At 36.6% G+C, this 144,179-nt stretch overlaps 1 protein-coding gene and 1 non-coding gene across 2 annotated transcripts; both read right to left on the reverse strand.

Annotated features, from left to right (window-relative positions):
• Window positions 1-4,715: 4,715 nt before the first annotated feature.
• Window positions 4,716-101,317, reverse strand: NEBL (nebulette). Its single transcript, XM_063101140.1, is given in 29 exon segments — window positions 4,716-5,345; window positions 6,882-6,988; window positions 25,212-25,361; window positions 26,695-26,787; window positions 29,828-29,999; window positions 31,034-31,138; window positions 32,475-32,567; window positions 33,848-33,940; window positions 35,264-35,356; window positions 37,276-37,368; window positions 40,630-40,722; window positions 42,928-43,032; window positions 44,292-44,379; window positions 45,188-45,261; window positions 45,426-45,536; window positions 49,943-50,053; window positions 52,123-52,233; window positions 55,669-55,779; window positions 59,849-59,956; window positions 61,679-61,783; window positions 65,704-65,808; window positions 67,375-67,488; window positions 74,154-74,255; window positions 75,212-75,313; window positions 86,121-86,231; window positions 91,748-91,858; window positions 93,487-93,591; window positions 101,079-101,150; window positions 101,240-101,317. Coding segments are annotated over 29 exon segments (3,093 nt in total). The 3' UTR covers window positions 4,716-5,168.
• LOC134381436 (U1 spliceosomal RNA) lies at window positions 19,138-19,301 on the reverse strand. The gene has a single exon (XR_010024018.1). It is a non-coding gene; the product is annotated as a U1 spliceosomal RNA (small nuclear RNA).
• Window positions 101,318-144,179: the final 42,862 nt, after the last annotated feature.

The raw sequence follows: 144,179 nt of genomic DNA on the forward strand, positions 1-144,179 counted from the left end.
GCAAACCAAATGTGTAGAGATAGGAAATTAATGCATTATCATGTTTTACAAATACAGAAAAAAAAGACACAGAATATTAAGACCCTGAAGAGAGTGCATCTGAGAACACGGTTCTATCATAAGAGACCACTGCAAGGACCACATTAAAGCCATGTCTGACACACCACTCATTCTTGTTCTGACATCGTTCCAGTAGTTTCAATAGATAAATCAGCAATTTGCTTTTAAACGAATACTAATACGAATGATTATGGTAGCTTTGAAGGGTTTGTGAGTGACTATACATACGTGATACTAGGCTTAATGTGTTATTTCAATGCTGTTGTACATTATGCAGGGGAAATAATGTCATTATACATTTACTGTGACATCCACTAAAATGTGAACTAGTTTGCATAGGTTAGTCCTTTGGACAGCAAGATGTTGCTCTAGTCTACCAAGGCTTAAAGATTCACAGTGTAGAGGAAAAAAAAAAAAAACATGAATTAAAGCATTTCTACTAAAATATATTTTAATAGCTGGTGTTAACAATTTGCATAACAAAAGCCAAATTATATTAATAACATCGTATCAATCTGTAAGCCCCTTTATTTGAAAAACATTGTTTCCTTTGAAACTGTTACACTCTCAAAGTTAGTACAGACTTGCAAATTAATCATCTACCACAATTCTACATTTTTTGAAGCAAACAGAAGCCAAACTGCACAATGGTTCGATTTTGCATTTTTATCACAGGTCAAAGACCAATAGTTCCACATCATGCCTGTAACACACTTGGCGCTGCTTCCTAAATGCTCAGCAATTCATTGTATGGACACTGAAGAATGGGACTATGATGTGGTTTTCTCTTTTCCTTTGAAGTAAATCATTCTTAGCAACTAGATTACGAAGAAGTATATACTATGCAAACTGGATAGCATATAGCAAAAACAAAAAGTATATGGAATTGACATGAATATATTGAAGTAAGATGGAAGACTGGGGAGGAAAATTGCCTGGGATCCTTCCAGGCTTGAGGATTCTAGTAGTCTAAGCATCATGGAATGATGACCACAGAAGCATCATACAATGTCTGACTTTTTCAACAATCAGCAGCTGACAGTTGCCTGGAAAGGGTCCTAAAGGCATGGACCACTTCAGGAAGAGACTTTCATTTTAGCTTCCTTATTAAGTTAGTTTATGTAGCTTCTTACTTAACTAAAGCTTTCTCTCCTCCCTGTCACATTACCCAAAGCAACCACAATCTAGCCATTTTTAGATTATCAGAAGCAAATGGCTAAGGTATAATTAACTTGGGAAGTGAAGTTCATCTTGAGCAGTGAGTTCAGCCTCATAACGTAATTATTCTATCTTACAATAGGTATTTTAGATCCCACACCTAAAGTTAATGTTTATACATCTCAACTATATATAAATCCACAAGGAACCTTTCAGAAATAGATGGAAGTCAATATTTTCTAAAGTTCTAGACCTTTAGAGGTAAAATATAATCAGCTACCACCTTTAGTATCTGTCAGGAGCATCCCATTTCCTCACCACAAAAATACCAATTATGTATAATAAAATATTACTACAGAATAGGCAGAAACTTGCTTGCTTGGTTTTCTTTCCAAAAACATAATGGATAAATAAGGGTAATCAAAAAGGCACCTATTTTTGTATATATCTGTATTATAATTTTGGTATAAACTATATCCACTTTACACAGGAATGTGTTATTAAAGATCACACACATTTTCTTTAGCTTTTCATTAAAAACATTCTACTAGAGATGGATGAACCTGAAAACGAGGTGCACCGCTTGACCTTCCACTATCTCTTTCAGAAAAGTCTCCTTCCTAATTCCCAAAGTGCTGTAAAGCTCATCACAAAGAGGATAAAGAAAGCAAGACTGTGGTGAAACTGGCAAAACCTCATCTTGATCAATTTCAAGCAATGTACCTAGTGGCCACAGAAGGGCTTGTCCAATCTCACCCATATTCATCCAAGGTGCTTGTGGAAATTGTGCTTACAAATTCCAGTGTGGTCTATGTGGTTTGGGGAGGCCTGGCAGATACACGGCCTCCATGGAGATCTGATCACCAGATAAATATTTCTAACGGGGCTACCCTGTGGATGTGTAAACAATGACAAGAGACATGAAGGATTCATTTTGCCATGTATTCATTTTGACATAGAAAGCTTTCTAGAGAACAAGAATTAGTAAAAACGTTTACCACAAAACTTAACAACAAAAGCAGTAATATTCTGTTGCTACGCTTTTCTCAAGAGAGATGACCCACACACAATTTTGTTTTCAGAACCTTTTAAAAGTGTATCAAACTGTGCCTTGTGCTTTTTTCAGGCTTGAGAACACAGATTTAGAAAAGCAGGTGCATGCTCTCTGGGCTTCGGCATTTACAGTCTACTTGAACTTGATTCTCAAGACTTGTTTTTAAACTTTCTTTAGCTGTCAGCATTACATAGGAGATAACTGTTGCCAAACTGAAGGCGGGGAGGAGGCCTGTGAAAAACGGAAAAGTGGCTCAAGAATGTGGTTTTTAAAATGGAGGCTGTAAAAACAGCACTTTGGTATTATACACATATGTTTTCTGTATTTCTGCTGAGATGCTTATTATCCTGACGAACTTTAGTAATAATGCCAGCACTATCAAATTATAACCTTGAGAGCATGCGATGTCTTGTTCTGCCTTAGTCTTTATTGTACAAATAATAGCCCTCTAGTTAAATTCTGGTCAGATCTTAATTCCTAAAGGCTTGAAGCAGAAACATCTTGCAATGCAAACGTTATGTGCAGCTTAACACTTTAGGAGACTCATTCCCCAAGTACGTATTGACTTTTACATTCATGAATCTGATTTTGAAATCAGTGGATGAGAAAAACATGAAACATCCAGCTGCTACTTTATGGTAACTTTCCTGATTGCAAACATTATTTCAAGTCAGTTTCCACGGCACTTCCTATAAATGTGCTATTTATCAAAAACAGTACCTGTCCTACATTTAGTCTGAAAATTTAATCAACTATTTTTTTATAATCACAACAAATGGCCTACTTCGGTGAAATGTAAATACATACTTGATATATTAAAATTGAGCAGGCTTATTGCCCTTGGTTTGAATGCACAGGATTTTGCAAAAATATTCCAAGTTCAGTCTGTCTTTGTAGGTTTGTGTACAAGACATCAAAACAGACATGGGGCTTAATCAACTCAATCACAACTGGCCATTTCCTTGGGAGAAAATCAGTCAAGCTAGTTATTTGGTAATCTGTAAAACCCCCTCCAAAAAAAACTCTAGTCATTTGCCTGAATTTTTATCTTTTCAATTTTACATTAGTGTCATATAGATACAGTTTTAGTGTAATAAAGTATATTTGCTTTTTTAGTCTAATAAAGTGAAACTACAGATTTTCAAAAGTATGTGCTAGCTTTTCAAAGGTGTAAATAAATCAGCTTTGGCCTTGGGACTAGTAAACATTTCAATAAAAGATGCTTTACAGGATGTTCTGTTAATTGCCTTGAATATATCATACAAGGTACATATCTCCAAGACCCATTCATTTTATTACATTTTTGTAACTTTGCTTTTTCAGTATCATCACAACTATAGAGTCAGACCCTACATGAATGCTACCCTGTTGCAGGTCCCAATAAAGGGCACAATCAGAAAAACACAGAGTTGCCAATGGATGTCAATCTTGGTGACCTTGACTGCAGACTGCAGGTGAAATTTCAAGACCCACCAGCAAGGGCTGCACTCACAGCTGTGAATTAAGCTAAAGCCTGTAAAGTGACTCATGTGAAAATCAAAATGTGACAACAGTTTCTTTCTTAGTGAAAAGGCTGTTGGGCCTACACTGAAAATCTCTGACAATGTTCTTATCTCATCCCTGAAGGTGATTTAGAAAATAAAAACCAGAAAGTGGAAAGGAAGTCTTTTGGTTAACTAGTTTCATGGTTAGATCTCCATTCTGGAATCTGAATACCATTTTCCAAAATAAAAAACCAGATCATCTCTATGTGGAATTGATATCTTTGCTTGCCGGGTTCCCCGCCCCCCCACCCCCCAACACACTCCATAGTCCACTTTTTCACTGGCTTCTGTTAAATTTTCTTCACTTTTAAATCAATAGTGTCATTAGGCTAATGAAAGCTGTTCAATAAACACCTAAATCACTTACTGACTATAGTATACATTGTATTTCCTAAGGTGTAAATCCTTCAAAACTATAGTGCAATGCGGCAGGGAAATCTCAAGCAACTTTTCAAAATATGTTTTTCTGATGAGCTGGCAGCTAGAGAAAAAGGGGGCTTTTAGATATCAGCCACACTTTTTGCTTTAATAACAGGAATGGGCAGTGCAGCTGCCTATGTTACAGAAGCTTGAACCTACATGACATGCAACAGGGTAAAAACTACTAGGGAAATAATATAGATGATGTTAACATTTGTCCTTTGCAGAGTAACTGTGAAGTTACTTATTTGGTCCTGACATTCTGTGGACCTGAGCAGATACTTAGGTCCACAGAATGTAAACAGAGAGTAGGATATGACTTGGTACAAAAGAGAAATAAATAGACCCCAGTTGGCCCAGGGAACAAGGAAATTTCTCTGTTCAGTAGACGTTTCTAAGTCCCTAAAGCCACCAGTCAATATAATTCTAACCAGACTGTCATTCTGCCATTGTTTACATTATATTAGGCAATTTTCACATGAATTGGAAGTTGCCTAATGACTCAAAAGCTAAACAATTTTTAAATTATTGGCTATGTTACTGAGTTAAGAGAATTGGCTTTTGGTGATTCCAAAGTGACAGCTAAGAAGTTTCACATACTCGTTATGTTTAAGGGACAATCAACATCTCTATTAAAGTCTACAAAAATACATTTCCCAGAAGGGTTCAATAGCCAATCAAAGGAAACCACAAACACAATTAGCAGCACCAGGTCTCCAGAAGTAATGATTTTGTTCATAGGAATTACTGAAAATGCTGCTGTTTTCAGCTTAGAAGCTATCCCTTCTTTCTGGTACCTGTGTGTCTAATTGTCAAAGGAAGGATACATTATTGTAAAATAACTGCCAAGTGGTCTTAAAAGTATCTTCTACCTTTTAAAAAGATTAGGTTTAGAATACATAGAATAAAGCTCAAAGGGCAAGGAGAAATCATTAATTAACAAACTCAATGTAATTTGCTGGGAGCATCCCCGTCCTCCCGGTTCTCTGCACAGTGCCATACATCCAGCCGTCATCGATGGGCTGCACGTTGACAATGTAGTCGCCGTCCCTGAAGGAGACCTCATCTTCATCCTGGGCGCTGTAATCGTACATGGCTCTGTAGGTCCTCTGAGAAAGGAAGATGGGATTATACAATGAATTCCAAAATAGTACGTCCATGAACTCCAGTCACAACAAACCAACCCACACATAAAATATCTAATAGAAATGTTTCCAAGCACATGTATTTCTGGAAATGGATGAACCAGAGCCTAGGGTCTAGCTGTGTTGATCTCAAGTGTACTAGTCTAGCAAAAAGTATAGTATTTGGTGGGGGAGAGTGGGGATAAAGAAAACCATTAAATAGACTAGCTGGCCACTCAAAAAGTAGGCTTTGAAACAGTAAAGCCAACTGCCCCCAGCTTCAGATAATTTCAGAAACTTTAGATTCTCCATATTCCACATTCTTCAGAGAACAAAACACACCACAGAGGCAGAGAGGTCCAAGCCCCACCTGGAAGAAGCAATAAACTTTTTAAATAGGTGCTAAGAATTTTTGTTTCCCCTTAAAAATATGTGAAGCAAGTAAAAAAAAAATCATACTCATTTTATAGATTTTTATATCACAGTGATAGAAATTCAGCATACAAATATTCTGAATATTGATGTATATGTAATTACATCCTTGCTCTAATGAGGAAATTTTAAATTGAATTTTCCTATATTTGTTTTCTTTTAAGGCTAAGAGTTTAGCTAATGTTAACATCAGACAACTCAACATCAAGTGCATTCACAGACTGAGGAAACTGACTGGGACATAAAGGACTTTAGAGCAATTAAAGTTACCCTACAGCTTAGAAGAGTCACCTGTTTCTAAGTGTTCAGGCAAAGGCCAAGGAACTGTGTCAAGGGCTTGGAGAAGCAATTCCCACATAAGATACCAAGTGTGCCTAGGCAATCCCCAACACTGCTTCCAAACTTTACATTTAATGAATGAATCAGTACTTCAAGATTTCCAATAGGGGATGTTGTAGACATATTTTGGTCATGTCATTTAGACTTTTGTGGTCATTTTGACTAACATCAAAATTGTTTAATACAGGTTTAGTGTCCCTAGTCTGAAAATGTGAAATCCTCGATGCTCCAAAATCCAAAACTTTTTAAGCATCAACATGACGCTCAAAGGAAATGTTCATTGGAGCATTTTGGATTTTGGATTTTCAGATTAGGGATGCTCAACTGGTAAGTATAATGCAAATATTACAAAATCTGAAAAAGTTTGAAATCCAAAACCCTTCTCATCCCAAGCATTTTGGATAAAGGATATACAACTTGTATGGTCATCAAATACCTGTGCTTTTTAGGCCTAAATGAAGACCATCATTGGCTAATACCAATCATGAAGTAACAGTTAGGATATCGTACTGGGAGATTCATTGTATGTTTTATCGATCTATACAATGCTTAAGAATGCCTTCCTTTCTCAACAGTTTACCTCTGTAAGTTCTTTGCTTCCTTCAAAAGAGTTGCAAAAAATAGCAATGCATCATCATTTATCTTTATATGAAAATGCTCAATATTCAATTCCACTCTGCTCGTGCATTTACGTTTTGGAGGTGAAATGAGAAGACCAAATAAGAAGCTTCATTTCAACCTGACACTTACTAGATTTGGTGAGTGCTGCATGGACCTCATGGATGACACGCTGGTCTGGTGCATGTACCCATAGCCTTGGGAATGGCTTTGCTGGTAGGCTCCAGGAAGAACAGGTGCTGCACAATAAGCACACACACACACACACAGATTCCTTAAAGTTAGCCTCAAAATATCCCTCCCAAGTCCAAAGTGACTTTATTCTCCGCTAGAAGCTTCTGAAACAAAATGCCATTTTCAGAGTCACGTGAAATGTGGGTAGCAGTGTCATGAATGATCTCAAGATTAGTATCAATCTCAGTAATATAGAGAAAATCACTTTAGCATGCAGTTAAAATAGACTTTAAATGTTTTTATTAGTCTATTGCGGATGCTATATGTTAAAACAACATAAACACACAACAAAAGTTTCCCATAATCTTTTAATCAAAATCATGTTTTTATTTGGTGATGTGATCCTTTTAGGCATTTTCCAAAATAAAAATAAGAATTTGAAAGGAATTTAATTGGATTGCCAAACCAATGAGAGTATAAAGGTTTTTACAGGGTAGGTACTTCTTTTCTTTTATTTTTTTTTTTTGGCTGATTTTTTTTTTTAAGAAAATGTAATCTTTTTTTTTTTTTTTTTTACATGGTACTTCTCATGTAACGGATACTCTCAATATTTTGAGGCATACAATTGAATGTTACCTTTACAAAGATGCTAAATACAATATATGTTTAGCAACATGTTTGTTCGGCAGTTAATAAAATGTCTATACTCTTTAAAGAAATCTTTATGTAGCATATATGAATTCTCCATTTTATTTTGGCTGTAAGTCAAAACTAAATAAGTCAGCTGAACATATTACAAAAGCCTTGTAAACCAAGTCATTTAAAGAATTTCATAAACATTATCCTTCTACATTAAAAAAAATCGTATCAAAATAGTGTTCACTCAGTCTGTGCTATCCTCACCACTAATTATAACATTCAAAAGGCATAGTTCCTATTTTGAAGAACTCTGAATTCTAGAGAAACCAACACAGAAGCTAGATTAAAACCCCACAAAATAGCAGACATATGCTTGTGTGTATTTCTCATGACCATGTTTATGTATTTGTAACCAGAAACATGGGCTATAAATGAGAATATTTTAGTAGTGTGCCCTTTGTTACATTTTGAATAATCACAATACATTAGTAAAACTTGCATGATATATGTTCTATAAAATAAAATAATTTGCGAATTTTGCTTAATCAGGTTGAGTATATAAAGAAATTACAATGGGTTGACTTCAGCAGTACAGTTTTTATAACAAAAAAAATAAGCAGATGTAATTATTGGTTGTTATGAATATTAATATTTAATAAATGGCAAATTCACTCTAATGATATGTGAGATCATCAACACTTGAAAGAAGTTTCATCATCAGAAAATTACAAATCATTAATGTGTTCTCCAGATGATAATGATATTAGATTGAATGGGGATTTTTTAAAAATAGTTCTTGAGTGAATTTATCTTACAATGTTGTTACAAATTGTGTTTCATGTCCAGATGTGGCATCAAAGAGAAATTGCCAAGATCTTCAGCTCGAATTATAGTAAATATACTACAATTAAATTAAGTAAAGTTATTAAAACATCATTAGACATCAAATATTTCAGAAAACAGCACTTTTTAACATTAACAACTCAATTGAAATATTTAACGTCAAGGGTATTGTCAAAATTTACTCATGGAGAAAAAATAATGAAATTCCCATAAATATGCAGGCCCACTTAATTAGCTGAGTAAAAGAGTGTTGGAAGCACTGACCATGTGCTTACTCACTCCCCAAGATCTCAGCAAATATTTATTAGTTCGTGGGTGCATAGGGCTTACTGCATTTTCTGTCACATAGAAAGCCTCCATAAATGTTGACAATAATGATCACTGTCCACTTTGTTCAAGGCACGCCAGGCAGAAGAAGAATGACAAAATCAACTGCCTTCCTAGAGCTGTGGTGGGCTGGGCACCTGGCCCTGTACTCAATTAAGGAAATGGCTCTGAATACTTAGGGCATTTCCAATGAAATGTATAAGTCAGTGACTCAGACTGCGTACCCAGGACTGGTAGTCCTAAACTGGTTTTTAACCACTTAAACAAGTCATTTTTTCATTACTTATTACTTGGATTTATTTGTAAGTTTTGAAGATTAAATATAAACATCTGTATAAATCTACTTAAAAGTTAAATTCTAATCCATTGCTATACTATTTTAACTATGAACGTGAAATTTTGATGTACAGAGTTAAGTATGACCATCTTAAAATATTTTGGGAAAAAAACCTTCAGGGAAGGACAGTAAAAATATGGAAAAATATGTTATTTCAGACTGGTAACACATTTATGCTCACATAGTTTGCATCACAATCACAATTTAGTGCCAGTAAATAGTCACAATTCAAGAATGTTGCCTAATTTTCTCTAATTTTGGCTTTCAAAAAACAGGTCTATTTATGCCTACTCAATGGCTCATAACTGACCTTCAAAGGGAATGTGTAGCTACTGTCGAGTACGGCAAGAAAAGAAAGTAATGTATTAGTCCTAAATATGTGTGGATTGGGGAGAGCAGGGGAGAGTTTTAAATGAGAAACCTCGAAATAATCCATCTCACCTTTACAGTTTCTCCTCATGCCTTTATTGACTATTCTCATTTCCTCTCTGGCCGCATTACTTAAAAAGTTCTTTTGGGGTTATGAAACATCGTTATTTACTTTATACCTGGAGCAATAAAAGAGTTTTTAGGAAGCTCCTATTAGGGCCATGAAAAACTTAACTGAGAGCCTAGAAGAATCAACTTAAAAGCAAATGCCAGTTTAATAAGAGGCATGAACATTGCTTTTCTGTTATGCTACACAAATGCTTTTTTGGAAACATAGGTAAAACAAGCAAGAGAAAATTTAAAGCAATGGCTGTGGAAATTGGGTTTATTAAGAATTTGTTTGAAACATAGCTAGCTATTCCATGTATGAAATTTCTTCCATGAAAATATGGAATTCAGAGGATTTTGCAAAAAGCAAGATGCTAGGTTAATTTTACAACAAAACAAGGACTTTACTTAAACTCGTAGTCAGGTTCCATTAGCATTGGTAAAGATGGATGATGATAAGGTATAATGGTTTTCCAACCCAAGAGTCTTAGGTTTGAGTGTTTTGTTTTTTTTTTTATTTCAGTAACATTAAAGCCACAAAACAACAGCTTTCATTACCCTAAGGCAACAACAAAACACAGAAGTGTGACTCAACTTTCATTTCACATTGGTAAGATTTATTGACCAAAGGTCTGGAAGCCGACTAAAGCTCTAAGTGTTTCAGGCTCTATTTGAAATAAATGTTTATATTTATTTATAAAACCAAATGTCTCTTGTACTGCCCAATAACATTCTTCCACAAACAGCCAATACTAATATTTTCTATTTAATGTTTATTCTTAAAACAAAAGGAGATAAAACCAAGATAAAGAAGTGGGTAGATATGAAGATCATAAAACAGAAGGTGAAAATGGAGGAAGACGATATTTTTAAGAGGTTTAACAATCTGACACTGCAAAAGGAGGAAATACATGTAAATATACAAAGATTAGAGTAAATGAATCGCAGAACTGCACTCACAATAGAGGGAGGAAAATATCCAAAAAGAAACCCACTTTGGGGGATGTCCCCAGAGCGGGTGAAAGAAGAGAAATGAGTATTATTTGTGTCCTCGGTGTACATGGTGCTTTGTATGTTGTCATTTAATTATTACGGCTGTCTTAAATAGGTTCTGTTCCCACTTTACAGAATTTTTAAAAAGTCTGAGAGATTAAGCAGGAAGGCACCAGAACAATTATCTCTGTGGAGTAAAGGCCACAATAAAGGTCTCAAGCCACTAAAGACAAAGTGGAGGTCTTGAAAACGGCACAGTAACTACAGAGCTTCAGTAGATGGCCAAATTCTGAAGGCCAACAAAGAAGGAAGGACTTTATCGACTAACTATAAATACAACGTGAACAGAGAAAATAATTTTGGAGTTTTTCTTATAGTCTTTCTTTTTTAACAGTCCAGAATAAGGAAAAAATCATGCTTCAGAACTTTCCACTAAAGAGTAAAGGATACAATAAAATTTTTGTCATATTTTCTAACATTTGACGCTGTTTTTATGAGCTAGTGCACGTCAAAGACCTTACTGAGGTTTTGTTTTTGGTTTTGAGACAAAGAATCTCTATTTAGGTAAACAGAGGGAAATTTCTAAAACAGAAAGTATGAAGACGCTACTCATTTTGAAGTAAATATTAAATAGTGAGCTAGATCCTAACCAGATGTCATGGAGTCCATGAGCAAGGTGGCTGGGTTCATCTTTTGCTCAAATAGCTCTTAACACGTGTCATTAGAGTTTCATGTCGCAGCCTCAAGTCCTCGTGGCATCGATTCTCTGCACAAACTGTTACGTGGGAACTAAATCCACAAAACTGATGCCTAAATCCAGCAACAAGATGCTATTTTTTAATCTAAGAGAATTCTTAGCGCTGTAGAAAATTCTTTTCCTTTCCTACAGAAAACAGAAACAAGCTGATTGCCTCTAGGCGTTAGTTTGTTGGTTCTTGATAAACTGTGAACAGACAACTGCCTAAGAAACAGGCTTGCTGCAGAACAAAAATTAAAAAGACTTTAACATAAAAATGAAATGACGACCTACAATTGAGTTAAAGCTACCAAGTGTTAAAGTCATGCCTCAGCATCATGGCGATACAAAACAATATCGCTTAAACTTTGGAAAGCATATGTAAAAATAAAAGCAATCATTAACTATTTTATGTATTAAACCTTCAGTTCCAGCAGGGGCAATGAATTGTGGAAAGGAGAGGAGGTTAAGGACAGAGGACAGAAGAAGGATTAGTTACTTGCCAGGGTTTCAACCCTGGCTGCCTGTTAAATTCACCTGGGATCTCTTAAAACCATACTATGTCTCCAGGTCCCTAAGACCAATTAAATCAGCATCTCAGGTGGCAGTAGGGGAAACTGGATATTGGTGTTAATTTTTCAAATCTCCCAGGTGATTCACATGGACAACATAGTGAAGAACTACTGAGCTACTGTCAGCTCCCCTTCCCCCATCTGTCAGAAATTTAGGGTCATACAAGGCCCTAGGTTAAACATGCTAGTCCCAAACTCCCTCTCTCCCCCAGTGCCTTGTTTGCTATATCTGTGGAGGCAGATGTTTAACCTAGGAACTCAAGAAACAACAAAGAATTGTGAGAAGAAATCTGAGTCAAGAGGAACCTCATTGTAGAAAAATTCAAAGGTTAACATGTGGAATATACTATAAAATATATGGACTTCACAGGGCCTGGTTTTCCAAAGCCTTGCAGTTTCAAATATTGACCTTGCAAGGACAGGAAATTTCCCTCAGGCCATAAGTCTCTGTTGCAAGGTAAGGATTGTGGCACAGCAGGTTGCTGGCTCAAAGACAGACTAGTTACTGATTGATAATGTAAAGATACTGAGAAATTGCTGTTAAGAAGGAATGTTTGCTAAGATCAAATTGTTATTGATAGGACCACTTAATTGCCTTACTGGAATGTCATCTGGTTTGTTTCACTGAAAGTTACCAGCCTATACTGTTAAACTATAACCCCACCTATGTCTTTTCCTGTAACTTCCTGGTCTGGAAAATAAATGCAGGAAGAGAACCCCAATTCGGTGTTAATTTCCCAAGGAAGGGATCCCTCTCTCTTGAGGGTTCCTGCGGGAGAGTAACTACTTCGGGGCCTCTCACTGCTCAGAAGAGATGGGCTTTGAGTAATCCTTTGCGTCTCCATCACCCAGGGGAAGTGGGGTGACAAATCCATGGGGGGTGAAGCAACACAAAGCAACATTAACATGCAACACTGAACATGCAACACTCCTGGTAGAGCAAGCACCGTGAGGCTCCAAGGAGAGGGAACCCCACTTCCTGGGGGCTCACCAGAGCAGGACTTAGTCACCATCTGAGAGGAAAGGGAGACTGTTAAGCCAAAATATGTCTTTGCAAAATCAAAAGTTATCTCTTAAGCCATTGCTAGGTTTCTAACAATTAATGTTCTCTTTCTAGACTTCTACATTATCCTTGTTTTAATTTTCTAGTCTTAGCTATCTTTTATTGCTATTACTATAAGTAATATGTTATACCTACAGTAATACAGAATATTACTATATTATAGTAATAAAATTATTACCACTATTACTTTAAAATTACAAATCTCTTTTTCTGGTGGTAAAATATACATATCATAAAATGTATCATTTTCACCATTTTTAAGTATATAGTTCTCTAGCATTAGTTCATTCACATTGTTGTGAAACCTGCAAATCTATTTTAAGAAAATGCAATATACATAAAAATATTTTCTCTAGAAAAATGTCTGTGAATGTTCTCTGTCAGAACTCAGCTAAGACATAATATGGTTTAAATAGAACTAGATAGCTTCAGATTAAAGAATTTCAGCTATTTTGCTTCAGAATAATCTAGCCATTTTGCTCCTACATTTAGATTTGAATTTTAACTTGCATTTTTTTTTCAGATTTGTTTCTCACTTTAGCTATCTAAGCTAGTATAAACTCCCTGTCTTGTAACTATAATTCAAATCACAAATATAAGCAGGATTGTCACTAAGGGAAAAGGAAATAATTTCTGCCCCAGATTATAGAGTCTTTAATAATATTTCCACGACACAAAATCCATATTATACATATCTGGGTGCATACTGCTCCCATGTGCTATCCCCCAAAACAAAACAAAAAGGAAACTAAAGGAAGGTACAGTGGATATGTATGTAGTTTCCTAACAATAACTACATAACTTTAGGTAGTTCTTTGATAAGATGAATGCAATAAGGAATGTAACAATGGCAGAAAGACAGAGATGCTGTTTCCATTGATGTAAGCCGTATTACTAAGACTGGCTTGTGGACCAATTACACCACGACTGTCATCGGCTCACAGCAAATCCCAGTTTTCCTAAGTGAATACTACTGCTAATGTTGTATAAATCAATCTCTCATATGAAGATTCGTTACACAAGTACAATGAAAAAAATTCTCATTATGCCATTGCAGAGGATGTTCTGTAAATACTTATTGGACACATAGACACATATATTATATATAAAATATGTGACATATTTTTAAAGACTTAAAACTGGACTATGCATTTGTTTTTTTCTTTTCAATTCAAATACCAACTCTTAGGTAATATCGTCAATCCACAAGAAATTCACAAATGTAGTTTTACATTAGATATCTTTGGTGATAAGCCACATTCAATATCACATATAGACTCATCTCCATATTGATTACATTGCTGAGTGAGCACATGCATATTTTTCAACCAATAAACACACATAAAAATGACTCAATGTGTTCCTGACATGATTTGGAAATCGACAAATGTGGGAAAATGAATGTAAATGATTATCTGGGTCTCCTAGAGCCCAAGTTCCCTATGTTCAAGGTGAATGGCTGGGGCAGGTATGAAGAGTCACTGTCATGTAGGAGGTCAGCAATACGTCATTCTGATCAAATGCACATAATTATAAGGATGGTTAGACAGGAGCTAGGTCACAGCTTGACAGACTAGTAAACATGTTTAGTGCACATGGGTCAAGTAGATGGTGCAAGATCAAGATCAAGATCAAGGGTCAGATGTCTGAAAAATGTAGCATGGGCAGATCAGGAATATCTCAGGGGAAGATCACGCAATTAGGGGTAGGGAATCTAGCCACAAGAGATGAAACACGTGACAAAGAGCCTGGGCAGCAAGAGACAATGACCAAGCAAAGTGCAGAAACTCAATATAATATTCCCAGCTGCATCATTTCCAGCCTGTGGACATTTTAAAGAGTTCCTGTAAAGGCAGGATCCAATCCCCATGACCTACTAGCCTAGGGCTTGGAGCGAGAGAATGTGGGGCACCTGCTTGAAACGGGAAGTGGGAGAAATAGGAAAGAGCAGAGAAATTTGTTAGTGCAGAGATAATATTATGACTTTACTGTTTTACATATAAGACATATATGTAAATATCTATTCAGTCTATTTTCCAACTTGGGCATCAATTCTGATCTATAAAAACCAAAAACTAACATTTTCATCCTTATTGCTAATGTTCCATTATATGAAAAATAAGAATATCTTTTCTTTTACATCGTATTACTTTACAATTTATAAAGCTCTTCCACAAAGTTTCTCACTGGACACATATGCTATAGTCACATTTATATCCTTCTTGACGATCCAAACTTCTCTTTTTCCCAACCAACTCAGCCTCACAGGAAACATATTTTCAGTGTTTTATTGTTTGCTACTTTAGATGTCAGATGTTTCTCCTTCATACACATACAGGAACCCTTTGATTGAATCATGGCAAATCAATGAAAGACACATGTGCCTCCTGAAACAAGTGCTATTCTTTAGTATTTGATCCTTTCCCCAACTTCACTTTCAGAAAAAGAAACATGACATTTCTTTCATTCTGTTTCCAATGACAGTAGAAATATGAGTTTCTCTAAGGACTTCAAATTCAACCAGAAGCCTGAAACTTTTTCTAGAGAGAGTAATAGAACTAATAAAAACTTTCTAATAATTTATAATGCTTGCTTTTTTATACAGTCTAGATGTACTGGCTAGATGTTAAATATAATCATGTGATAATCTACTAACTGGATTTTACATTATAAAAGAATAATTCATCTTTCTATTGATTAGTTTCACCATAGAAATTAAGCATTTCCATCATCAGTTCTCCAAGTCTCCCTGACCTTAAATAAAGATACTAAAACATCCATTTTTTTGACAGATGTTAGCAAACTTCTCAAACCCAGTTTGGAAATAACACTCAAATACCTTTGGGAAATAACACAACTGAAATTCTCTTGTTGAATGCATTTTCTTTGTAGAAGTCAGACTACGAAGGAGTTGGATTGGGGGGGCAGTTGAGGGTCACCAATCAGTAATCAGAAAACTTAAGTAGTGGCTAACATACAAATACTAACACGTGTATTATAAATGAGAATAAATAGTACTAAATCACGAGTGTATTTTCTTTTTCTTTCTTTTAAATAATTTTTATTGGGTATATTTGAAGTTTACAACACGATGTTATGAGATACGTATACCATAGCGAAGCAGATTAACCCGTCTACCATCCCACATAGTCACTTTTGTGTGTGGGACAAGAGCAGCTAAAATCTACTTATTTAAGAAAAATCCCCAATACAATGCAATTTTATTAACCATAGTCCTCATGTTGTTCATTAGATCTCATTGTTCATCCTACATATCTGTTAATTTGTATCATTGGACCTATATCTCTGCATTTCCTTTCCTTCCCCAATGGTAACCACTGATTTATTCTCTGTGTATATCTGACTTTTTTTTTTAGATCCCACTTATAAGCGAGATCATGCATATTTTTCTTTCTGTGTCTGGTTTATTTCACTTAGGATAATGTCCTCCAGGTCTATCCACATCGGGGCAAATGGCAGGATCTCCTTCTTTGTTAAGGCTAAATAATATTCCATTACATGTATATATACCACATTTTCTTTCTCCATTTATTTGTCTCTGGACACTTAGGTTGTTTCTATATCTTGGCTATTGTGAATAATGCTGCAAAGAACATGGGAGTGAAGATGTCTTTACAAGGTGATGATTTCATCTCCTTTTGAAATACGCCCAGAAGAAGGATTGCTGGTCACATGGTAGTTCTACTTTTAATTTCTTTAGGAAACTCCCGACTGTTTTCCATAATAACTGTACCAATTTACATTCCCACGGACAGTGTACCGGGGTTCCCTTTTCCAGGAGTATATTTTCTAGTAGGTTGTTCTGGTTCTCTAATTTTAAAATTATGCTTGTGGTTGAAAACCAATAACCCTGAATGAGGGGCAGAATGCCATCTGTAAATTAAAGCATAAATCCTCAATGGCAAAAGAAAATCGACAGAAAAATTAATGCAAATATTGGGCAAAGGATTGTGACTTCACGGACATTATTCCTATTAAAAGAGATTTTGAAACACTGCTGGTTGGATGCATAGTTGTCTCTTTCAAAACATTTTAACAGTTTATTATTATATTGTACCTGTGTTTAATATTTCTGTTCTCAATTTAACAGCAAATTTAAATTATAATGAAGGCTATTGTCCTTAGGAACTTAGGACACATCCTGCAGGTCTTTGCTGAGCCTAGGCACGAGACAAGCTGTTCTTGCATTTTATCTCCTTTCCTTTACCATTTACTCTCTGAGCACTCCTGGTCTTGTGCTAGGTACTGGGAGGAAGCTAAAAATGGCACATTTATTCTCTGTCTCCATGGAGTTAATGATCTAACAATAAACTAAAGTACACTGTGATGGAAGCTGCAGTAAAGAAAGTATAGATTTCAGAATTCTGATGGGAACTTCCCTTTGTTAGGTCCCTACTGAGGACAGCAGTAAAAAGAATTATGGAGAAAAATAAAACAGGGTAAGAGGATAGAGAGTTATGGGTGTATGGGAGTTGAGTGATTTCTAGGTACAGTGGTCAAGGAAAGTCTTTCTGTGAGCAAGTCACAAAAACAGCTGGGAGAGAGTGTTCCAGGCAAAGGGACCAGTGATTACAAAAGCCCCAAATGGGAGAAAGCCCGACATGCTAAAACAGCCAGGAGGTCTGTGTGGCTGGGGCAAGGTGGCTAGTGGAAGATGAAATCAGAGACATGGCCAAGGGCCAGACCATGCAATGGCTTGTGGATCGTGGATTTTGGGTATTAGTCTACACGTGATCAGAAGCCATTGGAGATTTGGAACAAGGTATAATGAGATCAGATGTAACTTTTCAAAGGATTGCTTTGGAAGCTGGGTGGAGGCCAGACCGATAGGGGCAAGGATGGAATTACAAAGACCAGGCACCCCTTTCTGCAATCGCAGTGAGACAGGATGCCGATTCACTCCGGGTGCAGTGCAGTGGTGAGATGTGGCCAGATTTGGCACAGAAATGTTTGGAAGACAGAGCCATTAGTCTTACAGATGGATTAGATGTGAAGCCTGGAAGGAAGAAAAGTGGTGCGAATGATCCCAAGGCTTTTGCCTGAGAATAAGGATGAATGATCGTGTCGTCAGCTGAGATGGCAAATGCACAGGTAAGAACAGGAGGGTTTGTTATTTTGGTGGGGAAGTTAGGAAATAAGATTTGGTTTCAGACATAAGATTTGAGACACCTTTTAAACATCAAGCAGTTGGAAATTTTGTCTGGAGTCTGAGAGTTACTAGGGTAGGAAGGAGCTTTGGTTTTGATTTTTCTGCTCTCCTATGTAAACGACAAATTTCAACAACAAGAGAGGTTGTGGAATATGAAATAAAAATCCACAGTGCTGTTTCTACACTATGAGCCCCTCTAGAGCATCACTAAGAAGGCCTACTGGTCTCTTGATACCCAAGGAGTCAATTCTCTTGGTAGAATCTAAATCATCCAATGTAAACCGGATTCTTAGAAAAGCTTCCAGAGTGGATTAAATCTCTAAGGAAGTGACCCAACTTTCCTCCAAGTCTAGAAACTGGTCTTCTGAATAGCCTCTAAGTGTCCCGCAGATAAAGCCCAAGGAAAGTAACACTGGGATTATGTCCAATGCAACGCTGGCTCTGCCGAGAATGTGGCTCAGTACTGCCCACACTCTGGTTCTGGGCTTGTTCCTCAGCCAGGCTCCTAAATACATGCAGCCCTGGGGCTTCAGATGGGCCAAACTACGCCAAGTTCCCAATGTGCAATGCACGTTTACACGCCATGTTTCTACCTAAGACACTCCCTTCCCATTTCTCCACCGGCTACTTCTAACAATATGCCATAGGCACAATGACTTCCTGGGCACGGTGGTCTTCTGTTTTTGTTTTTAACTCACTGCTTGTGTTTCTGGCTACCTTGCTCTTTGAGGTGAGTACACCATCACCTCCAAGCACAGAAATCCTGCAAATGTTCCCTTGAACCCTATGACAAAGCACAGGGACAATGTGATAGACGGCTCTGCGGGTCATATAAACACACTAGGACTTTCACTGACCTTAGGAAGTGCAGCAGACACAGTAATTTGAGCAAAATCACTACCAAGAGGCCCGGCAAAACTGCAAAAAGGAAGCAAGCACAAGCGAGTGTCACACATACAGGGGGAGAGCAAGTCACATCCACGTGAATCATGCCAGGCACGGACACATTGCTCCCGACAACAAAGCTAGCTAGTCTGCCCTTCACACGACAACACCCAGGGAAAAGAGTGAATGCATGTTCCCACTGCCACACATTATGCAGCCGAGTTTCCCACATTTGGGGAAATCAGGAGGGTCAGCACATCCAAAGTGCAATGGGTAAACCCCACCCCGGGGGAAAAAACCTTTGCAATCATGGTATCTCCCCTGCCTGGGCACGATGGTTTCATGTACCTGGTTCACCCACAAGAATGTGAATTCTTTGAAGACAATAACTATGTCTTTTATTTTTGTGTTCCCAGCATCTCACACATATGGGAAATACTAGATAAATGTTTAGGGAATGGACAGACGGAATTATGGGTACCAGTAAAACACCAGGGCAATTGGCTACCTAATCGGTGCAGTGCCCTCTTGGCACGCTATGGATGATATACTGAAAGTTCCAGAATGTACTACTGAAGCACCTCTTGCAACTTAAACTATTTTGAAGACATTTTACCTGGGATGAAGTGCGTTATAAGCACTGCCACAGAATTCAGAAACTTGCTTTCAGTCAGTCAAGGCAAGACCAGGTCATCCCAATAAGATTCTTTCCCAGCAAAATAGGAAAGTTCACAAGGTTGGAAAACTGAAAATGCCTGTTTTGAAAAGTGCATCTGTTTTTCATTTCCCAACACATTCTCTTACCCTTTTGTGCTGTAGAGGAAAACAGAGACACGTAAAATACCTAGAGCAAAACTGAACACAATTTCAAACCGAGGAGGGTAAACACTGGGTGAAATCGCCAACACAGAAAAATACTCACAGTAAACCATGAGTTAAAGAAAACCAAACAAATAAAAAGTAGTAGCAGGTACATGTTGTAGGCACTAAATTAAAGACTAACACAAAGATCAAAGAAAACCTCACAGGGAAATCAGCAGAAACCATCAGGATTATTTCCACTACAGGAACTGTGTGTCAGATGAAAACCAAGTTAAACTAATCTCATACCAAAAGGCAATAAAGATAACTTCAAATAATACTTCTCAAGAATCAAAACAAAATTGGATGAAGTTTAAATAAAAGCCTCAGTTATTGAACCAAAGTAACACAGTAGAGATGTAAAATGAAAACCCTTTGGTAATGTAATACATTGGAAAGCAGACTGAAAAGTAAAGAAAGCCCAAGGAAATCACATAAGAAAATAAAAATATTCAGCAATCAAAGCAAGATGGGAAAATATCATGAGAAATACGTAACTAAAACAATGATGAAAACTTAAAGGAGAAAGCTTCTATGTTAATGCTCATGAAAACCAAATGTGAATGATGAAAACATTACTTTTGCCTCAAGGAAATGAGCTGATGGTTTAACCCTTTGTCCTAACAATCAGAATTTCCTCTAACTCATAAGAAGGACCCTAAAACTATAACTCTCATAAAGCCCAGCCATCTAATTCACGAAGGAAAACATCACTTTCAGAACATAAGCACATTCTCATACATAGAAGGAGAGGAAAGAAAAATAAGAGTTTATTTTAAATTATGGCACTTAGCTCAAGAAATATAAAATGTCTTAGGAAGCTTCTTGTTCTACACCATTCTTGTTACAGATGCAAAATCTGAGCGTAATAAAGTTAAAGTACCTCCTCAAGAACCCAGACCAAGTAGTGAGAGCAGTAAGACTTAAGTCCAATGTCCTGTCCCCTGCTCAGGGTCCTGTCCACTGCAGGACAGTGCTGCTACACATGCCACCTCGACAGTGGAGAGACAACCGACCATTAAAAAACATCTTTCTGGGACATAAAACATTCTATCACATAAAATTCTAATCCAAATTTAAAGAAATCAACAAAATCTCGAAGAAAAATAACATTTCTAGATACTTAAGATTTTCTTTTTTCTTCATTTTACCCCTAATGAATGTTGTCATAAAGTTCTTTTCAATTTCTTGGATAGAATATAAACACATACATATGACTGACTGTCACTGCTAATGACACTAAAGACTTCCATCAGCTGTCATCACCACAAAAGTCTCTTTCTATGGAGTCAATCGGCACCTCTTACCAGAGCCCAACAGAGCATGCATTTCAAAGGGGATCCTAAATTTCAAAGCCACCAAGAAGTCATGGATACTACTTCTTCCCTTCCCCACCAGACAACACACACACACACACACACACACACACACACACACACACACACACACACACACACGCACGCTTTAATGTCATTGAAATACATCAAAACATCATCAAAACAAAAATGTAAGTATTTCCTTGAAAGCATTCCACAATAGAATTTTATTTTATAAAAACAATTATACTTACATATACTTATCTTTTTAGTCCTAGTTTTTAAAATATTAATTTGGCCATTTATTCCTTCATCAAGTATATGCTAAGTGCTAATTCTAAGAGCTGCAGATACAACAGTAAACAAAACTGCCAATATCCCCGCTCTCATAGGGTTTGTGAGGGTTAGTGAGGCAGAGACAAACAAGCAAATAAATAATGCGATATATAATCTCTCAGGTGGTGTCAAGTGCTATGAAGGAAAAAAAAAGGCAGGGTAAAGGGACAGACGTTGAGGGAAGACGTGCTATTTTTTCTTTGGTAGTTAGAGAGGTCTCTTTGATAAACTGTCATCTGAGCAGAAACATGAAGAAAGATGGAACTATGCCAGCAGGTATCTGGGGTGAGGGGGTGTGTTGCAGGCAGGGGGAACAGCAAGTGCAAAGGCCCTGGGGGAGCTTCCTTGGAAAGTGAGTAAAGCAAGGAGACCCACAAGGCGGGAGTAGATGAGTTTACTGAGAATGGTGGGAAATGTGTTTGGAGCAGTGGCCAGGGCCCAAGATCAGAAGAGGGCCCTGGAGACAATGGTGAGGACTGGGGTCATATTCAGAATGAAATGGTAGCAGAGCGACACGATCCCTTAGGTTTCAAAAAGATCATTCTGGGTGCCAGGTGGAGAATGGGACAGGGGGTTGGTGGGACACAGAGTGGCCGGGGCAGAAACATGGAAACCAGTCAGGAGGTGACTGATCACCCAATGAGAGATGGCAGGAGCTGGTACAAGGGTAGCAACAGTGGAATGGGGGACAAACAGTCAGACTCAGGATATTTTTGTCACCGTAGAGCTGACAAGATCTGCTAATGGACTGGGTGTGGGGTGGAGGACTCCGAAGCATTCAACTTCAGTACCTGGAAAGATGCACTGGACAGCCAGCAAACTGGGAAGCTGGGGAAGTAGCAGATTTGGGGGTGGGGGACTGAGGAGGTGGTTTTGAACATATTAGGTTTGCTACGTCACTAATCATCTGAATACAGACGTAAGTGTCAATTGGGAGCGTGTGCTTTGCTTCTCTTAAAATAAATGAAATTAGCATATTGCCATGTAGACTAAAGTCTTTTCAAATAAACACAGATTTCCTATGGGTATTCCATCCCTTGAGTTTATGTTATGAAACTTATTGGTACATCTTAACTTTTACTTCATACCTCAATATCAATTTTCCAAAATAGGAAATGTCCCTAAATACAGAACATTTTGGCCTCAAAACAGGTGGCTGAGAAAAACAGAAGTTTAAAAATGCCTCCAAAGAGTCAACTTTTTCTTACAAGACATTTTTTTGAGCCACTGAGCCATCACTGCCTCCCAAAATCTCCCCCCAGCCACCTTCCCTGGAGTCTAAAATTCCCCCATTTAAAAAAAAAGCATAATTATTCCTTCTTAACCATGTGTTACTCTTATTCAAATTCTAGTATAAATGCAAGAATATTTACCTACATCTTTTTTCAGTGGAGACATTTTCTCACTCAGTTTGGTTTACTGTGGGGTGCCCTTGCTAGAAATAATTAGAAAAAAGAAGGAGCGTTGGCTTGAGAAAAGGAAGAGGAGATAAGCTACCTGCAGTGGGGTTTTGTAGCCTTGGAGGAAAAGTAATGAGACCAATGGATCTGGGCAGAGCCTGATTCATCCAAGATCTTTTCATCATCTTGAATGGTGACTCCCACATTTATCTCTCATGCAGCTTCCCACACTGACCTCCAATTGCCGACTTGCTGCCTGCATTTGAATGTCTCAGTGACACACCAGTGCAGTGCTAGGTTCTATCAGAAACCCTTTTCTCCCAAAGCCCCTTTGCCCAGTTAACTTCCATCAGCATTCACATCTCAACTCAGACATCCATTTCCAGACATCCAGGCCATGTGGAATTGACCTTTTAGCATCTTGTAGCCCCCATTCCATCCCCTCTTAACCCTGACTCTGTTCATAATTATCTATTACTATGTAAGTGTCTGCTTAATATCAGCTCCCCCACCACCACCAGACTCTACCTCCGTTATAGCAGATGCATGCTGCTTTTGCTCACTGCTGTTTACACAGCCAGGTGCAAGCTCTTGGCTGGTGCACAAAGAGCACTCAATAAACATCTGGTAACTAAATGAATAAATGCTGTGTTGGTGTGTACAGACATAAAGTAAAAGGGTCGTTGCTGAAGCAAAGGCTCTGTGGTACATTGCATTTGGAGGAGACAGCAACTCCAGGACACTGAACAAGTCATGTTAAATAAGACTGATCAAAATTAGTGCTTGTATTTACTTTGGGTTTTATTTATCTCAGCAAACATTAACATTATTCTGTGCCTCCAGAACATGAAGGACACTAAAGGAAGAAATCAGTAACCCCAAGTTGTAAAAAGAAATCAAGAAGATATTGGATCTTTTATAAGTGAACCAGACACAGATAGGGGAGCTCGCCTCATGTATATTTTGTCTATAATAAAGCAAAGCTAGTTTACAATCATTTCCTTAGAATTATAGAGAAAGGAGACCCTTAAGAACTTTCCACCAAGTTAAGGCCAGTCTGAATTTGTAGTTGAAGATGAAAAGGAAATAATTGATTTTATTCTCATTAATGTTTTATTGTCATGAATGCAAAAAACAATTACACAATTACAAAAGCTTTCATAGTTTCAGCATCTTGTCACTTTTTTTCCCTAAAGTGTTAAATTGCTCAATCTCAAAATTTCCTGCCTTAGGGATTTCACCAATATGACCTTTGTGATTGAAAAGAAAATTCAATATTCCTTTGGTTCTCCCATCCTCTCTGCACTAAAATATAAGTGGAATGAGGAGGGGGATCGTTCTAGTCTTAATCTTTAAGAAAAGCCTCATCAGCAGGATTAGTTTTTACACCCTCAAGAAAATCACTAAATGTTCTAGCCCTGATCCACCAGCTTGGATACAGAAAACAAGAGAAGGTACAAGAAAAGAATGGGTATATAAAATAGAGAGAAGATTATTAACAATCAACAGTATTTTCCATTCAAGCAAATCTCATTATCACAAGTAATATACCCAATTTCTTTTTGGCAAGATCTAACTCCTCAAATTTATATCAAGATTTAAACATACACAAATTCACAGCATAGCAACCTTTTAGCCACTCAAATATCATGGTAAGGTTGATTTTTTCTGAAAGAAAGGAAGAAAGAAAGAAAGACCACAACAAAACGTTAAACTTTCAGAAGGAGAGAACAGACCTATAGTTACTAGAGGTGGGAAAGGGGGAAAGGAAGGGGATTAAGGAGAAATTGGGTAAGGGACACAAAGAACAATCATGATTTGTAATGATGAACATGCTAATAACATTGATTTGATCATAACGGACTGTACACAAATACTGATAGTCAACTCTGTACCCCATAAATACGTATAATCGATTATGTTTCAATTTTTAAAAAAGAAAAAATAGTAGTATGATACTAACAGCAGAAAAAAGATTGATTTTCTCCCTAGTGGAAAGATACAAACTCCGCAGAACTCAAGTTTTTATTATGAGTAAGTGTAGCCATCATATATAACTCCCATGAAATACACTCACACAGCAAATCCCAAGACTTTTTTTGTTATTACAGATATAAATGCAGTGACAATAGTGAAGACAGTAAAAAAAAAAAAAAAAATAGCATGCAAAAAAGGAAATTAGTAATTTTTTTAAAAGGGCGATTCACTCAGTTTAAATTTCCAAACACACCCAAGCTAAATGTTTGTGCAAAGGTGAAAAATCTGTTAAATGCACTCGTGTGACACATTTAAAAATTAATTAATTTTCTTTGTAAGTGATCAATGTTTGATACCTCCTTCATCAGATGGTCGTGTTACCTCACTGCAGCAGGAAAAGCTAGGGTAAATCTCGGAGATTTCTGACTTGTCATCTCCCAGACCTGTACCAAAAGTACTGCTGGAATGAGATCGAGACCGGTATCTCCTATAGTGACTCGCCTTTTCTATATCGAAGGGAAAATATTTATACTTGTGATTAAGTGACTTGAAGAACAAAAGAAACAAAAGTTATTTATAAGCTTAACAGAGCAGGAAAACAATCCCTTATTAAATAATAATCCAAGTTATTATAATGTTCTAGTTATTATAATGTTCTCAGTTACCTATTCCCAAACTTCAGTGTGCCTTGATCAGCTAAGGAAAACAATCCCTTATTAAATAACAATCCAACATCTCAGTTATTATAATATTCTAGTTACCCATTCCCAAATTTCAGTATGTATTGATCAGCTATGTAAATGACTTAAAGGTCATTTGTACTCATTTTAAATCTAGGTTTTATAAGGAGAGATGGGAAATTGACAAAAACTAGGAAAACCGTGGCAAACTAATAAATTTCTATCAAACATACTGCCAGGTTACAAGTAATTCCTTTCAAATATCACCAGGTGTACAGTATTCATTGACTTTACATTTCAAAAATTAAATGACAGGGTTTGGCTATGTGGATCAAATTGCCTATAAAAGTATTAGAATCCCTACTTTGCCTTGGGCATTCAATTTTATTAATATCAACAATTAAATATAGAGTAGAAATCAGAGGGTCAAACAACACCTAAATTATATGATATATCTAAATTACATATCTATTCATATTGCTTAAAATAACTGCAGAACTGTCAAAGCTTTTTCAGAATGTTTGACCAGAAAGTCTGAAATGTCAGATCATTCTATCACCATATTCAAACCATTCATTTTTGCCTTTAATTATAAACATACAATCTAAGTTAAAAGGCAAATAAGCTTCCTATGTTACTTATTCATTTTACATTATATAAAAATTCAGAGATAAATTTTAAGGATACTTAAAAGTCTATTTTATTTTAAGACATTTACGATGCTACGTAGAAAACATTTTAACTGTTCTATATATAATTCTTTAAATCTGTCTTTAAAATACTGCAACCGTATATTTCATGAAACAAATCTCCTTTTTGTCTCAGTACCTTAGTGCAATCCAAATAAATGCATTTGTAAACCCAGAAAGCCTATAAAATCATAATTGTTAATAAAAAGCAGATATAAGTAAGCTCTGACACCTTTTTTAATGAATCCAGAACAAACTAATATAGGATATATTAAAAAGCCCTTTTGCATTTATTTTCATAAATGATTAATGGTATTTCTAAAGTAGCATAGCACATTTTTGGTTTCTCAAATTCTCAACTTTAAAATTTACATTACCCAGTTGCCACAAGGAACCCCTACAGCTCACAGTAGCTTCACTTTGGGGACAAAACCATGTAAACAGGGAGGAATTTAAAAGGTAAGCAATACCAGAGAGCATATGTAGACTTCTAGACTGAATATTGTCTTCCAGGGGATCAACGTCGAAGATGGAGCCAGGATCTGTGCGCCAGACTTTGAGGTCTTTTATGGAAAGGAAGAAATTAACAAATCAAGGAGGAATTTAAAAAGCCAGCACCCAAGAGTCAAGCAAAAGTCTGGAAAGGAATGAATGTAAAAAGCAAACATGTAATAAGCAAACCCACTGTGCTGCAGACTTCAGAGGAGGATGAAAGGACATCTACTGTCACACGTAAGTGTTAAGAACACGTCGTAATCAAACCTAAGTTGGCTTCTGTGTTCTTCACCAACTTACCACGTGGAGACATGCTAAAGTCCCTGTGACTCATGACACAATGCAGGTGCACATGAGGCGACTATGTGGCCCCCACGGCATCCTCTGAGCCCCCAGTCATTCACTGAAACAGGCAAAATGTTTGATTCAAGTTCCTGATTAAGGACATGTGGGTAATTCATAGGAAACGAATGTGAGGTTTTTGTTTAAAAAACAAAACAAAACAAACAACCTCTCTATAGCAGGAACAAATATTTGAAATGTAGGCAATTGCAAGCTCAGTTTACATTCTGAGTCTGTGAGTGCAGCTAAGCCATCTGAGACACATTTCTTAGAAAAATGCTATAAGCAAGGCACCAGCAAGGAACGAGGGGAGATGCAAAGACGGATAAGATTAGCTTCCTGCTCTCAGTGGACCACAGATTACTTCAATACAGTCAGTGATCAAACTGTGTGAACCAGTGTATCCTCTTCCTATTTTAGTTGGAGGCAAAATCCAAATCTAATAACTTCCACATTTACCAGTCTCTCCAACTAATGGGTCTCAGGTCCTAAAACAAGCTGTACTGTGCTGTACCATCAACTGGCAAAGAAGAACCTAGTCAAGGACATGTGGCAGGAATGGAACTGGAATAAAAACAATTAATTCATAAACTGGAACTGGAGATTTGCTTGTGTGTTTTTCATTAATATTATGTAGAGCTCACCATATGTCATGCATTATTCTCAGTTACAACCTAACTCATTTCAGCTTCATATGTATTCAAGTAGGTACTACTATCATCCCCATTTTATAGATGAAGAAACTGAGGCACAGAGAGATTGAGTTCCTTGGCTAAGGTTACACAACTAGTAAGTAGCAGAGCCTCCAACTAAAGCAGAAGCAGGACAAATTGGCTTCATCTCTAAATTATTCAGAAAATCTCTAAACTTGTATTTCTACACCTGGTACAGAAGTGGGTTCATTGGAGAGTTTGTTTGATGGATATACAGATGTTCTTCAATATACAACGAGGTTATGTCCCAATAAACTCATCATAAATTGAAAGTATCATAAGTCAAAAGTTCATTTAATGCACCTAACCTATACGACATCACAGCTTAGCCTAGCCTACCTTAAAGTGCTCAGAACACTCACATTAACCTACAGTTGAATAAAAACACAAAGCCTATTTTATAATAAAGTGTTGAACATCTCAGTAATTTATCAAATCCTATACATTAAGTTGAAATTGTGGTGGTTTTGCATCATGGTAAGGTTGAAAAATCGTTAAGTTGAACCATTGAGTCAGAGACTGGCTGTTCTTCATTTGTTCTTTCATAGGCAAGTCCCTAATGGAAAACATCTTTCCCCATATAAAGAAATAAACTGACTTCTGGATTGCCTAGTAAGCAAATAATTTAGAGTTATACATCTTATATTCTATCTCAAAGGTTATGAGTCCTCAATTCTGACAGCCCAAAGTCTAGACGGTTTCATGGCTTTTAGCAATGATCTCACCATCATTCCTGACCCCGATCTACGAGGGTACTTCAAAAAGTTCGTGGAAAAATGGAATTAAAAGATAATAGAAATCCTTCCATGAACTTTTTGAAGTGTCCTTGTATATAGGACCCCGGGGTCAGCTGCAGAGACTTTAGCAGTCCCACCCTAGTGAGATGAATCAGACCCCTCACCATCCTTTATGAGATGCTAGTACAAAACAGTGAAACTCTCTGTGTTACTCTTAATGAAAACATCACAACTCATCCATCCAACTTAATGTGATCCTTTTAAGTAATCAGCTTGGGAAGATCAGCAAAGCTATCAATTGCCTAAAAATATGTTTGGACTCCTTCTTTGGAAAATACTTTGAGTCACTTTGGTAATCATCCAAGTCACATAGTACCCTGACTTCAGTCGCTCATTTTGTACTAAGATATTACCCTATCAAATATGGACTTTCCCCACCTCACTCAACTCTAAATGGCCTCTTACTGGTACCAAAAAATAAGCTCCTACTTTTGAAAATGAAGAAAACCTAACACTGAGATTACCTAGAGGCATATTCCATGGCTACCAAAAATAGTCTTTGAGCTGCATCTTTGGACAAGCTATAAAAATTCAGAGGCTAAACTGCTCTGAAGGGGACAATAATCATGAGTTGTTGATATACATTGAAAAATCAACAACTTGCCTTCTTAGCTCCACCTTATACCTCACTCTGATCTTAGCTGATATCTCAGCCATCATTCAGCACTGTCCTCATAGGATTTCCCCTAACTGATTAAAAGGAATAGACAGAGGAAGAGAAGGCTCCTCTCTAAATTATGAGAAGGCTCTCAATTATTAGGTTCAGAAACAATATTCAAAAAATATAAGCTATTTATATTGTGGAAGAACATCAGAATCTCTCCGGCATGTCTATTTGTGGCAAAAGGACCTAAATGTGACATGATTATTTCTGTCACCCATGCACATGCTATGTACAGCACAAGAGACTGATCAAGTACATGAGCTAAATTAAAGGAAAACAATAATGGTTCAACTATTATTAGCACTATTGTATATCTGGACTGCTTCTTTAACAAGTAGGAACATTCTTAAGACTAGAAAGCTATTAAAATCAGAGAACTTCCAATAATAGGATTTGCAATGATAGCAGGTGAATGTCATGAATCTCATTCAACATGGTACAAATACAACACTCTACCTATCGTCCATTTTAAATTGGGCACCACATCAAACATTTAATGAGGAGTCAGATGAATAAGAAAGCTAATCCTAAAGCTAGAGCAAGCACAATCCCTTGGACCGTGCATACCTGCCAAGAAAGGCCGTCAGCTTACCCACAATGATCCCAGGTCTCCTGTCCATCTCCACGACGTGAGGATGGACACCTTTATAGGCTGCATCGCTGACCACTTGGGTGTTCTTTCTCACTCGCTCTGTCACAGGATCATCCACGACAGGAGTAAAGCCCCTTCCTTTTGTCTTTTCAAAATCTTCATGATATTTTACCTGAAAAAGAGAAAAAACAATATTAACTCAAACTGAAATTTGCTTATTGTTACACATCTTATAAATTTTTCATGAAATGACAGGTGTCAGTGCACTAACTGCATCTAGATTATTTTCTACATATATGTATCTTCTCCAATGATTCCAAAAATAATGTCTGAAACTTCAGCTTCCTAGCATCAAGTGCTGATATTTTCACCACGGTTTTAATCATCTTGGTAAGTGTCTCTTTTAAATTATATATAAACCTGTACATCAGTAAAAAGTTGCAAAAGATAAATGTTTAAAAAAGTTCATGGGAAGATTCAAGTTATCTTTCAATCTGATTTTCCCATGAACTTTCTGAAGTGCCCTCGTTCTAATTCAACTACAAAGTAATTTCCTATCTCTTAACCATGAATATGCAATAAGGTGATAAGATGTTTCCACACAACTATTCAAGGAAATTGTATTTAAAACTAGATTAATAGTTATAGATAATTATATATACAATTTTTATATATAATTGCAAAAACTTATAATGTTTTTATATCCTTGAAAACATAATAATGTATCCTTGAAAACATACATTATTTTTCCATGACCTGAAATCGGATCAGGGTGATAGATTCACAACTCTGTATACTGTACTAGAAAACACTGGACTGAACACATCAAATGGGTGAACTTCATGGTAGGCAAATTACATCCCATGAAACATACTTTTTTTTATATTTTTTAAGACAAGCAACCACACCAAACACCATCTTAAAATTAATGGGAAAAAAGTCCAGGCAAACGTCTACTACAAAATGTGTTTATAGTAGTCACATTAGAAATAAAAACACACCAAAAACGTCACTGAGAAAAATTATTTTATTAGACGTAACATTTCCATTACATTTCAGTGTGATTAGAAAAAGGTTGGGCCCATCCACAATTCCACGCTTTGTTAGTTATCCAGATTAATAGTGAACTAATGCCATCGGTACACTGCGCTGTGCCATTCCTTAGTATGTTTTAGTCATGAGAAGAAAGATCTGGTTGTACCCTACCATTGAAATATGATTTTGTGCTTCTTTAACATGTCTCAGAGCAGGTGTATCTAAAATCAGACTTGGTCTACCTTTCATCTGTTTATGATCCTGGGTGTATTTTACCTGCAAAGTAAATAGCAGACATACTTATAATAATGACAATTATAATAAAAAACATCACATAACTTTTTTAACCTTTGCAAATGAGTGAAACATTATGCGACACACTCAAAATTATTTCCCAGGTACCTCTGTCCGTGAATTACATTTTCTTCTAGAATAGAGACCTAAAATGCTATTTTCAAAGATCTCCTTTTGAGGCTACTGCAAAAATGACCTATCTACTGAAAACAAATGTGTGTCACTAACCATGTAGTTAGTAAAACTAGTTATCATATTTAAATGAAACAAAGAAAATCCAAACTAAATAGAACCCAAATTTATTTTCTGCTTTTAAATTTCCCTATTTTTTGCCATGACAATGTTGAAGAATGCACACCAGGATTCTCTCTATTTCCTCTTATTCTTTCCCTCCTAAGAGAATAAGAAACAATGAGGAGCAAATCTGGTTTTCCTTCTAAGCAGCCACAGCTTAAAGGTAATTTATGCTAGTTACACTCAGCTTCTCTGGACAGCAGTGTCACTAGGGAACTGTAATGATGAAGCCTGCTGATCCCTGGGCACAGAGCCCTTGAAGGTGTGCTCAGGAACAGGGCCCATGTTCTTGACAGCTGGCCATCAGACACTGCCTTGTGAAGTTGATTATGTGTAAGAAGAAGATACCACATACTGTGGACCTGAGGGTACACGTGCAATTCAGAGATGAAGCCCTGAAAAGCACGCTATCCAAATAAGACACTGGTGTACACCATGAGATTTTAATGAGTGACTAAATTCTATATTAAATTTATTTAGGGCTGGCTGGTTAGCTCAGTTGGTTACAGCATGGTGTTAGAACATGAAGGTCAAGGTTCAGATTCCCAGATTGGCCAGTCACCAAAAAAAAAGAGTATTTAAATATTTTTTTTCCCTCTAAGTCCATACTTTGGAGTAATGACTCTTTTCCTACTTTGTTTTGCAGAGAGCATTTAACAATCTACGTCCAATAAATCACATCAGTAAAATGACAAATATTTAACTTCTTCAAAGACTTCATCACTTTTAAAGACACTGGCTAAAATAACATGCATCGTTGTTTAAATGAACATAATATCATTGAAAACTAAACTTAAAATGTAACAGTCGGTCACATCTGGAAATACCAATGAAAGGTGACAGGAAAATGTAAATGTGTACAGTGGCAGCTTCTGAAAATCACCTGAAATAACACACGTACTTATTGGAAATACCACAAATGTTTTTTGAAAGTAAATTTATTTTCACAGGAAGAAAACAGGACTGCAAATAAATAATACAAGTACATCCTTTGTGGTTGTCCAAAATGAATAAAACCACTTGCCGAGCTAATGTTTTCTTGATTCTTCTTTACTCTCTCCATTTCGGGAGTCATGCTCAAAGCAGTAGCTCTTCCCAGCTGACCTTTATAATAAACCTATCATTTCAGAGAAAAAAAATAAAGTAGTATGAATCAACTCAACTAAAAAGAACCTCATAGTATTTATTTTAAAGAGTTAGCCAAGGAAGGGAAACTAAGAAAAAAGAGGATACTATCAGAGTATCCTCATACTGAAAATGCTGGCATCTTAAATCATTCTGTTTCCCTTCATCCCATAGCACTGTACACATTCCACATCACTGTGGATGGACTCAAACATATGGGCAAACCATCAGCAACACCATTAAAAAGCACTTAATCACAAAGGCATATGAGAAGAAATGTCTTCATGGATGTCACTTACAGATACTCCTGCCCTCAGAGAATGGTATTACACAGTGTGGTTTCTTAGGAATTAACTGCAGCAGAAGCTTTGTAAGGATGCCTTTAAACTGGTAACCAGTTCGTCCATAAAAAGGCCAGCATACCTGCCACTATTCTGTTCCTCCTTAAAAACTGAATTCCTTTTTGAGAGCAATGGAGTCACGTCAAGTGTGACTCTAAATACATCAGGAAAAGATGACCATCTACTTTTCTAAAGCACAGTTCAGAAAAGTATCAAACCATAACCTGCCTTTGCTTCATAAACTGCTTAAATGACTCTAAAGGTCTGAAGAATAAAAGATTTCCTTGAATGTAATAGATTTCTAACTTTCCTCTTCCAGAGAACCCAATCTATATGTTAATAACTTCCAGAAAGGATTCTCTCAGTGAACTGCATCCGTGAATTATAAACAAAAGGGAATCACAGCAAGCCACAAGACGAGTCGGTGTCTAAGTAAAAACTGCCAGCCCCTTATTAAGTGCCCCTAAAGTAGTTCTGTCCCATGGGAACAATGTGGCCATGGTACACTTTATCATTTCTCCCCAGATATTGCCCAAAACAGAGTAATAATCTCTGGAAGTAGGAGATGGGCTGGGGGGAGCTAGAACCACACAGGTAGGAAAGGGAGTGGAAAAGCTTGTTTGTAAGTCCAAGACACCAGAAGCTACAACCACTGCCCTTTGGGAACCACAAACACCAGTGTGAAGACAACATGAGAGGGATACACGACACCCTGTCAAAAAAAAACCACCTGCTATGGCCCTGGAAACCCTGAGGTGGGCTGACTCTACCCACAGTACGTAAGACCCTAAAACCTTCCAAATAAACTGTTAGTGCATTGAGGGCAGAATATCGATTCAAGGTTATGAAGCTTCTGTAAACATAATCCCTTCATTTACACGTTGACAATACTTCTGGTATTATAAGAAAAAAGTTACGAAGATGATCACACATTGCTGATGTTCTTCTGGTTTTCTTTCACTCTCTTCAGCTCTGGTGGATCTGAAATTGCAGTTGCCTGTTTAATCTCTCCTCTGTATTTTACCTACGGAGGATAAATAAAGATTTTAACAGAGAGCAGAAATGGCTCCACGTCAGTGCCACAGAGGATGAGGCACAAAATGACCCTATGTTTTTACACATTTGGATCCGTATCAACCTTGCCTTTCCTATTTACTTCTGGATTCTGATTAGCAAATGTTGGTTGTGCCGTTTAAATGAGTCTTCCATAAATACTTTGCTGTTCAATATCAAAACTAACTGCAAATTTCACTCATGAAAATAATGGAACTGTGAGGGAGCATGCTTTAAAAGAAATTCTGTAGTGACCAGAATGAGGTCACGACAAGAGAACTATAGAGAAGTCGAGCTGGCAGCCTGGGAAGACCTTTTTCTCTCTTTCTGACCCTGAAATTTCCACTTTCAATAAAAACTAAACACCTCTGACTCCTACCACCTTCCAGGGATATTATAAGCATAAAGGATATGGAACCTGATTCTCTCCGCCTCAGAGAACTCACTCAAATTTTAAAGTCTTTCAAAAGTACCTGTTTCAGAAGAAGGCAGTTATTGTTTATATTGGTAAAAGTTCCACAAAACGGTCACAAAATGTGAAAAGTAACTATTGGGGGCACCATTGAAAGGGGTTGCTGAATTCTAGGAGGCCTGAGTTCAAATCCCAGATGTGCCCTTACCAGTCATGGGTCCTAACACATCCTCCGATCTCCCCAAGACTCAGTTTCCCAAATCCACCAACCAGAAAAATGAATAGTACTGACCTCATAGATTCGCATACAACATTAGCACAAGGTCCAGCACGTAGTAGAGGGGCGTCATAATTTTTAATAATTATTGCTTTAGTAGCAATAAATGACTGAATGATTGAACAATGTTTTCCATTTTATTGGTAAAGTTCCTTGCCCTGACGCTATGTCTTACTTAGAATTGCAGCAAGCCAGGTCTTTTGCTTTATTCCAATAGATAATTTCCCTCAGGTTGACACAGACCCAGTACTCTCCAGGTCCTTACCTGGGTTTATTTTTAGAGATTTACTAATTAAACTATGAGGTCCATGAGGATAGGAAGTGAGTGGGTCTTATCGATCTTTGTGTCCCAGTGACCAGGACAATGCCTGGTACATTTGGATGCCTAATAAAAATCTCTTGAATAACCAAACATGGCTAAATTATAGCAACATGTCCCAAATGTCCTGGATTCACCTGAGAGGGCCATAGTTTATGCCCTTTAATACGTGAATGTGACAAGAACATCCAAACATGTAGAGGGCTGAAAGCTTTTCAGACAGAATTTTTGAAAATAAAAACATGCAATGTTTGATAAAATATAGAAGAAAACAGAGACAACTTGCCGCACTCAGCTGCTCTTGGTTCCTCCTCACCCTTTCTATCTCTGGGGTCATGCTTACCGGAGTAGCCTTGTAGTTTTGCTCTTTATACTGGAGCTGGAGACAAGGCACAAGACAGTTTGGGATTATGGGAAATAAATGTGTACCAATACATTGGAACAAATTAGGCAAAATGCCACAAGGTTACAGAGTATTCATTAGTAAAATCATTAGGATTTCAGAGTGAAATATGCATTGCTAATAGACTTATCTGCTTAGTGATCTCAGTCTCTAACCTTTTCCTTGTCAAATGTTTTAAATTATACCTTTGGTTGTTATTCTTCTAATTGTATTATCAACTTGTGGCCTCTCTGAGTTTAAGCTTATCAGCAAGAATGAATTATCCCTTCTGTGAATTCATTTCTTCGTAGCACTAAAGCAACTTTTATCAAATTACCATTTTATATTTTAAAACAATAATTCTGCATTCTTATCCTTGGGAAGTAGAGTCATCCAAACCCTACACATGCACTTTAGGGATAGACTGTTACTATATAAAGAAATCTTAAACCTCAAAGTTTCCTTCCCTACAAAGTTCCAGCATTGAGAGGCCTGCCCTCTGACCCAGCATATGGAAATCTTCCCGACATACTGCACAGAAGCATTCTTTCTTAGCTGGGGGAGGGGATCAGACTCCTTCATTTGTCATGGGCTTTCCCAGCAATTCCACAACACCCCAAGAAATAAATGAACATCAACTCAGAGAAACAGAATGGCGTGTCCATCAAATGAATTTCTGACAAGCAAAAGTAGAGCAAGAGGTTAAAATCCCATTATAAGGAACTCCACAAGACAGTCTAATAATTTTTTGGAATTTAAATGCAGTGTTAGGGAATTTTCTTTTACAAGACATCACAAGACCTACAGGACGTGCAGAGAAAATGTACTTGAGATGCACACTCTCAGTAGGAACATGAGTGAAGAGAAGTTTGATAAGCCTAGAAAATAAACAAAAAAGGGTTAGGCTCCTTCCAATGTGACCTCTTTCCTCAATGTGCGACTTTCTTTGTGCTGTGGTATAAAGTTTGAAAGTTTAGGCAGATGCTTGTGACTGGGATGATTGAGTTAAAGTGCGAAAAATTTCAGTTTAATCTGTACTGAGGGCAAGATACAAGAAAAGATTACCCAGGACAGAGCTCAGAGGGAAAAATCTGTTGAACAGCAACTGTTGTAGTCCAGTTTCTAGTGGATATAAGTTTGGGGACATAAATTTGACAGGGAGAATCACATGTCTTCCATTCACCTATTCACAAACATGCATTTTACAGACATAATCCTATTTAATACTCTAATCCCTGTTTTATAGATGAGAAAATTCAGGCTCGGAGAGGTTGGTGGCTTACAAAGATTATACAACAAGTAAGGTCTGGAGCTGAAATCAAACCAACACTCCAGGGTCCACATTCCCACCCACTGTTCCAGTTTTATAAAAATTTCTACCTTTTGCACATCGCTTTCCATATTCCATACCAGATAAATACTATAAATAATATCTATGTTATTATTTATGGTTATGCTTTTTCATTAAATTAGGTCCCTATTACTTTCAAATAAAGTTATTTTAAGGGAATGTTATGCTTCTACCATAAATTGAAGATGAATAACCTTCTTTTAGAAGAAGGTACACCATAAAACAATTTAATCACTAAGTCAAGGGCTGATCATCAGTGGACTTAACATCTTCTTGAATGTCATAATGGTATATGAGTCACACTTCAGGGACATGCTGGGACTCCACACTGCTTCTTTATGACCTGTACAAAAATTCTTTCTCCACCGTCCAGCACATTTTTTTAACAAACAAGTGCACACAAAGCATTGGATTAAGTGTGATGGAGGACATAAAGATGTGTCCCACTTTTAAGGAAATGACCCTCTTGCAATTGTGTTCATTGTAATGGGATTTTACCTGTACAGGTGAATGCCCTTATTTTATACAATAAAATAGAAAAAAATGCTTAAAGAAATATGATCACATTGCTGATGTTCTTCTGGTTTTCTTTAACTCTCTTTAGCTCTGGAGAATCAGAAATGTCTATTGCACGTTTAATTTCTTCTTTGTATTTTACCTGCATAATTTATAAGAATATAATGTTAATTTTATTCAACACGAGGCTTACAAAATAGTTAAGAATTCTTAATTTGTAACTATTGCATAATTAATCTTTTTTTTAATGCCAACGTTACTTTTCTTTCAATGGGAACACAATTTTTTTTAAATGTTATCTGATGTTTTGGGGATTCCTTTATCCTAAAGTGAAAATAAATCCACATCTATTCACCTATCCACCACTATAGGAGTTTTTTAATTAAAATAAGCAAAAGTTGCTTACGAAAATAAATTTCATCCTTAGGCAGATGCAAAGAAAGCCTTGGAGATTATCTTTAATAATAAAATAGTTTATTATTTGCTATCTGAGTAGTTTCTATCTATGAATATGTTAATTAAAACCTAACATATACGAGTATTTAAAGGCAAAAGGCAAATTGAGTGGGTCTTTGAGTCTTGGGAACACTGCTCGTCTGACGGAAAGCACACAAATCATCCAGAATAAGGAAAAAGAAAGTGACCACAATAAAAGAAGAGAAAAAGAGAAGGGGAGGGAAATGTACTAAAAGCTTAAACCGCTGTGTCCTGATCACTGTAAAAAAGGTCATTGTCAGAAAGTCAGGAAATGTCTTTGACCTGCACAATCACATTATGAAAAGCCCACCTACATTCTGGCATCCAGTTCCTTCAAAAGCTCCCTCTTCAAATTTATTTTGAGGAGGATCAACCAGACAAAATATAATACCAGCACGTGGTTATGCACGGGACAAGAAACAGCTCCTCAAATTTGTAAAACGATTAGTAATGCCATTATTTCAGGTGGTATTTTAATATGTCTAAAATTCATAAAAGATTGCATTTGAGAAAAAATACACACATACATATCAATATATATGGAAGCACAGGCTAGACTGAAGAGGCATATGCTGAAATTTAGCAAAGACTTAAATCTACACAAAACATGTTTCAGAAATCACTTTCTAAAACTTTTAAATGACTAAGGCTGACATCCACACTGACTGTCATAAAGAAACAGTATCTAAATATCTCAGATATCATCTAAGTCTCAGTAACCGTGGATTTTATATGAGTAACAATGCCAGTATTAGTCCAGACCCAAAACAGTTAAATTGAAAGTTCACCAAGACAGGCTACCTCTAAATAAAATTCAAAAATAGTTCTTAACACAGAGAGCTAATAGCAAAAAGGCTTGTACTCTGGAAGTGGAAAATGTCGAGATCTTTAAATGTTAGCGAATCATATCTTGGTTTGACAGATCTAGAGAATCTTGAAAGGGCAACTTTCCATTTGAATACTAAGCAAGAGTTTATGGCCCAAACTCACAAAGATACAAAACTACGCATTTATTGTTTGCTAGAAGAGGCTGTGGGATGCTGGGAGAAGCAGCGATATACTGTACTGCTTTGTGTGATTTTCCTCGGGTGAGAAGCTAAACGTGATTAAAGATGAACATTTTTGTTTTTCATACAACTCTAAACTAATCAAAATGTTACAGTCGTTTCACTGTAGGCTATAGAATTGCACACTACAGAACATTTATAACATTACATTACAGTGCATTGATGAGTACATTTCAAATAGTATCATTTGAAAGTGAAGGAAACAAACATTTTATACTTTTCTCCCAATCTAATTTCTCTAACAGACTAGAGAGAGCTGCCTGATGTGGGCTCTCGCCACGGTGGATCAGAACCACATATTCATACATTCTCATCCACACCCCGAGCCTAGGTCCTTCTTACACTCACTCTGGGAGATGGTTTCACTCATGCTACAGAGATCTCATTGCTCCAGTATTCTGCAGATTATTCTGTAATTTCATTTTGAGGTATGTTTTCCTGCAGCATTACCTTGCCTCTCCTACTCTTTCCCCCACAAATGCCAGCACATGCTCATAGGCTCATAGTCAGCCACAGATGAATCTAATCAAGGCAGTTCTACTTTGATTACTTAAAGAAAAATTCTGGAAGTTACTGCCTCCAAGGATGAAGGTGGAGAAATAAGTCAGGAAAGGGGAACTAAGGGAAGAGTCCTTTTTACTTCCTCAACAAGAAATTAAACAGTCGACCCTCCGTATCTGTGGGTTTCACATCTGTGAATTCAACCAACTTTGAATCAAAGATATTCAGGAAAATAAAATTCCACAATGTTCCAAAAAGCATAATTTGAATTTGCCATGTGATGAGTACTAACTTGAATCCATGCAAATGAAAAGATGTGTAGGCATTGGTATTATAAGTAATCTTATAAGAAATCTATTAGGTATTACGAGTAACCTAGAGATGATTTAAAGTATATGGAAGTATATAGGTTATATGCAAATATTATGTCATTTTATATCAGGGTCTTGAGCATCCACAGATTTTGGTGTTCATGAGGGAGGTTCTGGAACCAATCCCCCACAGATACCAAGGGACAACTGTACACTAAATGTATGTGGAAGAATACCTGTTGGTAAGGACAACAGTTATCCATTGTAAATGTCAAGCACTAAATGGAAAAAATTTTAACCCATAACATTAAGCACCTCCTCTACCTTGCCCCAGTCCAAAGGTAATTGGAGGGTAAGTTATTTTACAGTTTGTAGTGATGGTGTGTGCTTTTGTTTCCCAGAAGTACAAGGTTATGGGGCTAGAAACCAGAAATATAGACAGAAATGTATCTGAAAGAAAATACAGAAATGTGACTGACATGGGGTAAAAATGAACTGGGTATTTTATTTTTAAAATCTCAACCTTCAGGGCTGGCTAGTTAGCTCAGCTGGATAGAGCATGGTGCTAATAACACCAAGGTCCCGGATTCGATCCCTGTACCAGCCAGCCATCAAGTAAAATAAAATAAAATAAAAACCTTCATTTAAGCCACCAAATAAATGTTCGGGGGCCTTTAATCATCATATCAGGGTAAAATTTCTTTCCTCCAAGTTGTGAAAAATGTATTCTTTCTCTGCAAATGTATCCTTCCTCTGCAAAATTGAATACAGTTACAATTCTGTTTAAAAAGATGAAATCTACTCTGAGACTTCATTAAAGTGATCTTTCTCCTTTTCACAATGATATATCAAAATGAAACACTGCTTTAGATTCAAGGGGAACAAGGCTACGGTTTTCATTCTGAAAGATCTTTGATATTTGACGAATAGCATTTCAATAATGTGAAGAACAAAAGGAAAAAGCAGCCAGTTGAGTAAAGAATGAAAAACACTTATCTAGCTTCTGTTTCCTTTTGGAAAGGATAATTAATGCTGTAGAGAACTTACTGAACTAATGTTCTGCTGATTTTTCTTCACTCGTTCAATCTCTGGAGTATTTTTTATTGCTGTGCCAGCTCCTACTCCTTTCTTATAAAATACCTTTATTATAAGAGAAGGAAAAGAATAAATATAAGCTTATTCGAAGTCAAGTCTTAGATTTGATTCTCATACAAGAAAGACTATTTCTCAGGGTTTATAGAAATGTGAATACAGCCTCTATTCATAAGTATCAACATTATATGAATCAAGTAAATAATCCATTATGATAATAAATGCCCAACTTTGGTTTCCCATCTCATAATCTTACAAGTAACCCTCTCATATCTGTTTAGGGCATGACTGGTACCTTAGATGGCTGCAGATTGTTTGCTTTAAAGAACATAAATCGGCAAACTAGAGTTCCCCTTCTTCAAATACAAATATATGCCACAAGTATATTTGAGAAAAATCAAAGCACATATTCCAAAAACTCACTAAGCAGTTATCACGTAATTCAAAAACAGCATGAAATTTTAGCAACTGTCATTCTCTAAATGCAAAGATTCCCTCATTCTCTTCGAAGAAAATATTAGCTGTATCATCCACATTAATTCGAAGTCTGTTTCCCTCATCCTCCACCTTTTTGTCAGCCTTCCCACGCATTTCTCCACTCCTACCAACATCTACCGCTTCCAAACACAGAGCAAAACAAAAAACAAAGCACTCTACAGAAAAGCATAGCAACGATGAGAACGGCAGAAGAGGGCAGAATTACTCGCTCTCATTACTGAGTCTCATGCCTGGCTTAGCTTCAGCGCAGCCGTATTGAGTGGATTTCTACCTTTCCTCCCCTTTTCCCTTTCTTCTCTGGGAACTGAGCTTCCTCTCCTGGGAAGGGGTAAACATGACCGCTATCATCAAAGCAACGTCCTGTGGGCTGCGTTTAGCAAGCTTTGGGCTGGAATGCTTTGTACTGAGATAGTGGCTAATCAGGAGCCCATGCCTTAACGGACCAGATGTTATTGGAACACAAGGGCTGTGTCACCTTGCATACCACTGATTTTGAAATTGCCCATTACTCTGTCAAAATCCTCCCTAAAAGTCTTATAAACCTCCTGCTTTCCCTGGTTCGGGGGAACTGATCTGGCTCAGTCTCCCCTCCACATTAGTGGAATAAAGCTTTTTGGCTGAAATAGCACCTGGCTCAGATCTCTCTCTCCCTTTTCTCCATCTCACTGAACCTAACACTCATGACATCTGGTCATGCAGTGGGCCCTAGCTGGGTGGGAGAGTATGGTAGGAGAGATAGTTCCCTCCAAAAGCTAGAAATCTGGACTACCAAGGAATCACATGAGTCAAGAACCAAACAGCCTCTTTCTCTGATCCTTCTAGAAGGACTTTGCCATTCTCAGCACAGCCTGGCTCTCCATGTGGAGACCTAGAGGCTCCACACCAGCACCCTGAGAGTTAGAGCTTGCCAATTAATTAGAAAAGAGAAAATATTACAGAAGTCCTCAACAGAATTTACATTTTGATGAGACATTTGCTTAAATGATTTAGCTAATTCTGCATTAAAATATTGGCTGTACAGTCAATTTTTATAATTTCAGAACAGAATTAAAGTTTATATATCCACTAAACATAGACCTAATCTCTTAATTAATGATGCTGATGCAATTCCTATTCTTCAAACTAAAGTTTAGGAAGTTTAGGAATCGGTTATGAACTAGTAAATCCCTCGATATATTATCAATGCAAATAATCAATGACTAGGAAGGAAATCATTTCATATGATTATTTGCATCTTCAAAGTAAAATCTGTGTGGAACCTTAAGACTTCTTTCCTGAATTAAATTTCATTTTTTTAAATAATCTAAAATTCTATTATGCAAGATTTTTTAAAATTATTAAAACATAATTGATTTTACATATTTGTGGGGTACAGAGGTGACTATCAGTAAATACTTGTGTACAATACTGATGATTAAATCAGGATAATTAGCATATTCATCATTACACAATGTAATCATTCTTTGTGGCCATTAACCAATTTCTCACTAACCCCTAAGTTAAATTTTAAAATTTGGTTAAAAACTGTCATTTGTACCAATGAGGAACATCTAAATTTATCATTACAAAATCATGATGAATTATCATTTGTAAGAATGTTTGGTACTCTTATCATGTTAAAGACAATAATATATTTGACAGAAAATTCAAGTAATGCAGCCAAAAAAAAAAAAAAATCAATGAAGAGTAAAAGGCCATTCCCTTCAGAACCTAAAGTTTCAAGAGGGTAACTGAAAAGAAATAATGGCTACTTACTGCACTAATGTTTTGCTGAGTTGTCTTAATTCTCTGAATTTCAGGGGTATCTGCCACAGTAGAATAGTTAGAAAGCATCTTCTCTGCTTCATCTTTATACTTCTTCTAAAAGCATAAATAATGAATATGAATCTGAAACTCGTGTGTGCAAGTGTGTGCACACGTGCACGTGTGTATGAAAGAAGCAGAAAGACAGACAGAGACAGAGAAAATGGAGAAAATGACACCACTTTCTGCAACTATGCCATATCACATGGCTCTAAATCACATCTTATAATTTGAAGCAGTTGTCATTGCTGCAACAGCAAACTAAAGGGAGTGTGCGTACAGATAAGCAAACAGTCCAGCAGAGCAGTCTCCTCTCCACTCAGGCTATGGCTCCCACCCTGCTCCATTCACTTTAGAGGGCTTGGTCTCTATGCCCCCTTAGTTTAGGATCTACTCTTTCTTCATGAGCAGTCCCAGCCCCTGTTCAAACGGCCCCATAGCTCCTGCAAGTAACCGTGCTCTCTACACCTCCTTTTTTTCATGCTTCTGATGCATGCTTTGCTTCCTACTTCAAGTAAACATATATTTGATTAAGGGAAAGGTATCAGTGTTTTTGTAGTTGAGATAAAAATCTCAATTTTCCATCCACTAAATGAACTATTAATAGCTGTAATATAACTTGGACCTTACCTTATACTAGTACAACATTACTTACTAGCTAATGGGTAGTGTTCTAAATACTTAACACTCATTAATTCGTTTAATCAACCTCACAAGCTGATACTATCATTATCTCCATCTTACAGATGGGGAAACTGAGGCACTAGGTAGTAAGTGTCAGAGATAGGATTTAAACAGATACTCTGACTCCAAAGTCTCATAAGCATTCCATTACAGTCTAAAAGTGATCAGAATCACTTAAAGTCAGATGTATTTTTGTGTCACACTCAAAAAAAAAAAAATCAGCACTTTCAAGTTATGGAAGAAAGTCTAGCAGCTTAGGCATCACTTTTCACTGGGAAGCCATTACTGTCAATACTTTTACTTCCGGGTAGTGCAAGTCATGGTTTGCAATATTGTATTTGTATGATTATTAGATTAGCCGGTGGCTCTCCGAGGCAAAACCATGTCTAGTTTTGTATGTTAATCGGTGCTCAGGAAGTGTCTGCTGAATGAATGAATGAGTTTGACATTCTTGATTTGAGAAAGCAGCTTTTCTCCACTGCCTGAAATGTCTGTTTGCCTGTTTTATATATTTACCTACGATTTTAGTTTAGCTGATAGAGCTAGAGGCAATGTCTCCACGTTCACCTACCATCATGGGGCACTGAGAACAGAAGAATGTGCACTCCAGGACAATACCAACTCTGTGTCACCTGAGGAGCCTGAGAACCAGACATGTCCTTTGACATTTGACTCTGCCATCTTGATCCATCCAATTTGAACGAATGGATATTTAGGCTCCTTATTTACATTTTAACCAGAATTTAAACAAATTTGGACAAGTTTTATTAAGAATTACTTTTAGCATAAACTCCATTAAGCAGATTTAATTCATTGGTCAATTTTCTATAACAGTTTTAATTTTTTCACTCCCTTTACTATTTCTTTCCATTGGGATTCATTCTTTTTCATATAAATTTTATAACAAAAATATTATTCAGTAATGAATGGTTTTGCCCAAGTCAGATTTTATAAATAACCTCTTCCATGAATATTTTCTTTTGTAGTCATAATTTCTCCCATATCTATTTTTTTTAGAAAATATTTGAACGTATATTTGGCAAATCTAAATTTTATCAAGAAAAATTAACCCTTCCCTTAATTTTTAGTTAATATTATATTTCACTTTATACCTTTCGCAGGTTTAGCCACTGCTAGTTTCATATGGAGCTGATTACTTTAATGATAATATTCACTATGAAATGGTTAAAAGACAAATTGTAATTATTTTTCTGTAGTCCAAGCAAAGAGCACTCAAGCCAAGTGTGCAATGCAGCCAAAACAAAGGGAAAAAAGGTCAAAATGTCTTGGACTCAAAACAAGGGGCCCCAGCAGAGGGGCTGTGGCACTCCATAAAGTCAGTCAGATTGAATCTACAACTCTGTCTCTTTAATTAGGGAAATTAATCAAGTTTGATCAATTGATTCTTAATTATAGAGTTACTGACTTTGAATGCAATACCCTCAGAAAGATAAAATCAACTACATTGTATACTGATAAATTGAAAAATTTTAAAAATATTTAAATAAATAAATAAATAACTCAAAGCATATCTGGGATATCCACGCTCACTTGCATTCCTTACCCTTTAATTTCATTTTCTAAGTCTTTCTTATACTGTTTCTAAAAGAACAGAATAGAATCTTAGAGCTTTGCTTAACCTTCAACAGCAATGTAAAGACATGTGTTTGAATATTAAAGCCATCCATGAGGAGATAACATTCATACTCTTTCTAAATGAAATTCATTGTGTTTGTTTTAAACTTCACATCCTGTTACTTTCTTACCTGGCTGGCCATCTCAGATGCTTTCTTGGCTCTCTGGACATCAACAGTGTCTGGGCTCACCTGCATTCCTTTCCCTTTAATTTCAGTCTCCAAATCTCTTTTATAGTCTTTCTGCAGAAAATGAAACATGCAGGTAGGGATCTACAATCATTTGAAAAACTGTGATGACATTTTGACATCAGAACTATGTCTTCTAGAATTAATTTGGACCCTTATTTCTTTTATTTCTGTTGAACAAGAGAATGTTTTAACTTGTTATAGGAACATGACTCGGAATGCCTTATTCACAAGTAATCAGGAGGCTTTTTTCTATTAACCTTAATTAAGAAAGAAAACAGAGATAGCCAAGGGGATAATTTTATATTTCAATATGATAAACTGGATAAATTATTGGTTAATAGATAACCCAGTTGATGAATATTGATCAAATGTGATTGTAGAATTGTTGCTTTTCACTTTATAGTGAATATTGTTGGTTGCTTTCCTAGAATCTGCCCCTTCTTTTTCCTTCACTGACTCCATAACTTGCTACTGACCAACTCACTGCTCCCCTATTCTGTACCATGCAGCTTGGGTGAGACTGGCTTAAATAAATTATTAGACCCATCCTTGGCCCAAGATGATTAGTTTAGGGATGGGCGCATTTCCTTTTCAGCATAAGATATCAGAAGAGACTTTCTCTTTTCTTCTGGTCATGAAGAAGGATCTAGCCCAGGGAACAGCTGTAAGCCTCTTTGAAACAGAAGAAAGCCTGCCTGAGAACTGAAAGATAGAAACTGAACAAAATCACATTACCTGAGTTCTAGATAAGCCATGCCTAAGAATGCCTCCACTGTTTGGTCAAGAGAACAATATATTATCTGCTTTTTTTTTAAAGCCAGATTGAGTTGGATTACCTGTTACAAAACAGTCATAATTACCCAGACATACATGTCTTAAGGGATTCTTGTCACATTTTTAAACTGACTGTAAAATTCAGCAAGCCGTACATTTACAATTGTGCATTTTCTACATGCATGCTATTCTTCAAAGAAAAATTTTATTTTCATAAAATTATTAACTATGTTCAATTAAATTTCCTCCAAAACAATTATTTCCTATGATGTTGACATACTCCAGATTTGTAGATTCTCTACTACCAAGTAAATGCTGCTTCGCTTATTTGTGGTATTCCAAATTTAGATAAACTGTAAACAAAAATCTCAGTCTCAGATTAACAGTATATATTCTCCCTATTTTCTACTCACAGCCCAGCCTGTTTTTACTGACGGATTCTTAGTTTTACTTTTCTAAACAAAAATTCAAGTAACAACTTTTAACTTTCAAAATAATAAAATTAAATTATTATTTTCTGTAAAAAGCTAGCTGTGTCTGTAAAAAACTGTCTGTTTTTAGTAAACTTGTTTAAAGCCCCAAAACATTTCATTTGAAGGACAATTACAGAAACTGAGGCCCTGATTACAGTCACCAAGGTCCCAGAGTAGAAGAATGTTACTTAATTTTCCAATATGAATTTTCAAATCTAAAAATGTTCTAAAGCAGGTAAATAGACTACTTAAGACACTAGTTGTACCAGTTATTTGTTATTACTACATAAGAAAATACCTCCAAACTCAGAAGGTTGAGCACAACAACATATGGCATCCACATAGCAAGAGGGCAAACCCCCAATGCACAGGTGCACTTAAACCTCTGCCTGAGTCACAGTTGCTAATGTCCCATTGGCTAAAGAAAGCCACATGGTCAAGCCCATAGACACAAGAAGGTTTGACTATTGGGGGTCATTAGTATGATACACCACATTGACTTTACTTGAGAAATGAACTTTGGATATTAAAAATAAACTATGGCAAAGTCCCAAACTTTGGTTGAAAAGGATTTGAGAGCCTGTCAATTTGACAAAATGGAATATGTCCCTGATTATATGCAAATGAGACATTTGGATTACAAAGATAATAGCATCACCAGAATTGGTTTGGGCTACATGGAAACCATAATAGAGCTGATCCCCTAGGCCTATTTTCCCCCTCGTTTCTCAATCATTAGACTTGCACCATTTTTCCTAGTATGCAGTCCCAAAGAACACAGAGAAATCCAAATCAGCATATTGTTGAATAAACAAATCTATTAACATACTAATGAAAGACCTGAAAACTAAAACATGCTGGCTTCACATAAACAGGATACATCTTAGAAGCCTGCTCTTAGACAAAAGAGTGAAATACAAAATAACTGTTCTTTCCACATTCCTTTCTCCAGGGAAAGTATGCTTTCCATTGGCTTCAACTTGAACTCCCCAGTACCTTGAACTAACACTGAACATAACCTCCTCCACAGAATAAGAAAAATTTCAGAGACCTATAAGTAGTAATTTGATAAATGCTGGGTATAGCTAATCACTTGCAAACCCAGGGAGACCACCATACTGTAAGAAAGATCTGTTCAATCTAAGAAATGAATAACAAGAAAGAGCCAACCATGCAAAGACCAGGGAAAGGAGTTCAGGAACACAACGCAGCTGAAAGAGATCCTAAGACCTGTGCAGGTGCAATTGGGGCCTCTGGGACTAGATCATACTGTGCAGGAGAAGGGTGCAGGAAAAGGACAGGCACACTGGGGCCCATTTGTGAAGTGGGGCTTTGAACACCAGAGCAAGGAATATGGATTTATGCTGGACATGACTGGAAACCGATAGAGAGTTTCAAGTGAGGAGAGTAGCATACTTCCATTTAATTCTTCAAGGATTTATTCTGGCTGCTGGGTTGGGAATGTATATTGAGGGCATAATGAGAGCAGAATTCTGACTAGGAAGCTCCAATAATGACCCAGGTGTCAGAGATGGTAGGGTGGGGAGAAGCAGATGGCTTTAGAACATTTAGAACCATTATGCGGATGGAGTCTATAAAACTTGCTGACGAGAGGAATCAAAGTGACTTCTATGATTTTGCTGCAGCGGGCGGGGGACAGCAGGGAGCTAACCTAAGGGAAAACGTACAGTTCTGGTTTGGGTATGCAAAGTTGAGATGCTGTTATACATTTTCCATGTGGACAACAGAGGGCAAACAGTTACATCTTCATAACCATGTACAGGACACACTTCTTCTATAAGAATGAGGTAGAACTATATACGTAAAGTAATGTGGAAAAGAATCCATGGTATTAAGTGAAAAAACAAACACAGAACAAAGTTTATGGTATGAAGGCATTTAAGTTCCTTTCTTAAGTTTATGTGTGTACAAGTGTATGTTTACCTATTTATACATAAAAATAGATCTGGAAGGCTCTACAACAAGCATAACAATGGCTATCTGTCAGGAGGAAAATGGAACTAGGGGAGAGGTTAAAGGGGTTTTCAAGTCACTGTTCTCCACACTTCCGCTGCCCACCTCTGGCTGCCAATGGAACCCTTATTTGGTCAGGAATTCTATGCCATTCCCAGTCCCTTTGTCTAAACCAATCATGGCAACCCCATTTCCCTGGCCAATGCCTAACCCTGGGCATGTGGGTTCAACAGCAGTAACTCCTATGGCAGTTAATCAACTACCTCTAGCCTTCCAGATTTCCTGAGTGAGAGTCAATCCTGAGTCAGCTCTTCCTAACTGCAAAGGTCACATAATAGCTCTCAGAGTGAAGCCCCACCGAAGTCCCCACCTAACCAGCCTTGAGATAAATGAGCAGTACCCCTTAACCTGCACCCGAACTTTCTCCTCACATTTCCTTCTAACAAAATCACCTCATCCCAAATACTCTTCATTCCAGTGATCCTTTTATATTTTTGGAATTGCTGGGGAAGTTCAAGAGGTGTGGAGCCAATTCTGGGTATTTCCTTTAAAAAACTACACATATGGTCTATCTCCTACAACTTTGTTATGTGATATCTATCCTACTGTAGCATCTAAGACAAAACCACTAAGTTAATATCCTGCTGTTACACGTGTTCCATGAAGAGGAAAATTGCGTTCGATGAATGAACGTGGTCATTCAGGATATATAATACCTCAACCCAAAATGCTGACTGTGTAGAAATTTCAGGCACTGATGAAGTCAACAAAGGATATTTTAACAACACGCAGTCACACAGAAATGCCTATTGTTCTTATGTTAGAAACTTGAAATGATTTTCAAGTTCTGCTCAGAAAGTTGAAAACACAGATCTGCCAAAAAAGCACATAATCCAATCCATTCTTTAAAAAAAAACCTATGAAAACATTTGTCATAGCCTAGATTAACATGAAATTTATTGTACTACAGAATAAGGTGGGCAGGAATGTGTGCGTATGTACGTATGTGATCTATTAAAATGCCTTTCCCCAAGTTTCCTCTTATGTATTTAAAGGATATGAACAAAGTAAAAACTGTAAATTTTCAGACAGCATATGATTTGGAATGGTTTCCATTCCAAACTGTTAAACGAGCCACAAAACTTTGAGAAACTCCATGTACTAATCAAGTTGCTTATATGATTTGTTAAGTTCCACAGTATGAGTTCCAAGGTCCGCATCATTCATTCTACCAACCTCACGAGCTAGCTCTGCAGCCTTTTTGGCACACTGTATTTCAGGGGTGTCCATGCCAACTTGCATTCCCTTCCCTTTAATTTTTGACTCCAGGTCTTTCTTGTATTCTTTCTGTAAAAGGCAACATTTTACAACATTCAGACACTCAGTGGGCAAACATGTATCAGTAGTCACTGACTCCAAAAAGTAGCTAAAAATACTAAAAAAGAGAGAGAAAGCACAGCTTTCTTTGTACTATGAATGATCGCCTAGAACTAAATGTTCCGAACTTCTTAGAACTACAGTCACTATTCTCAATGAAGAAGACTATATGAAGCTCTAAAGATTTTTAGCATAAAAAGCAATTCCCAGGTGAGAATCTTTACTGACAACTATCTTGGGGGAATAGGGAGGTGGGTGTACATGAATTGATGTAGAAAGAAGACTGACTTTGAGGCCAGAGCACTCAGCAGCTATGGGACAATGGCAACGTGTCTTAACATGTCTGGTTTCCTCATCTGCAAAATGGGGATAATAACACCTCCATGCAGGAGCCACTGTGAGCATCAATGAGACAGCACATGGCAGAGAGCCCAACACAGAGGAGTGCTCAGTAACTGTCCCCTACACCAGTCCGTCCTCATTCCTGTCCCCTACACCAGTCCGTCCTTCTCTTAATATGGCCTGACTTTCTGCAGATCCTGCTCCCTGCCATTTAACTGCATCTGGCTGGACCCTGCCACTGAGAGTTTAAAACAATTTTTCCAAGTATTATCGAGAATTGATTACAAGATTGACCTCTGAACATGGATTGGACATGTCATCACTACAAAAGAATTTGTAGAAAACTGCTAGTGCAGGGGTCATGTGATGACAATGTTAGCCAAAGACCTCACAGTGGACATCTGCTGTTTGTGCCTGACCAGCATCCCTTTCTCCTTCTTCTAGCCAAAATCTCCACAATTTCCTTTTGGGAAAATACCTCTGATTCCTCTCAATCCATACACATTGGGTGGATTAATTTCTATCACCTCCCTACTCCCACATATATTTTTAATTCTACTAAAATGCTTTTTAAATGTTTCCTTTAATTTATTTAAAGAACATGTATATAGCCAAGATTAATGTAGATTTTTTTAAAAAACCTAAAAATTATGAATATTGTACACTTCAGACATTGTCACACTACATAGGAAGTTAACAAAACAAATGGGTGACCATGAGAGGCCAGCCAACACATCACACTCCCCCCACCCCAGATACAATGACTGGGTCAAGTGTTAGGACAAAGGCTGATCCTGGGAAAGTCAGTCTAAGACCTGAGTTGGAATTATTAAAAAAAAAGATTCTCCCTGGTATTACTGGCCAGAGATACAAGTTATCTTATTGTTAAGTTATCCACATGGAGACAGACTCCCAAGAGGGAAACCAAAAGAGAACATACCAGAACCAAGTGACAAAAGAAGAGAGACATCACTGGAATTCCAACTTGAAGGGACCTTGATCTTTTCTGTTCCATGAGCTAAAACATTTCCTTTGTTGCTGAACACAGTTTAAGTTGGGTTTCTATCATTTACAACCTAATAGGGTTATTATCAGCAGCAGCCTCACCACAGTTTATTAAAACATGGGGACAAAGCTTTAAGCTTTTTCACTCCTAAATTGAGCTAGATTCTCCTCAAAGCACAGTGCCATGAGATGATACCAAAGTAATGACATAATACAAGGATTAAAGGACTGATAGCTCTTCGGAGACATTTTATGCCTTCTTCTAAAATTCACGCAAAGTGAGCAGCAGCAATCTTCGTTGGTAGAGAAGTTTAAGTAGGCTCTTTGGCAGCCAAAGCCAGAACTGGGAGAGTCAGTGGGGTTATGAGCAAGAAAGCAGGTGAACTTTTAATTCCAGTTCCTGATTGATCATGATAACACACCTCCCTAATCTTCTACTTTTACTTGCTTAAAAGATGAAGTAACATCTCATAAGACTATTTTGGTTTATTGTATAGATTTTCTCTAAAATGGGGAAATGTAGGCATCAATTATTTTTAAATTCACTGTCCAGAAAGACTACTAGGATGTAACTGCTTATAATCATCTCCACATAAAAGTGGTGAGATGTATATAATACTTGGGAAAGATTTACAGATAAGGAAATCAGCCGAACATTCATACATTCTAAATTGCGAAATAAATATACTCACTTCACTAGCCATTTCAGAAGCTCGTTTTGCTCTTTGAATATCAAGAACTTCTGAATTCAGTTCCATTCCTTTCCCCTTTATTTCATTTTCCAAATCTTTTTTATATTCTTTCTATAAGACAAGAATATTACAATTCAAAACTTACCAGGAATCACTTTAATTGATGTGTGTTTTACATGTTTTCTAGAGACCACAGAAAGGAGAATATATTACTATTCATGCTTATTTCCTACAGACACTTCATTGTCTTCTCTATCAACTTCAGAGTGGCTTCCAATATTAACAGTTTTTTCCCTTTCATACTTACTCTCATTATGTCTTGGTACCATAGTGGATTTTTAAAAAAGATCTCTTCCCAATAAGTTCTGGTGTTCTAGGCGGACTATAACTAATAATACTGTATTGTATATTTCTAAATAGCTAGAAAAGAGGATCTCAAATATAATCAACACAAAGAAAAGATAAATGCTTAGGTGATGAATGTGCTATCTACCCAAAGTGAATCATTGTGCCATATATGTATGTATTAAAACAACACACTGTACCCCACAAATGCATACAATTAAAATATATATAAATGATGTAGTCTCTTTAAACAGTGAGAAAGATCTTAAGAATACATGCTTATTATTATTTGGACTATTTTTTGAATACTTTCTGTAAAATATGAATTACCAAAAGAGCATAGTGGAAAAAGAATAGAAAATTTCAAAATCAAAAGAATTGATGTAGCAAAGTTAAAATTAAAAAAAAGTTTCCATTTTATTCAGATTTGTAAAACCAAATAATTTCCTACAGATTGATAATATATGGTTTGAATTTCATCTGTTTTAATGTCATATTTTTAGTAGATCCAAATGCCTCATATGAATACTTATATATAACTTGTTTTTCTATGCTAATGAATTGCTTGTTTTCTTATTTAATGGAATTATGAAAACAATAAATATCTCATCCCCATTCAACTAAGTTGCATTTATGACTAACTTGCCAGACAAAAGATGAAGAAATGAGAAGAAATCAGGTTCTAGTTAATTCTAAGGTTAATTTCATGCTATTTCCCTTCGTCCAGTATAATTAAATTAGCATGTCCTCTGCTCAACTAATAGCTTTCAAGATATTGTAATGGCCTGTGTGTAATTTTGGAAAGACCTCTGAGTCAAATGACCCTGGAAAAAGTTACACAGCTCTTTCACTTATCCATTTGAGTGAACTTCTGGAGAACTTTAAGTAACTTAGCTTTGATTTCCACCTTGGCAAATGAAAATAAAAACACTTGTTCTACCAATGTCAAAGGGCAATGGGGAGAATTAAATAAAATAAAGTACAATATGATACTTTGAACACGTGAAATTGGCAATATAAATGAAAATAAACATAAAGGAATGCAAAGTCCATTTGAAGCTAAATGCTTACACTCAGAAAGGAAAATTATAATTTCATTAAGTCACCAAGAGTCCTTTTTTCAAATTAGACATCTGTATAACTTATTTGTTCAAGTTAAACTTTTTTAAATTTTTAAATTTTTTATTTTATTATAAATTGACAATTTATGGTTGTATATATTTGTGCAGTACAAAGTGTTGTTATGATTTATGAACACAATGTGGAATAACTAAATCAAGCCAATTAGTATATCCAACACCTCAAATACTTAATCACTTTTTGTGGTGAGAACTTTTGAAATTTACCCTTTTAGCAATTTGAAAACGCACAATATTATTAACTCTATTCACCACACTGTGCAATGGTTCTCAAAATAAACTTATTCCTCTAACTGAGATTTTGTACCCTTTGGCTAACATCTCCCTATACCCCTCACCCCCAAACCTCTGCTCTCCCAAACCATTCTACTCTCTGCTTCTGTGAGTGTGATTGTTTTAGATTCCATATTCAGTGTTTGGCTTATTCTGTGCCTGGCTTATTTCACTTAGCAACATAGTTGCTATGGACTAAATGTTTGTGTCCCCCCAAAACTCATATGTTGAGGCCTTATACTCCAGGGTAATGGTATTTAAAGGTGGGGTCTTTGGGAGGTAATTAGGTTTATATAAGGTTCTGAGAGCCCCCATGATGAGATTAATGTCTCTTTAGAAAGAGGAAGAGAGACCATAGTTCTCTCTCTCTCCCTCCACTGTGAGGACACAGAGAGAAGGCAGCCGTCTGCAAGCCAGGAAGAGGGCCCTCATCAGGAAATGAATCTGCTGGCATCTTTATCTTGGACTTCCCAGTCTCCAGAACTTTGGGAATTATCTGTTGTCAATAAGTCTAAGACTCACTCCAAAAGAGAAACAAAAGAAAAAGGCAATGGCATGTTTTAGGTCATTCATGGATCTCAAAATAGATCTCACATTCTTATTTGTATATAACTGATAAAAAGGTTCCCCTTTAAAAATTTTATGTAAATAGTGCATATTTTTAAAATAGAAGACAACAATAGTATAAAGTTGTCATTTGAGTAGCCCATAAGTTCAAAAATTTTTATAGGAACCAGAAGTGGGAAAAGATAGCATAGCAAGAGAACTCTTACAGAAATGATATGCCTATTTCAATACAACATACATTACAGAAGTGAATAACATTAAATTTCTAAAACCATATAGGTAATTATGCTCTATTTTATTTCACTGGTTTAGGACATTTCTTTCAGGAATAGGATCTTCAGTTCAAAAATTCAGGATAAAATGGAATCCCACTTTAATATATATTCATGGAATATAAAGTTCATTTATATGATACATATTCCATATTATACTATATATATATTCTAGTAATACTTACTGATCGAAATATTTAATAAAGGGAACACTTTCCCTTATTATAAAGAGAATCATTTTTAAAAAGAAAAGACAAACTTTAAAGGGATGGACTCTGAGCATAATATTTTTAATTGTTATATTTTAGGACCTTATGTTCAACAAATTTAATATATTAATTGTGAGCTAAAATGCAGGGGAGAAATCCTGTGGAGAATGACATGAAAAGTAGATGTGAGTTCCTCTGTTCTCTATACTAAATATATTATTTTTTCCCTACTTAGAACTCAACCTCCTTATAAATAATGTACCATTTACCCAGACCTTCACATGTAAGCACCTATTTCTGATATCAAATGTAAAGAAAATCTTGCAGAGAAGCTACAGAAAAAGTTGCTTCTAATACATGCTTTCATAATAACTAAATTTAACAAAAATCAAGCATGCCCCACCCACATACAAAATATTTTTTTAAACTAACTGCTATAAAGCTAAAAACCTATTTATAGAGCTTCTGAGCTATAACCAAAACACAAAATCAAAATATTTTTCAAGTTTTCCCAGGAAATCTAGGTAATTTCTTCCCTCAACCTTAAGCAGAAATGTTAACACACACTTTCCTGTTTTTAATAAAAATGCAAAACTTTATTAGTAAAAGTGAAAGTGAGGAAAAGAGTAACGGATTAAAATCTCCACCACCGGATTAGTAGAGAGACGTTAAGCAAATATTTCCTGGGTTATTTCTTTACTTTTCTTTCATGATATTTCACAGTAAATAGCAAGCTCATACCTCCCTCAGAAGGTTGGTGATGTACTTTACATGTAAAAATTCTGGAGTCTTGTCTAAATCCAGTGGTGACCTTCCTTTAATCTCCTTCTCAAAATCTTCTCTGTAAACTTTCTGTTAAATAAAACCACATAATTTTAAATTTAGGAAATATCTGCAACTGTTGAAAAGATATTAGAACAAGAGTTCCCAGAACAAAACTGTTGTTTTCTTATATGATGTTACCACCTCAGGGTCATCGTCTCAACAGGAAAATAAGTCCAACTTAATCATAAATTTTAGAATCTACCAAAGAAAAGCAGAACCAAGTATCATCTCCCTTTGGTAAATCATTCTGAGTGAGGCTGCTTAACATTTTACTCGTCTGTAATTAAACATCAGCCCATTTTAGGAAAGGAACTAATAAGATTACTATTTGATTGGATCACCTAATTAACTTTCTCAAAAGTGAGTGGCTCCATCCACTGGAAGAAAATCAGGGGATTTTGGGTGGGGTGTGGTGTTATCCTTTAATGACTTTGGCATTGGGAATATTTCTCTACCGTCTATGGAGTTTGATATGAACCAAGTTACACTGTGAGGAGAATCTGATCTTGAACCTAATTAATCTTTCTTTAGGTAAAAGTTCACAACAAGAAATGAAATGAGGATGCTCACAGTGATTGTGGGGTCCTAGGTCCTTACCACCACCTGCCCCTTTGACATTTCCTGCCATCCTTCAGCTATGATTCTCTATATCCTAGCATTTGATCTATGCATTTGAAAATCAGTGGTAACGCATGCTTTATGACCATAAAGACAGTCTCTCTAAATAACAAAAAATATCCATCCAAGTGAAATATTTACCAAACAAGGGCCCAGATTTTATCAGCCAAATCTTTTACTTGAATTGCATCCTGAAGTTGATAAAAATAAGCACATTCTGCATGAGATTTTTAATGATGCAAAATGAGAAGCTATTTCCAGATTCATTATATATTTATCACAGAGATAAGTAATTGCGTAAAGGAAATAATTCTCCCAACCATGAGGGAGAATAAGAGAGGCATGTTGTCCTTATTTAGCATTTGTGTTACATACAGTTATTTAATAAATAAGGTGTGTACAGCCACAAGGAAAGGCCAACATGGGTGTTCTGTAAATCTAACAAAGCTAATTAAGAAGTTGCATTGAGAACATTCCAAACTAAAGAACTATAGTTACACCAAGAACAATGGTGAGAAACTGTCTTCTTTATGTGGAACTAATTGAGATAATATGGTTAAAAGGCTGAACCTAAGGCATTTCCAGGCCAATAAGGACTCTGTGAATGGTGAAATATAAATATGTGTATGCATTCGTTTATTTATATCAGTTATTTTACTTCAAAAAGCTCTTCTCCTCTGAAAAAAATTATTTTACTGAAGTAAGTCATTAAGGAAGGTTGATTATGACTAGAATCAGCCAATATACAAGTGTACTTCAAAAAGTTCATGGAAAGATTTGTATTATCTTTTAATTCTATTTTTCCCTGAACTTTTTGAAGTGCTCTTGTATAGTTAAAAAAAAAAAATCAGAAAACCTTCAATATGCTTTTTGTGAGGGAAGCTATATTTGTGAAATAAGACAAAGACATTTTCAAAGCCAGATTTAGAGATTCCTTTTAGAAAACACACTAATTAACCCTATGTCTGGTATTAGAAGATAGTAAGATAAGAATAGCCCATAGCAAAGGCATTAGTGGCTTTTCCTGAGATCATAAATACTTAGCTTTGCCCGTAGGAGGCTCAATCAAGAAATTCATAGTTAAGCTGTCTCTTAAGGAGTAAACATCATCTCTAAGACGGATGGTTCTCTCTGTATTTATTTCATTAGTCCTATATTTAAATATTTAAAGATATTTTTCACATCAAACTTTGTCTGACTCATATTTTTATATACTTTAATTTCTAGCTTTTAGAGTATAAATCCAGTCCAAGGACATTTTTTCTTTTTTCTTTTTTTTTCTAGGGTATGGGGTGCTGGCTGGTACAGGGATCCGAATCTGAACCATAGATCTTAGTGTTCCAACACTATGCTCTAACCAACTGAGCTAACCAGCCAACCTGCAAGATATTTTCTATTGGAAGATTTTACTCTCCTCAAGCCCTAATGAGCAGGGACATAATTCCTGACCCTAAAAAATTTAATAGTCAGTGGCCATAATTAAAGGAAAAACATGTCTTACTTGGCAGGAATGAGAGAATAATTTGGGGGAGGAAAAGAGTGACTGTCATAAGAAGCTAAAATTCCAAATCATAAATTACCATCATTTCTAAAACAGAAACATGGTATTAGAATACATGTACCATGAATTGCAAGTGTCAGGATTTGCTGGTGAGAGGACAGTTAACTAGAGTAGGAAGAACATTAAGGAGCATGGCACCAGAATGATGAAAGGGTCCTCACTATGAATGTTTCTGTGGCTGAAAATCAAATAAGAGAGGAAGAGGTGGAGGGGTGGGCAGAGGAGGATAGAAGGAAGGGGAGAGAAGGACAAGCCCTAAATGCTGATGCCACCCGCCAGAGGTTGTTTTCAGAAAAATGAAGTGATTTTTGATCCCTGTGTCTATTAGTGAAAATTTAACAAATTCATGTAGTCTTAAACTTCTAGAAAACCCACTAAGTGAAAGCCCCAGGACAACTCCCAAAAGTGGAAACATTTCTCTGGGCTGTGGGTTAGTGACAACAGCTACATTATTCCTACAAAACAAGGAAATTCATTGGAAAACTGACTCTAGCCCACCCAAAAAGTACCACTGCAATGGACGATGATAAAATGATGTAAAGGATATGCAAAAAACTTTATATGCTGTTACCTATAAATGCAGAAAAGTTATTCTAGTAAAATTCATTCCATTAAATGTAAGTTTTTGTAGGGCTTCTAAACTTGGTCAAATCTACCAGTTCTGCCAATTCAATTAAAATAAACACCTAAGTTAGTCAAAATAGTTACCTGACATTGTTTTAGTCAAATTTCCCTTTATTGGCTTAAGAAAACATGAAGAATACAAATAATTCTTTTTTCCTCTGTTGTTTGTAGAAGAAATTAAGCAACTTTGACTATTCTACAAGCCATAGTAATATCTGAGTATCTTTTTCCAAGAAGATGGATTATAACATTTTGATAAATAGTATACATACTGCTTACAAAATTCCTAAAATAGTTTTTTTTTTTTTTGTCCATAAGTTACCATTTCTCCTTGTTTTGATGTTTCTGATTGGGCAACAGAAAAGATCCTGTCCGTTGAGTATGCCTAACATGAAGCACAGGGTTGTAATTGGCTCATACTACAGCCCACTATTTATGCCCCTTGGAAGTAATCACTCCATTATACCTAGAGAATTTAGATATTGGCTACAGACAAAACCTTGTCTGAGTCTGGTCCCCAAAAAAGGGGGAAAAAAAACAGAAGAAGTCTCACTGGGACAGAGAAAAACCAGTGTGGGGAATATATGATGTGACTTAGCATTATCTTAGGATAATAAGTGGATATGTAGAAAAAGTCTTACTTAAAATTGAAAGAAAAAAAAAGAATCAATTAAATAAGCTGACAGAGAAAAGGGAGTCATTCATAACTTTGACCCACTCCTAACATGTTGGCATTTACTAGATACATAATTTTATTTAAGACAATTAGTTTCAGTGAATATGTTATAAATCTAGGGATAATATCTTCCTAGCATCATTACTTTGAGAATTTAATGAGCTGATATATATAAGGCACTTAGCTTATGACCTAGCACAGAGCATTTAATAAACGTTAGTTCTGCTGTCATTGCAAAAATACATATAAACAAATCAAGCAGCTCTTCATTTCCTTTTGACTTTTTACGTACTCATCGTAGTTTTACATTGACACAATCTGAAAGCATCAATTACACAATCATGGAATATTAGGGCTGAGGGGGCATTAAGAGCTCATCAGGCTTGATATACATATCTGCCAAATGAGAAAAACTAAGGACCAGACAAACTCAATGATCTGGGTGAGATCCTGAGAGTGGTTGGCTGGGTCTAAATGCAGGTCCGTGAATCTGCCCAGAGCAGTGCTCTTTCTTCTAGACCCACCAAACATTCTGAGTCACTTTACTGGTTCCCTTCAAATGATACAATATCAACTATATGTACATAAAACAACTGATAACACACCAAGTGACCCACCTCACTTTGCATCTTTTGAGCCTCTTTGGAAGCTTGATATGATGGTGTCTCAACAAATTCAAGCATTGACTTTCCCTTATTTTTCTCATATTCTTCTTTGTATTTAACCTTCATTGAAAAAAAGTGTAAAAAACACATAGAAATGAAAAGCCCTTACATAAGTAGAGCAAAGTAAAATAAATATGTCCCAAATTAATCATCCTGTTTTCTAAAATCATATTAACCTGGCCATTTAGGTTGGACACTGGGTTCCCTGTGGTTAATGACATACCAAGATAGTAAATAGGTAATAAATGAAAAATTTTAAGGGATAAAAATAATCTAGAACAACTAAATAATGTAGTTCTAGGACTTGTATATTTTGTCAAATAGCTGGAATATACAGTATATATCATACACATGGGGTTACTTATGTACACACATGATATATACACATATATATGTATGACATGTAAGGAGGGAGGGAGAGAAAAATCCCTATGATAGCTTCAATGTCTATTAGTACATCATGATCAAGAAAAAACATGAGTATGATTCTCCATCTTTCTGTCAAAGGGAGAACAATGTTCTCTAGGACTGCTGGATTTTCCCATGGACACTGAGTAAAACACACATACAGACCTTCCATGTGACTCCTTTCAGTTTCACTATGCACTATTTAATAATATTATATTATGAGTTATTTCATTCAATTACAGTCAATCCTCATCTCATTTCAGTTTATTAAATGATCAATAGTTTCTACATCCTAATTTAAAAAACTAAAATTATATGGAGGACATCAGAGTGGTTGGATTTTTAGCAATATATCTTTTTAAATTAAATTCATAGAAAAGTTTTGATCATGATTCACTTCATTCAGAAATGCATTTTCTTAAAATCATTATGTTTAATAGTGATTTATGAAATTATTTCTTAAGATGTATAATAATGATGATGTTAATGATAACCCAAAAGAAATTTTTCAATACTTAGAACTTTGTAGTGACAGGAAATATGACAAAATTTAAAATACCTATGTGTAGACATATTTTTGTTGCAGAAAAGTATGCTAGAGTAATAATAAAAATGTCAGAAGCATAATAACATAGTACATTAGGATAAAATTTTATAGGAAAATGAAACAAAAATAAGGATTTAAAAAGAAAAAAAAAATGCACATTTCCAAACGAAGAGGAGCTGGTTTGTATATTTTTGAAATAAATGAAGGTGGGCATAAAATCAGTATGGAATTTATGTTCCATAGAATACATTTAAAAGAGTGACATAAACTTTTATCTTAACAGATGCTAGAAATGACATCTTTTGTAAATACTTCAACTCAGAATAAAAATAATAGACATCAATTTTAAAGAGCTAGGAAGAAAATATTTTTTAAAGTTTTTTTAGGGATACATAGAATTTCACAGTTGGAACAAATAATATAAAATACACTGGTAAGATTGTTTTCCCTTTTTAATAACACTTATAATTAAACAGAAATTATAATAAACCTTGCACCTGGAAAATTAATTTTGCAGCTCAGAATGACGAAACCGTACACTATAAAAATTTAAATCACCATGTTGACCATATTTAATTAATTCCTATGCTGTAAGTTTTTAATTTGGTGAAATAACTTATTTTATGAAATGCCTTCATATTGAAACATGGGTTAAGCTTCCCCAACCCAATATATACATATAGAAAATGGTGTTTGAGATTTTACAAAACAATGTTAGGATCTGTTCCTTTCAGCAACTGCACATTCTCAGTCGAGGTACACAGCAGTGAGCAGTGGATGTCAGGATTGTTTTGGGGTCCTGGAGGAGGTGCCCAACCAGTGCATACCTGACTCTGGAGGACAGCATTGCCTTTATGGTGCAGGTGTTCTGCAGCATCGGCGTCAAAGTGGTACATTCCTTTGTTTTCCTCAAAAAGCTTTTTATATTCTCGCTAAAATACAGAACATGAAAATAAACTTAGAATAAAAGAGACTGATTAGAGCAATTAATACTTAGGAATGCCAGTGAAAACTACAAGCCACCAAGAGCTGCCAAGCTGTTAGCAAGTCCCCATCTGCAGTTGGCTGGCGTGGAGGGGGTTTCTGAGGCTGAGATAAATGAACAAAGTGAGATAGACCAGCTCCAGGTGGTCAACGTGCACAGCATATGAAACACTCAGGGGACAATTAGCTGGGAACACAGCGTGAAGAATATTTTACACCCCCAAGGAGTGACTATGGAAAAGCTAGCAATGGAACTACTGTGAATAGGGAAGGTGGACAAAATCAAGACAATTTGCCTGGCCCTTACCACAGGACAGGGATGTGTTTAATAGTGCCCACAAGAAGAGAAGGAAAGAAAAGAAGAAAGAACAAAGAAAAGAAAAGCTAGAGGCAAGAAAGAAAAAAAGACGTATACAAAGGCTCAACCATGAAGAAGACTGGGGGTCACAAGCAAAATAAGAGTGTTAGAACTGTTTCAACTAATTTTCCGAAAAGGAAAGGGTAGGAGGTGCATGGAAGAGAAACTGAGGAATCCGGGTACAGTCTGTTGAATTTTTAAGGTGAAGAAATTGGATTAAAGTTATTATATAGATATGCAGATGAAAAAGTGAAAAAGTGAATTTGGAGGAGACCGGAATGGATAGCAATGCTAAGTTTAGCAACTGTAGGACTCTAAGTACAACAGGCAGCAATAATAGAGAAATTGCTTCATGATCTCTGTCATTGGAGACTGGACACTTATTTATCTTTACCTACTTAGAAAAGACCCTTAGAAGTAAACGGTAACACGCCAAGACTCCTGGCTACAGAGACTTAAGCTAAAGTTAGCTGCTCACTAGGCAATGAGGGTTTCAATAAAAATGGCAATTTTGCACAGAGTAGAGGGATACAAAAGCTGCATTTGAAAGTGAGTAGGAAAATATAGAAACCTTATACTTTGATTAGAAGTTATCATATAATATATTTTTTATAAAATAATCATGACTTGAATTAACTAGCTAGAGCATATTCCATTACTGAGGTAAAATCCAGAACCAATTAAAGCTAGGATACTATGTCCAGAATAGTGGATATGTACTGAGAAAAGGTGAATAGACATTGTTCCCAACACAATTATCTATTTTAGTTACAAGGTATTTCAGAAACTCCTATTTTTAAAAAAATGAAAACAAAAACAACAAAAAATCTGCTTGAACTGAGATTTGCAAAAGAATTTTGCAATACTTGTTTTTCCCCATATAATAGTCTCTGTTGCCTCCTAGTGGGAGCTACACAGAGCAACACAATATATATATTTTTAATTTATATAGTTATAAAAGAAACTGAAAACTATGAAAGCTCCTTTTTCCAGGGGAACATGTTCCCTCAAAAATTTAATGAATATGTTTGTACAAACCCATAAGGCACTCTCGTTTCACTCAATACATTACACATTAAAATAAGAATTCTGATGTATACCAAAGACATCTAGAGGTCTTTAAAAAACAGCTGTTTAGAACAAAGTGACAACTAATTTTGGCAGAATGTCTATTTATTAAGCAATCTCTTATTCAATGTTTTAATAAAATTAAGTTGCTTTTGTAAATCAACAAAATTCTAATACTCCTTACATTAAAATGTAAAAGGAGGCTATTCTACAAATAAATGATAAACATTTAGGTGATAGATATGCTAATTATTTTGATTGGGTCGTTATATAATATATGCATACACTAAAAAACAAACTGTACCCCATAGAAATGTACAATTAAAAAATTAATTTTAAAAATCAATTAAATAAAGAAGGCTATTCTAATCTACAATAAATTTGAGCTGATGTATTACTGTACAACTTTAGTAAGAAAATAATTCAGAGTAACACATTTTTTAAGTCTTAAACTTTCTCTCCCATGAAGTGATCATTCAGTCACAATTTTTTTATGGAAAAAAAATCTGTGATCTACACAAAAGCACCACCTGAATAAAGATTTAAACTGTAAAAATAATATATAAAAGAAGCATAACATATGACTTTGCTAGTTTTTCTCTGTTGAAGAGGTGATAGAAACAATTTATATTAAACTGTGATTTTTTTTCCACCATTATTGTAAAATAAAGGTCACATTCTTGAAAAGAAATATTGCCTATGAGTGGCATGCATTCTTCCAGCTACCCAATTTTTAAATTACTATCATGGTATTTCTATTGCCTTATTTACACATGAATCCCCATGTCCCTAGTAAATCTAATCCAGTATGGATGGAGAACAGTTAAAGGGAAATGTCACTGCAATGGTCATAGCTGGTTGCTGGAGACTGGATGTGATGAAAGTGGTGAGATCAAAGGATAGAAATATATCGTTTTACAAGCATGTCTATGAGTCATGGAGAAAAACACGAAACTGAAACAGAGACACCCAAGAAACTGGGGATTGTGTGCAGAAGGTACAGACAACATGATTCAAATCTGCAACCCAAGTGCAAATTCTCGGCTTGTGAAATATCACTCTAACAACCATTTTGTGCTCAACAGCTTGAAAAGAATGACATACTACTTTTCATCCAAGGACCAGAATTTGTTTTTTTAATTACAAATTTTAAAAAATAAGGAAAAATGTCTCTGATCTGAGGCCACCAGAGATGGGAAAAGGGGAGAGGGATTAGCAAGAAATTGATAAAGGGCCACAAAAAATGATATTGTATAATGATAAATATAGTAATTATCCTGATTTGAGCATCACCATATTGCACATGGGTATGGATATTCAATGCTATACCCCACAGATAAATACAATCAATTATGTTTCAAGTAAAAATAAAATTTGTTTATAATCTCTGTATGAACTCTTTACACACATAATACATTTCAAGAAGGATAGCAGTGGTGTTGGTGTTGGAGAAAGGAGGCTCACAAAATAGTAAACAGAAGTTTCAATATATCAAAGCCAAGTGCAGACATTTCTAAAGCTGAACCGAAGCTGTATCAATTATTGAATAGCTTGGGAACCGAGTGACTACAGATTTCTAAGTCTATGACTGTAGGCACATCCACCCTCGCTTTCTCTCATGCCTCGCCCAACATGCATTTCTCCAGCTGATCCATGCCTGGCCCAAAGCAGACACTCATTAGGATAATTTTGAGTAAGTGAATGAGTAAGTGTGTGACTATTTAAAAAGGCATAGAAATAATTCAAGGTCAAATTAGAGTTCATGATCACCATGATAATGGTGACTTCCTGGGATGTACAAAATGAAGCTACATGTGACCTGGGGTCATCAGTTACAAGAGCCAGTGAAGGCACACACACTAAGGGTTGGCACAGCATCCCAGAGAGTGAGTTCTGGGGGACTGACCACTTGGGCAGTAATACAAGTATTTTTGCAGGACATGAAGAACTCACCCTCTCCTCCTAGTTGCTTTGACAAAGAACATGGAAACCATCCAAAGACTAAAAGTACATTGTCAATTTAGATTTTATTTTCAGAAAAAAATATAATTTAGACAAAAGACCATTTTTTATGCTACTGGAGGCATCCTAAATACCAGATGCTCAGGTCTGGCCTGGGTAAAATAAAAGATCCCTTACTTGAAAGCCTGAACTTCAAGTGGCTTCAATCTCATACAGAAGAAAGAGGAAGAAAGAAAGAACGCCTGCACAGACACTTTGAAGTGTAGATGTATTCAAGAGATACTAAAGAGCTGGCAAGAGCCCTCTTTGTAAAGCGACAGCCCAGGTGGGATTTATGCAGGCAGACCACGACTTTGCAATGAGTTAGTTACTGAGGGAAGGGTGGCACGCAGGCAGTCTAAGGAAGCACGTGGGTGAGCTCATGGGCACCACAGGCACATTGGTTTCTTGGAGCCACATGACGTCAGACAACCCACTTACTCCGCTGAGCATTTTGCTGGCTTTCAAAGCGTGGTCTAAAAACAACAAATTTGGGAGATCTGAAACTGGATCGTGCATATTTTGAATGTCTCTCTTGTATTTCACCTACGAAAATAATATGGAACAAAATACCATCTAGAAGAAAATATTAATGCTTCTGCATCACTACCATTTCTGTTTTTAACACATCATAAAGTACTATTTAGTGGTAAATTGACAGGTGGATTAACAAGTAGCCACTAGATGGTGCTGATTCACTACTGAATGACTTAAAAAAATCCAGTTTTACTTCTAACGACTTGAAAATATTTTGATAATCCCTTTTATTGTCTACATATTCAAAGAGGATGATATTAACAGAATCAAGTAATTCTCACAGAAACTCTCAAAAAACAAGCAATAGTCAGTTTATTCTTTAGAAATTATTATAGTATTTCAATTACGCTTCGTGGCGATTTTAGGCTTTTGGTGTTTTTCATCCCCTTACTATATAGACCTTTTTTTTTATATAACCTACTGCTTTGGAAATATAATACTACTAATGATAATAATAATAATAACAAAATAACAATAGCAAACACATCAAGCATTTACTATGTGCCAGACACTTTTCTAAATACTTTATATACTTATTAAGTATTTAATCTCCCCAATACCAGTAGCTAGGTATTTTAAGTATTCCCCACTTTACAGATGAGGAAACTGAGGCACAGAAAGATGAAAGCATAATATGAAGTGGTGGAACAGGATTTAAATCCAGGCAACCTGATTCTAAACCCTGAGCTTTCAGCACTATGCTCTAGGTTCCTTTCAATATATTTCACTTCTATTTCCTTTACATTTATACACATACACAAAATAATCAAACAAGAAAAAGAAATTATTCTGGTATTTCCAGTGGTCCTAAAAGACAGAAGCACCCATTTCAACTGCTGGAAACAAACAAAAGTTGGTTACTGAACACAAATAATAATACCTTCTAAACATTAATAAAAAAGCAAGATAAACTAAGCCTCAAGGAGATGATGGGAGTTGAAGGGTTTAAATGATCTAACAAAGCAACAGTTAGACAATATTTAATTTTCATACTTGAAAAGGTACTCTACACATTTTTAACTATAGCAGAGTGATCAATGTTTTCAATGTTTCTGTTTTTATACTCTGCCTAATTCTAATAAGAATTTAAAACATCATTTCTTGTAATATAAATGTTGATTATTTTTAAAAACAAATCTTGAAGTATCACAGCCTTCACAAAAGGAATAAGAAAGAAATTGCAAGCCGTTACAAGTACAATTTTTGAAAATTTCATTATGATAAACTGCCATGTACCAGGTAGTACTTTAGAATAAACACAATTTCACGGGCATAATTACATGAGTTAACTATTGTCCTAAACTCTGTCATCTATTTCTACTTTTGATTAGAAATAATAATTTTATTCACAACGCTATTCCTATCCATTAACTAATTAGTAATCAGTAATAGCAAATTATAATATTACATTTTTTCTCAAAACAAGCTTCAAGAAAATGTGCTTCACTGTTTTCAAGTACAAATTACTCGGAAATTACATGATCCTGATTATCTATCGGTAATTACAGCACAGTTGGTTCTAAGAAAACAGGAATCGAAAATATTGAAAATAATTTTCTATAAATTGCAACTTACATTGCTTGCCAGTGTCGCAGCACGCTGATTTTGCCTAAAAGAAGCACTTTCGAGGGGATTGTACTGATGTTTCTTATCCTTCATTTCATTATCAAATTTTTCTTTGTATTTAATCTGTCATGAAACAAAAAAGAGGATAAAATAAACAGCACATTTATCTTTAAGTTTAAGACACATTTGATTTTTAAATAGATCAAATAAAAGCTGTCTTAAAAATGAATGGTAGCAAAGTTTAAATTCCTAGCATCTACCTCCCTCTATAAAGCTTAATTAGGCATAAAAGTTAAAAAAAAAAAAAAAAGCTCTCCTTGAACATTGATCATAAATGCAACTAGGCATGAACTCAAATCCTATTAACGAGAATTATGCACTAAAATATCAACATTTTTAAAGGTCAGTTTCCATTTCTGCATTCCTATAATCCATGATCAATTAAAAATTGAGCGCACAAATGTCTTAAGGTCCACCACCTTCAGAAAAAGGATCCTAGGCCCCAGAATTTGAATAGGAATTTTCAAAAGAGAATTACTCTACATAAAGAGCATGAATTGTACCATAGTTTGTCTCATCATTTCCCATATTTCATTTATTCAAAAATTTGTCTTTAGAAACTACATTTTCTGAAATGTCCTGGGACTATTTAATGTCATTTTTTAATTTCTCTGCTTTAACGCTACAATTTATTCAGCACGAAAACCATCTCCATATTCACTCTAAATTATTTTTCTCTTTCTTAAGCATTGTTAGTACAACCAAAAAAGGATTATCAACTTATTTTGTAGAACTTTTTTCTCCATGGATAGAGAAATATGTGAATGTATGTTATGATAACTAATCGGAATACAGATACAAGTTTTTTTAACAAAAAAACCAAAAAACCTAACTACTCACATCTCACACCCCCTTTGATTCTTGTGTCCAGGAAAGGTCACACTGATTGGAAAGCAAAAGTAAGCTGTTTTGTCCCCTTGTAATATTTTTACAATATTACAATTCTTATAATATTTTTTCTGACAACATTCTCATAAAGGACCTTTATTCATATGTCTTAAGGCTCTGCCCTGCAAAAAAAAACCTTTTTTAAAAGGGAATTTGGGGGTGGCGCAAATAAAAATAATTAAATTAAAATAGATATATTTTAATCAAGCATATATAGGGTGATGGTCTCCTTCAGGGACATGTGTCCAGTACCTATGGGAGAGACAGTGAAATGTTGATACAGCATTTGGGAAATACTTCAAGACGGCTTACAGGAAATATTTTCTGTTGTGGTTCCATTTGATAAAATCTACTTCCTGATAGTCACATTCCCTTATACATTTATCCTAAATAATTGGTGAGTCCTCTCTAAAACAAGAAAAATTCTTATTTCTTTATTATTATTTTAAGTCTTGAAATCGGGGACAATATCACAAATGGAATAAATTCAGACCTCCTTCACTACTTTGCAGAGTAGATGGCACAAGGGCCAAGGCTTTTGCTGCCTGGTCCTCCCTAAACACACAAATTCAATCCCTTTGCACCCTCCCACGTGCTATGCCACTTTGCACCATGTTTTAATCACTGGTTTTGTCCCTCTCCTAAGTTTTTGGTGCCTATAGGGTATTCACTCAACTGACTTCCATGTGAATGATGAATGACACTTGCGACTCAGTATTCACCAACCCCCTGCACTTCATTGATGGTCATGCACCGTGAATGCTCTCAATTGGTAGCTATTTACATCTAATCAGCTGATCTAGCTATGCTGACTTGCATCAAGTTTTCTTTCAGTTATTCATATTCTCCAACCTCAGACACCATGAGAGTCTTAGTTATGTATTAGCTAAATGGCCAAAATTGTTTATATGATCTTTGTGCACAGAGAGACCAGCACACAGTTTGTGCGTCCTCTGGGGTTCCCAGCAGAATGACACTAGGAGCAGAGGTAATACTAGGGTGGTGTTACTTGGAAATGAAAATGACAAATTCTTATCTGTTATTAAACCTGGCTTTTGCTCTGCCAAGTAAATGTACATTCCTAAAAAAGAATAATCAATCTGTCAGTCATATACTTATATTGAATGTCATAATAAGCAAAGTGTCATGAAATTTATCTTATTCTAATCTTCAGTACTCTGAATGATTTGATTCAAATAACACGTAAGGAACAAAAACTCAAGAGTTTCTCTAATTAATTAACCACAAAGTAAAATAACTGTATTGTATAAAAAACACACTGTCCAGATTCTGACACCCATTTCTTACCTCACTCTTTCTGTAAGGTTTGCATGTACACAAACTAAGAAAATAACCAAATGGCTTAAATGGGTCACATCTCTTACCTTCTGACTGGTTCACGTGCTAACTGCAAAGCACATCCCTTCAGGTTTTAAGACCATTTGAGAAATGGAGAAATAAGTGTTGAGTGCCTTAGCTATGTATTTAAGACAAAGTGTGCTGTGGGTCGAATGTCCCCCCCAAATTCAGTTTGACCCCCATTTTAACAGTGTAAGAGAGTGGGAAATCCAATTATGATATTGGAAAGGTGGGGCCTTTAAGAGGTGATTAGATTGTGAGGACTGTGCTCTCATGAATGAATTGATCCATTCATGGACTAATGGGCATGGTTCTGATGGTTTACAAGGAAGGCAAGCGAAAAGGTTAGTTCTCTCTTCTCATTATATTTTCTCTAGTGATGTGATACCCTGAGTTGCTGTAGAAAGTCATCACTCAGAAGAAGTCCCTCAACAGATTTGTTCCCTGGACTTTGGACTTCCCAACCTCCAAAACTGTAAGAAATAAATTCCATTCATTTATAAATTGCCCAGTTTCAGGTGTCCTGTTATAAGCAACAGAAATGAAGTAATACACAATGTTATTCCTTATAACTAGATCAATTATTTTGGAAACAAATGAAGTTACTCACTCCATATGACTGATGTTATTTACATTGTGGACATCATACCCAGTGGTCCTGATATCTATCACCTTTTTTTTTTTTAATACATGATAAGTATATAGGATCAAACTCCTAAAAGTTTTCTGAAGAATATTAACCTTATCAGGACTTTCAGAGTCCCACACTTGGAGAAAACACTGGAACCATGAAGCTGCAATGATATAATCTAAACTAGCTCCACATACAAATAAATGTTAAAACATTTTGAATAAAATAATAATAAACTAGCTCTTCATAACTGCATCTGGACAGAGCAGTGTCTCCATGGTTTGAAGCCCAACTTCCAACCCCAGTAGTTAGACACTTCGCAGTAGGCATGTCAGGCTTCACAATGCCTCACAAAAAGCCAGCAAAGGCAGAAGAAAGCAGACTCTGAACAAAAACTTTCAACATAGCCATATAAATCAATGTTAGGAAAGAAACAGGAAATTCAATATGCATCTCTTAATCATTACTGAAAATAAAAAGTAAGTGAATAACACTACCACATATCTAGAGGCATCAATTCCCTCCAATTTTGGATGAAATTAAACTAAAAGCTGTCAAGGAAGACAGAATAAACAGAGTTTTGTGAAGAACTCATCATAAAATCAATAGCAGTTTTAAGTTTCGATTTTGCACAAAATAATATCTCTGCCCTTACTTTCTTTACCAAGTAACATCTTACTGACTTTCTACCAAATGATAATGATCCAGAGAAAATTTATTCAATCAGTCTATATATATATGTATTGATAGCCTAATTTGTGCCAGTCTATAAGCATATAAGTGTGTCAAAGGCATACAAGCCCTGTCTCCACGGAGCTTGCCATGTGATAAGTGAGGCAGACACTTAAAACACACACAAATACATGTATATGACTACTACAAATTGTGTCAAGAACTGTAAAGAGAAAGAGCAGAGAATAAAGGGAGGAGAGATACCATTTAAACTGGGACGTGACATTTAAGCTGATACATGGATGGGAGGAGGAGGTTGGCGGAGGAGTGTTTGCCAGGAAGGGAGAATGGGAGATTCTTCAAACCAATTAATACCCCTTACAATTTAAGGACAACACTTCTTACTAAATTTTAATAGCAATCCAGAATTTAATTTTTACTTTTAAAGCCATTCTTATTAATGTAACAAATGTAATTTTAGAACAAATACTAATGATTATAAATACACAGGTTTTTCCCTAATATTATAAAACTAAACAAAAAATCCATTCATCCCATAGACAAATTCCAAGTCATAAATTAAGATGATATATAAATATATTAACAACCACTCTCAGAATTTTTTAAGTGGGTAACTTCCAACAGTTACTGTAATTATATTTGAGATTCATATACACCCATCTCTTTATGTTGGCACGTGAGATTTTACTTTTATTTTTTACTTTCTTTTTTAATCACTTCACCGTAATCTTATGTATCTTCCAAATTTAGGAAAGGGAAAGTTTACAACTGTGGGAGCAAAGCTATTGTATAAGTTAACGTAAGAAGGGGTTGGTGTGTGTTTCCATTACCTTTTGAGGGCAAAATCCCACAGAGCTCAATTTACAGGTAAAATGTGAAAATCTGCCCACTCACTCTCTGTTCTCGCCCCTTCATCAGGAGTGTCTTATCACTACATATCATGACCACTGCCCTGTCATTGCCTTCTCTCTTACAATTAATTCTTCTGGTGCTATCTTTCTCTTTTCTCCCTGCACTCTCCTCCTTACCCCCCATTTTCCTGCTTATTGAATTCTCAAATTATTTCCCTTCTGTGTGTGTATATGTGCCCTTTTCATTATCTTAGCAGCACAAGAGTAAATGATCTTCAAAGTTGTCAATGAAAATAAGAAACTACACTTTCAACCCTTATTTCTAGTTGATCTACCTGAAACTACAAATAGAACATACTGAGTTTATTTCAGAAGTCCTATTCATTCATTTGCCCAACTTTCCCCTTTTTTGATGACTTTATACATCATAAGATCCGTAAGAATGTCTTGAAAAATTAATGATGATAGATACAATGTAACTCACAAATTACAACCTGCTTCAGCATCTGATCACTCAGTTGCTAAATAATTGGATTGAAAAAAAATCTGCCTAAAAGCCCAAGTGGGAATCAAATGGTAGGGTTTTTGTGGACTGAATTTGAAATGTGAAAAAAAAAAAACAACCCTCAAATAACAAAATTTTCTTTTAAAGACTCTCAAATAGGATTGTAATGGAGTGAACGTAAGACCAGAATCTAAGAGCCATCGTTCCTATTCCTGCTCCATTCTGTGCATAAATTCATCTAAAAATGTACAATAGAAAACCATTCTGAATATCTACAGTATACTTATTCCTATGAAACCGTGTGATGTTTCTACAGGCCAAACATCGTTATAAGTGTTTTACTCACAGTAATTCATTTAACCCACAGAACAACTCTAACAAGTGGATACTATTGCTGTCATCCCCATTTCACAGATGAGAAAACTGAAGACAGAGAAATTAAGCAATTTGTCCAAGGTCACTCTGCTAGCAAACAACAGAACCAGGAGTTCAACCAGGTAGTCCTGCTCCAGCACCATTTTCTCTCCATTCTGAAATGTAATTCAATTAAGATATCTACAACTTGTAAAACGGATATTTTCAAAGTTGAAACCTCTATAAATGTACAAAAATTACTGTTTGATAACATTATTATTAACTCTTCAAATGTTACCTCTTCCATTAAAAAATCTTTAATTTTTATGTGGTCAATATAACCAGCTATTGTTTTATAGCTTCTAGATCTCTAGTCTTGTTCAAGAACAACTTTGTTAATCCTATATGGTATAGAGGATACCTGAACTTTCTTTTAAGATGTTTAAATCATTTATTGTTTGCATTCACATCTTTAATCCACCTGGAATTCATTTCTGTATACGTTTTAAGAGTTGGGTCCAATTTTGTTCTTACCATGATTGATGGCCAGTTATGTCAGCACCATTTATTAACAAATCCAACTTTTTCCCACTGACTTGAATCCACACTTTCATTGTATATTAAATTTTTATACATATTGGAATCTATTTCAATACACCCTATTCCATCCTACTGATTATTTTATCTCTCACTATATCCTTCCATATTGATTTAATTTTAGTAGTTTTTTATTACCTTATGGTAACTCATAACTTAAGTTCCCCTTCAGGGGTCTTCACTGTCATACTTTTAAAGGCTATTGTCAGGCATTTCCTTTCCATACAAACTTTAAGATAATCTTATCCATATTTTAAAAACCTGTTGTATTCTAAATGAAATTGCATGACATTTATATAACTCTGAGAGAAGTGAAATTGTTATCTATTGAGACTTCCGGCCAAAAACATGGCATGTCTTTTCACTTTTTCAGATCTCACTTTATGCTCTTCGATAAGCTTTCAAAGTTTCAAAGTTTTCTTTATTTTTGTCACCTCCTATTAACTTTGTAATTAAACTAAAGCACTTAAAAATTGGTAAAATGAGTATTTTTATTAGTAAGTTAAAATTTGAATGTGTACATGTGTGTAGGCAGAGATACAATTATTTGGTGTGACTCTTGCTGACTTCTGGAAATCCTAGGACATGTGACAATATAGCTAAACTCATTGAAAAAGGTTCATAATTGAACATGGAGAAAAGAAAACTTTGTTTTATGCTTAAAATTAGACTTAATTTTTTTCTTTACTGAAATTTATAATTATTGCAATCCTATCTGAAATGGTTCCAGAAACATTATCTCTGCTTATTCTTGCAATTGGAGATATTATCTAAAATGAAATATTTTCCTGTGCTGCTAGAAACAAAATCTCTGAATAAAGTCATTGTGGAATCATCACTAGAGTCTTACTTGACTAGAAAGTTTAGAAGCTTCCACAGCATGTTCAAAATCTGGTCTTCCAATTACAGCAGGCTCTTTATTCATTATTCCTTGCCCTTTCTTGTATTCTGCCTAAAATGAATAAACAAGAGAATGTTAAGTATTTCCACTTTCCAATAAAAGAATTATATTGACATTAGCCAAAATAAAGTATAATTGTTCCTCACAACACTAAAATGTTGACTGCTAAAGCAGGAATTGATTTTATAGTGCGATTATTTAAATAAACTCAACTTTTTGCAGTAAAATAATTACTAATTTTGAGTCTAAGTGTCCAGTCACCATCATCTTTGTATTTATGTAAAAATACTGAAAAAAGAGGTGAGGGGAAATTTCTGGATAACTGAGACCCTGCATTCTGCATAACTGAGACCCTGCATTCTGCATATAGATAGCTTTTACAGTTTTGGTTATTCTCAGGAACTGGTCTGACCGTGTTTGACTAACATGCAGGTGAATTTAGTAATTAATGATTTTTAAGGTGAGTTGAGGCTATGTTATTGAAATATTTGGTTCTAGTTTAATCATTATTTTAAACCAGGGTTTTCAATATGTTTAAGTAAAATGGTATTAACTAAGGAGGGTATCTAAGAAACAGCCTTGCCATGTAGAAAATATACAAAAGTTAGTATTGGTGGAAGAGAATCTGCATAATTAACAGCAATAAGATGGGATTGAGGCCAAGCAAAGTTCTTTAGAACAGGGTGAGGTAAGAGATTATATGGGACCAGATGACTGACAACCTTGAATTTCAAGCTGAGACATCTGAATGAGATCTTACACCCGAACAGTACTTATTTCTCTAAAAGTATGATAACACTAGCCATGGTCAAGTGAAGTGTGGCAGTTTCTGCATATACCTGAATAATTTACATAATCGAATGGATAATTCAGGAAAAAAAAATTGAGATGTCATTCACATTGATTAATTACAGTAATTAAATTAACCATCCAACTACCAAAGCTGTGCTTTGCCTCCTGCAAAAATAAGAAATCATTTCTGATCAAGATTAAGAAAAAGAAATTACATTGCTTATGATCTTGGAGTTCTGGGTTGCCATCTTGATATCCGGCCTGTCCAGCTCTGCACTATATGTGTGCGTGTCCTGAACGTCTTTTCTGTAGGAAATCTGATCAAAGAGACAGTTTTGATTAGAAAAAAAGAAAGAATAAATTAGTAGTTTCATATAGCTACTACTCTGCATGTTCATAACATTATTCATCCTTGCCATAATAGCGTAGAGAGCTTACACACCTTTTCTTTTTATCCTTTTTATGCACAATATTTATTTGTATTGATATATTAACTCTTTATACTATACGTATGTCTCATTAACATTCACACCCTTGAACTGACTTTATACTACCTAAGAAATATTACACCAAGAACAAGGCACAAAACCAATCTGAAAGGATTTTACATACACTGCTCTCATAAGCATGTCTTTGTATCTAAGTGTGTATGTTTATGTTCACATACAGAATATCCTCATCAAGGACTTCAACTTGCCCGTCATTCAGTATCAATCCCCGGTGGATGTAGGGTAAGTACCAGCACACAAATATTGAAAACCACTTCCTTGGAGAGGACAGGAGGTAAAGCTCTGTAGCTCTCCAGCTTTCACCAGCTCAAGCACATCGTTCTGCCTCCTCTGACTGGACTCTTCAAATATTCATGCCTAGTCATGGGTACTGACAATTTTATCATCTAATAAATGTCATTGCAGTGACTTGATACTCCCAAAATAAAAACAACTCCATTAAGGAACATTCTCTCTTTGAATGCATGTTAGACACAATCAAGCCAACGCATAGAAAATAGAGATTTAAAGAGAAAAATATCTGAATTTTGCCAAATGCACTTTAGATCACATTGGTCATTTAGATTAACTCGACTGACAAATGGGAGGCGAGACCAGAATCAAACTGGTACAATGCCCGATAGTCAACATCCCACCAGTCTTTCTGCTTCCCTATTTCTTGAGATTTGTCATAAGCTAAAGCAATATTTGCCAGCTGTGGTTCTATTTGGCAATATACCAGGGACCAGCAGACTATTATAATACATTCTATTAAAGTTGTAAGGCAAATCATGCAGTAATGGTCATTTTTAAAACCCATCTTCATTTTTTCACAGCACAGAAAGGTAGAACACAAAAATGTATCACTGGACACCTGTGCAAAAAGCACAATTAATTAATTACATTTTGTGCAAACCAAGTATTTCTAATACAGTACGCAAACTTTCAACAATAATATCATCTGGGAGTACTTATTAAAAATTTATATTCCTGGGCCGAGCCCGCGGCGTACTTGGGAGAGTGCGGCGCTGGGAGCGCGGCGACGCTCCTGCCGCGGGTTCGGATCCTAAATGGGAATGGCCGGTGCACTCACTGCCTGAGTGCCGGTCACGAAAAAGACAAAAAAAAAAAAAAAATTTATATTCCTGAGGTCCATCCACAATCCTCTGTAACAGAATTTCGGTAAATGGGGCCCAAGAATCTGATTTAAATGAATTCCCAGTTGACTGCTGTGAACCAGTGTCCCAGGTGATATTGATGTATCTTGTTATTTTCCTTTCAACCTTGCAGAGTTAAAAAAAAAACTCACACTTTCTTACTTCTTTCAAAAATAATATCAGATGTATGAAATGATAATGCATTAATACTTCAATTGGCTCCCTATGCAATATACTATTTTATTTCAATGAAATATTTATACACATTTTTATTTACTCTTTTATGAGTTTGCATTTGCCTCACCACTGAGGCTATTTTTTAAACTACGTTTATAATCATGAATCTGTCTGACAAAGGAACACAGGTTAAACACAACTAGTATGACTTCAGCAAGAACACCTGTTTTCTTCAGTATTTTTATTTTCATAGGTTTTATCTTAACAAGTAATTTCAGGTTGGTTTTGTGCATACAAGTAACAAAGAAACAAAAAATAAGCGAAAAACTGATTTTGTTGGGTGAATTTTAAATCTTTAGAGATTTTTAAACAGGCCATTTTCATTGGCTTCAAAAAGCAACACTCATCTGCAAATGATAGCAAATCCATCTCAGCCTACACTGAGTTAAACACAAGCTGTGTAAACAAAAACTGGCTCACAGGTGAAAACAAACCAAAATTATTACCCACCTACAAGACTAACTGTTTCTAAGTTACTACATTCATATGAAAACTACAGGGGGCAAATGTCTCTTTGTTTAGAAAAGAATGAGAGTAAAAATGGAAACCCTTACTTTTTGAAAAGAACTGCCACCTTTCAGAAATCTAAGCTTTCCATGGGTTACCTAATTATATGCTGTTCAGCCTAATGACTGCGTGAAGAGGTGAAGGCACAAAGGCAGCAGGAGCAGGACTTTGAATAGGGCCCCATCATCCATGTAAATTGCAAATTAGAGGCCGGCATATGTGACTCAAAACAAATATTAAGATTGACATGAGCTGCAGATTCAAACATGAGGACACCACAAAGCCACCCAGGAGAAAAGCACAAGAGCCTGATCACTAGTTAGATCTTCTGGAATATCACTGCTTGGGAATATTCCACGGGAAAGGGGGCTGATGTTTGGGGGGCAGGGGGACATTTGAGAGTAGCAAGCTTCTGATTTCACCCTCTGCAAGGATGTCGGGGCATACATGTTACGGCAACACAGTTTCAGGAGTAGATTACTCATCATCTTACACCTAACCCATGGCCTAGGGTTTAGGGAAGCTCATCTGACATGTCTCAAATGTGCTACATTTGTGTTTGTTCCATTCTGCAGTCCATCAGAACCCAGGAGGAATCAAGAAGGTTACAACAGAAGAGAGGCTTGGAGGTCAATGTAGGGGTGTGTGTGTGTGTGTATTCAGTTTCCTGAATAAACTCAAACCCTAAATGTTAACCATATCAGAACAATAGTTTGGCCTCCATTCTTCAGTCCTCTCATGACAATATGGTGTTCTATATAATATTGTTTTGAATAAGGAGAGAGAAAGAGATTCCTGAAAATCATCAACCTTGGATAGGTGCAAGCTTGAGGGTCAATGATGGATTTTATACATCATTTGCTTTAATGTTTTATTCCCTACTCTGTCCTCAGAGTATAGCAGAGAATGAACAAGAAGGAGGAGGAACAAAGGATGAGAAAAAAATAATAATATTAATAATAGTGGTCTCCATTTTAGGCTATTCATTACATACCATATTAAGGGCTTAACATTCACTGCCTCACTCAGACATTTCTTAAATATATGCTATATGTATTTTTCAAACATAATATTTGTTAAACCAAATTCCCTTACTACTCTTCTATTTCAAATATTTTCTTAATTTTTAGCTATTTACTTTCAGTAATGAACATTGGAATCATGTTAGTAAGTTCCACAAAGGAAACAACTGGAATTTTAATTGGCATTGCATTAATCATATAAAATGATTTAGGGAAAGATGATATCTCAACAATATTTCAGTTGTTTCCTAGGAGAAGATTCCTCCATTTCCTTAAATCTTTTATTGTTCCTTTTGATTAGGTTTCATCATTCTCTTTTATAGGTACTGCACAGGACAATATGGGGGTACTTCAAAAAGTCCATGGAAAAATAGAATTGAAAGTTAATATGAATCTTTCCATAAACTTTTTGAAGTACCCTCATATAGAAGTGATCTACAGATTCAATGCAATCCCCATCAAAATTCCAATGACATTTTTCTCTGAGATGGAAAAAGCTATCCAGACATTTATATGGAACAACAAAAGACCACACATAGCCAAAACAATCCTGAGCAAAAAATATAAAGCCAGAGGCATAACACTACCTGACTTTAAACTATATTACAAAGCTATAATAACCAAAACAGTACAGTTCTGGCATAAAAGTAGACACATGGATCAATGGAATAGAATAGAGAACCCAGAAATCAATCCACACACCTACAGCCATCTGATCTTTGACAAAGGGAGCAAAGCTACATACTGGGGAAGAGACTGCCTTTTCAACAAGTAGTGCTGGGAAAACTGGATATTCATACGTAGGAGTATGAAACTAGACCTGTATCTTTCACCATATACCAAAATGAACTCAAAATGGATTAAAGAATTAAATATATATCCTGAAACAATAAAACTCCTTAAAGAAAACATAGGGGAAACACTCTAGGAAGCAGGAGTGGGTACAGAATTCATAAATAGGACCCAAAAAGCTCAGGCAACTAAAGGTAAAATAAACAAATGGGATTAAATCAAACTAAAAAGTTTCTGCACAGCAAAAGAAACAATCAACAGAGTAAAAAGACAACCAACAGAATGGGAGAAAATATTTGCAAAATATACATCTGACAAAGGATTAATATCCAGAATATACAAGGAACTCAAACAACTTTACAACAAAAAAACAAATAACCCAATTTAAAAATGGGCAAAGGAGCTGAACAGGTATTTCTCAAAGGAAGATATATGAATGGCCAACAGACAGATGAAAAAATGCTCAACATCACTCAACATCCAGGAAATGCAAATCAAAACCATACTGAGATACCATCTCACTCCAGTTAGGATGGCTAACATCCAAAAGACTGAAAATGATAAGTGCTGGAGAGGTTGCGGAGAAAAAGGAACTCTCATACACTGTTGGTGGGACTGCAAAATGGTGCAGCCTTTATGAAAAATGGTTTGGAGGTTCCTCAAACAATTACAGATAGATCTACCATATGACCCAGCGATTCCACTGCTGGGAATATACCCAGAGGAATGGAAATCATCATGCCAAAGGGATACCTGCACGCCAATGTTTATTGCAGCACTATTTACAATAGCCAAGAGTTGGAACCAGCCCAAATGTCCATTGTCTGATGAGTGGATAAGGAAACTGTGGTACATCTATACAGTGAATACTACTCTGCTATAAAAAAGAACAAAATACTACCATTCGCAACAACATGGATGGACTTAGAGAAAATTACATTAAGTGAAACAAGTCAGGCACAGAAAGAAAAATACCACATGTTCTCACTTATTTGGGTGAGCTAAAAATTAATAAATAAATAAACACACAAACAAATATGGGGTGGGGATGAAGGGAAGAAGACAGAATAACCATGAAAATTCCTTGAACTATTTAACTCAAGTGTACACATACAACGTGAAGGGGTAGGGGATGGGGTGGAGAGGAATGGGTAAAGGGGCATGAAAATCAAGTACAATGTATTTTGAGAAGTAAAATTAAATTAAATTTTTGTAAAACGTACTCTCATATGATAGTTATCACATGATTATCATCTTTATACATTTATCTCGTTCCCAGTATTAACCGCTTCATCTTTTTAGTGATATATAACAATATTTAATCTTATCTGCAAATAGTGACTCTGTTTTTTTCCATAGGAACACTAGGATTACTAATTTAAATGTTTGATCTCTTCCTCTTGTCTTTTATTTTACTGAATTTATTTCTTTGCCCTTTTTCACATATTATTTTCCAAAACTTTTCCTTTGTAGTAGACATGCGTTAGTTGGGTTTTTCTTGTGCGTCTGTCCAGCATTTGTTTACTTGGAAACTGCTCCCCGCTCATTCCATGCGATCTGGTGGGGCTTTCAAATGCCACGTGACTTAGGCTGCCCAATCAGATACCACATCAACTTGGAAACCATGACTGATCAAAAGGACAGACGTGTAACCCAAGCAGGGCCAGAATCACTTAGAAGGATCTGAGCCTGGGGAATAAAGAACTGCTCTCCTTTTCTCTGGGATCAACTGCTGTAAGGATGATTTAAGTTTGGAGACAGCAGCTGTCATCTTGAGTCCACACGGACAGAGTCTGCCTGAAAGTGACATCACACAGAAGCAAGCAGAGCCAAGAGATGGGACAGAGGGAGAGTCCTGGTGTCTCTGTAAAGTCTCTGCATCCAGTTATGCCTGAAGGTGGCTTGACTTTCCCAATTATACAAACCAATAAATTCTCTTTTTTCACCTGAGCTAACAGAGATGGGATTCCTGTCACCGCATCTGGAGAGCTCCACTGCACACCTTTCTCTGCGGTGTCAAGTCTGTTCTTTATTGCCTCCAATACAGATTTGAATTCCACCAAAATCTGTCTGAATTTCTTCCTTATCTCACCATGTCCACTTTCACCCTCAGCTTGTATTTTCATCCCATTGTATCGTCTTTTAATCTTAGCTTATTCTCTTCTTCTAATCTTTCTATCTGTGTCACCAAAGCCATGTCTGTTGTGTGTTTCCTACATTCACACAGCATGTCCAGTGTGCTGGGCACTGTTCTAAATACTCTAGGTGCATCAATTCATTCTGTCCTCACCCCACCCCTTCTGTGCTGAAGCATCTGGTATTCAACTGGGCTTCATCGCCACTCCCTTCCAAGCCTGGAACTATCCTCTCCAGAATTCCCCTCCTTATATAGTTCTGGGTTAGACTTGGCCAATATAAGGAACTCATACAAGATTTTGAAAGTGGAAGTAAAATGAATGCCTTTATTCTCCATGAAATGCCAGACACGTGTGTGGTCAAAGGATTCACAGTGACCTTTGAGTAAGCTTTTTATATTTATACAACAGTGATTTGAGACTCCTCGGTGGGGGAGTGAATAAACTAGAGAGAAGCAAAACCTCCATGGACTGTCCTTAAAGTGAAAGTCAAGGCCAGGGAAATAGGAGATTGGGAGCTGAGCAATGGCAGCCTTGAACGAAGCAACGGACAGACTGACACCTGTGGGGGCGAGGGCGATCAGAGCAGGTAGACCTTAAAGAAGCAAGTCCAGCCCAGAACCATCCCTTTTGCTGGTCTGCTGAATAATCTTAAAGCACTGGTCCCATCATTCTCAAGAAAACGTTTGTCATCATCATAAACTCTCAAATCAGAGAAGCCCTCCAGGTATCATCAAATAGGCACATGGACTGGAAATTCTATCTTTAATGATGCGTATTTCAATCTGGCATGTTATGTGTAAAAAAAAAAAACCCACTAAATTATTAAATTGTAAATATTATTTTCTATAAGAGATTATAAACCTTTTAAACATTAAATGTAGTAGCTGATACTATTCAGAAGACAGAAGTTTTCAGTCTTCTAAAAGAAAGTAAATGTGGAGTTATATCTAGAACAGTTTACCATTATTATTGCTGTTACTGTTTATGAATCATTTTATAGTTGATAAAAGTTTTCTTATTCTTGTTTACTTTTTTTACCACCACAATCTCATGAAGGCAGAATATAGTTTTGCTAACTATTCTTTCTTAGAGATCAACAAAACACCAATATATCTATTTTGAACACTAAATCCTAAAACACTGTTATTGTAAGTCACATCAGAGAACCACGTAGAGCCATAATTGTTTTTCCAGTATCATTTTACTGATTTAGCATCAAGCTTTTTCAGTTTCTGATGTAACAGAAATTTTGTCTACTGATAAGTTTTTATTAATTTTAAGAGAGTACATATATCATTCTTGAAAAGAACATTAAGTCTCTTGCTTCCCACACTGCATACTTCTTTCTAATACACATTGAATTGATTACCAATATGGCATTTTGGAAAAGTTTACCACTCCAATTTCATCACAAGTCTGTATAGACCACAGTACCTATACAACTTAAAATGGTGGTTTAAAATTTCTTTGATTTAATTCAAAACTATTGGACTTCACGTCTCTGATAAGATTGATGAGAGCTAATAACATAACTGGGGTTTATAAGCCCATCTTTAGGGGAAAGTCATGGGATAGAATATCTCCAGTTTCTCTAATTACATTAGAAAAATTTGGCAGTGGTAGGTCCCTTAAGATACAAAAGGATTTACATTGGCTGTTTTTAATCATTTTCTGATTATAGTATTGACAAGATACTTTTTGAATATGCCCTTCTAACCTAAACAATTCTTAATATAAGTTTCATATTGGTTTAGCCCTTTTATAAATCGAACCTCTTTTAATTGCTTCAAATTAACTATGATATCACACTAAATTCCCAAATCACCCTTTAAAATCTGGAGGAGGACCAAATAGTCCTAATATTAAATGGAATGGCTCCTCTGCGGAGCCTTTACATATATTACCTCATTTAATACTTGCAAGAGCCCTGGGAGGTAGATATCACTGTCCTGATTTTATAGATGAGAAAACTGAAATTTGGAGATATTCAGGAACTTAAGGTTATCCAGGCAACACATGGCACAGCAAGCATCTCAACCCTGGTGTGACTCCAAATTTCTTTTCTAGTACATGCTACAATGGAGGATGTTCTGAGAAATCTTTTTTTTTTTTTTTTCCTGTTTTGGGATCAGTAAATTTTGGGGTGATACAAGAGATCACTGCCCCCAGAATGCTATTCCCCTTGGAACTCTTGGTTATTCAGAGGTGAGAATTCAGAGGCACAGTCACAAAGAATCCTCTCCCATCCTCTTCTGCTTATACACATTGCTAAAGGTATAAAGGAGAGAAAGATTCTGAAAGAAAATCACTTCCTTTGGCCCCTTGATAACCATTTCAATAAAACGTTTGGCCAGAAAGCAGGCAGAAATTAAAAGCTCTAGGGCCGACCCCATGGCGCACTCGGGAGAGTGCGGCGCACTGGGAGCGCAGCAGTGCTCCCACCGCAGGTTCGGATCCTATATAGGGATGGCTGGTGCGCTCACTGGCTGAGCGTGGTGCAGCCGGTCACAAAAGAGACAAAAAATAAAATAAAATAAAAGCTCAACCCCCAGTGAGTGTTTTGAAAAAAAGAAATTAAAAGCTCTAAACTGCAACTGTCCCAGTTTCTTAGTTTTCCGACAGATATTAGAAAGCTGACTTCATTTGAAGGAAACACAAAAAAGGTAAGCAAAGTTGTTGACTTTCACTGTTTCTAGGTAAATCAGATTCACATGTAATGACACATGTACAGCCACAGTGCAAAGTGACATTCCACATTCTGAATGGGTAATTCCACTAGTAAATTCTCTGCAATGAGTTTCATTGGTCTGAAGTTTTACGGGAGACAGGATTTTGTGTTTTATAGAGATTCTGCAGATCCACCTCCTGAACCAAGCGATATGTTAGCTTTCCTTGTGGTTTTCGAGACCTATGTTTAAATTTCATATTGTAGGAAAAACAAATGTATTATTCTAAGTGGCTTGATTCTAGAGGAATATCAACGACTTCACAGGTAGAATACAAATATCATTCTCACTTTAAATCTGAGTAAATACTCTTAAACACTTTCTAAATCCTATTATATGTATAAACTTAGCCTATAAAGGTTGAGCCCGGTTGGCAGAGGAGTGTAAGTAAACACATCCTTCTCCCATAAGTACACAATATTGAATGAAGGAGAAAAGGGCTTTATTCTCTATTCCCTCAATCCCTCAATCAAAGACCTTTTAAAAGAAAAGGCAGAGTTAAAATAATAAGCCCAGTTCTATGATAAGGAACTACCGTATTTGAATTTCATTGAATTATAGAGCTAGAAAGAGCCTCCCGGGATCCCTTAACACCATCTCCCACCCCAGACCACCAGCTCACTTTGTAACCACAGCCTTTTGTGTAAATCCACAGTCTCTTAGATGTCAAAATAGTGGGAACTCAGAGTGTCTCGGGTATTCTTTCCTGCAGTACATCTGAATTCTGATGATAACCTATTTTGTTCCCCATTTTTAACATTTCATTTATTATCTTCACTAATCACCAGTGACTTTTAAGAGGGAGGCAGCAGGGTGTAACAGAAAGAGCAGTCTCGGGGCTCGATCCCTTAGTCTCATTTTCTTCATCTACAAAATGGGCATCAGTACAGGGTTTTTGTGAGAACTGGCAATGATCAGACTGTTGGCACAGTTCCTGGTGCCTGACTGAGCTCAGTAAGTGGCAGTTATTATGATTATTATAGTCATTCTGTAAGCAAACAGCTCTTATAAAGCATTCCCTTAAATAACCCTGCTAATAATTACAGACACGCAGCTTCTTCATCTCCTATCAATCTTAAACCATCTTAGAAAAGTGCTTTAGATTTAGCATATGTTTATTTATTCGGGTTAAAATGTAAAACCTCAGTCTGCTTTTCCTTAAATACTGACCTATTGCAGTTCGGTGTCAAGTAACTTTTGCCATCTTGCAAAGAGACACTTTGCACGGCTGGGCTCTGGGTGCACAAGAGAACTAAGTAGGGGGATAGAAACATGCTTCAGGAACTCTCCCCAGAAAAGGGAATTTCTTGACCCAACTAGGACAGACAAGTTATCATAACTGATTCTAACCTATCAGGTGACAGACAGTTCACACATTCCTTTTGGAAAGCAGAGTGAAATTCATGAGGAGACAAATAAGCTTCCCCCACCATTTCAGGAAGAAATTATTTTTCTAGGCCACCAGGATAGTGGCAGTAGTTGAGCAAATGCATGAAAGCCTCGATGTACCTCGTAATTTATAACCAAAGAAGAAATTCATTTTCCACAGGCTAATTTTTTCCCTCTCGGCTTCTACTTCTAATTAGCCATTAGGCATCATTGCTTTCATATTCTCCATGCGTCTTAAGTTTGCTCCCCACAAGCATTCCAAAAGAAATAATTGTGGGGTACAAAGTGTTCGTGAATGATCCTTCTGTGGGCCATTGATTTCCAATGCTCTTTCTTCCAGTTCTTCTGTGATTCTGGATTGGAAACCATGAGCTTCAGCATCAAGTCAAGGAAGCTGTGAAAACGTTAATAACCCAACAGGTCCAAAGCATCCATATTTGTCTTACAGAAAGCAAAATGTCCAATGCCTGAAAGTGCCTGACAATTTAAAGGCATTCAACAAAGTGTTAATGACTGAATAATTCAGATGTACCTCTGACTGATAAGAAATGTTAAAGCCCTTTTTGAATAACAGTGTTGTAATATTTAACTTCCAACAAAATAATCATAAGCCCTGAGGTGGGTTAACTACAATTTTCTAGAAAATCATGAGGAATGAGCTTCCTTACATTACTCTGGTGTTTATTGACCTCCATGGCATGTTTGACTTCTGGCGGCTCCTTCATATGGGCGTAATCTGAGAATCCTTTGGCAGCATCATGTTTCTGCTTGTAGACAACCTTAAAAAACACAAATAATTGTCAGTTCCATTTAGAGGTGTATTAAATTCTTACCTGTTAAATTTCAGTATTTAGCTAGGATTTTATATATTTGAATACCATCACTGAGAATTAAATTTGCTTACACCTCTGCAACAACATAATATCCATAAGGTTTTCATCTTAGTGCTTCAGTTTACTCTTAATTCTAAGGCTTTGTTGTTTATTTCAAAATGTCCTTGATCAAAGATGAAATCCCCACTTCTATTCGTCTTCTGTTCATCTAGTTTAAATCTCAGCTACAGTTTTGAGAAATCATCCACATCCAAGAACTTTCAGGGTTATAAATGTTTAAGATTTCAATCTTGGGAAAACAAGTAGGAGGAAATTATAGGATATCGGGAAGTGAATTGTTTATTTTTTAGTGAATGGGTCTGATTTTATGTAGACATAGCGATAATATAACATAAACCTCATTAAATGTTCAAACTTTGGGGAGAAGATATAACAGGCAGAAAAATTTCTCACATATGTCAAGACTTGTCCTCCATTAGGGAAATGAACATCCATGACCGCCATGTTGAATTTGCTCTATATTGGGATGAATTTGCTCCATACTGGCATGAGAAAGATACTTCAGAAAAAGATGTACTCAAACTCAACAATGAAGTTGGAAATTAATGAAGACCAAGAAGACAGCAACCAAGTTATCCCCTTACTCTCAGTTGATACCATTATCCTATTTATTTTCTTCACAATTTTTAATAACTTTATTTTTATAAAATTACCTATTGTCTGTCTTCTCTTCTTAAAACATAACTGCCCCATCCACTGAATCCTCAAAACCCAGAATAGTGCCTGGCACAAAATTAACTTCAGTGAATATTTGGTCAGTGAATGAATAAATTAATGAATGAATAACTGAATGAAAACAGAATAATAATAAATGAAGGAAGGAAGGGCAAGATTAATTTTCAAATACATTACAATTTTAATAATAAAAATAATAAATGGAGTTGTAATTACTTGGCATGAGAGAGTAAAGGTAACTTAAAAAGAAAAACTAGAACGATCTTCACGCAAAACAAAACAAGGTCTAGTTTTCAATGAAAAAGAATGTAAATTTAAAGAACTTTTAACCAACATGAGCTCCTTGAGAGCTACGTCTATATCTTTCACATCTTTTAATACCCTGTGCCTGTCACAGTGAATGACAGAGTAGAAATACAATAAATGTTTAATGAATGGATGAATTAATGAGTTTATTAAACACTCTCATGAACTTAAACTCCTAATAGGCTTTTATAAATAGAATTAACCACTCACTTAACTTAGATAACCTACCTATCTAAAGGATTGAATTGAAAATTATAAAACTAATTTTTATAAATAAAATCTCTGAATCTTATCATCCAAAAAAAGCCATCTAGTACATCTATCAATGTTTAAATCAACTCTCTTGCTCCCCACTTAGTTTTTCTTAAAAGTATCTGCTGAAAGAGAACTCGACTTGGGATATGACAGGCTCTAAATTTTGAAAGCTCTGATTGAAAGTTCTTCCAATAATCAAACCCCAATCTATCTCCCTATATGTGGCCATATGGAAAGAGCCTAGTTGACAAGACAGAACTTCCAAGGTGAGAAGAGAGCCTTCAGTGACTTCTATTTCTCCGGACTGTCTTCAGGGATTAATTCACTAAACTGAACAACCTAGATGCTCTCTTCAGCCCAAATCCCAATTTAACCATCTCTTTCTCAAGGTGCCCATGACCGTCTGCCCAATCCTAATTAGAATTGTTTAATTTAATCCAGGTTATCATCTCCCACATGCTAGATGCTATTCATGCCTCGATGGGTCACATCACTTTCTTTTTAATGGCTGGTGTTGAGATTTCTGTCAACTAATGCCCTTACATCTTATTCAGTCCTGCCCAGCCATATTCCATCATCCAATCCTATCAATTTGGTTAATTACCAGGACTCAAATGCAGCACCTCACATTATTCTAGGCATAATTCATCTTGTTAGAGTCTATCAATTTAATCTATCAGCATATCCAATTCTGGTGAACATATATCTTTAAACTTTTATCAATGAATTATGTTAAGTAGAAAATCTTTTAAGAACCTCCATTCAGGTTGAGAAAGTCCATTATCTCAGTTCCATTACATTCTATATTATAATTTTGAAGAGAGAAAGAAGGATTTTAATGTGTGGCCAAGTCCATAAAGCCAAGGGAAAATTTCTTTGAGATTTGATCCTTCTTAAATAAAGCAAGCTAGCATGTACCCATCTTCCTTTTGATGGATGCCTGGTTTATTTTGTATTTTGGACAGACTATCATACTTGTGACTTCATAAACATAACCAATGCAGCTGACCATTTGGTAGGTTATCACAGAAATGGTGACTCATCAAGCCCAATTTTAAAAAGCACTCTTTCTTAAAAAGGCTATGTAATTTTCTACGTGCAGCATTAAAATAGTCATTTCATTTATAGCTGCTACTAAGTACCACTTTGGAATTAAGATTACATCAAATTGGAGGCAGCTGAACTTTAACTTATCATATTAATTTTCTTCCTTAAAATAGCTAATGGGCAATTGTGTAGAGCTAATAATTTTTCTGATAAATTTGATTTCTTAGGATTTGTTTCTATTGCGTGACATTTCCCTAGTTTAATACAGTTTTCTTCAGACTTTGAGAACTAAGATTGCTATGGGACTGGGCACCTAGAGACGTATATATAAATATATTTACATAAGTAATATATACATTTATTTTATAAATTTATCTTATAGTATATTTTTATATCATATGTACATAAATAAGATATACATATGTGTTTAACTTACAGTATATTTTATATGCACGACATAGGTAAATGTGCTTTTAATCCCATAATATAGACACCTCTGAACCCCTGAAATAGGACCCTGTGGCCACACAGACTCTCATAAATCTCTGCAGTTCAGAAGCCTGGGTAGTCGGTATCACTTCTGTGATAAGGAATTATTTAGCCTTTGCCTGAAACAGTCCTCGTGAGAAGGATCTCACCACCTCAAGGCACAGTCCACTCCATTTTAAGAAGCTTTCTTTGTGATCTTTGTTTATAAAATGTTTAATGGGGATAGCCACTAAAATGGCCCCTTAAAAACTCCACATTCTCTCTCTTTTTTAAATGGCATTTCTTCCTATCCGTCATTTTTTATAAGGAAGTTTTAATCTAGCTAACTTTACCTTATCACTCTAGTTTGAATTTAAGCGTCTGAGAGTGTTTGCAAATTGATTTTAAGATAAAAGTTTGTTTTACTAGTTTGTTAAAAGTTTAGGAGACTTTTCATTAGAACCCAGAATGCCATTAAATTTCAAAATACATCTAATACTCTAATTTAGGTTACTACAAATCTGATACTATTTGGACACAGTAAAATTGTAGTTGTTTAAGTATCACAGACACTGTCAAATAGTTCTTCTACTTTCTTGCCCCTCTTATTACCAGATAAACTCTGAGAATCACTATTTTAACAATAATAAAATTGATGCACATATGTCTAAAGAAATGTTATTACGATTATATAAATCTCTGAAAAAGATACCATATTCAGAATCCAAATTTTTTCCTTCCTAACAAGTGCAGTGACTTATTACAATAATGGAAAGCACCACTAATATCTTTCCCAGTGGTGTCTATTCTACTGTTCTAGCAACACATGTTAACAATGTAAGTGATAACCTATTCTGACAAAAATATGATAGACTGCAAAATATATAATATGGATTATTTTTCATGTTAAGTTCTATGTCACAAGCATACATGTACTATAGGCCTATCTATGCTATAAAAAGGTGAGAAAAGTTGTCTGCTTCCAAAGAAATGAGAATGTCAGTATCTGAAATGTTACTTTCCCAAATAAGTATAAAAATAACAGATTTTTTTTTCTTTATTGCATAGTTGTTGCTTGTCACACATCAAGGGTTGTGTTGTAATTATTTGCTTTTCAAAGCAACCCATAATATCAGCAAGTGGCTAGGTGACCAGATGTTTCCTGGAAAAATAAAGGGTGTATCAGTCATGGTCAGCCATGCAAAAACCTGACATCGCATATTTTTAGCCTCATGTTGCATAACTGAGATTAGCTTACTGCAAAGTTGGGTACAAAGTGGACATTTAAATTTGTAATAATGGAGTACTTAAAGATGTTCTGCAAAGGATAACTATGCTCAGTATTTTCTAAGAGTAACTATTTTAAATTATCTGAGTATCCTCTGCTTAAAAGTAAAAAAAATCTTAGGAAAGAAGTAAACTTGTTTAATAAAAAAAAAAGAGGGAGAAAAAATGGTAAGAAAGAGGTGGTATAGTGTGTCGTGAAGAATCCAGACTCTGGAACCAAACTGCCCCTGTTCATGTGCTAGCTCTGCCATTTCCTGGCTGTGTGACCTTGGGCAAGTTACTTAACCTCTCTGTGCTTCAGTTTTCGCATATCTAAAATGGAGATGCCTTATGAGATTGTAATGAGAAATAAATGACATAGATATGTGTGAAATGCATAAAATAGCACCTGACACATAGTGAGAACTTCTTTGCGTGAAGAATATAATCTCTATAAAAGGAAGCATATCCTTAAAAAGGAAATCAACAAAAGTCCATTTTACCAGTATTTATTAAACCCTCCCTATGTGCCAGGGACTCTTCTAAGCACAGGAGGTAAGCAGGGAGCAAATAGATGAGGTTCTTGCTCTCATGTAGCTTAGAGAACCAAGGAACAGATTAACAAAATAACAAAAAGAAAAAAAAAATCAGACAAAAAGAAAAAAATTCAGAAGAAAACAAAACAATAAGATGATGTCAGAAAGACGCGAATTATTCTATTTTGAAATTCTATTTTAAGAAATGCAGTAGATTAAATGCATTAAGAAGGCCCTAACTCTTGATGTACTATAAAGGGAAAATTACCCCTAAACTCTTCTGGTTTCAAGATGAGTTTACATGACAACAGTTCTTAAGTTTGTCTGCAACTTAGTCACAAAAATAGCCATTTCCACCTGAAGGAGGCTCTTTTTGGTAGCCTGAAATACTCTTAAAAACACAATCCACAGAAAAGAAAATTCAGGAGACACTTTCTAATTGATCTAACCTGTGGATCCCGAATTCAACCATTAACAATTTACGTGCCTTTGAACATGCTATTGAAATGTTCTCCACTTCAGGATCATACATTAAATCAGAGAATAGTTTAATATTTACTATAATAATTTCATCTATGTAAGCTGCCTAAACAAGATTAAAATCTGCCTTATAAATAGTGGTGAATGAGACTTGGAAAAACAGCATCACGTGACTGATATAAGCATGCATGTACTTTTCATTTTCTGCGATTTCACCAGCAACCCCTGACAGCACATAAACCAGTTGCTTCCAACTCTCATTCGGTATTTAATACCCAAGATAAACAACTTTTATTAAAATGCTAAATAATTTGTATGAGGTTATATGTTTGATCTACATAATTCTATCACAATTTAGGGAAACCGCACCTCACTCTGAAGCTGTGTAACCTCTCTTGCAAAGACACTGTCGATCGTGGCTGGCATCCGCTTATAAAGAGAATTGGAAAGGTCCGCTTTAATGGTGCCTTTGTATTTTGCCTAGGGTAAGAAAAAGGAAAAAAAAATAAACATTTCTTTTTTTTTTTCCACCGTGAATATAAAAAGAAACTTTTTTCAGAAACAGAATTGATACAAAAATCTGCTAATGACTATAATTTTAGATTCTAGACTGACCTTTGTGAAAAGATAAATACAATTCGTCATGGAGAAAGCTCCAAATGATATGTGCTAGGACATAACGACGACTCTTCTGTTTAAACCCATGTGTATTTCTAAAAGTAAATCTATTTGTGTGTATTGACAGTTTCATATGTTTGATGAGTGAACAATTTGAGAACAATGAGATATTTGAATTATTCCAGAAAAATACACATCGTTAGAATTTACTGTCTAGACCCTGAACACAAATGACGGCGTTCCTTTATTCAAGTCTTCTCAACCTCCTCCTGCTACAGTGGGAGGTGGGGGTGCTGTTTTGTTGGTTTTCCACCTCAAATCTGCACTGTTTCTAAGCAATCTCAGTCATTACTGATAAAGACAAGCACTCATTCACCATTTCCTCTTGGGAAAATTAGGTTCAAGGGTGCTGCCCACTTCCGATATTTTGCTCTGCAGTTAACTCCGTCAGGAAAAGTAATCAATAACTGAGGACACCAAGAATTTCTCTGCACAGGAGAACTAACACAGCTAATACAAATAAACAGAACCGTGTCCTTCCCATGATTCTACAGATGAGTCCCTAATGGTCTTTCCACTCAGAGCTCGGTTTGAACATTGAATATTGAGCATATATCCTATGGTAAGCCTTCTGTTTCCACAACTGTTTGGATCTGGTACTTTGTAAAAGAAAATGTACTGATTTTCCTCAAAATTGTTTCATGTTTGCAGGAATAATCGTTAGAACATCACGTTGATCTTTTTCCAGCATAACTTAAGAAACACTAGAGGTCAGTCATTTACAACACTATTTTATCCACTCCCTTTTCAAGTTTATCTCTTCTGAGTGATCTACTCACAGACTACGGCAAGGCCTCATCACAGAAATCACTGTTAACACTGTGCCCTACAATGCTCTACAATGCAGCATGAACTGCAGTTCGAAATGCTCTCAGAAAGACAGGATTTTCCAGCTAGAAATGAATATAGTGGATTTCTCACTCTGTGGTTTCATAATAGGTATCTCTGCTGAGCTGATGTTATCCCACTCAAAAATAGTTTAAATTAACTTAAAATTATTTATCAAAGATGCCACATTGTATGGGATCAGCTGGTAAATTTTACTTATTTCCAACGTGATATTCAACAGTTTACCTGTAACAAGTCTATTAGGAAATAAAATAATGGAACTTCTAAAACTATCTACAGTATTTTGCCAGTGCTTTCTACTTACTAAATAAAAATATCATTTTTCAAGAGTAATTCCACATAAATAAGAAAGGGTTAGAGTCAAAATATAGACATACATAATAAATATATCAACCAGTAAAATTTATCAATTTACATGAGTTAACTGACATAGTGTGTAGTATTAGATAATCATACAGATATTACCAACATTCAAGAGAGCTTTTGAAAATATTATTCTCTAACTTTAATACACAGACTTCTATCTATGTAAATAGGAAAAAGAAAAACGCAAGCCATTTTGCAAGTTTTGGATACCTTACCTCAGAAATAAAAGCGCCAATATTTTTTACATGGGTTAGCATAGGAGTGTCAGTCACAAATGTACACTTGTCCTTAGACTTTTTATACTCCTCTTTATAACGGATCTAAAAAAACAGAATAATATACATAAGAAGAGAAAGAAGAAAAACCATTGCGAAGGCCTTTTTTGAACAGAGAAGCTGATCACGTCCATTTTCTGGAGTAAATATTCAAATGCGGAATGATCCTCGAAATAAGCCAGGTCACATGAGCGGAAATCCAACACAGAATTGAAAGGGGAGGAGACATAGTGAGGAAAGACTGTTCTTTAGAGAAGCAGGGCCCAGTTATCATTAAGGATCAACACCAAGTCTGCTGGGCCCCAGACTGTGGGTCCTGTGTGCCCAGAGTAATTATCAAACATACTCCATCTCACCCCCACGAGTGTCCTAGTTTATTGTTACTTTCAAGCCACTGACCTTAAGAGTCAAGCCTATGGTCAAACAGAAACATAGCTGCCTACCTCAAGTTAGAAAAAAAAAGAAAGCTTATGGTGCGGTGGATGGAGATCATTCCAGAAAGCCCCCTTGCTGTGGGCAGGCAGATCAGCAAGAGAAAGCCCAGAGAGAGAGGCTCAGTTGAGAATGTTCATTTCTTCTCTCAAATTCAAAGTAAAATGAGTCACTTCCTACCCCTGGGGGAGAGAGAGGCCAGCACTCTCTCCCTGGATGGACATAATGAGCTCAAAAGAAGTCAAGAAATATGGAGAAGGACCTAAAATGGAACCCAACTGTCAGGTGAATTGCTGCACAATCTGGAAACTGGGGAGACAAAATACGTAGGCTGAAAGAAGTGTCTCAGTTCAGACAATAAATTATATGGTCTCCCTAATTATAACCCATAAGTGAAGTTTAAGTGTATATACTACCTGGCTCTGAGAGAACATGACTAATATTGATGTTACACCAAATGCTACATGGAGATTTTACCATGTGCAAACCTGATTTGAGGGGCATTACCTGACACGAGCTAGAACCAGACACAAATCTATCAAGTAAATTCAAAATACCACACTTCACTGCTGGGACTCTTAGATGTTAGATGCCTCCCACATTAAACATTTGCTTTATTCATAAAATCAACATGAGAACATATTTATCTTATCGGAGCACTAAATTACCTTTTTCTTCTCAGAGATTAGCCATAATTTAAGGTTCTCACAAATCACCCTCCTTAGTCCCTAGTAATTAAACTGTTAATGGCAGTATGATAAATAGTAGGCTATTTTGATCCCAAGGTGGAAAAAAACAGCATCTCCGTTATATAATTAAGTGTGAGAGAACATAACCTATCATTAGGCTAAAGTTGGAATCATTATTTTTATCTTTTGCCACTATCTTTTCCCATCACATTCACTTCTTCACTGCAGTGGTATGTGCTTATGGCTACCGCCCTCCTGATAAAGCCTGACATAAGCACAATGTCCAGGACAGGAACACTGGATAAGGGTGAAGGATTTGCTTCTTTTGCTGAACAGGCAGATAGTTCAGTCTTAACTGTGAACTCCATTTCTTTCTTCGGTCGTTATTAAAAAGATACATACTTTAGTATCTTTAAATTTAATAAGTATTTAAAAATTTAAGATCAATTTGCTTATTGTCATTCATACTGTGAAATTCATTAGAAATCATACAAGCACACACACACCAATATGTGTGTATGTGCGCATGCACTTGCATGGTTTCTAATGAATTTTACAATATAAATGACAATAAGCAAAAGATCTCAAATTTCCATATAAAGAATGTTACATATTAGTAGCTTTCCTACACCAGGATCTGCAAAATGATAGATGAAAGGGAACTGCATTCATCAACGATGCACATCTTAGGTGAAATTAAAATCACTGAACAGATGGCTATTTCTTATTACAACCTTTTCTACATCTAACAATCCAAGGTTGGTGCCACCTGTTGGATAGATTTCCTACCCATTCTCCTTCTCTCCTACTAACAGACCCTGAGTGGATTCATGAGTAGCCAGACTCCTACCCCAGCCCCAAAGGACAAATTGATCTACACCAGGCATGGTCGTGTCATTCTCTTTGGCCAGTGATTGGCCTAGGGAGGCCAGGTGCCCAGCTCTGTCTGTGACACATTAGTGGAAGTCTTCCCAGCAGTCGTTCTAGTGTCTCTCATGTAAAGGAAGAGATTTTGCAAAGCCCTTTGACAATGCGTCCTTCTACCCTTTTCCTTCCCCAGTCACAGGGGGCAGCAGCAACGATGTCCTCATAAGGCAAGAAGCCACCATGCTAACGATGGCAGAGCAGAAGGAAAGGAGCCTGAGAGACTAGTAACATCCACTGTACCAAGACTGAACCACCTACCTCCAGGCTTTATATGGTGGGGTGGGGAAAGGGGGAGATCTCAAACATCTATTTATTAAACCACTATGTTAGGGTTTTCTTGTTACTTGCAGCCAACTGCACTCATAATCAATACACAACCTGACCCAACATATTTTCAAATTGAAAAAAAAAAAAGGACACAGTTGATGACTTTACGAACATTAAGATGCCCCAAACACTCACTTTCTCCTTTGACCTTACTCACTAATCCCACAATGTCTCAACTACAATTAGGGTTAAATTAGTTCAGTATTGTTTCCTCCTCCTGGCCAAGTTTCTTTCAATGAGTTCAAGATTAGCTAATAGCTGAAACTGGATGACAGATGTGGAAATGTTGGATGATATTTCACTTTACAATCATTCTTAACTGAAATAATCTAGAAGACTTTTCACAAATGAAATCATACCAATTAAACTCAGTAAACCCTGGAAGAAAGAACTGCAGCTCCATCACTATTTGTTAACTGACCCGGTCATCGTTAAGGTTGCTCTCCCAGGTTTTCTAACACATTCTGAGCTTTCTCTAAAGAAGTAGCCACAGAATTCAATGTTTTCAGCATTGGAAGGATTTGTCCACAACAATGTTCATTTGCTTGGAAAATGTTCTTCTCACTGCCATGCAAATGAACACCCTAAAAAGCTTTGAACCAAAACATTGAGTCAGAGGCTGTGTGCAGATGTGGCCAAACTTACTCTGCAGAAGACTCTTTATGCCTAATTTACAAGAAACATACAAAAGGTTGCCTTCTCGCCCAATATTTTTTATGACCTTCTATCAGAAGGCTACGAGAGCCATGATTCTGAATGCTCAATAGAGTGAACGGGTTTCATTTACTCAAGAAACTGATTAGATATTTGACTCATAAGATGAAATATCAGAGAGAATATATCCAGGGAAATAAAAAGTGGTAGTTATGCACTTAACAGAAAAATACAAGAGGCTGTCTCAAAGAACAGGTGTCCTTCAAGATTGGGAAGCGAGTTTGGTAGAGGGAAACCCCACAATGTGTGTGGGTAGAGCAAGTGTGAGCAGAAACTCAGTGAGGCAAAAAAAATAAATAAGTAAAAAAAAAAAATTTAAAAAAAAGCCTTGTGCTGATGCCCAGAGTGAAGCCACTTGACCTGAAAAACTGACATTTCTCTCTGTGGAGAATTCTAAACAGTGCCGGCCTCCCAGGACTGATCTCTAGACTGATCTCACTTAACATTTCTATAAATTGTCTGGCAGGGGGAGGCTACGGCATCGTCTGCAGTTGACTGATGACCCCTCGCTCTCTCGCAGAATGAAATGGCAACCGAAAGAGACGAACCTCGGATGCTCTCAAAGGGCCGGGCCAGAGGGCACAAAACTACAGATTAGATTCATCAGCAGAGAGGTTAAAATCATTCAAATTACTATTTTTAAAAACGTATTGTTTAGCTTTATGTGGTTTTGAATGTTTATAGTGCTCCTGTCACCAACCCTTGTGTTTGGTGGTTTTGTATTTTGCAGCTGTCCAGTGCAGGGATCCGAACCCGTGACCTTGGTACTACAAGGTGGTGTTCTACCCACTTGAGCCAAACAGTCAGCCATCAGATTTCTACTAAACGATGATGAGCCCTAAGTTATCAGTTAAAGTCAGAAATTAGAGGTGAAAATGGCTCTGATGTCCTACAGAGATTGATCTAACAGCTTTCTGCAGCCCCCAAGTTCAAGAAACTCTAAATAACATCACTAAGAGAAGCAACATCAAACATCACCCTATTCTGCTCATAATCACAGGCCATCTGCATCTGGACTGCTGTGCACAGTTCTGGTTATCACACCCTGATAAAAATAGATGAAGGCTGGAAGAGGTCCAAAGAGGAATAATTTGAATGACGAAGTGCATGCAGATAGGCTGCTCCACGAGGAGAACCCCATAAAACCACCCTTCTCATTTACAAGATGAGGCAGGCACTGGACTTAGCTGGACCTAAGCTTAAACCTTGTCCCCACCCCCAACTAGCCAGGTGGCCTTGGACAAGCTTCTCAACCTTGGGTTTCACACTTGGGAACTGAGGCTCAGAAAACTTATAGCATAGGCTTGCTGTGACATGGAATATAAATATGCACATGGCATGCCTGGCACACAGCAGAGGAGGAAGGACATCACAATGGCCAAGTCCGAGAGTCAGACAGACCTTGTTTCAAACCCCAGGTCCGTAGCTCCCTAGCTGTTTCACTTGATCATGGGAGGTTGCTGCTTTAAGCTTCAGGATGTAAGACTGCAAAGCAGGCAAACACCATGCCAAATTCACTTGGTGACAGAGGCCGAAAACAAAATTGCCTTCAAACAAACAAAAAGGATCAGGGAAACACATGGCTGCACCTCTGGGACAAAACAGATTATAAAGCAAAACTAAGGTACTTGCAAGTTTGTGTTTAAATTTAAGTTTGAGATCAGGGGAAAAGACCTGGTGCACTAAATTAAATTGGGGGTACTAACATATAGGCACAATCAGAAATACAATACAGGCTTGACTGGAACTTGTGTCTCCCGCAGTGTGGCAATGCCTCAGTTTTTAGATCTGTTTTAATTCCAGGACTGATGCATTTTGAACAGCCATCTAACCATGCAGACAACATAACAGACAGAAGAACTTCAAAGTTAAGTTTGTTTGTTCCCTATAAAAACAATGATGACAATAAAAAAGAATAAGCAAGTTATTACATAATAATACTATTTAACCAAACTTCCAAAAGACTAAAAATTTGATTTAGTCCAATATGTCAAGTCCTTCAAGAAAAGATCAATTAAAATTTGTTTTTTAAATAATTACACAAACTCCTCTTTTCACTTTTTTAGAAACAAAAAGTAATTTCTCATACTATTCATTGATAAACATAAAAATTCTAAAAATTAGGGCCGACCCCGTGGCGCACTCGGGAGAGTGCAGCGCTGGGAGCACAGCGACGCTCCTGCCGCAGGTTCGGATCCTATATAGGAATGGCCGGTACACTCACTGGCTGAATACCAGTCACAAGAAAGACAAAAAAAAAAAAAAAAAAAAAAATTAAATGAGGATCTTAACACGTACAGAATTCTATTTGGAAACAAAATATGAACGTGTACACAGACATAAATTAAGCCACAACAATCATGCTCTAAATATTTAAGTAGTACAGACATTCTGTCATGCAACATAAATCTATAATAAACAGAAATTGCAACATAAATCTATAATAAACTCCCACGTGTTCCATCTCACCTAATGGGAGGGAAATAACGTGGCTTTTGCTTTTACGAAATGATAAAGGCCATCTCCCTTCACCACACACTGGTTTTAAAGTCACTGATCAACAATCTTATCCAAAACAACTCCAACAAAATCACCTACTAACTAAAGTTACCACCTTAGTCCTAATGGCTTTACTTACATAGTACAACTTAGTTCAGCTGTAATTACACTTTGATAAAAACATATCAAAGCAAGAAAAGGTACTATCTCCAGAGTTAAGAAATTAAGGATTTAAATGGTAGCATTACTATTACTAATATTACTATATAATAAACAATAATAAAGCTAAGATAAACTCTGCATGGAAGTCTACAGGGAGAGAGAACACAGCAGAACAGAGAGAGAGAGCTGTGTGCTCAAGTCCTACTCCCACTGCTTCACTGTGTGATTTCGGCAAGTTACTTAACCTCCCCATGCCTCCATCTCCTCAACTCCAAAAGTGGAAAAATAACAGAACCTCCCTCACAAGCTGCAATGCCTGGCACAAAGTACTCAATAAATCTTAATCATTGCTGATACTGTTCTTATTGCTGTTATTGTCATTCCATCATTATGACTGTAGTTTAAAAAGAACTTTCGCGTGCAGTAGCTTATGAGAATGATTAAGTAACAACACAGAGAAATACGTCATTTGAAATGTAATTACATCACATGTCAAGTATACGGGAAGGCGTATGATTCCTACCACCATCCTTTGGCTCTTTCTGGCAAACGAGAAGGCAACACACAAATACAAAGCGTAATTGGATGGATGCCAAAAGCCAGCTGTAGAAGGAGTAGTTAATAACAATTAATATTTATTGGGTACTTTCAATGTTCCACACAGTTCACTCAGCATTTTAGATGTCACATTATTTACTCTTACTAGTATAATGTTATACTCAAGGAACTGGACCCGGCTAGGTTACATAACCTTCCCAAGGTCACTGGTGAGTCAACTCAGGCAAGTTGTCCAGAGGACATACCAGCACCCTACTCCACCACCCAAAAAACATTTGGCTTTTTTTTTTTTTGCAGCTGGCCTGAATGGGGATCTGAACCCATGCTCTGGGTTTTGCTACAAGGCTGCACTCTAAGCCAACTGAGCTAACCAGCCAGCGAAAATAAACATTTGTAAAATATTCCTATCACTTTGCTCATTCACAGCAATAACAGAAATAACCGGTATTGTGCTCATCTCTCTAAATGAAAACCCAAGGGCCATCTATCCTCTGTGCCAGCAATTTTCTTACAACTGTTAATGAGGACCATTAAATTTCCATCCCTAGTAAGCAACACTTTTCATGTGCTTCTAGAATTCTAGTTTATATATTATATATGTATGTGTGTGTTAAATACTTCTAGAATTCTAGAATTCTCTTGAAATATAATATAAACCAATCCCAGTTACTGACAAGTCACAGCAAAAATGTTCCTTTTCACTAATATCATCAACTAGATCAGGGTTCTTAACATGCAAGTCAGTAATCCATGAACTTGTAAATAAATGTTACATGTATATAGGTATGTACATTCTCCTGGTTTGGAAAAAGACTGCATTCATTACATTCCTCAAAGGCCCCCAATATGTGAAAAGTCATTCATTTATACAGAGATCCTCCCAAGACAAATTACATCATTATACTAATTTTAAAGTCTTTGGGGTTTTCAAATAGGAATATGCTCTGCAATTCAATTCCTTATGATTTTATGCCAGAGTGACAGTAAAATTCATCGGGGACAGGATTCTGGACCAAGAATGAGGAGACCTGCTCCAACAGAAATTCACTGTGAAGGTGACCTGGGGGAAATCACTTAACATTTCTGGATTTAGTTCCATGATCTGGAAAATAATTGTGCTTTAACAGATGGTTTCAGGGGTTTTTCCCCAGCTCTATGAGTCTGTGACATAACAGTACCACACATGCACTGCAAAATAAGACAAAAATTACTTAATCTACTTACATCACTAATGAGTTCGGTGCATTTTCTGGCCAGTTCCATGCTCAGGTCTTCAATAACAGGCTTAAAGAATACCTGTTTGGAAAAAAAGAAAAAGGAACATTTTTCTTGTTGTGTATAGAGAGGAACAAATCCTGTTCTTGAGCAGGTGTTTTCTCACTCACCTTATCCTCCTCTTCTTCTTCCCCTGTTTTTTCCTCTTCAGTTTCATCTTTTACATTCTCAAGTACAGGGACCCTCATTTTTACCCCTTCAGAATATTTTTATTTTTGAAATTCACTCGTGTAGCGTCTTTTTATATGCCACGGTGCCTGTGAGATCTTGGTGTCTCTGGGGCTTGGCAGGAATGACCTTCCCCGAGCCTCACCCCTATTTAGCTTACACTTCACCTTATCTCGATGGCATGTGAGTGCCTGGAACAGGACCCCAGAGGCCTGCCAGGGCTGGCCTCACCGGTGGAAAAATATTTTCTCAGGCAAAATCTAATTTCATAAACATTTAAAGTCAGCATCCTTTAAACTTGTTAAGAAATCCGAAAGAGAAAACTTATTTCTCTTTCACTAATTTAATTCATTCATAAAATAGTTTGAAAAGGACTGAAAGATTCTGGAATAACTACTCAGCTGTGACACTCAAGATATCATAACCCACAGCCTGTTATCACAAAGATTTCTCAGCTCCGTCTAAATAAAGCTTTCACTGGAATGTCAGACATATCTCTCTGATTTGGTATAGTAAGTCTCGATCATTCAAACTCATTTCACTAACCTAAATTAAATGTTTTATGAGACATACACATACTTCTTACATGCTAAAAATACTCACTTTATATTAGCTGATTAGAGACTAGTAATTTGCTATGAAAAGTCCTTTGAACCACTTCAAAGAATCTGTTCTGAGTTAATTATGACTGTTAATCTTGTAGTGGTAAGTATTGTGTTGTATTAATTGTAAACATCATTAAACATGAGAATTTGTAGTTAACATATGTTGCTATATCACTTAAGAATTCTAGAAACATCACTGTTTAAAAAAATAATAATCATCCTCTGAATTCTACTCATTGTGTCAATTTTTACAAATTCACTCATTATTTGTATATTTCTCAATGTATACCACACACTTGGAAAACTTTGGAAAAATAAACTATCACAATATTTATAATGAGATATATGTCATCAGGTACATAATGAAAAATATGTTTTTCAAAACAAATTCTTTAATGTCAGTTTAGGCAATTCCAAGACTATAAACAACTCACAATTTATTAATTTGGTTATTTAAATACTAGGGTAAATTGATTTTTACAAGGCCACACCATATCAGTGCTGGACGTAAAAACTCCCATACTGGCAATAATAAAACTAATTATATAAAAGATGGCTTTATTCAAAATAAGACATCTTTATTATATACATCATTCTAAGTAGCCAAGTATAATACTGTTTTCTCTTGATATCTTATTTGCATTTCAATTTATTTTTTAAAAATTGCCTTGGCCTTCCCCACACTGAAAATTCTACTGAGAAAAACATTCCACACAGTTATTATGTATACACCTAAAATTGTGTCTGAGAAATTGTATATTTCTCAAATTGTTTTCTATGAGGCAAGAGTTCAACAAAAAACTCTGGGGGGGGGAATGGGGTTCTTAAACAAATAGGTTTGGGAAACCTGTATACTGATCTCTACCCCTGCCACTTGGAGATCCACATGGCATTTTGACATATTAGAAGTTTGGCGAAGACCCTCAACCAAAAAACCTTTAGGTTTGCTTAATTTAGAATTTCCCAAACATGAATCCTGTCCATCTAATCTAACCTAATCTCTCTTTATTTTTTAACAATACCTGCTACCCCAAAAAACTAACATTTTTCCATGAAATATTGCTTATTACATAGGGAAACATTGCTCTATTTTGACAAAATGTTGTGTTCTGCAAGAGTTGTTGGTCTTGTGAAATAATTTTTGATACAGGCTAAATCAATAGCATCACATATCCTGCCTACCAACAAATTGCCAAAAAGTAGGGGATTCTGCAAGGAAACTCTTTTTGCATTATACCTGTTCCACGAAGGGGGATAATGTGTGGACTCTGTTTCCCTCAAGTGCTCTGCTAAAAGACTATTCTAATATTCTACAGAAGATTACATTATCTTGATTTGGAAATAAGGAGGGGCAATTTTTATCAACTTTTCTTGCAAACCTCTAACAGTGTAGGGAGAAAACCTTGCCCAAACTACCTAAGACACACCTCCTGGCCCATATTTGAGGTGGCAATACTTGTGTTGCTCGTGGTGACATTTCTTCCCCATTGTGAATCACCTTCACCAGGCTTGAAGAGCAGCTATTTTCTCATTCCTCATCGTGTAATAAGTTATTGACTCTCCACTGTGCTGCAAGAAAATCATCAGTTGAGATTTAATGCACAGGACTTTGGAAAGCAAAACCAAACACCACTTGCAATGTGAACATGAAGTTTCCATTTGAGATTTTAGAATCAGAATTTTAAAGCCAAAGGGATTCTTAAGAAATCTATACACCTAATGCCCTCTCTCTTACAGAGGATAAAATTACGGTTAAGAAAAATTAATTATCTATCTCATTGGCAAAGTTATTCAATGGAATACTAGAATCATAACCTAACTACAGCCCTGTGTTCATTTATTCAACAAGTAAGTGTTTTTATGCCAGGTACTATGCTTGGTGTTGAGATACAATGGTGAATAAAACATACTTTGTGCTGAGATAAGGTAGGAAATAAAAAAGCCATCATTCAAGACTCGCTGGATGAACTCTTTAATGGACTGTCTGGCCAGCCAGATGCACCATTACTTTTGATTGCATGCATTTTTTTCCCTTTCACCTGTAAGAATAATATAAAATTCATGATAAGCGTTCTCTAAAAATTTTCAGCCCTGCACTTTATCACAGCAAAGCTCTCTTGTCAATAGCTCTAAAATTGGACTTGGGGAATGAGAAGAAAGTGCTCTTCATGGATAGTTATCATGTTTCAAAATTCCCCACCCTCTTTTTTTTTCCCTAAAACCAAGTTTAATGTCATATTTTAATACATATTTTCCCCTTGGGGTATCCCAAAATGGAATATCTGTGCAGTTGCTAATCTCTTTGACTAATCGAGCACATCATTTATGTTGTCTATTTTTTTTACTTTAGTCCTCTCCCCGTAGCTTGATACAGAACAAGACCAAGATGGAGATCACATTACTTATGGCTAGACCCTGAACGACCAGGTCTGGCTCTACCATACCCTCTAGGGCAAATTATATATAGCCATGAACTGCTTAATGACATTTTGGTCAACAACTGACCACATATACACCAGTGGTCCCATAACACTATAATGGCTATACTACATAGCCTCTCTGTACCTAGGTGAAGTAGGCTATAGCATCTAGGTTTGTATAAGTATGATTATGTTCAAACAATGACAAAATCACCTAACAATGCATTTCTCAGAATGCATCCCCATCTTTAAACGATGCATGCATGACTGTAATCTTTCTCTGCCTCTAATTCTCCATAGTTAAACAGAAAAACTGAATTGTCAAAAGTTAATAAAAGTGAAGCAATTTAAAAATAATAAAGTCCCCTGCAAACAGGATTTTTCAACTATCCATGAAGGTATATAATTCTGGGAAACGCAATTGATACAAAAGGGACTTCTCTGTTGCAAGGGTGAGCAAGGCAAGAAGGGCCTCCTACAACTTGAAAGCCTAAAGATAAGAGCTACTTTGTGTATTTATAATATAGAAGTCTTGTGATCCTTTTAAAGCTTGATATTTACATGTAAGGAAATGTATTTCCATAGCAACTGGGGTAATTCAACCTTCTGGAGACACAGCCCCTGGCCAAGGAAACACGTTTGTACCACCATCTCCAGGCACATAGTGCTTGACTGTCTCCAGTGTTCTAAGGTCACATGTGACAATTATCTTTTGGTTTTGACAAATGTTTTATACTTATTCCACTTTTTTCCTTTCTTTTCTTCAGAATGAAAATCTATAATGAACACTTGAAATAGATCAAGATTCAGTTCTGAGTGGAGGAAAACACAGAGATGAACTGATTGTTTTTTATTTAAAAAATTAATTCAACATTTCTTATTATAAAATATTTATCCTAAATGGCTAGGTGAGAGAGGAATCAGCTTGCCTGACCTGCTTTCCCGCCTTGAAGTTCTTTCACACTTGTTACTAGCCGCCTGGTTTGGTTTGGTTTTTTACGACTGTCTCCCAGAAGGTTCTTCTCACTTGAATCCCTGGTTATTTCACCTCTAGCTGACATACTTACTCATCATTTGGCATCTGCCCAAAAAAGAACTTTACTAATAGATGAGGGGAGAGGAATAGTTTCTTAAAACAAAGACTATAAGCACTTTAGGGGCAATTCATCGTCTTCATAAAAGAGTTCTGCTTAATATTAGCCCAATCTATTTTTACAATTTACATTCCTTAACACACCCTCTTTCTAATGGCTATTTCATTACTGTTTCTTAATGAGAAATCAAAAGACTACAAAGCAACCTTAATAATTGTCACCATTATCAATTACACTATTGAAATAAGACTTAATAGTGTTTTTCTGTGTTTATACTCCTATTTTCACAAATATAGATGCTGCTCACAAATGAGAGCTATATATCTAGACTGATACTGGAGGAAGAAAACAAGAAACTACAAATAATTTGGGGCACAATCATTTCCAGGTTGGGTAGGGTTGGGATGCCAAAATTAAGACTATGTACTCTTATGGAGAAGAGAGAGAGAGAGAGTATCTTATTCACTGTCTACATTAACATAAGCACCCACTGAACTGAAAGACTTTGTTTCCTTTGCAATTTACTTGAGATATTAATTCAGTTTTCATAACAATGAAGCTAATTCCATAATCACTCCTGCAGTCCTCACCACCAAGAGAAGGCCAGTGTTTGAGTGGTCTTTTTGTGGATTATAACCAGAACCAAAGGGCCAGGCAGGATCAGATAGCTTGACCACCACAAACAGTATCCCTTGCCTAGATTTTGTGTGAGATGCATCAGGAATAATTGTGAAAGACTTTGAAATTGGCACATACAAAAAAATTATCGGGTGTCTCATCTATCTAGTGCTCCCCTCAGAGCTATTCTGTCCTATCCTTTCACTGTCTGTGAACTGCTTTACAATTCCATAAATTGTTGAAAACTGATAACAATGTCAATAATTCTTATCCATAGAAGTGCAAGTTACAGTAGTCTCCCTTTATCTGCAGAAACACATTACAAGAGCCCTAGTGGATGCCTAAACCAGATTGTACCAAACCCTATATACACTTTGTTTTTTCCTAGACAAACATACCTCTGATAAAATTTAATTTATAAATGGGCGCAGTAAGAGATTAACAACAATGACTAATAATAAAATAGAACAATTAAGACAATATGCTGTAAAAAAAAGTTATGCGGATGTGGTCTTTCTCCCTCTCTCTCTCAATATATCTCATTGTACCGTCATCACCGTTTTTCAGACCATGGATAACTGAAACCAGGGAAAACGAAACCACAAATAACGGGGAGCTACTGTGTCCTGGGGAAAGCAACTGATGATTGCCCTGAAGATAGACCTGTTTTTGCATCTAATTGTAAATGCCTTTCAGCATTTCTTATTACTTATTTATGTATGGCTCTTCGAATTAATCTTTGAACCAACTGTAAGATCATACTGGCTGGTGCCCTGATTTATTGAGTTAAAAATCTTTCAAATACGTTTATTTTATATTTTATGAGAGTTATGATTTTACCTTCTAAAAAAAATCTTTTAATGGATGTGAATGGTTTCATTATCCTCCTTTCCTTAAAATTCAGCAAAAACAGAAAGGAAAAAGGCATTATTGGAGAAATTGTAAAATGTAGCTGTAAAAATTGGGGGCATTTATTGAAATCAGGTTTTCGTTTTGTTTTGTTTTCAGGTGTGCTCTCTTTTAACTATCGGCAAATGCCACCTGGGGGCCTGTGTACATGTTCATTCCCACGCACAACTCACACGTGTGCTTACGCAGAGTTCATTTGCTGCCGCTGCCAGTTCCCGCTTGCAAAGCATAAAAGGCTTCAATACATGCTAAGACTTAATTACTTCTCACATCTGGAAAAACTTGAATATGAGAATGGATTTATTAACGAAACTCTTCGCTTGGCTGTCAACACCCTATCAAGAGCCAGAAAGACAGCAGACTTGATCACTCTTGGCAGCTCTTTAACCCATTCAGAGATAGATGTTCTACCAATTAATTCGTAACATGTCCTGTTTACATGATTTATGAGTTTTATGAAAACACAGTACAGTAAATAATTTCCTAGTAATTTATGGAGAAAAGCTGTTTTTGTCATGTTTCCAGTGGGGAAAAAAATCTCACATTAAAATGTGAATGTAATAAGGAATTCCTTATATCAAGGAAACAAAGGAAAGGCTTTGGGGATTGTAGAGTATATTGAGAACAGCCATTAGAGCAATAACTTTCATTAACACAAGCAAAACTGGACTATTTGGCACTTTATGGAGAAAGTGTTGCTAGGGCTCAGAAAACAATATCCCAAAGTGTGCACTTTGGCACGCTAAGTACTTTGAACTGAAGGCCATTGGAAGGCCTCAGAAGCAAAGTCTCTTTCTGACCTTCTCCTGTCCTTCTTTCTCCTGCTTCCCTTTCTCCCCCAAGGCAGGTCATAAAAACTAGAATCTCTTTACCCCAAGGTTGGTCATAGAAACCAGAACCCTCCTCTCCGAAAGCCAGCCATAAAACCTAGAAATATGACTCTAAGCTTCCCCCACCTCTCTGTGTAGGAGTTGGCCATAAAGAAATTCTCTGACACACCTTGTCTGACCTTCATTCCACAAGGAGTCTTGCCCCACACCCAGGAGGAAGGAAAGCCACACAGAGCGTCCAGAAAGAATGTGCACAGACAGGCCTTGCTGGGTTTCTCCACTCAGTCTATTACCATTAGATCATTCCCTTTTGGTCCAATCCCATTTCTTTTTTTTTTTTTTTTTTTTTTTTTTCAGATGACCGGTAAGGGGATCTCAACCCTTGGCTTGGTGTTGTCAGCACCACGCTCAGCCAGTGAGCAAACCGGCCATCCCTATATAGGATCCGAACCCGTGGCCTTGGTGTTATCAGCACCGCACTCTACCGAGTAAGCCACGGGCCGGCCTGGTCCAATCCCATTTCTACAAAGCTGTTCACTCTTCATCAAATCGAAGCATAAAAGTGGACAGTTTTCCCTTGGGTTTTGGGGTCTTCGTTTCTGAAGACTCCCATGTCAGGTAAAACTTTGGTGAAATAAACGTTAGGGTTTTTCTTTTAACCTGTTCTTTGTTACAAGAGTGTCAGCTGTGACCCTTATGATGGAGAGGAAAGGGATCACACTCTTTCCACACCTACAGTTCAATAATGTTTCCAAAAGAGAAGTAGAAGAGTTATATGAGCTCATAGCAAGAAGACTTAGCAGAAACCAGAGACTGGGCAGATCTCCCCAGAAGAGGATATTTAAGCTGGAATTAGGCAAAGTGAGGGGGCATAGGACAGGCATCCAAAGCATCTGTAAAGACAGAGTTGGAGGGACCAAAATTTCAATGTCACTGGAGCATACAATAGGAGAGAGGGGAGGAAAAGAGCTGAGGATGCTGCAGGAACCAGAGACCTCAGAGAAGAGAGAACTTGATGAAGTAAATGTATGGAAATCACTCTCCTAACACGAAAAGCTTAAGCTGGTCTGAACCATGAACTCTTAACAAATGACAAAGCTGCTGGCTTCATTAACCGTGGAGGTGGTGGCTTTGCTGCTACTCTGTTCCCTTGATATGCCTTAAACTTAATTTTTACCCCTTCATGTTATCATTAGCCTGTGAGATACTCCTTGTGTATCTGGAATGTATAAAAATTCTTAGTGAAGAAAGTATTTCCAGGTTTACTATTCTATTGAAAAAATATACAAAAGAAATTCATTTGCATTTTGTATACCTAGAAATAAATGCATTTTATGTTAACTGTATTTATAATATACATTTCATGCTTTTACATTTCTACAACTACAATTTCATGACTGAAATGCACCTCTCTTTTCTGCTCTTTACTAAATAATAGCAATATTTCTACTTGAACCTTAAGTATCAAGTTACTTAAGTATCAAGTTACTAACACCTACATTCACTGGGGATTTTTTCTATCCTTAAGTCGTAATTTCATCACACTTTAAGCCAGGGAAAATAATACAACGGATGCTCACAAGTTCAAAACTTTTGAAACACTAATTCCAGAGTCTTATTGCAATCATTTCCATGGGGTTTTTTCATGTGTAACTCAAAATATATGACAATATCAAAATAATATAATTAAAGTAAATATATCACTAAAACAGCTATAAAATGAGTGATGCTTTAAAATAATTGATACCCTCTGAATTGTGAGAACAAATTTAACATATATTGGTAGTAATTGTCTCTGAGGACTTTATCTTCTTTATTATATGTGTGTGGGTGTGTGTTAACATGCATATGCATGTGTCTATCTTCATACATTCCTTTAACAAATATTCCTTGTGTACCTTCTATGAGCCTGGCACTATTTTAATCTCTTTAAACGATCAATAAGCAAAACTGCCAAAAATCCCTACCCGCCTCTCCTACTTCCACAATACATTCATTCATCAAATGTTTATGAGCATCTACTTTGTGACATGCACTGTACTAAGATATTTTATATATTTTTTTCATAAGAAGTCTTTGAAATCCAGTGTTTTTTATCAGCACCACACTCTCCCAAGTGAGCCACGGGCCGGCCCCGAAATCCAGTGTTTTTTAACTTTTCACTTAAAGCACATCTCGATCCAGACTAGCCACATTTTTTAGTGCTCAGTGGTCAGATGTGGACAGTGGCTACCATATTAGACGTGCAGCTCTATAGCAATGCTAGAAGACTGAAAATCATTAGCTAGGTTTCAATTTGATTATATATATATATCTTGACTAAACTTAAGATGATGATTCCAGAATTCTAACAAGCAAGCAGTAAAATCTGGAATCTATTTTAATTTCCAGACTTATCTAAATCGATCTTCTGCATGGGAATGTATTTTATTAAAGGTTTAAATTTTTATTATAAATAATGAACTAACTCCTTAAATTATGTTTTTATTAAGTTGACCAAAGGTGTATTTTACAAATCTATCTTGTTTCATTAATGAGATGACATATTTAAAGTCCCAGCAGTTTTTTTAGATGGTGGAATAGACGATTCCCAGCATCACTCTCTCCCACAAATCAACCAATTTACAACTATAAAAATGTAACATCAGCCAAGCCGGGGCAGCTGGAGCTCAGGGGAAGAGGAGGAGAGACCTACGGAGTTCATGAAGGCAGGAGAAACTACAATGAGAGAAAGAAAAAGCTGCTCTGAGCATTTTGGGCCGCAGCTGCTTTAAGGCTCGAGCTGCTGAGCACATGGGGTAGGAGCTGGCAGAAGCCGCAACTGTGCCCTTCAGATGGAGTTACTTGGAGGCAGCAGGACAGCAAGATCACTTATAGGGTTCCCATGGACCCATGCAGGAGTGAGGGGGCAGAACAACTGAAAAAAGGGAGCTGTTGAGAGGCCAGTGAGTCATCGCAAGGGACCAGCACAGGGCCCATCCTATGGGAAGTGTTTGGAGCACGGGCGGTGGGGGAGACAGGCCCACCAGGGGAACACTGGGCACAGCAAGGACAGCCGATCTGCACCCCCATCAGCTCAGACCCACTCAGAGGAGAATGGTCGGGAATGCAGAATTGCATGAGGTGCAGTTGGATGAAGAAACTCAGGCCTGGATCAGAGATTCTACAGAACACAGATCCACCGGGTCTCTGCAGAGCCGGAAGTACCTATAAGATCAACCATTAAACCCTGAGCTGCACAAAAAACCTTCCCTAGGGAAACAGCAGCAAAGTAGCAATTTAAACAACCACATAGCTCAAGTACTAGTTCCCACAGGAAGTTCCCCCAGGTTAGAAGTAAGCAAAGGACAAAAAATTAGTTCCGGCCTAGGCACACCACCGGCACCTTGGGGCCCGCCCAGGGACCAAAGGCATGGAGAAGGGGACCGGACCCTCCTCCCACAACCAGCCATGCCATGCCAACTCCTTGGGGCCCATCTGGGGACCTGGGGCATGGAGAAGGGAACCAGACTGCCCTCCCTGAACCAGGCACACTGTGCCAGTGCCTCAGGTCCAGCCCTGGGACCTGGGGCATGGAGAAGGGGACTGGACCACCCTCCCACAACCAGGCACATGGTGCCAGCACCTTGGAACCCACCCAGGGACCAGAGGCATGGAGAAGGGTACCAGACACACCCCACAAGCAGGCACACCGCCAGCACCAAGGAGCATGCCAAAAACATCACCTCCATATAGGTGGCCCACCACAGCCACCACAATAACCACGGCTGCCGTGAAAGTGGCTAGATGCTACAAACACCATGCAGATGGTCTGCCAACCACTGGAGTGCATTCACATAAGGAGAGTCACCAGCAGAGATAAAGAAAAGAAGAGGATGTCGCTCTCCACAAAGCCCATTGCAGAGTGACAGAAGAAGCATCTGCTCTATGATGATGTTGGGGGACCCGATCACACCTCTCAGCATTGGACAGATCATCTAGGTAACAAGTCAACAGAGTAACCATTATTCTTTCAGAAGGAGAGAAGAAATCTAGGGTCATTAGAGGGGAGAGGGGGGAGGAGATGAGGGAAGGAGAGAGATTGGACAAGGGGCATAAAGAATAATTACTATTTGTAACAATATATATGTTAGTAATATTGATTTGGTTAACATATCTCAATGTTCAACCCCAAAAATATGTATAATCGATTTTGATTCAATAAATAAAATAAATTAAATGTTTTAAAAATTAGAAAATATAAAGTCCCAGCAGTTTTCAGGATTAATATTCAACCTTTAATTCTCCATTTAAATAGAAAGTCCAAATAGTGAAATATCCTCCATTGACACTCCCATTTTAAATTTATATGAACAAACTTAAAACACAAGAGTAATTTATTCACCAACTTAGCTAGGTAAATCCTTTTTGAAGCAATGTCACCATGAAATATGATTTTAACATAACCTAGATTTACAAGTGTATAAATACTTATTTATTATTAATGTGTATAAATACTTTTCTTAATACAACCTAAGTGTTTTAGTGTATAAATATTTATTTAAGTACTTATACTTATTAAAAGTGTATAAATAGAAATGAGATTTTCCTTTTTTCCAAAAAAAAAAAACTAAACTTTTAAATACTTAACAGAAAAGATCTTAAGCAATAAGGAAAAACACAGTATTTCTCATTTCTCTTCCCCAGTAGACCCAGCTTCTTTCCTTGACTTTAAAGCTGCTGGAATCTTGAATAATATCCAAATGCAATGGAGTGCTTTGAATCTAAAAATAATGTTACACAAAATGATATCCAAGGTCTTAAATTTTGTGTTATTCCTTATCCAAGCTCTGCAGAAAATTTTTGAGAAAGATGAATTCTATGCAGAAACGGAGGGATGCAGTCAAGGACTCTTAGAAGCCCTCTCTACTGACACCTACCAGGAACTTCTAGAGGGCACAAAAGAAGCCATGAGCTTTATGGATAAAATCCCATTTAATTCACACAACATCCATTTCACAGATAAGGACACTGGGACTTAGAGTGAAACCCACTCAAGTTCTCACAATAAGAGATTCAAACCCAGTTCTCACTGCTTCAATTTATGTAAAACCTGGTAGATCACAGAACACTAGAACATTGACTGACTTTATTTCTCTCTGGTAGTAATATTATTTTCTATCATCTCCTTCAATTTCCATCTTCAAAGGAATTAGCATTACTGATGGTTATTTAAAGGAAGACTACTCCTTGTGTTATGGAGACAATTTTGTCCCTGTGATCAGTGAAAACAAGACTCTAGGAGTTAAAAGCAATGGTAAAAGCAGGCAATAATGAAAGCACTATGAGGATGCTCTATCTGGTAGGAACCTAATTTGAGAAACTTTCCTGCTTTTTCATCCATTACTGTTGCATTTACAAGTAGTGAGATGGTAAATGTTTAACAGTCATCTCTCCCAGGGTTTAAAATACTTCCTAATGTAAAAAAAAACATATTCTTTTTTTTTTTTTTTTGTCTTTTTTGTGACCGGCACTCAGCCAGTGAGTGCACCGGCCAGTCCTATATAGGATCCGAACCAGCAGCGGGAACGTCGCTGCGCTCCCAGCGCCGCACTCTCCCGAGTGCGCCACGGGCTCGGCCCAAAAAAAAAAAAAAACATATTCTTAATTAAAAAATAAAAAAGGACCCTGCTCTGCAGCATAATCATGGAGTTGGGAAGAGATGAATACAACCTGCTCTGGTAAGCTGCTATGAGCCAGTGCCACACAGCACTGTAAGTAACAACAAAAGTAAGTAAGTAACAACAAAAGCTTCTATCTAATGTTAAGTGAACCAAGAAATGCCAATCAAGAAATGCCAAGAGACTAATGTTCCAAATTTTAAAATGGGCAATTCAAGACGTATGATTATACCCTAGTGCTATTCTGTTCCTCATCTTTATGTTGATGAAATCATTCTAAACAATAAGATGTCAAACTTATGTGTGCAGCACTTTTTCTAGCAATCACCATCTACTGACACCATAAAGTTTGTGCTTGTGATACTCTTAATGGCAATTCAAGTGCATGTGAGATATTGCACAGACAAATAAGCAAATGAAATGGAAAACAACTTGAGGCAGATTTTATTATATCCAAATACAGTCTGCCCTTTCTACATAGCTTTCTAACACCCAAAAAGATCTAGTGAATTTTCTTTAAAGTGGATCCAATACAAAAAAAGGGAAGAAAGATGCAACAATCACAATCATTCCTTATACTTTCAGAAGGAGAGAATAGAACTGAGGCCACCAGAGGTGGGAAAAGGGGAGGGGGGGAGAGATTAAGGAGAAATTGGTAAAGGGCCATAAAAAAGGTTTACATTGTATAATGATAAAATAAAAAATTTTCAAAAGGACCAAAATATATATTAAAAGAGTATAACAATTAAAAAAAAAAAAAAAAAAAAGAATTCCACCAGAGCATAACATTGTTGTAATCGAAGGCCTACAGTTGACCATGACTATATATATGTTCATCAATGAAATTTGGAGAAAAATTCTTTTAAAGAACAAACAAGTAAACAAATATAAACACAACAGTTTTTTTGAGTAGAATATTAAATGCTCATTGTAAATAGTATTATGATAGTGACTTTTACACTATGCACTCTCTGATTTACACAAAACTAATGAAGATAATTCACAGAAAAACTCAAGAATTCTCTCAATTTAGGCTAGAATATTAGGAGAAATTCATTCCCAAATATTTGAGCAATGACATTCTATATAAAAGAAATATTACTTTTATAGTACTTTGATCTGAAAATGAAAATTTCACTTAACAATACAGATAACTTTTTTTAAATGTATGTCCTCTCCATTTCTTATAAATCTAACCATTCTAAAAGCACAGAGAAGCTGTTTTAAGTTTTTCTATGACAAACTGTTCCCAAAAAAGTGAACTTTTTAAAGCACAATACTATTCAGGCAGTCTTTTTTATGTCAAAATTTTTTACCTAAGTATAAGGTTTGCTAAAATAGAGGTATTTTTGCTGCCACACAATGAAGTAGAAAAGACATCTTTATTCACAATTTTATCAAAGGTTTGATAGTAGATGTATTATCATAATTCTATGAAATACTTTTTCCTAGAGAAATATCACTACGTGTGCTTTGGATCAGACTTTAAATTTCAAACCACTATATATGTTACTTCCATTGACAATTCTTTATGGTATTTGCACTACTTGATCTTGTACAAATAATCTCAGGAGTTAGGAAAGCTCAGATATTAATTGAATCAGGGTAAATAGCTAAATTGTACTATCCTCTTTTGAACAAAGTATTCATAGAACTGTGAGTTTTTTTAATTTTATAATAGCTCCTAAGGTCCGGAGGGAAGTGCACACAGCCCAGCAGCCACGGAGGTAAGCCAAGACCCACATGGCACTGGGGTCCAGTCTGAGACCCTGGGGGGGAAAGGAAGCACACACAGGCCAGCAGGCACCGAGGTGAGCTGAGACCTGCATAACACCAGGATTCGCCTACAACCACAGAAAGCTAGAACAGGAGCCAAAGTGGTGTAATATAGATACCATCACACCTTCTGTCACCACAAGGACAGTTCACCACCACAGTAGCAGCCAGGGCCACGCTACAGGCAACCTGCCACTCACTTGACTACATTTATATAAGAAGTAGAACCTGCAAATAGAGGAGGAAGTCTTTATCCTCATAGCCACTCCCAGAGTAACAGAAGAAGCAAGTCCTCTACCAGATGACCAAACATCAATGAAAAAGTACTAGAACTACAAACAAACAAGAAGACATGACACCACCAAAGGAATACAGCAATGTTCAAATTCCAGACCCCATAGAACAGGGAAGCCTTGAAATGTCTGAAAAAGAATTCTGAGCAATGATCTTAAGAAAGCTTGAAGAAATAAAAGAAAACTCAATTAAAGAACACAAGGAAACAAGAAAAAATATCCAGAATATGAAGGAAGAAATTTACAAAGACATTAATACCTTAAAAAAGAATGTAGCAGAACTCCTAGAAATGAAAGATTCACTTATTGAAATAAAAAACACAACAGAGAGCTTAAGCAGCAGGCTAGAGCAAGCAAAAGAAATAATTTCAGATCTTGAAGATGGTCTTTTTAAAATAACCCACGCAGACAAAAAAAAAAGGAAAAAAGAATTTAAAATAATGAGGAAAATCTAAGAGAGATAGAAGACAACCTCAAGCACTCTATCATCTGAATTATGGGTACTCCAGAAGGGGAAGAGAAAGGAAAAGGTATTGAAAACCTATTCAAAGAAATAATAACAGAAAACTTCCCAGGAGTAGGGAGAGATGCAGACCTATAGACTCAGGAAGCTCAAAGGTCCCCAAGTAGATTCAATCCAAAAAGATCCTCCCCAAGACACATTATAGTCAAATTTGCAAAGTTCAAAGACAAAAAGAGAATTCTAAAAGCTGCAAGAGAAAAGCATCAAGTCACCTATAAGGGAACCCTTATCAGACTAACAGCAGACTTCTCAACTGAAACCCTACAGGCCAGAAGAAAGTGGAATGATATATTCAAAATGCTAAAAGAAAAAAACTGCCAGCCAAGAATTCTTTATCCAGAAAGGTTCTCCTTCAGAAATAAGGGAGAAATAGTGTATTTCCCAGACAAATAAAAATTTCCCACATGACCAGCCCTGCAAGAAACTATCAAGGGAGTCCTTCATCTGGAATCTGAATAATGAATGTCACTACCACAGATACACAGAAAAAGCAAAACACACCATTAAAACAAAAATGCCAGTGAGAAACAGCAAGAAGCTAAATCATGCCACCTCAAATATCCAACTAACAATGAAGAAGAGAAATAAAAGGGGAAGTAAGGATCAAAAGATATTTAAAACATCCAAAAAAATCAATTAAATGACAGGAATTAAACAATATCTGTCAATAATCACCCTAAATGTGAATGGATTAAACTCCCCATTCAAAAGACACAGATTGACAGATTGGATTAAAAAGCTAGACCCAAGTATATGCTGTCTTCCAGAGACCCACCTCACCTGTGGAGACACACACAAAGACTAATAGTGAACAGATGGAAAAAGATATACCATGCAAATGGAAACCAAAAATGAGCAGGAGTAGCTATTCTTACATTGGATAAAATAGACTTTAAACCAAAAAACAAAAAGAAACAAAGAAGGCCACTATGTAATGATAAAAGGATCTATTCAGCTTGAAGACATAACAATCATAAATATATATGCACCCAATGCTAGAGCATCCAGATATATAAAGCAAATACTCTTAGACCTAAAGAAAGAAATAGGCTCTAATACATTAATAGTGGGTGACCTGAACACCCGTCTCTCAGTATGGGACAGATCTTCCAGGCAACAATTCAACAAAGAGACACAGGATTTAAACAACACATTAGACCAACTGGACCTGGCAGATATATACAGAACATTTCACCCAACAACTAAAGAATATACTTTCTTCTCATCAGCTCATGGAACATTCTCCTGGATAGACCACATATTAAGTCATAAATCGAGACTCTGCAAATTTTTAAAAATTGAAATCCTTCCAGGTATCTTTTCAGACCACAATGGACTAAAATTGGAAATTAATAATAAGCAAAACTCTGGAAACTATACAAATACATGGAAACTAAATAATAGGATCCTGAATGACCTATTGCTTCAAGAAGAAATTGAACAGGAGATCAAATAATTTCTAGAAACTATTGAAAATAAAGATACATCATACCAAAACCTGTGGGATACTGCAAAAGCAGTACAAAGAGGCAACTTTATTGCAATAAATGCTTACATCAAAAGAACAGAAAGACTTCAAATAAACAACCTAACTAAGATCAGAGCAGAACTAAATAAAATAGAAACAATAGAAAAGGCCAACAAAACAAAAAGTTGGCTTTCCGAGAAGATAAATAAAATAGACAAACAATTAGCTAGGTTAACAAAAAAAGAAGAGAGAAGACCCAAATAACAATACTCAGAAATGAAAAGAGAGACATTACAACTGATACCACAGAAATACAAAGAATCATTAAAGACTATTATAAACAACTGTATGAAAACAAATATGAAAATCTGGAAGATATGGATAAGTATCTAGACACATACAAACTATCAAGACTGAACCAAGAGGAGATAGAAAAGCTGAACAGACAAAAAACAAGCAAGAAGATTGAAGCGGTAATTAGCAATCTTCCAACAAAAAAAAGTCCAGGTCCAGATGGCTTTACAGCTGAATTCTATCAAACTTTTAAAGAGGAGTTAATACCAATTCTTCTCAAACTGTTCCAAACAATTGAAACAGAAACTACTCTCCCAAACTCATTCTATGAGGCCAACATAACTCTGATACCAAAACCAGATAAAGACACAACAAAGAAAGAAAATTACAGGCCAATATCCTTGATGAACCTAGATGCTAAAATCCTCAACAAAATATTATCAATCAGAATACAGCAACATATTAAAAAAATTATGCACTATGATCAAGTGGGATTCATCCCAGGGATGCAAGGATGGTTCAACATATGAAAGTCAATAAATGTGATACATAACATTAACAAACTTAAGGACAAAGACCATATGATTATCTCAATAGATTCTGAAAAAGCATTTGACAAAATTTAACATCCCTTCATGATAAAGACTCTCAACAAATTATGTATTGAAGGAAAATATCTCAACACAATAAAAGCTATTTATGACAAGCCCACCACCAGTATCATTCTGAATGGGGAAAATCTAAGGGCCTTTCCTTTAAGAACAGGAACAGGACAAGGATGCCCACTCTCACCACTTCTATATAATATAGTACTGGAGGTACTAGCCAGAGCAATCAGGCAAGAGAAAGAAATAAAGGGAATCCAGATTGGAAAAGACAAAGTCAAACTTTCCCTATTCACAGATAACATGATACTATATATAGAAAAGCCTAAAGACTCTATCAAAAAAATTCCTAGAGCTTGTTAATAACTTCAGTAATATTGCAGGATACAAAATAAATGCCCAACAGTCAGTTGCATTTATATACTCAAATAATGAACTAACAGAAAAAGAAATAAAGTAAGCCCATTTACAATTGTCATGAAAAAAGTAAAATACCTAGGGATCAATTTAACCAAGGAGGTGAAAGACCTCTACAATGAGAACTACAAACCACTTCTGAAAGAAACTAAAGAAGACAAAGAATGATGCGAAGATATTCCATGCTCTTGAATTGGAAAAATTAACATTGTGAAAATGTCTATACTACCCAAAGCAATCTACAGATTCAATGCAATCCCCATCAAAATACCAACGACATTTTTTGGAGAAATAGAAAACACAATCTTACCCTTCATATGGAACAACAAAAGACTCCAAATAGCCAAAACAATCCTGAGCAAAAAAAATAAAGCCAGAGGCATAACACTACCTGACTTCAAATTATACTACAAAGCCATTGTAACCAAAACAGCATGGTACTGGCATAAAAACAGACATTCAGATCAGTAGAGTACAATTGAGAACCCAGAAATCACCCTTCAAGCTTACACCATCTGATATTGGACAAAGGCAACAAAAATCTACATTGGCGAAAAGATTGCCTCTTCAACAAGTGGTGCTGGGAAAACTGGATATCCATATGCAGAAGAATGAAACTAGATAGGCACCTCTCATCATACACTAAAATCAACTCAAAATGGATTAGAGACTTAAGTATAAGACCTGAAACTGTAACATTAGTAAGGGAAAATATAGGCAAAACACTTCAGCAACTAGGTCTGGGCACATACTTTATGAATATGAGCCCAAAAGCACAAGCAGTAAAAGAAAAAATAAACAAATGGGACTATATCAAACTAAAAAGCTTCTGCACTGCAAAGGAAAGAATCAACAGAGTGAAACGACAACCTACAGAGTGGGAGAAAATTTTTGCTAACTATGCATCCAACAAGGGATTAATATCCATAACATATAAGGAACTCAAGCAATTATACAGTAAAAAACCAAATAACCCAGTTAAAAAATGGGCAAAGGAGTTGACTAGACATTTTTCAAAGAAGACATACAAATGGCCAACAGGTACATGAAAAAAAGCTCAACATCACTAGTCATCAGGGAAATGAAAATTAAAACTACATTGAGATACCACCTCAGCCAGTTAGACTGGCTATAATCAAAAAGACAGTGAAAAGCAAATGGTGGCGAAGGTGTGGAGAGAAGGGAACACTCCTACACTGTTGGTGGGACTGTAAATTAGTACAAACACTATGGAAAACAGTTTGCGGGTTTCTCAAACAACTACAGATAGATCTTCCATACAATACAGCAACCCCACTTCTGGGTATATACCCAGAGGAATAGAAATCATCATGTCGAAGGGATACCTGCACTCCCATGTTCATCGCAGCTCTGTTTACAATAGCCAAGACATGGAACCAACCTAAATGTCCATCAACGAATGACTGGATAAAGAAACTGTGGTATATATACACCATGGAATTCTACTCTGCCATAAAAAAGAATGACATTCTCCCATTTGCAACAACATGGATGAGCCTCGAGAAACTTATGTTGAGTGAAATAAGCAAAGCACAGAGGGATAAATACCACATGTGCTCACTCATGTGGGAGCTAAGAGAGAAAGAAGGAAGGAAAGAAAGACCATAATAGTGTGTTGGACTTGCCGAGGGAGAGAACATTCCTTGGGCTACAAAGTGCAGTTGGGGGGAAAGGGGGAAGGAGACGAAGGTTGGGGATAATTGGGTTGGGCACACAGGGTACAAATGCAATTCGTGGTAATGGGTATGCTGCCAGTATGAATCTGGCCCTCACATCATGGGCACGAGGGGTGACAATCAGCTTTGTATCCCATGAATATTCATAACCAATTAAAAAAATAATAATAAATAAAAATTTATAATAGCTTTACATTTTCTTAACAAACTTTACAAGATATTTTAAAAAGATTATCTGATTGTCAATTAAGTGTAGCCAACGAAAATACAAAAATTTCTATAAAAGGGCAAATTATCTGTATTATAAAATCAAATCTTCTGGGATAGAGTTGTAAAAAACTGTAAAAAAAGAAAATTGCACATGTTTTATGCTTCAACTAGTTCTTTAATTTATCTATTTATTATATTGTAAGCTCAGCACTTAGGTTTTTTGTTTTTTTGTTTGTTTGTTTTTTGGTTTTTTTTTTTACTTTTCCAATATACATTAATGGTGAACATCCTGTTTAAACAAACTATCTTGAGGGTTTTCAAGATGGCGGCGGCTGCGGCGGCTGGCGCGGAGTAGCAGAGGTAGAAAAGGTGGCCACTGGGCCTCAGGCAGCCGGGAAACTTGTGGACCTTTCTCTGGCCATCTCTTAAGGGAGGACTGCTGCTGCTGGCCGGTCGTGGGGGCTCAACGCCACTTTGCCCCCGGCAGGAGAGGCTGCCTCATTTACAGGCAACAGCTTTGAAGTGTGGAGCAGGAAAAGAACTGATTCTTAGCTGCAAAAGTGAGTCTTGAAACAGGGAACACGGCGCCAGGGCTGCTGTGGATGCAGCCAGGATCCCGGAGGCTGGGGCCGCACTGAAGGCGGCCAGCTGCCCTATCCAGGATTCGAGGTTTCAGGCCGGCATTAAAGAAGACTCCTGGGAGCGCCCGAGCGGCGCCGCGACTAAACAGCCCGAGGCGGCAGCGCCGAGAACACGGAAGGCAACAAACCAGAGACAGAGCGAGCGCCCGACCTGACACAGCACTGTGAGTGATCCCTGGCACAGCTCTGTTCGGGGGGTGGATGCCCACGCGGCAGCCCGCCTGCACCACCAGGCCACTCACTGCCCCGGTGCTGCCTCCATTTTCCCAGGTGCGGGCAGCTCCGCCCTGCTCGGCCATCACTGAGCCCATTTGCTTGGCCTGGCACGGGGCTTTCCGGACCCTGCCGGCCGACCTCCTCTCCCACTCCCTCCACGGTTCTCTGGCAGGGCTGGGGGTGTGGGGCGTCCCGACCAGTTTTGGGAGGGCTAGGAAGTACGGGCGGGCCGACTGTCACTCCACCACACCCTGGACTCCGGCCCCGGTAAACTTCCTGTTACTGGGAGGCAGATACCATCTCTGCGACCACCAGTTTGGAAAAAAGCCTAACGAGTTTCTGGTTGGGAATAGTGTGGTAGGAGAGTTCCCAGGTCCGCTTGAACCTGCCGGAGAGCAGGCTGCAGGCGGGCACTAGACTCGGTTTATACCGGGGGGATACAAAGGTGAACAAGACCCGAGAAAGATCTACACAGTGCTACAAAGGCACCCAGAGAGACTGGTCGTCTGTGCCTAGCAGAAACCTGGTAGAATTCCTGGGCGAGGCGGTGCTGAGCAGGGTCTTGAAGGCCCAGCTGATAGACGAGGGGTGCAGAAGACACGCCCCAACCCAGCACAGTGTGCACAGAGGGGGGAGACGCGCGGCCAGGGAGGCGGAGACTCGACAGAAACCACACACCCGGTGGGGTCGCCACTGCACGATCTAACAGCCTGGGCCAGAGCACACTGAATGGGGAGAAGTCCTGTACAGAAAGTGAAAGCTCAACAGAGATCACACACCCTGTGGTACGTGATCCACCAGCCCAGCAGAGTACAAGCTGACCAGAAAGGTGGATCCCCGGAGAAGCCCAAGACCCGAGGCAACCACACACACAAGACACTAGAGGCCAACTGAGCAGTCACGGCGGGAGCCATACGAAATTGGCAACCACAGCAACATCCTAGTTAGTCATTAGTCTTAAACCGGTGGACTGTGAAACCCCCTGCCACAATGAATAAACACCAAAAAAAAGACACCAGAAATACAAAAAATCAAGAAAGTACACCACCAAAAGTTAATAAATCTCATACTCTAGATCCTATAGAACAAGAAGCCCTTGAAATAACTGATAAGGAATTTCGAGTGATAATTCTAAGGAAACTGAATGAGATACAAGAAAACTCAGCTAGACATCATGATGAAATGAGGAAAAGTATACAGGATCTGAAAGAGGAAATATACAAGGAAATCAATGTCCTGAAAAAAAATGTAGCAGAACTTGCTGAACTGAAGAAGTTATTCAGTGAAATAAAAAACACAACGGAGAGTTTAACCAGCAGGCTTGTCGAAGTTGAAGAGAGAACCTCTGAACTTGAAGATGGGCTGTTTGAAATAACACAAGCAGACAAAAAGAAAGAAAAAAGAATCAAGGACATGGAAGAAAATCTGAGAGAGATATCAGACAACCTCAAGCGCTCAAATATCCGAGTCATGGGTATTCCAGAAGGGGAGGAAAATGGAGATTCCATTGAAAACATATTCAACAAAATAGTGGCAGAAAACTTCCCAGGTATAGGAAAAATCACAGATCTTCAGATCCAGGAAGCTCAACGATCTCCAAACGTATTCAACCCAAAAAGGCCTTCTCCAAGACATGTCATAGTCAAATTGGCAAAACTCAGAGACAAAGAGAGAATCTTAAAAGCTGCAAGAGAGAAGCGTCAAATCACCTATAAGGGAGCCCCAATCAGGTTAACATCAGACTTTTCATCACAAACCCTAAAAGCTAGAAAGGAATGGGATGATATTTTCAAAATACTAAAAGACAAAGATTGCCAGCCAAGAATACTCTACCCTGCAAGGCTATCCTTCCGAAATGAGGGGCAAATAGTATATTTCTCAGACAAACAAAAACTGCAGGAGTTCACTACCACAAGACCACCCTTACAAGAAATCCTCAAGGGAGTACTGGGTTTGGTTCCTGAAAAATAACTACCACTGCCATAAAAACCTAAGAAAAATCTAAACCCGCTACTACAATAAAAATGGCATTCATGAAGAGAAAACAAGCTAACAAAAACACTATCTACAACCTAAGGAACCAACAAACAAAGAAACCAAACAGTAAATCAGAAAGCAAGGAACAAAAGACACCTAAGACAACCAAACAACCAATAAAATGCTAAGAATAAATCAACACCTTTCAATAACAACTCTTAATGTTAAAGGCTTAAATTCCCCAATTAAAAGACACAGACTGGCTGACTGGATCAAAAAGCAGGACCCAACTATATGCTGCCTACAAGAGACCCACCTCACCCATAAAGATTCACACAGACTAAGAGTAAAAGGATGGAAAAAGATTTACCATGCAAACAGAAAAGAAAAACGAGCTGGAGTGGCTATTCTTATATCTGACAAAATAGACTTTAAACTAAAAACCATAAAAAGAGACAATGAGGGACACTACTTAATGATAAAAGGACTGATCCATCAAGAAGACATAACAATCATAAATATGTACGCACCCAATGTTGGAGCAGCCAGATTTATAAAACAAACTCTATTAGACCTAAAGAAGGAAATAGACACTAATACCATAATAGCAGGGGACCTGAACACCCCACTGTCAATATTAGACAGATCATCTAGGCAAAGAATCAGTAGAGAAACACAAGATCTAAACAAGACTCTAGACCAATTGGAATTGGCAGATATCTACAGAACATTCCACCCAACAACCTCAGAATATTCATTCTTCTCATCAGCACATGGATCATTCTCCAAGATAGATCACATATTAGGTCACAAATCAAGTCTCAATAAATTCAAAAAAATTGGAATTATCCCATGTATCTTCTCAGACCACAATGGATTAAAACTAGAAATTAATAACAAACAAAACTCTGGAAACTATACAAACACATGGAAATTAAACAGCATTCTACTTAATGACATATGGGTCCAAGAAGAAATCAAGCAGGAAATCAAAAAGTTTATTGAAACTAATGAAAACAATGTTACATCATACCAAAACCTGTGGGATACTGCAAAAGCAGTATTGAGGGGAAAATTTATTGCATTAAATGCTCACTTCAGAAGAATGGAAAGATGGCAAGTGAACAACCTAACACTTCACCTTAAAGAACTAGAAAAACAAGAACAATCCAATCCTAAAGTTAGCAGACGGAAAGAAATCATTAAGATCAGAGCAGAACTGAATGAAATTGAAAACCAAAAAACAATTCAAAAGATCAACGAATCAAAAAGTTGGTTTTTTGAAAAGATAAATAAAATTGACAAACCATTAGCATGGCTAACAAAAAAAAGAAGAGAGAAGACTCAAATAACGAAAATTAGAAATGAAAAAGGCGATATTACAACTGATTCATCTGAAATACAAGGAATCATTCGAGACTACTATAAACAACTATACGCCAACAAATTTGAAAATCTGGAGGAAATGGATAAATTTCTGGACACACACAAGCTCCCAAAACTGAACCGTGAAGACGTAGAAAATTTGAACAGACCAATAACAATAAAGGAGATTGAAGCTGTTATCAGAAGGCTCCCAACAAAGAAAAGCCCAGGACCAGATGGATTCACAGCAGAATTTTACCAAACATTCAAACAGGAATTGACACCGATTCTTTACAAACTATTCCAAAAGATTGAAACGGACGCAAATCTCCCAAACTCATTCTATGAAGCAAACATCATCCTGATACCAAAACCAGGTAAAGATATAACCAAAAAAGAAAACTACAGGCCGATATCCTTGATGAATATAGATGCAAAAATCCTCACTAAAATACTAGCAAACAGAATACAGCAACACATTCGAAAAATTATTCATCACGATCAAGTGGGATTCATCCCAGGGATGCAAGGTTGGTTCAACATACGCAAATCAATAAATGTGATACACCATATTAATAAACTCAAACACAAGGACCATATGATCATCTCTATAGATGCTGAAAAAGCATTTGATAAAGTTCAGCACTCATTCATGACAAAGACCCTCTATAAGTTAGGTATAGAGGGAAAGTATCTCAACATAATTAAAGCCATATATGCCAAACCCACTGCCAATATCATCCTGAATGGGGAAAAGCTGAAAGCTTTTCCTTTAAGAACAGGCACTAGACAAGGATGCCCACTCTCACCACTCCTATTCAACATAGTGTTGGAGGTACTAGCCAGAGCAATCAGAGAAGAGAAGGAAATAAAGGGCATCCAGATTGGAAAAGATGAAGTCAAACTGTCCCTGTTTGCAGATGACATGATCCTATATATCGAACAGCCTAAAACCTCTACAAAAAAACTGTTGGAATTGATAAATGATTTCAGCACAGTAGCAGGATACAAAATCAACACACAAAAATCAGTAGCATTTCTTTTCTCCAATAGTGAACATGCAGAAGGAGAAATCAAGAAAGCCTGCCCATTTACAATAGCCACCAAAAAAATAAAATACTTAGGAATTGAGTTAACCAAGGAGGTGAAAAATCTCTATAATGAGAACTACAAACCACTGCTGAGAGAAATTAGAGAGGATACAAGAAGATGGAAAGATATTCCATGCTCTTGGATTGGAAGAATCAACATAGTGAAAATGTCCATACTACCCAAAGTGATATACAAATTCAATGCAATCCCCATCAAAATTCCAAAGACATTTTTCTCAGAAATGGAAAAAACTATTCAGACATTTATATGGAACAATAAAAGACCACGAATAGCCAAAGCAATGCTCAGCAAAAAAAATAAAGCTGGAGGCATAACACTACCTGACTTTAAGCTATACTACAAAGCTATAATAACCAAAACAGTATGGTACTGGCATAAAAACAGACACACTGACCAATGGAATAGAATAGAGAATCCAGAAATCAACCCTCACACTTACTGCCATCTGATCTTTGACAAAGGCACCAAGCCTATTCACTGGGGAAGGGACTGCCTCTTCAGCAAGTGGTGCTGGGATAACTGGATATCGTTATGCAGGAGAATGAAACTAGATCCATACCTCTCACCATATACTAAAATCAACTCAAAATGGATTAAGGATTTAAATATACACCCTGAGACAATAAAACTTCTTAAAGAAAACATAGGGGAAACACTTCAGGAAATAGGACTGGGCACAGACTTCATGAATACGACCCCAAAAGCACGGGCAACCAAAGGAAAAATAAACAAATGGGATTATATCAAACTAAAAAGCTTCTGCACAGCAAAAGAAACAATTAAAAGAGTTAAAAGACAACCAACAGAGTGGGAGAAAATATTTGCAAAATATACATCTGACAAAGGATTAATATCCAGAATATATAAGGAACTCAAACAACTTTACAAGAAGAAAACAAGCAACCCAATTAAAAAATGGGCAAAAGAGCTAAGTAGGCATTTCTCTAAGGAAGATATCCAAATGGCCAACAGACATATGAAAAAATGCTCAACATCACTCAGCATCCGGGAAATGCAAATCAAAACCACATTGAGATACCATCTAACCCCAGTTAGGATGGCTAAAATCCAAAAGACTATGAACGATAAATGCTGGCGAGGCTGCGGAGAAAAAGGAACTCTCATACATTGTTGGTGGGACTGCAAAATGGTGCAGCCTCTATGGAAAATGGTATGGAGGTTCCTTAAACAATTGCAAATAGATCTACCATACGACCCAGCCATCCCACTGTTGGGAATATACCCAGAGGAATGGAAATCATCAAGTCGAAGGTATACCTGTTCCCCAATGTTCATCGCAGCACTCTTTACAATAGCCAAGAGTTGGAACCAGGCCAAATGCCCATCATCCGATGAGTGGATACGGAAAATGTGGTACATCTACACAATGGAATACTACTCAGCTATAAAAACGAATGAAATACTGCCATTTGCAACAACATGGATGGACCTCGAGAGAATTATATTAAGTGAAACAAGTCAGGCACAGAAAGAGAAATACCACATGTTCTCACTTATTGGTGGGAGCTAAAAATTAATATATAAATTCACACACACACATACACACATACACACACAAACCGGGGGGGGGGAGAAGATATAACAACCACAATTATTTGAAGTTGATACAACAAACAAACAGAAAGGACATGGTTGGGGGGGAGGGGGGGAGGGAGAAGGGAGGGAGCTTTTGGTGATGGGGAGCATTAATCAGCTACAATGTATATCGACAAAATAAAATTTAAAAAAAAAAATAATTAAAAAAATAAATAAATAAATAAATAAATAAATAAATAAATAAATAAATAAATAAATAAATAAATAAATAAACAAACTATCTTTGTTTAAATAGTCAAAGATTAAGATGTTTATGATATAAGGACTAAATATGTTTCAAAAAGTCATCAAAAATGTATCTTTTAAAGTATATTATAGGCTTTTATAATGTTTCTATTTCAGAGCCAAGACCAATGATTATATTTAGGGCCATGATTTGATGAAGATAACAACTGACTAATGAACTATTTAATAATGGGGCTTCTGCTCAAATTCTTTATGTTATCATCAAAAAACAAAACATAGGCCTGAGATGTCATGAAGTTATATCCCACAATGAATTGATAGCAGAACTTTATTCTATTTTCTGGCCTGGCAAAAAAATTCCGACTGACCAAACAAGGATGACGAAAGACAAGAAACATTTGAAGCCCACAAGACCCCCACTGAATAAACCATAGTCGCAGAGACATCATCTGGAAAAGGTCAAGCATAGTATGCACCACATTTAGTAGGGGCAGAGGAAAGAGCTTTACACAAGGAGGAGTCTCAAGACCTGGGTTCAAAACTCCCACTCTGTAAAAAGTTAGACCCATCTTTCTAGCTCTAAGACTTTATGATTACCAGATTTATCCACTTATCTACTAATCACCAGGGTACAAGGAATTCAAAGACGAAAACATCATCTGTTAACAAATTCTTTTGTCAAACTCCTTTCTTTTGTTTGGTGTTTTCTGTTGTTTGTTCATTTGTTTGCTTTGGCCAAAGGGGAACAGAAGTAACCTATGTTAAACAGTAGGTACTGTGTCCTTTATACACCTCATTTCATGGAATACTCGTAAACTCTCTGGAAAGCACGTATTCTGAGGATCCTCACCCTGATATTATATGGCTGAAATTCACTTTTTAAAATTTTCTTCCTATCACAGATACAGTTCAAAACCCAACCAGGTATGATTGATTGGCTAATAAAACACAAGTATAGGACATTTATAAAATCAGTTTTCATATACATCAAAATATTTTTGACTCTTATAAAACCACAGCCTTTAAACAGCTACAAGGACATTCTCATGGTGTATTTTAAAACTAGAGCATTTAATTCAAGAATATATATAAGAAAGTAAAAGTGGATTCCATATGCACATAAAATAGGGATGTATTCCCAGGGCAAGAGAAATCATCAGTGATGTAGCTATGCTAAATATATTCATGGCTATGTGTTCCAAATCGATATAAACATAATCAGTGGGAAATTAAATTCTGATAGAGCCAAAGTATGGCTTTGAAAAGCTTTTAAGCATTTATCTCTACAATGATCTCATGGGGAGTTCAAGCTTGCATTTCAAGCAGCGACACCATCCAAAGCTCTAAAATGTAGATATTTATCATAGTATTCAATCCGTTGCAAAAACTTCTTGGTGGTTTGACTTGATATAAGAAAATAAAGTTTTCCTGTCATCACAAATGGGGAAAGAAATTCTTATCTTAAGCATTACCCTTTTTTACACTCCAATTTAAGTAACATTCTCTCTCTTAGGGTTATAATAATAACTTTTATTATTCTTCACACTAACAGTATTTTAGTTTTTCTGCAGATATGAAAATAAAGGTGAAAAAATAAAAATCACTTTTTAATAATGAACTAGATAACCGATACAACTCTATTTTATATTCGTTGTATTTTACATTTTTAGTTGTTACCATTTCCTAAAGGAATACTTAGAGACTGAGCAAGCCAATGGCATTGATATGTTTGAAATACAAACGTATATTGCTCCTGTATACATGTTATGTGCAATATCTGATTCAAAATATCAATATTTGGACTACTATGCGTAAATCACTTGCATTGCAAAAACTATAGAACTGAATAAAAACTAGCCTTTCATACTCAAGGCTCTTAATTTATTAGTAAACATAAAGCAATTAGAGAATACAATAAAGTCATCAGAGAATTCAAAAGTGCTGTGAGGGTTCAGAGGACAAAGAAAATCCCAAATGTCAACAAGACTCTAAAGTTGTATGAACACTGCCTTTGATCTGCACATTACGCAGATAAGCCGTTTTTTCATAAATGACGAAAAGGAGGTTGGAAGACACATCACGAAGACAATAGACTAGCCACACTTTGACCCCCAGGAGAATCAAGTTCAGCGTGGCACCAGGAAGGTGGAGGAGTAAAGGACAGAGAAGGCAGAATGGGGACAGCTTCAAATGTCAAGCCAACAATTTTATATATAATTCAATCAGAAATTTTGAGTCACAACGTTTTAAGCAGGGGGGGTGACATCAAATCCAATATAGAAAGATTAATCTAGATGCAGCATAGGTAGGACATGCTGGAATGGGAGGAAAGAGGAAAGCAGAAGACTTCTGCAAAATGGTCTAGGCAAGAGATAAAGACCTACGCCAGGGTCATAAATGTGGATAAAGGTAAAGATTTGAGAGGCATTAAGGATATAGACTGACAAACAAGATGTGAAGAACAAGAGGAGAAAGGTTGTATGTATGAAAGCATCATGAGTTGTTTTGAACAGAGGGGGAGATGGGCACAAGCCAGGGCACGTTGAGTCTAAGATGCAGTTTTGTTCAGGGGGAGGATCAGCGATCAGACGTGTGCAGAGGTAGTGATTCAAGCACTGGCTCGGCACAGAGAAAAGGGTCAGAGTTCAGACAGCCACTGGCAAATCTTGGAGCAAGTAAACAGAATGATTTTCAAAGGCATCTCCTAAAGAAAAGCAATTCATTCCCAAAAGACATTGCCAATCCTTCACGTTGCAAGTAGGACAAGGTGCAATCCTGAAACAAGGTCTCCTGAGAAACAAAGAAAAACTCTCGCTCTTCTGTTTTCTTAATAATTCTCAAAAACTGGACTCCTTTGATGGAATGTTTCATTAAAAATATTTATTGAGAGACCATATGTGAATTAGGAACTTGGAACACAAAGAAGTTTATTATCAGCACGAAGGGGCTTTTAAAATCTTTTATATATTCTTGTCTGGTTATAGAAATGATAAATGTTCATGGTTTACTGGAAATAGCAAAAAGCACAAAATCCAAGTGTTTGAAATATTGTATCAGAAATAGTTGTTGAATTTTATCAAATGCCTTTCCAGCATCGAATGGCTTTTCTTGTTTGATTTTTTGATCAAATATCAATTGCATATTAATTTTATTATATTAATAGGTTTCCTAATATTGAACTGCCCTCACCTTCCTGAGTTAAATTCTGCTTGCTTATGGTGGATTACTCTTCAAATGAATATGATCTTATAGTATATGTTCATATAATAATATGTATGTGACAATGCATATTTCTGTTCATGAACTGAAGCCATTTATGTTCAAGAACTGGAGTTTTCTTTTTGAGGCTGTTACTCTTTTTTTTGTGCTCTCTGCCAATTTATGTACCTTTGAAATGACCACTCTTAGAAAAAGGACAAACACATCAATAAAGCTAGAGCAGACATGTCAATAAATTCACCTGTCTGATTGGACTATACTCAGGCCCAGCCTCTTACGAGCAGACTATGAATCACACACTTGCACTATCCAGCTACAGCTCATCAGACCAAAAGCAGACACTGCATTGAGGAGAGGAAGCACATGGGTCATTCGGTGACCAGTGAGAATGTGTCACAAGTTTGAACTAAGAAACATTGAGCTATAGATAATCAGATAGCAGTGAGTGTTTGCACAAAGGCCAGGTAGACTCAGGTGGGTGGCTATTTTTCAACCACATACGGATAAGTAGGCTAAGAAAAATTGTATTCAGAGAAAAACAGAGACAAGGAACCACAGAAACCCTAAAAGACACCATGAAGACTTCCTTTCTAACTACTTCATAGCTCCTGTGAAGTCCAGCCTTGTTGGAATGGTTTTCTATGAGATTGCCCTATATCCTTCCCATAAATCCCTTTTTTCTTTAGTCATTCCTTGGAACCAAACATCCCTAATACAATATTTATCAGAATCAGGAGTCTTTTATAAAAGTTAAGCATTTAATAATATTTTTCAATGTTTTCCTTTATTATTGCTTTGCTCAGGTTTTCTAATTCTTCTTGAGTCAGTTTTGGCAGTTTATATATTTTATTTAAAAATCCATTTCATTTATAGTTTCCAGATTTATTAACATAATATCCTCTTGTGGGTTTTGAGTTTAAGGATAATCTAATCAGACTGAACTAGAGGTAACTGAACATTCAGTCGGATGTTCAAACTTAAAATAAATTTATAAGAGAGTAAAAATAATGAAAATGGAGATTTTAAATAATCAAGACAATTTTAATACCAAGTTTAACGTACATTGAAGGTACTAGTTCTCAAGACATACTTTTCATACACACTTTCTTAGTAAAAGTTTTTTATTGTAGTACAGAACAAGGATCTAATGAATAAAAATAAATGAACCCATCATTACAATAACATTTCAACAACAAATACTTTTTAGACATTTATAAAAGGGTACTTCAAAAAGTTCATGGAGAAACAGAATTAGAATATAATATGAATCTTTCCATGAACTTTTTAAAGACCTCTCATATATGCAAGGTGCCAGGCTTTGAAATTTTTTCGTAAGATTGATATTTTAAAGCAGATCTGCAAGCTAACAGAACATATTTATATCCAGATAGTAAATGAACGTTCTATTTAAAACATTACTGCTAAAATTCCTTTCCAAATGTTATCATAACTTTATCACTCAATTATATAGCACAGTAAGACATAAAAGACTGTCTTTCTATGATAAACCCTATTAACTAAGTCAGCCATCATTTCAGAAATAGTTTTTTATTTCCTGGGTGAGAAGTGAAACACAATGAATCATAAGGTGATTAACCAGTCATCTAGTTTAACTAGGCATCTGATGAGTGCAGATTGATAAACGTCAGAGTTCTAGAACCACAGGTGAGAACTATGGCTTATGGAGATCCTAGCATCTTAGTCTATACAACCCTGAAATATAACTATACCTGGAAAACTACAAAAGCATGGGGGTGGGGAGGTGAAAATAGGAGCAAACTATCAATTTAAAGATTAAATAATTAAAAATATAAAAATATCTAGAGTTCTTTTATGAAATTTTTCTTGAGTATCTCTGAGGAAAACAATTTAACTTTCAAATCCTCCCTTCACTTAAAGTTTCTAACTTTGTTTAAGTATAAAATGCGTCTCCAGTTGAAGCTCTTCAATGCACGGGCTGTTTTATACTCTACCACTAGGCTGATAGATCGGTGATATTTTAAAAGAAATACATACATCCTGCAGTGCACTGGCATGTAGGAAAATATCTATTGTCATTTTTTTTTTTAGTCCTAAAATTTAAGAAAGAAAACTACTGAACTGTGGATCTATGGTAGCATGTGTATGTAACTTATAATAAATATAAAATATACTGAGGAATGAGCTCAGATTTTTATTTATGAAAGAGACTGCATTACGGAAAAAAGATGTATTCAGTGCACTAAACAATAATCCTCATTATGACAGGAACTGTACTTGGATTAGCCCAATAACCAATGTGTACCTAGCACAAAGCTGGTAATCGTATTAACTTTTTCCCAAGTTAAAAATCAGCTTGTAAATGCAAAGTCTACCATTTTGCCCTCTCCTAGCATAGAGACACTCACAAAATTACACTTGAATTGTTGCAGGCAAAACACTGTTCTCTGTAACAGTCACTAATATTATATTTTCACACTAGTCTGATACATTTAATTCATTTGTTTCTTCAAAACACCTTCTGCACCATTTCTCTAAAGGAACAAATCTATAATGGCAATGAAGTTTTCATCTGTCTCACCGGGACATCTCTTGACGTCACAAGGAGGTCAATGGTGGGATGTGCCTTGCTGAGCCAGGCTGCAAGCTGAGGTGGCTCAGGAAACTCTATTTTATTTTCTTCTGATTGCATTTAAAGCTCCAAACTATTCACACTTGGGCCACACATTACTATACACCCCGTATCTCATTTTTAACTTGCAATTTGGAACAATATGGATCTCAAATGGACTAGGAAAAATAAAGTTATGCCCATTTTGATATTAACAAATTTGCAGGGAGCATGTTCGGTCAACACAGGAAAGTAAACTCTCTCTGAATATCACGTAAAACAGTTCACAGCAACCATGTCTATAAAATGAATGTGTGTTGTCACACTGGCTTTCTCCCAAATTATTCCATTTTATATCACGTTCAAGATACTTCTTTGAGAAGATGTCACGATCATATGAATAAAATCTGAAGGAAAATATTTTTTAACTTCCTCTTATTAAAACCTGATATAAGTAATGTAATTGTGTTAAAAGAAAGGTGATATTAGGAATTAAATTTTATATAATCATTGAAAAATAAGAATAAATATTTTTGTTAAAATATTAATAAAATAATAGGATACAAAATTGTATATGCACAACACAGTGAACACAGTGGTTAAAACACAGCCAACTTTGTACCCCATAAATATGTATAACCAATTATCCTTCAATAAAAAAAAAATGAGAAAAAAAAATAGGTGCTGGAATAAACACATAGGAGTTAGAATCCAGGCTCCATCAATTACCAAATCTGTGAGGCTGGGCAACTTACTTAATTTCTCAGAGCCAAGTATTTATCATCATTAATATTGAAATAATAAAGATTTCATTCCTAACCAGGTTTTATGATAATTAAATAGATAATGTATTTATGGCACTGGAATCAGTGCACTTAAGTAAGTGCTTAATAAATGCTTAATATTACTGTCATTCTCTCAAAAGTTGTTTCCACTTAACATGATCATACTAAAGCAAAAGATTATGCATAGCAAAAATTCTGGAAAAAATTAACCAGAGGCTTTTTTCGCCACCAAGAAATGATAAATGCATGAGGTGATTGATACATTAACTACCGTGACCTGAACATTATACAACATATATGTATCAAAATATCAGACTGTACCTCATAAGATGTACAATTACAATGTGTAAGTTAAAACAAAATATTAAAATTAAAAAAAGAACCAAGGTAACACCTTTCTGGGGGTCATAGTAAGATTCTGGAATTTTTTCTTTGTTGTTACTACTGCTCATTTCAAAAAGTTTTCAAACACATACATTATAATTAAAAATAAATAAACAAAATTATATATTATATGAAATATTCAAAACTAAAAAAATATTTTGTGGCAAAGAAGGCATCCAACCTGGGTCTAGGTCCTTGCCAGGAGACTAGTCACCCATCTTATTGAGAAAATCATATATATTTTTGGAAAGTCATGCAATGTACTGGTTGAGAACATAGGTCCTTGTCTCACTGCTGACTAGGTGGGTGATCTTGGATGAGTTTGTACAACCTCTCTAAGCCCTACTTCCCTTCTTTGTAAAATGAAAAAAGAAGAGTAGCTCATTCAAAGGGTAACTCTAAAAGTTCTTCCATTTCCAACATTTTGTTTCTGTAATCACAGGAATCATGTCACCGTGACTTTTGTTTAAAAAGACTTTTTGTTTTGGTTTGGTTTTTAATTTAATTTTTTTTTATTTTAACATTTACGTGTATGTATTTGTGGGGTACAGTGTGTTGTTTCAATATGTGCATATACTGCACAATAATTCACTTAAGGTAGATAACATAGTTTTGTCCCTATTAGCCCAACCCCTCACCCTTCCCCCCCACGCCCCTACCTTCCCTCTCCTCCCAGCACCTGGTAACCATTATTCTACTCTCCATTTCTACAAGAACAAACTTTCTTTTTTTAAGATTCCACATTCAAGTGAGCTCACGCAGTATGTCTTTCTGTGCCTGGCTTACTTCACTTAACATGATGGTTTCTGGTTCCATCCATTTTGCTGCAAATGACAGGATTTCTTTTTTTAATAGCTAAGTAATATTCCACTGTGTATAAATACCACAGTTTTTTAATCCATTCATCCATTGAAGGGCATTAAGTTGATTCTATCTCTTGACCATTGTGAATAGTGTTTCAATAAACATAGGAGTGCACGTGTCTTTTCGATATATCAATTCAGTAACATATATAATAAAGCCTCACTTATTAGAGCTGTGTGCTACTAGAGCATTAATAGGAAGACAAAATGGGATAAACAGTCCAGAGATAGATCCAAGTGCACATGATAAAACACATCCAAGACAATGAGGAAAAAGCAAGATTCCTTAACAAATAATGCTAGAACGACACAGGAAAAATATATAATTGCATCCATTCTTTATACCTCACACCAAGATAAATCCTAAATAGATCCAAATGTAAACTATGGAACCGTAGAAGAACACATGGAGGAATTACTTTATAACTTGGAAATGGGACACCATCCCTAACTCAAAAACCAGAACTGATGGGAAAATAATGACTACATATAAGTAAATTTGTATAAAAATAAAAATGAATAATCATCTAAACTTTGCACAGAAAAAAATAGCAAAACACTGTACGCAAAAGAAAGGTGGTGTGGGGGGAAATGTAACATATCATAAAGGACTGGCAGCCCTAACATATAAGGAACATCTAAAAATTGAGAAAATATCTACAACCCAAGACAGACAAAGATGAACAAACAGTTCACAGAAAAAGAAACACAAATCTCAGCACAAGGAAGGAGGCTCAGCCTTGCTAACGATAAGAGAAACAAACACAAGTCAAAACAACGTGAGATCGACCCCATTTTGTACCTTTCAAATTGGCAAAAACTCCACAAGTTTGACAACATACTATGTTGGTGAGACTGTGGATTAACAGGCCCTGTCATAAATTACTGCTGAGAACACGAATGGGTCAACAGCAATGGAGGGGGGTTTGGCAATATCTAGCAAAATTTCATATGCATTTACATTTTAACCTATCAGTTCTTCTTATAAACATCAACCCCCAAAGTACTGGTAAAAAATATGAGATAATATAAGCACAACACTATTCATTGCAACACTAGCAATAGTCAAGAACTGGAAATGACCCAAATGCTCAGCAACAAGGGACTGTTAAAGAAATTGTACAGTGCAGCCACATGATGGAGTTGTCAAAAGGTATAAGGCATATCTCCACACACTTACTGTTCGGGAGAGATCTCCAGGACCCAGCAATAAAGGAAAAGAGCAAAGTGCAGAGGAGCATTTACCATATGTTACCTTTTGGTTAAGAAAGGGAAGAGTACATGCTATTTAAACACATTCACTTACACATTCAAAAGAAATAAAGGAAGGATGAACCAAAACTAATAAAAAGAAAATAAGACAAAACAACTATTGAATAAGAAGAGAACAAGGAAGAAATGGGGATATAACTGAGATCACCCCAATATGCTTCACTTCATAGTTTTGATTTTGGAAAATCATGTAAATATTTTATATAATTTAAAAATGTCAATAACTCAGAAATATAAAACAAAGCAACCTCTAAAATTCAAAATCCAACTGAAGAAGTGGATCTAACTGTATATCAAATTAAGTGACATAACCACACAGAAAATAATTCTAGTATTTTGGCATTCTACTCTCAGTATCTGGTACTAACAAGGTTGTTATTTTGAAAATACGCTATCTTTCTCTTTCAAAAGAATATGTCTTTACTAACTCTGTCCAGTGCAAATGTCTAGAAGTAGTGACATCCAGTAGCAGTGGATAATCAAAATATTAGAAAGACTATTTTCAATCTCTGTGAAAAGTCAGAGATAATCACCAAGAAAGTGAATTAATGCCTTTTCCTAATCCAGGAAATAAATTTTGATATTTTGTTGACGCTGTTAAGTGAATACAGAGTAGTACCAATCCATGCCAAATTTTCAGGTCTAGGCTATAATTAGAGAAATAGTGACAAATTCTCATACACACACGCCTGGTTATTTGCCCCTTGCCTCCAACCCAGCTCCACTTTCTCCCTCCTGTCCCGGGAGGAGAACCCCTGGGCACAGCCTCTCTGTTAGGCATCTTTGCAGACTCTCTGCTAATTGAATTTGGCCAGTGCAGGCAAGGGCAGAGATGAGAAGGCAGGAGAAGAGAGAGGCAGAGTATTTCTTCCCCACATCCTCCCTTCTTGGGCGTCCTACCTCTGGGAGTAGTTCGTCCTCACACCTATGACTCCCGCTGGGCTTGCCTGGCTCCGGCTGTCCACAGGCTTCAGCCCAAAGCATGGTCATGACTTCCTGAACCTCTGGGCACCTCCTCTCCCTTATCTGTTCTCTTAACCATGCCCGCAGCTCTGCAAACCCTCTCTTTATTTGCAATCAAGTGGCTTTACTCTGCTTCCTACCGTACTTTGACCAAGATGTGAACACATCCAGAAACATGCACACACATGCACGCACAAACGCAAACATATACTCATGCACACAAACACACATGCACATACAAGCACGCAGATGCACACGCATATACACGCACACAGCTATAACTATATATCCACATACATACATACATAAACTCCTACATTCACATATATACACCCAAATAAATACATATATAAACATATATGAACATGTGTGTCTGTGTAAGGTTGGCAATAAACCTTAGTACAATTTTACAAAAAAAATGTACTTTTGGGGAAGGGAAAATAGAATAGGTAATGGTCTCCTAAATAGGCTCCCAAAATTGTTATGGCTCTAAACTTTATGGCTCCAAATCAAACGTCTGAACATTGTATAACAGAGCAAAACCACAAACTCAAAGAAGCAAGAGGGTCCAGAGGAGAGTGCACGCACCTAGAGAGCAGGAGCCCAAGAGCGCCCCTCTGCTCTGCACTAGCTGGCCTGGGACTCTGGCCAGGAATTAGACCATAGGGACCCAAAGAGGGGTCCTACCTGCCTCACACACTTGTAAAGCTACAACTGCACTAAGTGCTTCAGCAACGTTAAAAGCATGAGAAAGATACATTTTATTCTATTTAAGCAGAATGTGTACAGTGATAGGCCAATAAATTCACAGAGTGTCAATTTACCTCCCTCCCTTACCCCCCAAAGAAGCAAACTCAGCCATTTAGGAGCACTCAAGACTGAAATGAACCTTGACGGAAAAATCTAGTCTATTCCTTCTAATCAGCATGAGGGCATCAAAACCATTACAGACAGATAGGTATTTTGTTCTGTTTTTGAAGACCTCCAGGGAAGGAGAGTCTACAAACTGCCTTAGCAGCTGATGTGCTAATGCGTTGAGGGATAACTTATAAATGTAAGAGTTGAGCAGGGCTTCCAGAATGCAGCCCAGCATGCGTGTGCATTGGGGGGCACGGACACACAGCTAAGGAACGTTCTGAAAATTCTAGGCATCCCTTTGATTACTCCTCTTCCCTTTTATTATAACTGGTCCTTCAGAAATCAAGTAAATTAAGTGTGGGGGCAGGGTGGGAGAGAAGACTTTGTGCTGCTAAGCAAGATTTTGAATAATGTACAATGAAATGACAATACCAAACACACAGGAATAGACTATTTCATGCTGAAATAGGGAGGCAGGGTGAGGGGGAAGCATTTTTCCTTCTGGCACGTGGCAGGTGCTCAATAAACATTTGTTAAGTGAATGTATTCTGAAAAGTGTGATCTGCCTCTTATTCATATGATTAAGAAATGTTTTCTTGATGTGCCATTTGGAGGTGACCACAGCACAATGGATTTAATGTCGCAGTCAAGTCTGCATTTCACTCTCTCTGGCAATGGGTACCGGCTCCAAAATCCTGTTCTCTACCAGCATCAGTAGACCCTGGACTTAGTTCCAGGCCTTAGAGCTTCTCATATCCAAGAACCCAGAAGAAATAAAAGGAGGAGGAAAGCAAAGGATGGGGTGACCTGCACTTCCTTATTTAGCCCTTTCCTAATCCATCTTGGCTCCTTTTCTAATCCTGCATGAAGGTGCTATGTAAACTTTCAGAGTCTTTACTTGGTCCCCACCTCTAGGTCTCCAGGATTTGAAGAGTTCTCTGTCAATACAGACCAATTCTTGAAGAGCAAAGAGCAAATCCAAAATCACTCTAAATCAGTGATTGCCAACTAAAATGATTCTGCCCCCCAGGGGACATTTGACAATGTCTAGAAGTATTTTTGATTGTCACGACTAGGGGTTTTTATTGGCATTTAGTGGGTAGGGACCAGGGATGCTGCTAAACCTCCTATAATGCACAGGACAGTGGCCCATAGAAAAGCCCAAGATGTCAGTAAAGTCAAGATTGAGCTGCACCGTGCTAGATTCAGATCCTTTCTACAGTGTCCTCTGAGACCATGGAGGTTTCATCTCTGACAGCTTACAATAACCTATCTGCTTTGGTACCCACACCTTAATTTCTCAACAAATATTTTTTGAATGCCTTTAGCTCTCTTCTAGGCATGCAAATAAATAAAAGACAACACCCTTCCTCAGAAAAACCTAAGAGCTAGTCGGAAAAGAAAGCACAAAACAGAGGTATGTTGTCAAAAACAAACCAACAAACAAACCCAGAAACCAAGCACAGAACTCCATGTAGTGTTTTTGTCATTTCTGATGAGATGAGGGAGAATGTGGATGGATAGAGCCTCCGGGAATAAGTCTTAAGTCCCTTATTATTTTTTTTTTTAAATTATTTTATTTATTTATTTTTTTTTTTTAATTTTATTTTGTCGATATACATTGTGGCTGATTATTGCTCCCCATCATCAAAACCTCCCTCCCTTCTCCCTCCTCCTCTCCCCCCCAACAATGCCCTTTCTGTTTGCTTGTCGTATCAACTTCAAGTAATTGTGGTTGTTATATCTTCTTCCGCCCCCCCCCCCGGTTTTTGTTTTTTTTTTTTTTTTTTTTTTTTTTTTGTGTGTGTGTGTGTGTGTGTGTGTGTGTGTGTGATGAAGTCCCTTATTTTTTCAAAGGAAGGTGCTAGACAAGCACTTGGGAGAGAGTGGGTAGAGGCCATATAGTTTGGTATGCTCTCTGCAGCGCTGGAGAGTTTGCCCCACAGAAAGAGATTAGAAGTGGTAGTTCAGTTCCAAGTCAGCCCAGAAGAGCTTACTTAACTATAATCCAGCTGAGGTAATAAAACTGGAGGAGTCCTGGGGTGCAAGAGCCCTGAGCTTTGTAACTTAGAAGAAAGAAGGACAAAGAGATTATCTGTCCCCCTCCCTGCCACCCCTCCTCCTTCCTCAGCCCCCCACCTGCCCCCACACCACTCCACCTTTCCTATGGGTAAGAGTAATCCTAGAAAACTTTTAACCAGTTCATTTTTTAATCTAAAAATAGCATACATGGGCTGGCTGGTTAGCTCACTCAGTAGCACATGGTGCTGATAACACCAAGGTCTAGAGTTGGGATCCCCATGCAGGCCAGCTGCCAAAAATTAATCATTTAATTCATTAATTAAAATAAAGTAATGCTCATAAAAATTCAAAACATACTCAAAAAAATAAAAATCCTATCTCAGACCCAGATCCCTAGGCTCCTTTCCTAAAGGCAACCAATGTCACTATTTATTACAGTTCTTCTAGAAATACTCTCTGCGTATACTCAAACATGTACATGTATATGTGCATATATAACCTTTCAAATTATATGCGTAAATGGGAGCATACTATGCTGTCTGTTCTGCATGACTTTTTACCCATATATCTACTTTATTTCTCTAATGGCTGCAGAATATTCCATTGTATGGATGCAGCATTTGCATCAACAATAGGACGGCTGCTAGGAACACTCTGAAAAAGCAAAACTTCATCTTTCCCCTCTTACCCTCGTACCCAATCCTTGTCCTCAGTGGAGAGCTGCCGCGAACCCTTCACCTTCTCTCTATTGCCTGGTTCTGCCCTATCTGTCCCCTTTCCCAAAGTGTCCACCCTCCAAACACACGGGCTTGCTCGCTCCCCCAAACAAACTTAGCTCCTTCCAGAGTGGCTGACCTGACTTGCCTTATTCTAAAGAAAGCAATCTAATTCACACTAGTTATTATATGACACTGGCAACTCCTTAACCCTCACATTTAGAAAAGGAGATGTTTGTTAACGAAGTTGAACCCATTACTAGATTTCCAGGGAGAACACAAATTTCTTTTCACAAAGGCAGAATAGAAGCTGTTGGGTTGGGAATCAACCATATTGGCTACTGGCTCATGTCAGAAACTAGGCACAGAGAGCGTCTTCTAACTGATGATATTTTGGGCAGTTTCTTTTTCTCTAGCTAAAAGTCCAATTATTCTTCAAAAGCTCGGATATTTTTCAAAATATTCTTATTCAGCAGGGGGACTGGGAAGAGTGTCTTTTCGTAAACGGGTATTTGTAACACAGGGACCCACCACCCTGAGACTTGTCATCAGTAAATTGAGAAAGAGCAGAAAAGAACATTTTGTTTAACTAAACTCTCCATTATGCCTCTTATGAAATCCTATACGCCATATAAAAATACCAATATCTCTTCATCAGATGCACAAAAAATTGCCTGAGTAGCTACTGGCATCTTTTGCTTCATTACAGACAGAAATAACTATCCCCCTTTCACCAGCGGCAGGATTGATAGCAGACTCATTTCTGAAATTATATCTTGTTTGGAGACAGACCCGAAGTAAATGCTGAAGTAACATGGTGACATGGAGCTCTAGGCATGATATATATTAGTAGAATTCTTTTGCTGCCCTTTATGAAACTGGATTAATTTTTTTAAGAGGGCTTAAACAAACTGGTGATTTGATTATACAAAATTCTGCTTCTTTTACAGTCACCCCCCCCCCTTTTTTTTTTCTCTTTTTTACTTTCCTACTGCAAGCTTTGGCTCATAAACATACCTATATGAAAACTATCTGCCGTTTGTCCCAAGGTTATTGAGTATTAGATATCATATTTGAGGGATTTCCATCACATTCTATTCCTCAGGGGCATCTTACTATAGGACTTAAGCTCCAAGAAAGGGAATCTGTTCCTCATTAGCTGGAGTAGCCAAGGAGGGCGTGAGCAGTACACGGCAGACTGTGAGATCGATCTTGCACCCAGCCAGGGCTGCAGCATCATCACTGACTGTGTATGGGCTGAAGAGCAATGCTGAGGAAGCTTTGCTGACAGTACTCAGGTGCAAGGAATGCACGTGGAGAGTAAACACAGATCGGTTTGAATTTCTGAACAGAAGAGAGACACAACCAATAAATATTCCTGTCATCCAAGCACAAGCTCTCAGCTAACACCTAAAAATGCACAGAAGAAAGAGACAAAGGCCCCTCTCCTGAGAGGGATCAGAGAGGAGCGGGGAGAAAACTGAGTAAACACGCACAACTCAATGGGAGCAAGAAGGAAAGGTAGGAATGTTGAAGGTCTGAACTTGGCAGTGGCTATGGTAGAAAGAAGAGATGAGAGAGACTAGCGAAATGTGGAGATGAGCTTAAACATGATGGATCACTGCATGCTGGGGTGATGGAAGATCAGGAGCAGAGGACAAATGAGGTTTCCATCTGGGCATTTGGGTGTCTGCTGATGACATTAAATAAGATGGGGAATGAAGAAGAAGAGGAATGAATAATCAGTTCAAGTCTGGGATGTGCTGACATTCAGATGCACACTGAACACTGCGGTAGATTATAAACTTTAGCTTAGCCCTTTAAAATTTATATTAATGTTGAATTGTTCCAGTGAAAATAAACAAGGATGACTAATGAAGGCTTAGCTATCTTAACAAAAGGACAGTATCATCAGATACGGAATAAGTGCATGACTTGGTGCTTATAGATCCACTCCACAGAACAAACGGTGATGATCATTAATAGCAAACAGGAATCCTGAAAGAGTTGACTGTTAGTCTTTGAGCTCAAGGACAGGGAGGGGCCAAGCTATATATGTATCCTCAATTTGATCAAAGCAAAATCAGTAACAGTATATTAAAACCATACCCCAAGAGTCATAATTTCAACCACTTGAGCTATAAACCCAAATATGCCCTTTAAGTGTCCATGTAAATATCCTTTGCTAGCATAAACACAGAATAACTCGAGTGAGAGAATGCACAGAATAATTTCTGCGTGGCATATGATCCAGGGCACAGCCCGCAGGAGCCAGAGCCAGGGTGCAAATCCCAGTTTTGCAACACTGAGACTTCAAAGAAGTAGCGTACACTCTCTGAGGCCATATCTCCTAAACTGTCTCTGCTCTTTGTGGTGACACAGATTACCCCTAGATAGGCATGACCAAGTGTATATACGTAAATATGAACCTTTCCTCTAAGATAGTGCCGCCCAATAGAAATATGATAGGAGCAAAACACTATATTTCTTTGCTAGTAGCCACTTTTAAAAAGAAAATTGCTTTAAAATCTAGTGAAATTAATTTAATAATGTATTTTAACTCAATATATCCAGATTATTATCATTTCAACATGTAATCAATATATGAGAGTACTTCAAAAAGTTTGTGGAAAAAATATAATTGGAAGATAATATGAATCTTTCCATGAGCTTTTT

This window comes from Cynocephalus volans, chromosome 6, assembly GCF_027409185.1.
Source record: "Cynocephalus volans isolate mCynVol1 chromosome 6, mCynVol1.pri, whole genome shotgun sequence".
Taxonomy (NCBI): Eukaryota; Metazoa; Chordata; class Mammalia; order Dermoptera; family Cynocephalidae; genus Cynocephalus; species Cynocephalus volans.